We start from the raw sequence: 143494 nt of genomic DNA, 5'->3' as shown, positions 1-143494 counted from the left end.
TATATATTATAATATTATATAGAGCAGGGCTGCTGTGCTCTCAGGAGCACGGAGGCCTCCGTGCTCCTGAGCCGTTTTCGATGATGAAGTTTTCGAATCGACGATCGGCTCCGTTAAACTTGATCTAGCGTATTTAAAGTTTCTAGAAAATAATTTTTGCGATTTTTCGATATCATTTACCTAGTGATCGAAAGGATTCAAAATCTATAATTTTTAATGGTTGATATCTGCCGTTTTCAAGTTTAACGGTGTAGAAGTATTCAAATCAGATGAAATTTTGATAGAAAATTCTTTATACTATCTACAACAAGATCTATATTTCTGATCGAAAATTTTAGTGCTATATCACCACTTTTTATAGGATTTTTATTTTCAGCCGTTAAAAATTATTGATTTTGAATCCTTTCGATCACTAGGTAAATGATATCGAAAAATCGCAAAAATTATTTTCTAGAAACTTCAAATGCGCTAGATCAAGTCTAACGGAGCCGATCGTCGATTCGAAAACTTCATCATCGAAAACGGCTCAGGAGCACAGAGGCCTCCGTGCTCCTGAGAGCACAGCAGCCCTGCTCTATATATATATATATATAGTGTGGATTTCTCTTTATTTCTTCCTTTTATTTATATCTCATGCTATGTTAGTTAATTCACAAATTATTCGCGAATTTTTGAAAAAACGAATTAGACGGGCGAATTTGTTTTTTTTTGAAAAATTCAGAAAAAAATGCGTATTTTTGATAAAAAGTACTTGTTTGCATATTATACGCGCGCCCCGCATTATTTGGCCAAAAAAATGCGTCGCGCCTGCGCCCGCGCGTGCTCCCACACACTCTCGCTCGCTCCCGACTCGCGGGCTTCGCGGGCCAGCAGGCCCAAAACAGACAAATACAAAAAAACACCCTTTCCAAACAACTCGCCCAAAATAGGAAAAAAAAAAACTCTTTCCGAATTTTTTTACTTAATTAGCTTAATTTTATAGCTATTTATTCTTATATTTTTAAGAAATATGAATATTTATGCTAATAGTATAAATCTTGAGAGAAAAAAAACTTAATTTAATAGCTGAATTTTTTATCCCGAATTTTTAATTGATGAATGTATAATATCCGTATAAATCACGTATCTGAATAATTGATAAATCCGTTTTTTAGCCGTATTTTTTAATGAATTAAAAAATAGAAGACGAATTTTATCAAAATTATACCCGTACCGAATTTTTACCGAATCCGAATTAACTAACTATGATCTCATTTCTTTCATTTCATGCCTGATAAAATAAAAGCTTGGTGGCAGAATGCTTGGAGGGGTTTTTGGGCCACTAATCCTACAGAATTTTTTAATTATAAGACTATAATATTCAAAATTTTTATTTGTTAAAAGAGGCATGGGCCATGAATAAATTACCGTCTTAAAAAGCGGCGGATGATTCACCGCTTTTACCACACTTGTATAGTTTTTATATTTGAACTCTAAAGTATGTATAAACATTAAATGGTAAAAATAATTTTAATGTTTTGAGAAAGCAATAAAATAGTTTTAAAAAGCGGTGAATCATTTGCATGTTTTGTAAATAAATACTATTCTAATAATTATAATATGTTTTAAGCCTATTAACAAAAAAAAAAAAAAAAGCTTGGAGCCCTTGTGTTTTCCTCATGTTTTGCATGTGTTTAATGGTGGATGTGTTAACTGAGGTTTCTTGCACATGTAACTGTTCCAGTTTATTTGCAGAGGCAATTTCTTATATACTTCTGTGTACTATTCAGTTTTTCTTTTTTTTAACTCAAATTGACCCTAAATTTTTGAAATACCAACATTAAAAACCTAAGGTTATGTTTGGATGCATAAATTTCTTATTCGTTGTAGCTTTTTTTATTATTAGGTATATATATATATATTTTTATTTATTGAGTGAAACACTTCTTAAAGTTTGAAGTCTCAAATGTTGAATTTAGCAAGTTAAAAAGACAAATAAAACTTGAATAAAAGTTACAGTGTTTTTTGGAGTGCTAAGAAGTATACAACCTAAAAAGGGTTTAATATTACAGCTTAGTCCATCTAAGGGCCAAGTTGTAAGAACTAATCTCTTTTTTTTTTAATATAAAATAAAAACCTAAATCTTTTTGGGCTTGGATTGGGGACTAAGTAAAGATTATAAGCCCTGAAAACTCTAATGTTTATTTTTAACGACATACATTTCAGTTTCTATTTTTTTTTATTGAATATTTACATTCAAATAGATTAGAAGTTTTATTAAATTTAATGATTCATTTAGCTATTAGCATTCAATTAATCCACTTCTAGTCGCTACAAAGTAGTTTAAACTATTAAATTTGATAAAACAACCAATCAACTTGGTAAAATCCCCAATTGATTTGGCTAAAAATACTTATTCAAAAGATTAAAAGCCGAGGTCTCAATTTTAAAAAAAAATTAAAGTTGAGTGTATCTAAATACCAAAAAAAAGAAGAAGAAGAGTTCAGGGGTCTATTTCAGAATGGTTTCCATAATTATCTGGGTGGTTAATTTTCACACGTTTTATCTCACAAAAACTAACTTCGAATATTATGGCATAATAACTACAAACGGATCATCAGTTTATTACAAAAATCTCAAATAAGAATAAATGGTTATGATCAATTTATTAAAAAAAATCTCAAATAAGAACGAACGGTTATGATCAATCTGTTAAAAAATAGCAATTTTATCAATCTATAATCTATATCTATACTAAAAGTGTATAAGAATTCCGACAATGACAGACGAAATTCAAAGAGGAATAAAATGATATTTCCCATATTCCCTACAAACATATTCCCTACAAACAGATATGATCAGTTTATTAAAACAATCTCAAATAAGAATGAACGGTTACTGTTAAAAAATAGCAATTTTATCAATCTATAATCTATACTATATATATATAAAAGCGTATAAAAATTCCGACAATAACAGACGGAATTCAAAAAGGAATAAAATAATATTTCAAAATAGAAATTTTATCAATTCCGACAATGAAAGACGGAATTCAAAAAGGAATAAAATAATATTTCTCATATTCCCTACAAATATATTCCTATAAACAGATATGATCAGTTTATTAAAACAATTTCAAATAAGAACGAATAGTTATGATCAATCAGTTAAAAAATAGCATTCTTATCCATCTATAAATCAAATCCTACGAACGATTGTATCAATTAAAAATGAACAGTTATAATCAATCTGTTAAAAAATAGCATTCTAATCTATCTATAAATTCAATCCGAATAATTAAAAACGAACGGTTATGATCAATCTATTAAACTTTTAATCTAAATCGAAAATTAAATTTTTTATAAATTTTAATTAAAAAAGCTTAATCGTAAATTAAATTTAATTTGATATCAAATTTGAACTATTCATCAGTTGTGATCAATTAAAAACGAACGGTTATGATCAATCTGTTAAAATTTTAATTTATATCGAGCTTACAAACGATTGTGGTCAATTAAAAATGAACAGTTATGATCAATTAAAAATGAACGGTTATGATCAACTTATTAAAAAAATAGTATTCCTTTCTATATTTGTACTATATATAAAAACATATAAGATTAACAGAATGAAAAAATAAAAAGAATATTTACTACGAACGTGATCAATTTGTAAAAAAAATATCTCAAATAAGAACGAATGGTTATGATTGATCAATCTGTTAAAAAAAAACATTCAAATCTATCAATAAATTAAATTCTACAACAAACAATTTATTAAAAATATTTTAAATAAAAATAAACGATTATAATCAATATGATAAAAAATAGCACTTCGATCCATCTATTTTACATTAAAATTTAAATTTGAGTTTAAATCGTGATTTAGATTTAATTTTTAATTTTTGATATCAAATATAAATTAACAATTAAAAAATTTTATTATATAATGGATCAAAATTAAATTTTAAAATATAAATTTAATTCTAAATTTGTTGATAAATATAATTTATAAATTTTTATTGATTTGAAATAAATTAAAATAATTATTACGTGCATTTATAAATATCTCTCATAGTTTAAATTATTTAAATCTCTTTCACTGATCTAACATATAATTTTCGACTTATTCATATAAAGTATATTTGTTGTTAATGTTGTTGCTTATGAGAAATTGCATTATCTTTTACACAATAAAAACCTCTCAAGTAGATAACACCTGTTTATTATCTATATCTATATCTATACTATATATAAAAGTGTATAAGAATTCCTACAATGACAGACGGAATCAAAAAAAAATATTTTTCCTATATTTTGTACAAACGGATATGATCAATTTATTAAAAAAATCTCAAATAAGAACAAACAGTTATGATCAGTGTATTTATATGCATTCACACTTGTTCGTAAGACATTGATATGTAGTAATGTTTAATATAGACAAGAATTTTATATACTTCTTCTTGGTTGTGCTTCAAAATCAGTAAAAACGATAAATGATAAATATTCTTCGTAGGTCACAATTTATCTTTGGAATGGAAGCTTAAACGACGGTCAAGTTCTAGGTGTTGATTTGCACTATAACATTGCTGTCATAAAGATCAAATCAGACGCACCGCTGCCGATCACTGTTTTTAGAAATTTAGATGACTTTCTTTCTATTTATCCAAGTGATGAACTTGGCTTTTCTGCAAAAAGCAAAAAGTCAGACCATGGTCGGCACCCGGTTAAATTTAACCTGGTGCCAGGTAAGAAGGTAGTGGCCGTTGGCCGCTATTATTAAGGTCCGCATGAGTTTATGGTTGCTCCAGGAGAATTTAGGTAAGACAAAGCTTATATTTATTTACATACATTATTACTTATTTCAATAGCTGTAGAATCTAAATTTCTATTTTTTTTGCTTTGTTTTAGCATCGATTACTGTCATCTCGATTACAAGGAGCTCTTTAGGGCAAATTGCAAAATTACAAAGGCATTGACATCTCTCTCTCATATAATGTTATGTCGCTATTTAGTTTTAGATAAGCTTATAAAAGTGTTGACATCTTTCTCTTGTATATATTTTATGTGGCTATTTAGTGTTAGATAAGTGGTGATAGAATTGTGATATAATTTTCTTTGATCATCCAACTTTGTAAATATAGATTTTACCTGTCAACACACTGCTTGAACAAAAAGTTATGTGACATTATATAGATTATATATTATATAATGTTATTCGGTTGTATTGGTTGTTGAAAATGAGAAATATATGAACTTACTGTTTTCTTTTTAATTTATATTTTATACTCAATGCTCAAGGTTTTGTTCTATTAAATAGTTGCGTTTGTGGGGAATACTGCAAGAGTTGATGATTCTTTTTGTGCTAGTGCGGTATTGGGGGACCTCTTATCAACCTGGACGGTGAAGTCATTAGAATAAACTTTTATGACGATTTATATACCCCATTTTTGCCAATCAATGTAGCCTCAAGGTGGTGGAGGCACTTTAAGAAACATAGGTCTGTTCTAAGTTTTTTTAAGTTGTGGCACATCATGATTCAATTAACTTTTAATTTTTGAAATATCTTTTTACTTATTTATTACATTTGGCTTGATTGCTAATTTTGTTCTAGGAATTAGTTGCTTTATATATTGTTACCTATATATTGATAGTTTAGTCTATTCGTCTTCCTCACATGTGCGCACAATGGTGTGATGAACTAAATCTTCCTACCTTAGCGTATAAAATATAATTTTAGACTTATTTATATAAAGTATATTTATTGTTAATATTGTTGCTTATGAGAAACCGCCTTATCTTTTACATAGAAAAAATCTCTCGAGCAGAGATTATTGCAATCGAATGAGATAACACCTATTTATTATTTATATCTATACTATATATAAAAGCGTATAAGAATTTTGACAAAGACAGACGGAATCCAAAAAGAAATATTTTTCTTATATTTTGTACAAACGTATATAATCAGTTTATTAAAAAAATCTCAAATAAGAACGAGCGGTTATGATCAGTGTATTTGTATGCATTCACACTTGTTCGTAAGCCATTGATATGTAGTAGTGTTTAATATAGACAAGAATTTTATATATTTCTTTTTGGTTGTGCTTCATAATCAGTAAAATTATAAATAATAAATAATCTTCGCAATTCATTGTTTATCTTTGGAATGGAAGTTTAAACGACGGTCAAGTCCTGGGTATTGATTTGCACTATAACATTGCCATCATAAAGATCAAATCAGACGCTTCGCTGCCGATCGCTATTTTGAAAAATTTAGATGACCCTCTTTCTATTTATCCAAGTGATGAACTTGGCTTTTTTGCGAAAAGCAAAAAGCTAGACCTTGGTCGGCACCCGGTTAAATTTAACCTTATGCCAGGTCAGAAGGTAGTGGCCGTTGGCCGCTATTATGAAGGTCTGCATGAGCTTATGGTTGCTCCGGGCGAATTTAGGTAAGGCAAAGCTTATATTTATTTACATACATTATTACTTGTTTCAATAACTATGGAATCTAAATTGCTANCGGCACCCGGTTAAATTTAACCTTATGCCAGGTCAGAAGGTAGTGGCCGTTGGCCGCTATTATGAAGGTCTGCATGAGCTTATGGTTGCTCCGGGCAAATTTAGGTAAGGCAAAGCTTATATTTATTTACATACATTATTACTTGTTTCAATAACTATGGAATCTAAATTGCTATTTTCTTTACTTTGTTTTAGCATCGATTACTGTAAGCTCGACTACAAGGAGCTCTTTAGGGCAAATTGCAAAAATACAAAGGTATTGACATCTCTCTCTCATATACATGTTATGTGGCTATTTAGTTTTAAATAAGCTTATAAAGGTGTTGACATCTCTCTCTTATATACATTTTATGTGGCTATTTAGTTTTAAATAAGCTTATAAAGGTGTTGACATCTCTTTCTTATATACATTTTATGTGGCTATTTATTGTTGGATAAGTGGTGATAGAATTGTGATATGATTTTCTTTGATCATGCAACTTTGTAAATATAGATTTTACCTATCAAGACACTGCTTGAACAAAATGTTATGTGACATTATATAGATTATATATTATATAATGTTATTCGGTTGTAGTGGTTGTTGAAAATGAGAAATATATGAACTTACTGTTTTCTTTTTAATTTATATTTTATACTCAATGCTCAAGGTTTTGTTCTATTAAATAGTTGCGTTTGTGGGGAATACTGCAAGAGTTGATGATTCTTTTTGTGCTAGTGCGGTATTGGGGGACCTCTTATCAACCTGGACGGTGAAATCATTGGAATAAACTTTTATGGCGATTTATATACCCCATTTTTGCCAATCAATGTAGCCTCAAGGTGGTGGAGGCACTTTAAGAAACATAGGTCTGTTCTAAGTTTTTTCAAGTTGTGGCACATCACGATTCAATTAACTTTTAATTTTTGAAACATCTTTTTACTTATTTATTACATTTGGCTTGATTGCTAATTTTGTTCTAGGAATTAGTTGCTTTATATCTTGTTACCTATTTATTGATAGTTTAGTCTATTCACCTTCCTCACATGTGCGCACAATGATGTGATGAACTAACTCTTCCTACCTTAGCGTATAAAATATAATTTTAGACTTATTCATATAAAGCATATTTATTGTTAATGTTGTTGTTTTTGAGAAACTGCCTTATCTTTTACACAGAAAAAATCTCTCGAGTAGAGATTATTGCAATCGAATGAGATAACACCTATTTATTATTTATATCTATACTATATATAAAAGCGTATAAGATTTTCGACAATGACAGACGGAATATAAAAAGAAATATTTTTGCTATATTTTGTACAAACATATGATCAGTTTAAGAAAAAAATTTCAAATAAAACGAACGGTTATAATCAGTGTATTTGTATGCATTTACACTTGTTCGTAAGCCATTGATATGTAGTAGTGTTTAATATAGACAAGAATTTTATATATTTCTTCTTGGTTGTGCTTTATAATCAGTAAAACGATAAATTATAAATAATCTTCGCAGGTCACTGTTTATTTTTGGAATGGAAGCTTAAACGACGGTCAAGTCCTGAGTATTGATTTGCACTATAACATTACCATCATAAAGATCAAATCAGATGCTCCGCTGCCGATCGCTGTTTTGAGAAATTTAGATGACTCTCTTTCTATTTATCCAAGCGATGAACTTGGCTTTTTTGCAAAAAGCAAAAAGCCAGACCTTGGTCGCCACCCGATTAAATTTAACCTTGTGCCAGATTAGAAGGTAGTGGCCGTTGGCCGCTATTATGAAGGTCCGCATGAGCTTATGGTTGCTCCGGGCGAATTTAGGTAAGACAAAGCTTATATTTATGTACATACATTATTACTTGTTTCAATAACTATGGAATCTAAATTGTTATTTTCTTTACTTTGTTTTAGCATCGATTACTGTCATCTCGACTATAAGGAGCTCTTTAGGGCAAATTGCAAAAATACAAAGGTATTGACATCTCTCTCTCATATACATGTTATGTGGATATTTAGTTTTAAATAAGCTTATAAAGGTGTTGACATCTCTCTCTTATATATATTTTTTGTGGCTATTTATTGTTGGATAAGTGGTGATAGAATTGTGATATGATTTTTTTTGATCATGCAACTTTGTAAATATAGATTTTACCGGTCAATACACTGCTTGAACAAAAAGTTATGTGACATTATATAGATTATATATTATATAATGTTATTCGGTTGTAGTGGTTGTTGAAAATGAGAAATCTATGAACTTACTTTTTTCTTTTTAATTTATATTTTATACTCTATGCTCAAGGTTTTGTTCTATTAAATAGTAGTGTTTGTGGGCAACACTATTAAATAATTGCGTTTGTGGGCAATACTGTGAGGGTTGATGATTCTTTTTGTGCTAGTACGGTATTGGGGGGACCTCTTATCAACCTGGATGGTGAAGTCATCGGAATAAACTTTTGTGGCGATTTATACACCCCATTTTTGCCAATCAATCTAGCTTCAAGGTGGTGGAGGCACTTTAAGAAACATAGGTCTGTTCAAAATTTTTTAAGTTGTGGCACATCACGATTCAATTAACTTTTAATTTTTGAAACAACTTTTTACTTATTTATTACATTTGGCTTGATTGCTAATTTTGTTCTAGGAATTAGTTGCTTTATATCTTGTTACCTATTTATTGATAGTTTAGTCTATTCGCCTTCCTCACATGTGCACACAATGATGTGATGAACTAACTCTTCCTACCTTAGCGTATAAAATATAATTTTAGACTTATTCATATAAAGCATATTTATTGTTAATGTTGTTGTTTTTGAGAAACTGCCTTATCTTTTACACAGAAAAAATCTCTCGAGTAGAGATTATTGCAATCGAATGAGATAACACCTATTTATTATTTATATCTATACTATATATAAAAGCGTATAAGATTTTCGACAATGACAGACGGAATATAAAAAGAAATATTTTTGCTATATTTTGTACAAACATATGATCAGTTTAAGAAAAAAATTTCAAATAAAACGAACGGTTATAATCAGTGTATTTGTATGCATTTACACTTGTTCGTAAGCCATTGATATGTAGTAGTGTTTAATATAGACAAGAATTTTATATATTTCTTCTTGGTTGTGCTTTATAATCAGTAAAACGATAAATTATAAATAATCTTCGCAGGTCACTGTTTATTTTTGGAATGGAAGCTTAAACGACGGTCAAGTCCTGAGTATTGATTTGCACTATAACATTACCATCATAAAGATCAAATCAGATGCTCCGCTGCCGATCGCTGTTTTGAGAAATTTAGATGACTCTCTTTCTATTTATCCAAGCGATGAACTTGGCTTTTTTGCAAAAAGCAAAAAGCCAGACCTTGGTCGCCACCCGATTAAATTTAACCTTGTGCCAGATTAGAAGGTAGTGGCCGTTGGCCGCTATTATGAAGGTCCGCATGAGCTTATGGTTGCTCCGGGCGAATTTAGGTAAGACAAAGCTTATATTTATGTACATACATTATTACTTGTTTCAATAACTATGGAATCTAAATTGTTATTTTCTTTACTTTGTTTTAGCATCGATTACTGTCATCTCGACTATAAGGAGCTCTTTAGGGCAAATTGCAAAAATACAAAGGTATTGACATCTCTCTCTCATATACATGTTATGTGGATATTTAGTTTTAAATAAGCTTATAAAGGTGTTGACATCTCTCTCTTATATATATTTTTTGTGGCTATTTATTGTTGGATAAGTGGTGATAGAATTGTGATATGATTTTTTTTGATCATGCAACTTTGTAAATATAGATTTTACCGGTCAATACACTGTTTGAACAAAAAGTTATGTGACATTATATAGATTATATATTATATAATGTTATTCAGTTGTAGTGGTTGTTGAAAATGAGAAATCTATGAACTTGCTGTTTTTTTTTTAATTTATATTTTATACTCTATGCTCAAGGTTTTGTTCTATTAAATAGTTGCGTTTGTGGACAACGCTATTAAATAGTTGCGTTTGTGGGCAATACTGTGAGAGTTGATGATTCTTTTTGTGTTAGTTGCGGTATTGGGGGGACTTTTTATCAACCTGGACGGTGGAGTCATTGGAATAAACTTTTATGGCGATTTATATACCCTTTTTGCCAATCAATGTAGCCTCAAGGTGGTGGAGGCACTTTAAGAAACATAAGTCTGTTTAAAAATTTTTTAAGTTGTGGCACATCATAATTCAATTAACTTTTAATTTTTGAAACATCTTTTTACTTATTTATTACATTTGGCTTGATTGCTAATTTTGTTCTAGGAATTAGTTGCTTTATATCTTGTTACCTATTTATTGATAGTTTAGTCTATTCACCTTCCTCACATATGCGCATAATGATGTGATGAACTAACTCTTCCTACCTTAGCGTATAAAATATAATTTTAGACTTATTCATATAAAGTATATTTATTGTTAATGTTTTTGTTTATGAGAAACTGCCTTATCTTTTACACAAAAAATCTCTCGAGCAGAGATTATTGCAATCGAATGAGATAACACCTATTTATTATTTATATCTATACTATATATAAAAGCGTATAAGAATTCCGACAATGATAAACGGAATCCAAAAAAAAATATTTTTGCTATATTTTGTACAAACGTATATGATCAGTTTATTAAAAAAATCTCAAATAAAACGAACGGTTATAATCAGTGTATTTGTATGCATTCACACTTGTTCGTAAGGCATTGATATGTAGTAGTGTTTAATATAGACAAGAATTTTATATATTTCTTCTTGGTTGTGCTTCATAATCAGTAAAACGATAAATGATAAATAATCTTCGCATGTCGCTGTTTATCTTTGGAATGGAAGCTTAAACGACGGTCAAGTCCTGGGTATTGATTTGCACTATAACATTGCCATCATAAAGATCAAATCAGACGCTCCGCTGCCGATCGCTGTTTTGAGAAATTTAGACGACTCTCTTTCTATTTATCCAAGTGATGCACTTGGCTTTTCTGCAAAAAGCAAAAAGCCAGACCTTGGTCGCCACCCGATTAAATTTAACCTTGTGACAGGTAAGAAGATAGTGACCGTTGGCCGCTATTATGAAGGTCCGCATGGGCTTATGGTTGCTCCGGGCGAATTTAGGTAAGGCAAAGCTTATATTTATTTACATACATTATTACTTGTTTCAATAACTATGGAATCTAAATTGCTATTTTATTTACTTTGTTTTAGCATCGATTACTGTAAGCTCGACTACAAGGAGCTCTTTAGGGTAAATTGCAAAAAATACAAAGGTATTGACATCTCTCTCTCTCATATACATGTTATGTGGCTATTTAGTTTTAGATAAGGTTATAAAGGTGTTGACATCTCTCTCTTATATACATTTTTTGTGGCTATTTATTGTTGATAAGTGGTGATAGAATTGTGATATGATTTTCTTTGATCATGCAACTTTGTAAATATAGATTTTACCGGTCAAGACACTGCTTGAACAAAAAGTTATGTGACATCATATAGATTATATATTATATAACGTTATTCGTTTGTAGTGGTTGTTAAAAATGAGAAATCTATGAACTTGCTTTTTTCTTTTTAATTTATATTTTATACTCCATGCTCAAGGTTTTGTTCTATTAAATAGTTGCATTTGTGGCAACACTATTAAATAGTTGCGTTTGTGGGCAACACTGTGAGAGTTGATGATTCTTTTTGTGCTAGTGCGGTATTGGGGGACCTCTTATCAACCTAGACGGTGAAGTCATTGGAATAAACTTTTATGGTGATTTATATACCATATTTTTGCCAATCAATGTAGCCTCAAGATGGTGGAGGCACTTTAAGAAACATAGGTCTGTTCAAAATTTTTTTATGTTTTGGCACATCACGATTCAATTAACTTTCAATTTTTGAAACATCTTTTTACTTATTTATTACATTTGGCTTGATTGCTAATTTTGTTCTAGGAATTAGTTGCTTTATATCTTGTTACCTATTTATTGATAGTTTAGTCTATTCGCCTTCCTCACATGTGCGCACAATGGTGTGATGAACTAACTCTTCCTACCTTAGCGTATAAAATATAATTTTAGACTTATTCATATAAAGTATATTTATTATTAATATTGTTGCTTATAAGAAATTGCCTTATCTTTTACACAGAAAAAATCTCTCGAGCAGAGATTATTGCAATCGAATAAGATAACACCTATTTATTATTTATATTCATACTATATATAAAAGCGTATAAGAATTCCGACAATGACAGACGGAATCCAAAAATAAATTTTTTTCCTATATTTTGTACAAGCGTAAATAATCAGTTTATTAAAAAAATCTCAAATAAAACGAACAGTTATTATCAGTGTATTTGTATGCATTCACACTTGTTCGTAAGCCATTGATATGTAGTGGTGTTTAATATAGACAAGAATTTTATATATTTCTTCTTGGTTGTGCTTTATAATCAGTAAAACGATAAATGATAAATAATTTTTGCAAGTCACTGTTTATCTTTGGAATGGAAGCTTAAACGACGGTCAAGTCCTGGGTATTGATTTGCACTATATATTGCCATCATAAAGATCAAATCAGACGCTCCGCTGCCGATCGCTGTTTTGAGAAATTTAGATGACTCTCTTTCTATTTATCTAAGTGATGAACTTGGTTTTTTTGCAAAAAGCAAAAAGCCAGACCTTGGTCGGCACCCGGTTAAATTTAGCCTTGTGCCAGGTCAGAAGGTAGTGGTCGTTGGCCGCTATTATGAAGCTCCTCATGAGCTTATGGTTGCTCCGGGCGAATTAAGATAAGACAAAGCTTATATTTATTTACAGACATTGTTACTTGTTTCAATAACTATGGAATCTAAATTGCTATTTCTTTACTTTGTTTTAGCATCGATTACTGTCATCTCGACTACAAGGAGCTCTTCAGGGCAAATTGCAAAATTACAAAGGTATTGACATCTCTCTCTCATATACATGTTATGTGGCTATTTAGTTTTAGATAAGCTTATAAAGGTGTTGACATTTATCTCTTATATACATTTTATGTGGCTATTTATTGTTGGATAAGTGGTGATAGAATTGTGATATGATTTTCTTTGATCATGCAACTTTGTAAATATAGATTTTACAGGTCAAGACACTGTTTAAACAAAAGTTATTTCACATTATATAGATTATATATTATATAATGTTATTCGGTTGTAGTGGTTGTTGAAAATGAGAAATCTATGAACTTGCTGTTTTTTTTTTATTTATATTTTATACTCTTTGCTCAAGATTTTGTTCTATTAAATAGTTGTGTTTTTGGGCAACACCGTGAGGGTTGATGATTCTTTTTGTGCTTGTGCGGTATTAGGGGACCTCTTATCAACCTGGACGGTGAAGTCATTGGAATAAATTTTTATGACGATTTATATACCCCATTTTTGCTAATCAATTTAGCCTTAAGGTGGTGGAGGCACTTTAAGGAACACAGGTCTGTTCAAAATTTTTTTAAGTTGTGGCACATCACGATTCAATTAACTTTTAATTTTTGAAACATCTTTTTACTTATTTATTACATTTGGCTTGATTGCTAATTTTGTTCTAGGAATTAGTTGCTTTATATATTGTTACCTATTTATTGATAGTTTAGTCTATTCACCTTTCTCACATGTGCGCACAATGGTGTGATGAACTAACTCTTCCTACCTTAGCGTATAAAATATAATTTTAGACTTATTCATATAAAGTATATTTATTTTTAATATTGTTGCTTATGAGAAACCGCCTTATCTTTTACACACAAAAAATCTCTCGAGCAGAGATTATTGCAATAGAATGAGATAACACCTATTTATTTTTTATATCTATACTATATATAAAAGCGTATAAGAATTTCGACAATGATAGGCGGAATCCAAAAAGAAATATTTTTCTTATATTTTGTACAAACGTATATGATCAGTTTATTAAAAAAATCTCAAATAAGAACGAACGGTTATGATCAGTGTATTTGTATGTATGCACACTTGTTCGTAAGGTATTGATATGTAGTACTGTTTAATATAGACAAGAATTTTATATATTTCATCATGGTTGTGTTTCATAATCAGTAAAACGATAAATGATAAATAATCTTCGCAGGTCACTGTTTATCTTTAGAGTGAAAGTTTAAACGACGGTCAAGTCCTGGGTGTTGATTTGCACTATAACATTGCAGTCATAAAGATTAAATCAGACGCTCCGTTGTCGATCGATGTTTTGAGAAATTTAGATGACTCTCTTTCTATTTATCCAAGTGATGAACTTTGCTTTTCTGCAAAAAGCAAAAAGCCAGACCTTGGTCGGCACCCAGGACTTGAGAGATTAAACTTTTAAATTTGATCTTGTGATTTATGATGCCTTGTAGATGTAGTTGATGATATTACATTTAGGGCATGTTTGGTTTGAACATTTGAGACTTGGAATGAGAATCCAAATGATCTATTTTTGGCCTGAGGGATTAGCATTCCGAGAGGAACCAGATACTTTCAAAATAACTCTTATCTGGTAGTCAATTTTGATTCTGGGGAAGGGATTGAGAAAAGAACTCGTTTTTTTTCAATAACAATTATTTAAGTTCAAATATACTTATAAATTTAAATTTAATTAATTTTTAAATTTAAAATTAAATTTTAATATAAGTTTGATATTTGAATTTAGATATAGTTTTAAAATCTGACTTTGAACTTTAATTTCAATTGTAAATTTTAATTTAAATTCTAAGTTCAACTAATGGTCCAAATTTGTAAAGTTTGATTACAAATTTAGCTAGTAGATTAGATTTTTTCCAATTCAAATAATAATAATAGATTGATTTCTTCCGAGTCCTATTATGTACCAAACAATTAAGAGATTCACTATTCTATTTTCCATTCTGGTCAATTCCGATTCTTGTTCCTATTTCGATTCCAATTTTGAACTAAGCATACCGTTAATGAAGGTGCTAATAGTTTATGTTTAGATATTTAGTTTTATTATCTTCGTCGTTATTGTGGGATTTCCGCATATTTTGTAACATTTAGTGCTCTTTCTCTCTAAGACTTGTTATGTGTGCATGTCTCCATTATTTTGTTGTAGCAAGATTTGTGGTATAGGAAGGTGCCTTTCCAAGAGTCATTACTGATTATTAAAATATTGTTGTGAGTTCAAGGAAAAAAAGATTGCTGATAGTGGTAGAATTGGTGGATAGATGTTCCTACTAAGTATGTCATGTTAGAAATATATCATTTAAAAGTGTGAGGTTAAGTATGTCGTGTTAGAAATCTATCATTTAAAAGTGTGAGGTGCTTGAAGCTATATGACATGTGTGAGAATTTAAGATTGAAAACTTTTCTTTGTAGTGAGCTAGACAATTGGAAGCCCTTATCAAGTGTATGTTGCATTAAACAACTAGAGGGTTCTATGCATGATAGATCACACTTTCTTTGATTTTAACTAACCTTTTCTAAGGCTCTTGTATAAATTTGTATATCTGGTAATTATTATTTCCTATCTTTTGTCTGTGTGCGCGTGCGTCTTTGCTTTTGCATTCTCTATGTTCTAATGTTCTATGAATTAGTCACCTTACTTAATTTTAATCGGAGATTATTTTTTTTATTTGTAAAGTTTCTAATAATTGGTGTTTGGGCATAGGGAATCCCGCCGGCCATTGCTTGGAATGGAAGTGACAAATCTTTATGTTGCAAGGGTAGAAATATTGGAGCACATCGTCCAGAAGTTCCCGGATGTAAAAAAAAAGTGTTATTGTTGAGAAGGTATTTACTTATAAGTCCTGGCAGCTATTTTAATCTTTTTTGTTCTTAGTTCATTGTAATTGAGAGAAATCGAAATATTTGATTGCATAAAAAAGTGATGAAATCTGAGCCGCTGCAAAAATATAGTATTATAGTATGAGCTACAATCATAAAATATGGAACAGTAATAATTATGCTTGTCTATTTGGGGTTCGAAAAGCAATTTCAAATCCTTGAGGTCTCTTATGTGGTATAATAAAGTCAAAACTTCATCAATGTTAAGATGTAGTATTACCATAAGGAATTTCTCTAAGCACCTAATGGATAAGAGAATGACATTTCAGTGCCGACTTGTAGTGCTAAAAGAATGGTGGGTAAAATTGGAATACATATATGCATATATGCTTGCATGCCTATGCTTTATTTTTTGTCAATGTAATAGGCTAAAAATAGCTTGGTGGTTGTCTTCAAAATTGCTTCGTGGTTATCTTCCCTCCGTGTTAATTATATGCATCAACTTGTGATTGTTTTCAAATGAAATAATTTAGTACTTGCTCTACGCACTTAATCACATACTACCTATCAACCAGGTTTCACAAAATTCTCCTGCCTATTCTGTTGGGATACGTTCAAATGATGTAATAGTTCAATGTGGTGGGAGGAATGTTCGCAGTTTGTTGGAGGTAAGACCACCTTTATTATTATCATTATCAACAATATGTTATATTGATTTTACACTTTTGCTTTCAGTGTGCAAAAATTTTTATAGTAAAAAAATCGAACGTAGTTTCTTTTTTTTGATTTTTTTTTTTTTTTTGGTTTGGTATTCACTGTCTTCTTACACTTCAGCAAGCCTTAGATGACTAATGTTTCGATCTCTTTTTAATTTATGAGACTGTTTTTCATTTTTGGCATTTCGCTCTTATGATTTCTTTGGTCTACGGATTCCTTGTTTGTAGTTATATAAAATATCATTTCCAAATTTGGATTGAAAGAAAGTAGGATTCCCGGTCGTAAAATGGTTAAGGGGACGATACTTTCTGGAACAATTAAGTAATAATATATTTTCTATTTTTAGTTGCACTACTATGTCTTTCATTTGATTTGTAAAATTCTATTTCGTTATCATAGTGTTTCCTGTATTTTCGATTAATTTCTTTTTTGCTCGAATGAAACAATGAAACATTTGTAGCATGTTGCATATAATATTGATAATTACTCTTTGTTAGGAGAAGAATTGGTTCAACAATCAATATTTCACCGACCGTTCCTAGAGCAAGTAGCAAAGGGCTTGGTGGTTGGTACCCGAGACCCAAGTTCGAATCCTAGTTGATTCACATTTCTTGCTAAGTTTATTTCTAAATGAAATAAACGAAGCGAGTAGCATGCTATCTATCTCTCAAAAAAAAAAAAAAATCAATATTTCTCTTTTTCATTGATTCCATAAGATTTATACCCTCAAAAAAAAAAAAAGAAGAGACACTTGTCTAAAAGTCGTAGCGTTGGAAAAACCTAACATTTAGATATTAAATAGTTCCAATAATCAACAGTGTGGGGAAAGGAGTGTTGTTTGATCCTGAAATTACCAAAATACTCTTCTATATCCTAAATCCCACGAGTAACCCTAGGGGTTTAGGGATATTTGAAGGGATTTTTGGAGATCAACAAGGGCATTTTGGTCGATCAGGAATATATTATTAGATATTTTTGAAGTTTTGAAGAGTACATTAGATATTATCCCTTATTTGAAATATCTACAAGATTAGGAATATACGTACTTTATCCTTTTCCTTTTTTTTTTTTTTCCCCGCTTTTAGCTTAGGCAAGTAAGAAGATGAGGTCCTTGTTCCCCTTTCGAGTGAGGAGGCAATTGTTAAGAGGCTTTAATCTTAGTAATTTGATATCAGAACTACCGTTAGGAGCAGGAGATCTTAGCACCCTATGACCCTCAACATAATCCTCTTTCATTCCTTAATTTGCACTGAGATAGTTGTTACTGTAGCTTAGCATTTGTGACTTGCTCTGCTTAGAACTTGTTTTTAATTTCCTTTTTTCCGTCGGTGTCAATTATTTAAGATAATGTGGAACAAGTCTGGGCGGAGTGTCGAGGTGGTTGTGATAAGAGCGATGGACGGTGCTCCTTCTCGTTTGAGCCTAATGGTCACTATTTCTGAGGCTGAAAGGGTGAATAGGTATGTTTTTTATCCGTTTTTGTCAAGAATTAAAGTGCTCATCGGTACAGGCCGTATTCACCGTGTTGTATCGTGCCAATAAGATATCAGCACGATACAGCACTTGTGCCAATAAAATATCGGCACGATACAGCACTCGTGCCGATGGCACAACTCAAAACCTTATATTCTTGAAATGTGTAAGTAATTTTCTCAATAAAATTCAAAAGAATTGTAAATAAATACACAATAAATAATTGACATAATTTGTTGCTAAAAAAAATAAATATTTTATACCATTATATGTCGGCACACATATATTTTGTGACCGACACGCAACAACATGGCTCGACACGTACCGTGCTGTACCTAGCCAGCAAGTTTGCGGCACGATTCGATGCCATGACACTTAAATTCTTGGTTTTCGCATTAGCTCGTGTCCATTTTTGTAAGCTTGAGAATAAAGCGGCTTACAGTAGAAGGTTTTGGATATTTGGACATTGGTGATAATTCTAGCATGCATAATCTTTTCTCTTTTTCTAAATTACAGAAAATTTTTCTGTCAGTACCCGCTTTTTCACCTTTCCTTCATGTCATTCAAAACTTTACATTTTGCGAGTTCCGCTTATATCCTATTTTTTATACCCAAAATACTCCTGAAATTCTCTTCTTTCCTCATCCTTGGCCGCGCCGCCTCGCCCTAGCCTACCTCTCTTTTCATGCCTACACACACGCCCTCACATGCCTCCGCCGCCTCGCCCTCACCCTCACCCTCACCCACCTTTCCGTCCACACCTATCCCGAAGGAGATGAGGGCCAATTTGGTTATTTTATTACAGCATATTTCTCTGTGAATATTTTTTATTTTTTTAAAAAATAAAGTATAGATTTTTAAATGACAGGAAGGAAAATAAAAAAAAGGATATTGACAAAATTTTATGTAATTCGTTTATTACTAATATCCACTTTGATAGTCTATTCTTCATCTGTATTTCGTTTCATGCTTCTTGATTTTTGTCAGGTGGCCTCCTCCCGATCCGTACTTTTTTAGAAAGAGATTGTATTCACGGGTAGACATAACTTCTTCAATCTGTACAGCCTCTTCTTCTTTTTCTTTTTTTTTAATTACAAAAAATTTTCTTATAAATATTTATTTTTTTATCTTTTCTTCCGAACTTTTAAAAACTTATATTTTATCTCAACAATATTTCAAGTTGTTGTATCTAGTCTCCCTCTGCACTTTTCCATCTATTTCTTTTAATTTACACTGAAAACGTCCTTCAAAAGGACAAAAATATATTTAAAAATTATTTTACAGGAGATTTTTCTGTAATTTAGTCTTTATTTATCTTTTTAATTTAATTTGTATATTTTGAGTCGTAGTAATATAGCTAGCTGCATTGGATGTATATTTGTGTTTAAAGTGAGCTCTATACTTATACTTCTTGGTTGCATCGTTACCTTCTGCATTGAACCACCAAAGCAGATGTCGGCCAAGATGGGATGGATTGCAAACTTGATTTTTTTAGCGGTATCAAACATTTTAGTAATGATTAAACTGGTTACAGAATAGTTATGCGTCATAGACACTTACACGGGACACAAGACACGACACGATTCAGACTTAGCGATTCGGTAGCTTTCAAAAGAATTAAAACGCGGACACCGTATGGACGCTGTTAATAGTTTCAAGGGTGTTTGGGAGTTAATCGAATTTTTTCGGCTTGCAAATGGAGCGAAAACGAACTGCCGAAGTTCAAATCTGCAAAAAATACAAATTTTGTATTGATTATCGGTGCTAAATTGGAGTACCGAAATTTTGTTGCATGGAAAAAGAAACCACCGGTCAAATTTTGCGGAGCTCGCTCACCTTAAGTACATGTACTGATTTCAAGTATCAGTACTGATTCGAGTGAGCACCGGTATGCAATATGAAGTAGAGAAAATTAGCGTTTGGATTTTGCAGAGTTGGATGGAAAGTATCAGCATTACTATCCGTATACCGGTATTGGAATCGGAGTATCAATACTCAATGCTGCGAACAACAGTTTATGAGAATGCAAATACGATTGGGGGTTGATTGGGGGTTAGGTGTAATTGTTACATCTTTGTGAAACCTCCTCACTCTCTCACTTCATTCTGTCTCACTTCTCTTTCTCCCTCTAGAAAAATAAGAGGACCCTAGATCCTTTTGGAAAGGTTGGGGATTTTTTTTGGAGGCTAGGATTTGGTGCTCTCACCCACATTTAAGTGCTAGAAGAGGAGAGGGTTTGTTTGGTGTTTCAAAAGATCAAACCCATTTGTTGGAGGAACTAACAATATGATCTAAGAGGCCATTAATAACGACTATATATTTAATAATTTTAAAGGCGATAAATTTTTTTTTCTAAAATATATAATATAATTAAAAAAATTTAAAAATTAAGAGTTTTAAAATATAAATTTTTCGACATCATTTGGCTAGTAATCAAAAGGTCTCAAAATTGACAATTTTAATGGTAGATGTAATGCATTTGTAAATTTAACGGTATAAAACAATTCAAATCAGATAAAATTTTTATACAAAATTCTTTTTACTATTTAAAGTAAGATCAGTACCTCTGATCTTAAATTCAAGTCTTCTATCATCACTTTTTATGAGATTTTTATTTTCAACCGTTCATTTTTAGACTATTCGTTTAATAGGTAAATAATACCAAAAGTTATTAAATTTAGTTTCTAAATACTTTTAATAGTACAGATCAAGTCTAACGGAGCCGATCGTCGATTTGGAAGCGGCATCATTGAAAATAACTTGGTATAGTATACTAGACTAGCTCTATATATATATATATATATATATATATATATATATATATATTAAAGTATCATGTACAATCTTGTCAGATATTCAATTGCGTCTCTACCTTTCGAGGAATTCTACTATCACACTTACACCACGTCATCAATAACAAGTTAATCATATTCCTTCTTCTCAAACAAAAGTATAATAAAAATATTTGTTTACAATCATGATGAGACATATACCCTTAAAAGGAGACATTTGATTGGTTTGTTACGCCACGTTACAAATATACCCGTTGCATTCTAAAATTTTTCCTACCTTTCCTAGCTTTGGCATCTTATGATGGCAGCTAATAAGTATATTGGTGACGTGGAGAACAAATCAATCAAAAATCTCCTTTTAGAGATATGTCCCATCATGATCATAAAAAAGCATTTTCATTGTACTTTTATTTGAAAAGAAGAAATATAATTGACTTGTTATTGATGACGTGGTGCAAATGTGATAGTTTAGAATTCCTCTATTATCAGGGCTTTCACTATTTTTAGCTTTAGTAGGTAAGAATTAAGGATTTAAAAGTACATCGGTATGATCGTGTCATATCGTACCAATAAGATATCGGTATAATATAATCTCATACCGATAAAATTTCTCAAAATTTAAATTTTCTCAAAATTTAAATTTTTTATTTTAAAATTGTAATTTTTAGTTTTCAAATTTTAAATCTCAAATTTTAAATTATTCAATTTTCATTTCAAATTTTAAATTTTCAAATTTAATTTCAAGTTATAAATTTTAAATTTTAAATCTTCAAATTTTATAATTTTCAAATTTAAGTTAAATTTTAAAACTTATATTTTAAATTAAAATATCAAATTTTAGATTTTTATACAAATTCAAAATTAAAAATTTTAAATTTAAATTTATATTCAAATTCAAAATTTTAATTTTCATTTAAGTTTTAAATTATTTTTAAATAAAATTGAGTAAAAAAGTTATTATATGCAAACATACAAATTGTTTTGCAAAATAGTTTTACAAAATTTTAAAAAAAAATATTTTTCATCTAAACTCACCTAAACGCCCTACAAATTTTAACTAAAATTAATTTTCAAACCAAACTCAATTATGCAGAAATCACTTTTTCAAAATTTAGACCAAATGGGCCCTCACTTTGGTTCTTATTCTTTAAAAATAAATCTAATGGTCGATATAAACTTTTGGGATAATTTTATACATGTCTTTCTAGAGACTAAGACTATTAATTTCAATAATATCATTAATTTCAGTTATATCCTTCTAAAATTGATAATAGATGATGAATTATGATAAATTTGCATATTTATAAAAAAATTATGAGCTACTAAATTTATTTCTTTTTGGCTAATTTTGCATACTTATGAGAAATTTAGGAGCCATCAAATTTATTTTAAAAGAGTAGAAATAAAAAAAAAAAAATTTGAAAAAAATTCAAAGGCTGCTAGATTACTTAATCTTTTGAAAACGAGTATTGCTACCGATGCACTCTAAAATGAAATGTAAATCTTACATATATATCATCCAAGAACTTGGATTCTACAATGTTTTTTTTTTTTTTTACCAAAATTTATTTAAATTTTTATAAGCTATAGTATAGGGGGTGTACCGATAATTATAATTTACTTAATAAAAAACAAAAGCACTAAAATTATAACGTACGCTTACTACATTAAGTTATAATTTTAAAATTTCAAGAGTGGACTGCTATAACAGGTGCTATTTGTGGCGCCCATCTGTCCTGCACCTCTCCAACATCTCATATTTGTGGATTTTTTTTTTTTTTAAATTTAGCCCCTTCACATTTTTTTAATAAGTGCTAATAAATTTATATTTGTATATATGATAGGTTTTTTTACCACGAGAACGCCACTTGAAACACGATAATTCAATTACCGTGTTTCAACACGGTGATCGAATTAGTTTGCTTGTAATTTTGATCTTCCTTAAGTAAAAAAAAAGGAAGTATAATATCGATATGAACACAGTGATGATTCAATTGCCGTAAAATTTAAAAAACCCAACCATATATGCAAAGATAAATTTGCTAGGACTATTCGTAGAAAAAAAAAAAAAAACTTCTAAAGTTAAATACAAAAAAAATCACCACATTTGTCCTTGTTTTTACACCCACCTACTTGGCTCCCCACATTCCATTCTCTCTCTCAAACAAACCACTCATGTTCTCGTGCTTTCTGGGTTCTCCGATGAGCCGAGCCGAGCCTCCGGTCAAGTAGCTCTTTCAACATGATTGGATATTTTTCTTTTTCTGCTTTTATTCCATCATGTTCTAAGTCATAAAGTATGACAGACATTCTTGCAGATTTTGGCTTTTACTTATCCTTGATCCTTCATTTTTTTTTTCTACTCTAAAAAGTTTCATAATTTATTTATTTTACCTGATGTATCTATATCAGGTAGTTCAAACTTCTCCTAATTTTTCTACCTATTCTAGATTTCATTTTGTTCTTATGTCGATCGTTTTTTTTTTTCCTGTTGTTTTATTTTTTCCTGTTGTTTTATTTTAGACTCTCAGACTTTTTTATTATACTTTTAAAGTTGTAGATTTAGTAGTATCTGTTCCAAATGATTTTCTATTTTGATAACCTTTTTATTTTGCAAAATATTTTTTTAATAAAAAAATTATGAAACATAGCAATTCTATAGTTTGTTTTTTAATATATTTTTTAAATAAAATAATAATAATAATGAACACTTCATATTTTTATGTTTGTTTAAATTTATATATAACTAGAACATTTACAAAAGGAGACACGGAAAAAACTCTGGAGCCAAAGAAAAGAGAGATTTCTCATGAAATGAGAAGAGTTGTATGGCTTATCGATATTACTGTCCCCCGGATGATAATGGAAGTGAAGATTTTAGTTCACTGGAAATTAAATTTTGCGTCCATCCAAAAAATTATATTTTCACAGCCGCGCATCTCTTTCATGAAAACTTCACAGAAATAAAGATTCAAAAGTTTGATGATAAAAATTTTCGATCATCTAAGAACGGATATGTAAGGCTGGTTAAAAAAAATGATTCTCGTGATATCGCTTTACTGAAAGCTGAGATTGCTCGAGAGGAAGATGAAAATGCGTTAAGCTGTGACTCTTTTAGAGGTCTGAAACTGTATGTCGAGCAAGAAGTGCTCATCCTCAAACATGGATATATACGACGGTCCGCGGAAAGATAACATATTTTTATTTAAATAATGTATAAGAAGAAGAAAATCCTAAGGCGATTAAAAATATTAATTTAGATAAAAAAAAACTCTTAACATTGTTTGATTCGACACACCTGCCTACAAAAAGGCGCGAGATGTTCTTCATTAAAAAAGCAAAGTAAATTACTTCCGCGCGGATATGCGCTTAGTTCAGATAAATAACTTGGCATATTGTTGGAATATTAGTTTTCATTTGTCAATGTATGGATTTCACCGTCCACGTTAGTGTTTTAAAAAAAAATTATGATATTCATGAAGAAAAATACTAAAAAAATAAAAAGAAAAGATTTTAAAAAATTTTTATGATATTCATGAAGAAAAATACTAAAATAATAAAAGAAAAGAAGAGGAGAAGAGAGAAAGAAAAAAAGCTTTAGTACTGTGAACATATGATGTATTCTTTCTGTTTAGGGCATGTTTAAATGCACAGTAAAGAAATCTTCATGGAGGTTCTTGTCTAAATAAAATAGAAAATCTTATAACTCCAAAAAATCTCATAGCTTCTTTTTTTTTTACTGTTTGGACGCACATTATTCAATTCAACGAAATTTCTTTTAATTTTATAATTAAAAGTTAAAATTTACAATTTAAAATTTTCAAATTTGAAATTCAAAATTTAAAAATTGAAATTTTCAATTTGAAAATTGAAAATTTAAAATTTGAAATTTCAATTAAAATTTAAAATTTAAAATTTAAAATTTAAAATTAAAATTTGAAATTTAAAAGTTCGAAATAAAAAATCTAAATTTAAATTTCAAATTTCAAATTTCAAATTTTAAAATTTCAAACCTAAATTTAAAATCTAAATTAAAACTTGAAATTTAAAATATAAATTTTTAATTTTTAATTTTTTAATTTAAAATTTTATATTGAAATTTAAAATTTTAATATTTATATTTAAATTTGACACATCTTGAGAGTGAGTGAGCACAAAAATGGTGGATTTTTTTTTTCATCCAGTTGATTGTTATTTTACTTCATTTTCCAAAGTATAGTTTAACTATACTCTAAAAAATATGTGCTCTTTTGTGTCTGCCAAGATAATTTTTCTATCAATGTAACATAATTTAACTATTTATCCTAACGGAATCTAAACGAAAAAAATACATTATACTAAAAAAATATGTTCACCGGCGAGTACTTCTCGAGTCTCTTATTTACCTCTTTTCTCTTCCCCTCCCTTTTCTTTCCTCTTAATTTTTTCATGTCTTTCTCTCCACATAAAATTCTTTTAAAATACCAACGTAAATGACGAAATCTATAAACTTATAAATAAAAACTAACATTTCAACAATATGTCCGGTGGAATTGAAAATCGGATCGCTCGAGGAGTGCAACTTAGTTATCAATACTAGAAGTATATTTGCGCAAAAATAATTCACTTCACTTTTTGGACGAACAACATCCCGCGTCTTTCTGAAGGCAGCGTGTTGATCCAAACAGTATTAAAAAAATTTTCATAGAAATTAACATTCTTAATCGACTTAAAATTTTCTAGTTCTACATTATTTAAGTAGAAATGCACAATCTCCTTATGAACCGTCGTATATATCTATAATCGAGGTTGAGCGAAAGCTACAACCTCTTACCCGACAAATAATTTCATATCGCCGAAAGAGACATAACTTAACCCATTCTAATCTCTCTAGACTAATCTCAGCTTTCAATAAAACAATATCATAAGTATTATTTTTTTTAATCAGCCTCCGTTCTAAGATAATCAAAAATTTTAATCATTGTACTTTCAAATCTTTATTCCTATGAAGCTTTCACAAAAAAAATGCGCAACCGTAAAAATATAACCCTTTGAATAGACGCAAAATCCAATTTCCGCCGAACTAAAAGATCTACTTTCATTATTATCCGGAACAATAATGTCGACACTTCTCATTTCCTGAATAATCCCTCTTTTTCTCTTAGTATGAGAAATTTTCCCACGTCTCTCATTATAAACGTTCTAACTATATATATAAATTTAAGCAAACATGAAAATACAAAACCATCTATTTTTCTATTAAGTGTGTTCATTATTATTATTATTTTATTCAAAAATTATATTGAAAAACAAACCGTATAACTGTTATGTTTCAGAATTTTTTTAAAAAAGAACTTCCATAGAATAAAAAAGTTATCAAAATAGAAAATCATTTAAAACCGATACTACAAAATTTAAAACCTAAAAGGTTCAAAAAAAAATTTGAAAGTCTAAAATAAAACAACAATAAAAAAAACGATAGACATAGAAGCGAAATATAGAACAGGCCGAAAAAATAGAAATTAGAAAGGCCTAATATAAAAAAAATAAGTAAAATAAATAAACCGTGAAACTTTTTAGACTAGAAAGAGCGTTAAAGATCGAGAAAAAGCAGAAGACAAAGTTTGCGAGAATATCTCTTATACCTTGCAATTTGAAAGATGATGAAATAGAAACAGAAGAAGAGAAGGGTCCAGCCATGATGTCGAGCTACTCGACAGGAGAACACGCAAGCTCGATGGAAAACCAGATGGAGAACTCGGAGAACCAGATGGAGAACCCAGAAAGCACCTGGACATGAGTGATTTGTTTGAGAGGTAGAGAATGAAATGTGGGGAGCAAGTAACAAGACAAATGTGGACTCTTTTTTGCATATAGCTCTCTTAAAAAAGTTTTTTTTTTTTTTACAAATAGTACGAGCAAATTTATCTTTGCATATATGGCTGATTTTTAAACACGGCGATTGAATAGTTCTTGGATGATAAAAAAAAACATAATAGAATCATAATTCTTGGATGACACATATGCAAGATTTACACCCCACTTTAGGGTGCCACCATTAGCAATGCTCATTTTCGAAAGGTTGAATCGCCCTTTGAGTATTTTACTTTTTTTTATTTCTACTCTTAGGGATTGTTTGGTTCATCCATTTTGGGTATGAAATGAGAATCGGTTTGACCAAATCCGGTTAATTTTGTTTGGTTTGCATAAATCGGTTTGGAATTCCTATTCCAGACTGGAATGGGAATGACCCATTAGCATTCAACTTGATTCCGATCTTCTAGCCCGGATTGAGATTTCATTCCGGAAGCCCACTAAGTTTTCGAAGCCTATGTGACTATCTCACCCTCCTTCTCTTCACCCCTTTCTCATCAAAAAAAAAAAAAAACCTATCCTCTCGAAAACCCTATTCCTAACCCACATCAATAAAAGTTTTTAAAAATAAATTTGATATTTTTTTTGGAAAACTTATTAGAGAATAGTATTATACTTTTTATAAATTTTAAATAATATAAATTTATATTTAAGAGTAAAATTAATATTATAGTATCCTATAGTTTATACGAACTAAACAATAAAATATAAATAACTCATTCCAATTCCCAATCCACAAATAAACCAAACGTCTTGGGGGAGTGGGCTATTCCAATTACCATTCCAATTCATTCTCATTCCATTATCCATTCCAATTCCACCCTTGAACCAAACAAGCCCTTAAAATAAATTTGATGGCTCCTAAATTTTTCATAAATATGTAAAATTAGCTAACAAGAAATAAATTTAATAGCTCATAATTTTTTATAGATATGCAAAATTATCATAATTCATCATCTATTATTAAATTTACTTATGCAATATTATCCCAAATTTTGAAAAGTGATTTCTGCATAATTAAATTAGGCTTGTAAAATTGATTTTGGTTAAAAATTATAGAACTTTTAGCTGAGTTTTCGGTTAACAGAACTTGACAATAAACTGACGGAAAAAATAACATAAATAAAATATTAGAGTTTAGGATGTTAGATGTCTATTTTAGGAGTTTGGAGGTAAAATGAAACTTCGCTAAAGTTCAGAAGGTAACAGTCCAATTTACCCAGATATATAGACATTATAGCAAAAATGCCTAATAACACAGAGAGATGAACATTGATCTCGCAAAAATTAACATAGATATATGGACTGTAGGTGATTTAAAAATAAAAATAAAAACGGAAATCGCAAGCCTGAATCTCTTCTAAGGTTGTGTCTACTTCTCACCTGGCTCTTCAAGCTCCATCGACGCAAACAAGGTGCTAATAATAATAATGAAGGGGATGCGATACTTCCAGCATCGAACAATTCCTATTGAATGAGATCAAAATGATTAGACGAGCAAAGATTATAACCCTCGCTGCATACAAGTGCGAAAGAATCTATTTTATATAAAAAGTTTCAGAAGAAGTTTAGCAGAACAGGGAAATAATTTTCTTGTTTCTGCTCGTATTCAGCAGAAATCTTGCGATAATTTGATAAGAAAACAAGAAACTGATTGAGCCTAGAAAATCGACAAAAGAGATCGAGCAGCAAGCGCATGTGATTGTTTGAGAATTTTGAAACATTAACTCAAAATCACAATTCACAATTCGCAATTCACAACTCATTACTGATCTACAGTTCTCGGTTCACTTAATAAAAGCAAAGTAAACGTAACCATAGTCATACAGTTGGCTGCTTCCAAAGTCTAAATAATAAACGTAGTACGCTTAAATGAAACAAATCACAAGCTGGATGAGTATGCCGAGCAAAATAAGAAGTTCAAGGTCTTCTCTTCATATTTTTGTTGGAGCCTCGAAGTAGAAGACACCGTGTGACAAAACTATCTTTTATAACTCAACATGTAAACCATAATAACTTATTCGCAGGCTCACGGCTACATGATCAGTTGATCACTCAATTATGTCTCCATACATTTATCTAGAATTTGCTGCATAAGAATCTTGTCACATTAATTTTTTGTGTTATGGCTAACAACTTTTCTACTCCAAAACATAGTTAGTTAATTCGCGAATTATTCGCGAATTTTTGAAAACCCGAATTAAACGGCGATTTTCGAATTTTTCCCAAAAATTCGGAAAAAAAGGGGATTTTTTGAGTAAAAATACGTGTTCGCGTATTATTCGGCGAGCCGAATTATTCGGCGAAAAATACGGATCGCGCACGCGCCTGCCGGCGCCTGCCCGCGCTCCCGCACGCGCTCCCGCAGTCCCGCATGCGCTCTTGGGCCGGCTGGCCCAAAACAGTAAACTACAAAAAAAAAAAGGAAAAAAATCTTTCCAAACACCTCGCCTAAGACCCAAAAAAAAAAAAAAATTTCTTTTCAAATTTTTACTTAATTATCTTAATTTTGTAGCTATTTATTCCTATATTTGTAAAAGATATGAATATTTATGCTAATAGCATAAATCTTGAGAGAAAAAAATTTAATTTAATAGCCGAATTTTTAATTGGTAAACGTATAATATCCGAATAAATCACGTATCCGAATAATTGATGAATCCGTTTTTTAGCCGTATTTTTCAACGAATTTGAAAATTAGAAGACGAATTTTATCCGAATTATACCCATACCGAATTTTTGCCGAATCCGAATTAACTAACTATGCTCCAAAAAGCAGAAGCTTTTGCTGTGGTCAAAAGCTGACATGAGATTTTAGGCCCTAAAAGAATGAGTTCCAATTTGATGGTTCTAATTCCTCTGTAAGAGGGGAAGTGGTTCTTCAAACGGCTATAGTCAACATTTTGTTGTAATTTGAGAAGATAGAGGGATCATCATCAAGCAAGATAGATTAATATATATGTAATATGCAAAAACCCATATCATGGAAAACTAGGTGTTTGAATACAATACCTGAAACCCAAGATTGGAAATGCCAACAAATTATTCATGATAGATTAATATATATGTAATATGCAAGAACCCATATCATGGAAAACTAGGTGTTTGAATACAATACCTGAAACCCAAGATTGGAAATGCCAAACAAATTATTCATCGTCTTCATCTGAGATAATTCGCAGAGGGCCTTTCACACCAGTCTCCTTCGAGCTAAAAAGTTCCCGAGCTGCCTTTTCAAGAAACTCTTGCGCGGCCAGACGTACGTTCGGCCTGTCAGCTTCCTTCCTCTTCTTACGAGCCCTATCGTTAGAAGGTCTACTCCTCACTCCGCGTCCTCGACTGATGTCCCGCATACTTTTCCTCTGCTCTGAATTATATACGCATTATTCTCAGATTCGTGAAAAAGAAAAAACCAAAAAATTATTAAAGTTTTGTCCTTAAAGCTTAACATTGGTTTCAATTTCATCCTTAAAGTTTTACTCCTAAGAATTTAGTCCCTGAAGTTGGCCCTCAATTTCAATCTCATCCCCTTTCAATCTTATCCCAGAGGTTTTACCTTTGTCTCAATTTTATTACTTAGGTTTGAACTCAAAAGTCAAGTAAGTTTCAATTATAACAAGAATGTTGTACAGAAATAACTAACTTCAGAGACTAAATTATTAAAACTGAAACAATGAGAACTACTGAGATCAGATCAAACAAAAAATTATGCTAAAGATCGTAACTACTATCGAAACATAGAATTTGCATTCAATGCATACCAGATGTTAAGTGCGGCAGCGAATGCCCGATGAAACGGGTTGCCGCCTGGTAGTTTAAGGTCGTCGAAGGCCGTAGCGGAGCTGTAAATCAAACATCATTAGAAGTGCAATACAAAAGTAGGAATGAAGTGGAGAATAATATTAAAGCTAATAACAGAAAAAAGATAACTAGCCACCAAAAAATGCATCAAAAAGTGCCAAAAAGCACCAAACAAGGAGTTTAATCACCTTTGCTCCAGCTCTCGAACCGCTCCAATTTCTCTTCATGCAAACTTAACCTCTCCTGCAATCGAAACCCTAGTAGTTAAACCGTCGAAACAAAAGTACCCGCATGAAATTCCTATCAAATTAACCCCAAAAAACCCATTTTGTATAGATAAAAAAGCCCTAAACATGCATAAAATATAGCTCAATTTTGCGACAACACAAACTGCTAGAAAATTACGTTTCTGTTGCAAATAATCCACTCTAGAGATGGTGTTTTGTCGAGAAATCGAACCGTTCAGATAATTTAGGTCATTAATCAAGCTTAGGAGGGTCTAGGGTTTCTGTTCTTTTTTATTTTTTGAAAAAAAAAAAACCTAATAAAACTATTTAAACAAAAAACTTACAAGCTCTTTTGCCATGGGGTGATCATCCGGGTTGATCCCGCTACATCGCAATCGCACTGCTCAAATAAACAACATGTTACCAAACCCTAGAACGAGAGAGAGAGAGAGAGAGAGAGAGAAACCCTAACCTGAGAAGAGGGAGGAGGCGGCCCTAGCGAGCGCGAGGAACGCGCGGGCGCGGCGGAGTGGGGGGAGATCGGCGAGGGCGTCGGGGTCGGCCGCGGCGAGGAACTCGCTGAGTTGGGCACGGACCTCCTCGGCGTGCCCTAGGGTTTTGGCCAGCGCTTCCACGGCCGAGATCGGGACGATGCCGGAGGAGGAGACGGCGGCGCCACCATCTCCGGCGGCGGCGGCGGCGGCGGCGTCGGAGGCCATGGGTGCTCTACGAGGCATGAGGAGGAGGAGAAAAGGAGAAGGGTTAGGGTTTGTGATTTAGAGGGGTGTGTGAGAGAGAGAAAGGGGTTGAAAATGTATGTGTACTCCCTGTACTCTTCTGATATTACAACTCAGTACCTGACCTTTTGAAGTTTCATGAACTTTAAAATTTTTTAAAAGTTAGGAGTTCAAAAAAGTCTAAAATTTAGGAGAAACTTCAACTTTTTCTTCTGTGGTTTAGCGCATATTCACTTTGTCGTACTGTGATTTAAAAATTTTATTTTTTATATTGCTGAGCGATATTAACGTATTATAATTTACAGTCACAAAATATTAAAGGATGCCAAAATATAGCATTTTATTAGTTTGTTATTTGCACTTAGCTACTTATGATTTTTAAAATTATAATATTATTATTCTATTAAACGAATATGTGCTTTAGATAAAATAAAAAAATATTACAAGATAGTCCAGTAAAAATTTTCAGATTACAAAGTGGCAAATTAAAAATACACTTAATTATAAAACAGTTAATTGAATTATTCACTACATTTTAAGGACGATAAATTATTTACAGATTTTACCAAACTTATATATTTTTAATATCTGAATTTTGAATAATGTACAATAGTAGGTTACAAAAAATAGTTTCAATGCTTTGAAAAAAATGATAAATAATTTATTGTACTTAGAAAGCAGTGATTCATTCAGTGCATAAGTCTAAATTTATACATAAATTTTTTAAAATCCTATTTTATAATTATAGTATTTTTAAAAATCTATTAATAAAAAGCAAAATGTCTGTGCTTTTCGATTTTTGCAGCTTCTGCAGAAAAGTGCTTATCTAATAATTTTATTAATAAAATACTTCTAACTGCTTCTAATTATAGTTAAAATTAGAGTCTTCGAATTCGAGGGGGGCCCCTCTTTTTTTTTTTTTCCGAGAGGTAGGTAAAAAATGTAAAGAACTTAATAATTTATTTGATTTAACTCTTTAGTCTTAAATTTTAAATATATTATTCATTTTTACAGATTTAATTAGTATATTTTATATAATTTACGTAACTGTAAGTTAATTGAATTAAGCAAATTAACTTAAATTGTACACCAAAGAGTTATCAATTAACTCGAATCAAATAAATTGAAATATTAGGTATTAAAATTAAAATTTTAAAAGATTGAATAGTTAAATCAAAATAGTTTATAGTTTAAATAATTTTTATGCATTTTAAATTTTTTTAAAAATAAAATACTATTTTTAAATCATTTCTAAGGTTTTAAGAAACGGATTCCCCAACAAGTACATCTACTTTTTATTGTGCTAAAGGAACACATTTTTTTTAAGAGAGAAAAAGAATGTAAGAATATAAATAGCTTTTTGTATAGCGATGCAAAAGGAACGGATCCGGTGGCCGAAAGGGTCTCCCCCACCCCTTCTGCTCTATTTTTTATTAGATCGGGCCAAATTTAGAATAGATAATTTTAATTTTATTTTTGAATCTTATTTACCGCTCTATTCTTCCAGACAGATCGGATCGGAAGCAAATTTTTTACGAATCAAGACGGGTTACATTCTTTACATTTTTAGTTTTCACTTACAGTCTCATTCATTCAGAACAGATCACGACGAAAAGTCGACGATCCCGAATCCATTTGCATCCCTGTTTCTTCTGCTTCTGCATTTGAAGATGCGCAAGGTAGTCACAGGACTCACTGCTATATTAATAAATAGATTAATAAATTAAATAAATGAATTTTTCATACAATAATACCAACTCATCTCCATGCATATCATGAGCTCTATATTTCTCCTCCATATAGAGAAAAATCAAACTAAACCGAACAAATACGAACTACTATTCAAAAACAAAGTTCAAATAATCATTCCCGCCACCACCCCCAAAACAAGCACAGCAGTCACAGCAGCTCCCTTCAATCCCACCGCCGTCTCGCCGCCATCACCACCACTATCACCTTCTCGCCCTTCTCGCACGCCCCCTCGGCCCCGCTCACGAAGTAGTACGCGCCCGACCGCGCGAGCTTCACCGCCGTGGCCCCGTCCTTATGCTCCGCTATCGGGCTCGATGTGTTGCAGCTCAAGTAGTCCTCTCTCGTCACCTGAAGGACCGAGTCCTTCTCCTTTTCGTACTTCCACACTATAAAAAATTTTAGTCAGTCTTATATATATGGCAATTTTAAATTATTAAATAAAAAATACAAACTTATCTGAACTATGAATTTTTTTAATCGTTTGATCTTTGATCAGTGGTATCGCAATTTTGAAAGTTTCGATATATTTTATAAGTATAATACTGACTCATCAACTATATTTGTAGTAGTCGAGTGATTATTTACGTACCGAGAGAGTCGCCGACTTGGAAGCGGTTGGCCGCGGCCCACTGGTTGAGGGTGTCGGAGGCCGAGGTCGGAATCTTCCAAGCATTTGAGCTCCCCCCAACCAAGAAATCGGCGGCTTCGGAGATGGCGAGGACGGCGAAGAGGGCGACGATACAGAGGTAGGACAAGGACGTTGTTGTTGTTGTTGCCATGGAGAGAGTTTTAAAGAGAATGTGGGTTAGAGAGAGAGAGAGTGTGTGCGTTTTAGAGAGAGAAAGAGAGAGAGAGAGCTTAGCGGTGGTGGCGAGGTGAGGGGGAAACTGGGGAATATTTAAATGGGGAAAACTAGCCGTTGAAGGAGGCGTTTTTGGACCGTTGCCCGAGCAGTGACGAGATTATTGGCTTTTTATCAGCTGGGCTCCAACGGTCGGATTTCTTTCCTTTCGCTTTTTTCTATTTTTTAAAAAAATGTATAGTTTAGCTGAATTATAAACAATTTTAATTTGACTATTTAATTTTTAAAATTTTTAATTTTATTATTTAATATTTTAATTATTTGATTTTAATCCGTTCACAGTAGCTTGTCTTTAAAGTTTAAATACATCATTTATCTTCATAAACTTAGTTAATATTCTTTATACAATTTTTGTAACTGTAAATTTATAAAATTAAGTAATTAGCTTATATAGCTCAGATTAAATCAAATAGATTAAAAGATTAGACGTTATAAAATAAGTTTTATATATTTTTACCAAAAAAATAATACGAAATTTATTTTGGCTGCTTAATTTTTCAAAATTTTGATTTTACTATCTAACTTATCACTTTGTTTGATTTGAGTCAATAAATAATAATATTTTTTGCTACAAAATTTGAATGCATCATTTACTTTTATACAATTAGTTAATATATTTTATATAATTATTATAACTATAAGTTTATTTAAATAAGTAATTAACTTAAATTTTAAAGTTATAATATCGTTAATTGACTCAAATCAAATAAATTAAAAAATTGATAAAAAATTAAAATTTAGTTAAATCTAAATAAATTCATAATTCAGATAAGTTCTCTATATTTTTTACTTAAAAAAAAAACTTCATTCGGTTATTTTTGGGTCCGGTTCAATGAAGCCTAAACCGGCCCGAACCGGCCCTACCCGGTCCGACTCGGCCGGTTGCCACGTTCCTCTTTCTGTACACCGCCACGTGGCACAAGGACGAAGCCTTCGACCCCGCACGTGTCCCCTCCCCTCCCATGCACGTGCACATGGATACACACTCTACACCCACCGCTTAGTTACACATGCACACGTTACACAGACATACAAGAGAGATAAAAAACCCTTCTCCATATATGCACAGTAATAACTAAAAGAAACTCATCTGATTCTGCTACACCCTTAACTCATCCCCCTTTATATATAGAATATAGTCTTGTATATAAAATGGCGATGGACGGCCCGGCAACGCGGCGAGGCGGACTCACAACGGTGGCGGCGCAAGGCGGAGCATGCCGATGAGCACGACCGCCGTGGCGGTTGGGGGGTTTCTGCTCGTCGCAACGATCGGGTACTTTGCAATATATCGCGACAAGTCCAGGCTCCGACACTTTGTTCGAGACGCTGACATCAACGATAGAGCGCGCTGGGGGAAGTGAGTTAGGGTTTTTTTTTTTTTTTTTTGGGTGTAGGGGAGGTAGAAAATGAGAAAAACTTCAGTTGAGAGCTCCCCAATAAACTTGTTAAGAAGCCCTGACTCTTTTCCATGTGTTACTTTTATGTCTATCTAATAGTTATAACTCGTTTTGTAGGATTTATTTTTGAATTTTAGTATATCAAATAGATTATTGGATGAAAATAAAATTAACACATGATAACAAATTAGAGACTCTACAAGATGTCGTTGGGAAGCTTCCCACTACAGTTTTATTTGTAGAAAATGCTGCAGTGGATTTTCTTTTTTAATTTTTTGGTTTTTATTTTGAATATGTGTTTCCTATTTTGCTGGTGGTGTTTGCGAAAAACAAATGCTAGTGCAATGTCTATGTTTAAGGGTTTTCTGGTTCGGCGGAATTATAAATGTAATTATAAATACAGTACAGTCAGAAATATATGTAATTAGAAATACATCAATTATAATTATAATTATATGTATGTTATTTAATTATATGAATGTTATTTAGTTTGATGCAGTAGAAAATACTACAGTTATAAAAAAATTTTTGGCAGTTGTAATTACTCTCTCTCTCTCTCTCAGTGCTGCTGTTGAAACTGCAATTAATTTAGATGTAATTCCAACTAATGCAGCTGCAAGAAGTAATTAAATATAAATTTATCAGAAAAATGCCTGATTTGAAAGCAGTTGTAACTATTTACAACCAAACAATCCTATATTATTTTCATTTGATATTTGTTTTGGACTTGGATTCCATATTTTGTGGTGAATTGCTTCAATGGTCCACAAAATTGCATAATTGTACATTTTAATTATCAAATTTTAATTTACTAAAGTTTTGTTATTAAATTAGTACGTCCTACTCCTGGAGCTTGTCGAAATTTTGCCCTCTGTATTAATGCCGTAATCTTCTGAAAACACTTTTAGATTGCATTTGGTTCGGGGATAACACTTTTAGATTGTGTTTCGTTCAAGGATAATTAAGAGTGACTTATTTTAGAAATAAATACAAATTGAGGAATAAGTATGAATTAGATTAATTTTGATCAATTCTTAAAAATAAGGTAAATGGTATATTTAATAAGGTTATTAAATACACTAGTTAGATTACTACAAATTGAGTAATAAGTATGAAGTAGATCAATTTTGATCAATTCTTAAAAATAAGGTAGATGGTATATTTAATAAGGTTATTAAATACACTAGTTAGATTAATTAGTAATTTTATATTATAATTAAAATTAGTTCAGATTTTAATTAATCTTGTTCTTACGTAGAAATAAGTTTGTTTCAGGTGGAGGGTGGAACTATTGTTCCAAGGTTATACGGGATTTTATCAGTTTATTTCAGGGGTAAAAGTATTATTGTTTTCGAATTTTGGATTTGAAATAAAAGTATTATTGTTTTCGAATTTTGGATACCAAAAAAAATGTTTGAGAACAAAATGAGGAATACGGGCTTATTTTTTCCGTTTGTTTTCGAATCAAACACTATCTTAAAATTTTAAGGCACCGTTTGGTTCAGAGGATAAGCGGGGATAACGAAAGTTATCCCCACTATTCCGCCAAACGGGATCATTTTTACCGGGATATTTTATTCCGGTCAAAGCTTGCTATTCCCGGTTATCCCGGAATAGCAAGCTTTTTACTATTCCACCATTTTGGTGGAATAGTGCTATTCTCATACTTAATTTCAAACTTAATTAAAATTATAAAATAAATTAAAACTAAATTATATAAATATAATATATTATATATTATAATACATTATTTTTATTATAAAATTATTAATTGTGCTATATTAATACATATTATTTATATTTAAATATTATAATAAATTTTATAATAAATTATATTTAAATATTATAATAAATTATATTTAAAATTTAAAATTTGTAATCTCAAAATTAAAGTTTATAATTTTAAATTCCACATTTTAAATTTTAAATTTAAATTTTGAAATTTTAAATTTTTGAAATTTTAAATTTGAATTTTTTTTTTTTTCAAATTTAAATTTGATCTTAAATTTAAAGTTAGAAATTTAAAATTTAAATTTTGAATTTAAAATTTGAGATTTTAAATTTTAAATTTTAATTTCAAAATTTGAAATTTAAAAGTTAAAATTTTAAATTTTAAAATATAAATATAAAATATAAAAATTTAAATTCTAATATAAATAAAAAAGTGATAATATTATTAATTTTTATTTATAACTACCCACTTTAAATCTTATTCCATATTACCTAACCAAACGTTATTTTTCTTATTCACAGGAATAACCCAATTTTCATCCAAATGCAAAATTGATCTAATCCCCGCTTATACCTCAATTTATACCTATTCTTGGAATACCCACTTTTTGCTTATCCCCGAACCAAACGATACCTAAGAGAATAAAATATAGAATTTTAAAAATTGATAGAAAAAAAAGTTAAAATACGGATATTTAAGGTAGTTTTTTTTATTTCCTATTAATCCAATAAAAATGTGGGGACCAAATTGCTAATTAATTATTAGTATTTATTGGTCCAAGAAGAGACATCCACTTTGAGTCTAGCTGTGCTTCAATCAAAAGCACAACTCCCCCACCCCACAAATGAAAGCGCCACAACAATATTATACACCCATTTACATAATAAATAAAAATCAATAAATTTTGGCTAAATTATATAAAATTTTTCTGTCAAAATTCGATTTTTCATTTTCTCCCTGTCATTTAAAAACTTACACTTTGCCCCTTGTAAAATGTAAAATGAAAAATAAAAAATGTTCACAGGTGAGGTACGGTGTGTAAAATGACTATTTTATCTCTCGTCATTTTCGTCTCCTCCATCATCTTCCTCAACCGTCGCCTCGATCGACCGCGATCTCTCTATTTTCTTCTCCACCTGCTCCCCTTCTCCTCCTGCACCCTCGCCGTCTCTCGATTTCGGTGACAATAGGAAGGAAATCGAGGTGGGCGTTGATGGAGAGGTAGGTAAGGGCAACGAGGGCGAAGGCGATGTGGCGGAGGAGGGCGAAGGCGATGTGGGCTAGTGTGAGACAGTGGAGGAGGGCGAGGCGGCGAGCCGAAGAGAGGCGAAGCAACAACAAAGAGGGCAGAGGGCTATTTTTTGCATAAAAAATATTTTATAATGGAATCCTAACAGTAGGGGGTGAAGTGCACGTTTTTCATTTTATAAGGGGGTAAAGTGTAGGTTTTTAAATGACAAGGGGGGAAAGTGAAAAATCGAGTTTTGACAGGAAGGTTTTCTGTAATTTAGCCATAAATTTTTATGTATATTTTGGTTCGAAAATGAATTAGTAGTTTATTCTTAATATCGATATAACTTCTAAAATAAGTGGGAGCTAATATAATCTCATATTCAGAAATATTTTAAAGAATAAAAATATTTAATTCAGTAATTACAGCCGTAATTATAATAATGTAAAATTTTTAATAAAAATGCTAAATTACATAAAATTTTCTGTCAAAATTTAATTTTTTACTTTTCCCCCGTCATTTAAAAATTTATACTTTACCCACTTGTAAAATGAAAAATATTTACAGGGGTTACGGTGTCTACTGTGATGATATAATGACCATTTTGTCCCTCGTCATTTTCATCTTCTCCCTCATATTCCTCAACAGCAGCCTCGATCGGCCGCGGTTCATGCCTCATCTTCCTCCTGCACCCTCGCCGCCCCTCGATTTCGGCGATAGTAGGGTGGAAATCAAGGTGGGAGTGGATGGAAAAGTGGGTAACTAAAAAAATATGTTATAACGGAACCCTAACGGATCACTAACGGTAGAGGGCGAAGTGCACATATTTTATTTTATAAGGGGGCAAAGTGTAGGTTTTTAAATGACAAGGAAGAAAAGTAAAAAATCACGCTTTGACAGGAAAATTTTCTGTAATTTAGCCTAATAAAGATTGTTATAATTCAAATTCAAGGACTAAACATCTCTACCAAAAACAAAGATACAAGGCTCGGACACAAATCAACACAAAAGAAAAAAAAGTATAAACACTTTTAAACTTTAATTTGACCTTCTAAACTTTTTTATTTGATTTACATTTTCTATGTTTACTAATCGTTTAATTTATCTTCTTCTGTTAGCAATTTTAAAAATTTTGATAGAACCAAAATGAACACCTACGAAAGACGCATGCGATCTTGAGAATTATTTTAATTAAAAAGGAGGTAGCGTGCATCTTTCGTTAGCGTTTGATTCTAAATGATTCTGATGGAATTTTCAAAATTACTAAAGAAAGGAGCAAAATTAAATAAAATAAAATTAAGAGGGTCAATTTCAAAACGAGTTGAAATTTTGTGAGTGTTTGTATATTTTAACCAAAAATATGAAAATAGAATAAATCATATAAAAAAATTAAAAAGACAAAGTGGTAAACTTTAATTTGCCCTATTGAGGTTTAGTTTATTTTCACTTCAAAAATTACAATTAACTATTCTGTATTTATCAAAAAAGAGTGCTTTGTTGCCCTATTTGATAATAAATTTTTTAAAATAAAAATAGAGATAAAATCATAAGATAGTTACGTATAACATTTTGAATCACATAATAACAAAATAAAAAATGAGCCAAATCACATAATAGCAAATTAAAATTTTATCCAGAAAGATAAAAAACCACTATCGCCGCCGCTGCGGCGACCACTTCCCAAATCCTAACCCTAACCCCGTCCGCTGCCGAATTGTCTGCTGCTCCTACGCCATGGCGGGGGGCGGCGGAGGCGGAGGCGTTGGCGGCGAGTGGGCGGACGGTGACGGCAACGCGCATGCCGTTTAAGCAAAAGCCGTTGCCGCAGATGAAGTAGTAGGTTTTGGCAGCCCCCAGGGGGATGAAATCCTTCCCGGAGCTCCAATTCCCCGTCAACCCGTCCATTGTGCAGTTCTCGTACCCAGTCCTGTTCACCTCAAACACGTTGTACGTGTTCTTTTGGTACCTGAACGCTGCGGCGAGTAAAAATAATGATTGATTGATCTTACAAAGATAATGATTGATTGATCTGTTAAAAACTATTCAGAAATAATCACGACGATAAGATTGATTTGACAAGAGTAATTATACGCTATTATTCAAATTTATAATTTCAAATATTAATCATTAGATTCTTAATCACTTGTGCTGAGTGCCGATGGTTCAACGACATATTACTGAAAAAGAAAAAGATATTCGATAATGCCAAAACAAATTCATTATATTTTTTTTTTTTTTTTCAATTCACAGGCTCTAAAATTCGTGTGATTCACATGATGAATAATTAACGGGACTGTATCGTCGTACTAGAACCCAATCGACACTACCAAGCCTTGGTTCCTTAGTTCCACCGGCGTGCATAACGAAGATAAGATGAAATATAAGACCATCCCAAACATTTAAGTGAACGAAGCCTCCAAATTTGAAGCCTAATTGATCTACATTTCAAATTTAAGTTTCTTTTCACAAGTAATGAATGAAATCGCGATTTGAACTCGAGACTTTTTGAAACAGGAGTCTTGTCTTAGGACTGGATCTAGCTTTGGCTCTGGCTCTGATACTATGTTATCCAAAAGATGAATAAGCTTACAGATGAGGTCGCCGACGAAGAAGGTCTGGTTGTTGGACCAGAGGGAGTAGTTGATGTTGGGGTTCCACCCGCGATTGGCGCCGACGATATGGTCTGTGGCAGTGACAACGACGGCGACGGCGGAGAAGGCGAGCAGCAGGAGGACGAGATTGACATGGAGAGGACGGTTTTGGAGATGTAGAGGAGACGGCGCCGCCATTGTTGGAGTGTTTTTTTTTTTTTTTTTTTGCTATTTTAATCAATGTTGGTTTGGTTGGATTGATGATTTGTTTGTGGCATGTGGGGAGTGTGGAGGTGCTTGCAGTGATAATAATGGCACACACATGGCAGCAGCAGTGGACAAGATTGAAGGGGGGGGGGGTTGTGAAATTACTAAATTGCCCTTCATTTTGAATTTAGTTTGGTCCCACTATTTGAAGAAGGGATAGAGAAGAATCTGTTATTTCAAACAACCCCATCAACTTTTAGGGATGTCAATGGCTAAGGATATTTCAATTTTATTCTCAATTCAAAATAGAACAAATTTATTTGATACTAAACAGATATAATTTTGAATAAGAGTATAAAAAACAAAAAATTGACGGATTTGAATTCGGACATAAATTTTGTCTTTATCCAACCAGTATTGAGCCTGTATTAATTTTATATTATATAATATATATATAAATATTTAATGTTATATTTGGTGTTGTATTTTCAAATTTTAGATTTTTAATATAATATGTTTTGAAATATAGTAAAAAAAAATATTTTGGGTTCGGATTTTGAATTTTTGATCAGATTTTATTTTGAATATAAATTTTCAAAATTCATGGGATTGAGGTTCCGGTTTTAAAAAATGAGCCCACTTCACGCCAATTATTGATTGAGTAGGGTATATGAAATACGCCCTATTTGAGATGTACTAACATCTAACAACATTACTCACCGTCTCTAGAGCAAGTGGCAAAGGACTAGGTGGTTGATATTCGAGACCTAAGTTCGAATCCTAGTTGATTCATATTTCTAGCCAAGTTTATTTCTAAATGAAATAAACGAAACGGGTAGCATGTTATCTATTTCTCAAAAAAAAAAAAGAAGTTCTAACAACATTNTTTTTTTGGCTAAATTATAATTTTACAATATTGCTGAGCCTCGTGTATTTTAGGCTCTATATTATTTACTTTCTTGTGTTAAATATTGTGTAACTTATTTTTCTATGCTTCACAATTATTTCAATTAGCTCCAACAATTATATAATTCACATATAAAATTTGGTACAAATATTCACCAATTTTTCTTTTTTTAGATTAAGCGCCTGTTTCGCTGAGAAAGTTTTCAGAGGGGGAGCGCTTTCTTAAAAAAACGCCCATGTCCTGTTTACCTCTTTTATTAAATATTACGTCGATTAGTCTCTTAACTTAATCGTTATCTTAGATAGATCTAAAATTTGGAAAGAGCGTAGAATCAAATATAAAATTTTGTAAAAAAAAGCTTTGTGGAAGAAATTATTAATAAATAAATAATACAATATATTATATAAATAGAACATAATTGTTCAATCAGCTATTGATTTTGATAGCATTAATTGCATAAAGGTTTCCGTAAACATAGTGAATTGCAAATATATTCCTGTAAAGTTCAACTTTCATAAGTTCAACTTTTCTACAAAACTTCTAATATTTTCATATATGTTCCTCTGGTTTGTTACCGTTAGATTTAGAAAATTGTTTATATTTTCAATTTTGCTACCGCAAATATGTTCCTCTAAAAGTTATAACAGTATAATATAGGAGAAGTAAAAATGTCAAAAATTAACTAGGGTAAAGTATTTAACCTATGATTAACTAAGCTTTTCTAATGGATTCTAACGGCAGTGATATATTTGAAAAACATTAGGAGTTTTAAAAGAATAACTTATGAAAATTAAACTTTATAGGAATATATTTGTAATTTACTATGTTTGTGGGGACCTATATACAATTTACCCATTTTGATAGTATTAGTCATAATTAATGCACCCAAAAGAAAACTTTTTTAGCTAATTTTTTTATTCAATAGATATAGGGTGTAATTCAAACTTATTCTCAGAATAGAGTTGTAGGGGTTAAATTAATTCAAATTTAATAGTAAAAATTAATCTTTGAAAATTAATGAGGTCATGTATTATAATTTAAAATATAAACTAAAAATAAATTTTAAGTTTAGAATCTAAGCTTTATATAGAAACCTCCTCTAAGTCTAAATAGTATAACACAATTTAAACTTATGACTCAATAAATTTAGATTATACAATTTAAATTTTAAGCTTATAATAAATTTCACCATAGAGTTTCAATAGAACAAACAAAATTAGGACAATAGATAAATTAAATAAATCTATATAGAACAAATCTAGACTATTTGTATATTTTATTAATGTGATTAGTCTAATTGATTGATTTTTACCTTTAAAATTTTTCATTTTTTAGTCAATTTTGAAAATTTTAATTCCTTATCTTTTAGTTTGCAATTACCTTTCTAAGTGTTATTATTTATTTTAATTAAGTTAGCATCAATGATTTAAAAATCGGATTGAACCAACTTGTTCAACTAGTCGAATTGTAACCACGTCTATCAAGAGACTTAGTTCAACCCTTCGAACTGAATAAGATTAAGAATAATTTTGAATATTATTTTCTGATTCATTAGCCATCACAAATTTAAAAAATTATTAATTGTAAAATTTTAAAAAATAAATATCTACTATCTAATAAAATTTTAAAATTCTCAACCTTTGAATTAGAAGCAAAAATAACTAGCAAATTAAATCAAAAAAATAATCTAAATTTTTTCCTTGTTTTTTTAAGAAAAATTAGAAAATAGTAGGTATGGAGATAAATTTCAACCAGCATAGTCATTTGCAATATATAAATAATTTAATAAAGAGAAAAAAAAATTACCTTTGAAAGCCATAACTAAATTGGAATATTGGAAATTTGTAATCTATCCAAAAATAAAATCTCTTATATTTGGATGGAGAAAAAAACAAACAAACAAAAAGAGAGATGAGAGATGATAGATTAGATAATATAATGGGGGCAAAATTATTTAATTAACCTCAAATCAAAAGATCAAAATATTTTTTTTGGGTACCCAATTACCTATAACTTTCTAAATGTGACCTATTATTATAGATCATTATTAAATACAAATTAAATTTAAATCGTTAAATAGGAATAAATAAACGATATCCAAAAATAGAAAGTATAAAAGTATTACTCGTATGATATAGATCTGGTTAAGGATTTTTGTATGACTAGTCTTGTCCAAAAAATAGGGCTAAAATGCAACACGCCTTCATGTAAATATTCTTTTTTTATTTTTTTTTTCTGACTTTAAAAAATATATATTTTATTCTCTTAAAATTTTAAGATTATATATTCAGTCTATCTCCATCAAGTTTCATCATTATTTCGTCTATTTATTATAATTTATATCAAAAAAATATTTAAAAGTAAAAAAATATATATTTTTTTCTAATAAAATAAGTAAGGTAATTTGGTCATTTCGTCTTCTTCATTAACACCATAACTTTCTAAAAATATTTTTAATATTTTAAAAAAACAAAATATAAAATATAGGGTTGTGTGGCTATAGCTGAAAGGGTTTCTGCACTTTTTTCAACTAAAAAAATGTTCTCATACACATTGATGAGGGTGCACAAATTATGTTTTTATTTATTATTTATTATTTATTATTTATTCTCCCCTTTCCCTTGCTTCACATTCCTCCTCCTCAAGTGCCTCACACCACTTCAATGGATAATAAAGAAGAAGATGCACCACACAACCAAATCCAACCTCAAGGTTCCATAATCTCTCTCACTACATTCTCTCTCTCTCTCTCTCTCTCTCTCTCTCTCTCATGCTTTTAGATCTCTATTATGAGTAGTTTTGATGATTTGGGCTCATCTAATTGATGGGTTTTGGTAATGAATTGTTGGTATCACAGCACAAAACCTTGATTTATGTGCTAGTGAAATTAAGGATTTGTCCCCTCACAAATTTTCAAATTTTATGTATCAAATAATTTTTATTTAAATTTTAATAATCTGTCAGTTTACTGGTTTTTTTCTAAAAAAAAAATAAAATTGTCATTTTGCCATCATTTGTTATTTCTATTATCTCTGTTCTCTCACTCATGTCATATTACATGAACACTGCTTCTTAAACCTTTCCCAGAGGAGGGAAAACAAAAAACTTAAAAAAAAAATTAAGGGCCTAACAATCCAGACAGTAGGGATGTCAACGAGTCGGATTCGGTGCGGGTTGTCAAAAAAAAAAAAAAATAAAACAACAATTATTGCAACTTCTAGACACTATTCTCTTTTTCCTTGCTATATAATCCAACTATTTCTTTTGAGTTTTTGATATTTATTATGGATGTCCCAAATTATGGTACAATTATTGATTATTTATACGGAGCTAAACTACTATGCTTTTAAAAGAATAAAGGCGTTCGTACTTTCAAGTTGTTTTCGATGATAGAACATTCGATTCGGCGATCAGCTCTATTAGATATAATCTATAGTGTTGGAATTATCTAAAAATCAAATTTCATAATTTTTTTATCTTCGTTTGTCTAGTGAACAAGTAGCTTCAAAATGAATGATTAAAAATAAAAATATTATAAAAATTGTGATAAAAGATAATTTCAAATTGGAAGAATCAATCTTTCTCTTGATCGTAAGCAGAATTTTTTAAGTAAAATTTCACCTAATTTGTATTATTCTACACCGTTGTATCAGCCATTGAAATAGTCATTTTTTAGACTCTTTGATCACTCGATAAATGATGTTAAAAAATTATAAAATTTAATTTCAAAAGTAGTTCTAATAGTGTAGATTTAAAAAAGTCGAGCGTCAAATCAGATGTTCCGTCAATCGAAAACAACTTGAAATACAGAAGCCTCCGTACTTTTTAAAGCACAAATGACGTACTCATTTGTACCTTATATGCAATACCATGATCAAACTATGCCGCGCATTGTTCTAAATCAGGATCCACCGGCGTTGTCTCAGATTCTTCTGCTGCTTCTGCTGCTTCCTCGCTATGCGAAAAGATAACCGAACTCACTTCCTCGGTGTTGGAAACATTCCGGAGGAAACCAGTCTCCTACCGCATCCTCCTTGTTCTCAGCAGCGCGGCAATGCTGACAGCATTTCCCGCGTCGAGCCTCCTGTCTCGCCTCTACTACTCCGACGGCGGGCAGAGCAAATGGATCATTTCGTGGGCTGCGGTCGCAGGGTGGCCGCTGACTGCACTCTTCTTGATTCCCGCCTATTTCGCGAATCGAATTTCGCCGACTCCGCTTTCGCTTAAGCTGCTGGCTTGGTACATCCTCCTCGGCTTCCTCAGCGCCGCCGACAATCTCATGTTCGCGTGGGCTTACGCTTACCTCCCCGCGTCCACCGCTTCGCTCCTCGCGGCTTCGTCGCTAGTGTTCTCCTCCCTCTTCGGGTACTTCATTGTCAAGAACAGGATCAACCTCGCTTCCGTAAACGCGATCGTGATCATCACCGCCGGCGTGGTCGTCATAGCCCTCGATGCGAGATCGGACCGCTACGAGGGGATCACCGACAAGCAGTACACTCTCGGGTTCGTGTGGGACATCCTCGGCTCGGCCCTGCACGGCCTGATCTTCGCGCTATCGGAGCTAGTTTTTATAAAAGTGCTCGGGAGGAGGTCTTTTCATGTGGTATTGGAGCAGCAGGTCATGGTTTCGTTTGCGGCTTTCGCATTCACAACTTTGGGGCTTGTCGTGCAGAAGGGCTTCGCGGAGATGCGGTCGGAGGCGGAAAGGTTTGCGCGCGGGGGGAGTTCGTATGCGCAAGTGCTTTTCTGGGCAGCAGTTACATTTCAGCTGGGGGTGCTGGGGGGCACAGGGGTGCTGTTCTTGGCTTCTACAGTCTTTGCAGGTGTGCTGAATGCAGTCAGGGTGCCACTGACCAGCATTGCAGCAGTGGTGTTGTTTCAGGATCCCATGAGTGGGTTTAAGATCTTGTCTCTGGTCATCACAGTTTGGGGTTTTGGTTCATATATTGTTGGCCACTCATCTGCAAATAAACCCTCCTAATAATATGTAATTTGTAATTTGTTACGATCGACCGTCGGGCGGTGGATCGATTACAGGAAAAGTCAGATGACTCGAATACCCTCCGAAAAATTATCGGAATATTTTAGGTCATAGAAGAGAGGGGTGTTGAGTTATTTTCGCTTTTGTGCGAGTGAAGAGCTAGTTGATGAGCAATTGTACAACTGCGGAAATCAAATGAGAAAGAAAATAGAGAAAATATCAACTTATGCTCCAGCAATACATATTATTATATGCTTGTTATTGCAGTTGTGAGACATAATGTGTGTTGATATGGGTTGATGAAGATTGTTATGTATTTAATTTCATGAGTTCTTTTTTTTTTTTTTTTGAAAGAGAGAAAGACAGCATGTTATCCGTTTCATCATTTTTTCTAAAAATAAATTTAGCTGATAATGTGAAGATATTAGATTTCGAACTTGAAACCTCGAATATCAATCATTAAGTCATTTATCACTTGCGCTAGGAACATTGTAAGATAAATCTAAAATTTTGGGCGAGAGTAGGTTGAATTCTGTAATACTGAATGACACGTTTGGGTAATTGAGACGTTCTTTTCCTCCGCTCGTTTTCCTTTTCTTTTATTGTTCTTTTCTATTTTTTTATTTTTTTTGTCCTTTTCCCCTATGTCTTACACGACTCATTGCCTCAGTTTTTTATCATTTGCTGAATGAATGAAACACATAGTCTGTTTAATGGGCCGCATAAACAATCACTCCATCTTTTAAAATCAAAGAAAGAAAGAAAAAAAAAAAAAATCAATGCATCTCTTTAAGTGATGGGCCTTCGCAATGTTTTTTGTGTCTCCTTTTCTAATATTTTAACAGAAACTCAAGTTCTAAATATTTCAATATATAGTAGAAAAAACAAAGAAGGGCTTGGTAAACAAACACAAAACTTGGTTCTTTGAACTTGCTAAAACCATTGTACACTCTTCTTATAGGAATAATATTTAATATGTTCTTTAAAATTTGAAAAACATCTAATTTACTTCTGGTCTACCAAAATACCTTTTATATTTATAAAAAATTATTTCAAATATACCCTTATCCTCTAGGATTTACCAATGAAATTTGGAGTTTAGAAGGATATTTTGGGAAATAAAAGGTAAATTTAAACATTTTGAATAGTAATAAAGTGATAAGTTATAGTATGCATTATGATTTTGATTCTTTTTGAAATAAATTTAGTAATTTTATAATACCATGGAGCCAAAAAAATTAAAATACAAAATACTCCTGATTGTAATTTGATGTGAGTATCCAATTTTAAAATGCCAAAAAAGAAAAAGTAGTAAAAGATGTGAAAGAAGCCCAATTGATGAACATTATCTGAAAGCAAATTAAAGTAAAAAAAAAAGAAATTTTGGGGAAAAACCATTATTTCTATTTATATTATATTTAAATTATAAAAAATGCGGGACATTAAAATAGAAAACGTTGTTTAAATTATGAAAAGGTATGGAAATAAAATTAAGAAATTTTGGGGAAATCCCACTATGTCGATTTATAAAGTTATTTGAACTATGAAAGAAAAATGGAAATAAAATAAAAAGTTATAAAAATTGTGGAAAATATATTTAACTTATGAAAAATATGGAAATTGAGATTAAAAAAAGGAAATGTTGGTCAAAACCCGTTATTTAGATTTATACTGTTGGAAACGTGATTTTATCGTGTGAATTTTCACGTGCTTTCTGCTTTCGTAAGTTTAATTTGTGATTTGCATCTTCGATCACATCAAAATAATGATAAATTTCCTCCCTACTTTGCTGCATAATTTTTTCATCAATAAAAATCATATTATCATTGTGAACTTTCTCATCGATTTGAGTTGCACCGTTTTGATCATCAAGATACTCTTCACAAACTTGATATTCTTCATGATTTTGATTAGACTTTTCTTTCCAAATTTCTTTGCAAATTGGGGCTTCAGTATCTTCACTATTGGGTTGAATTTCTTCTTCTTCTTGAATTTCATTCTCTTCCTGCAAATCTTCTCCTCCAATTTTCAATAGCGTTCTCCACGCTTCTCGTGCCGTCTTTATTGTTGAAATTTTTCCAACCAACGATAGATCCACTGTTTGAAGAATATATGATAGAGCTTCTCTATCTCTTTTTCAAAATTCTTCTTTACCAAATTCTTTTTCATAATTTATATTCTCCACTACATCCCACAAATCTTGGGATTCTAAAAAATATCGAATAATGATTTTCCACCGTTTAAAGTTCGTTCCATCGAACTTTGGTAAATTAGGTTGAATAAACCAATCATCTAAATCCATAACGAAATTTGAAAATCCGAAAATTAGGTTTCGGGCTTGTACCTTTCTGTTTGGATGACATTCTTAATTCATCGAGATTTCGCCGAATTTTCTATACTTCGGCTTGCTTACCTAGCCCTTCTGGTTATCTGGTCAAGTCTGCTTGGATCTCTTCACGGGCTCTCCTTGCTCTTTTTTCGTCAAGCGTCACAATCACCTGCTGTCGTGTGTTGTTCGGAAGCCAATTTCTTCAAAGCAATTCCTTCGCTTTGGTTTCACTTGAACGTCACCTCGTTGATCAGCTACAAGTCGCTTGACTTTGACGTAGCTATCCGGTACATTAGATCTATATTCTTTTCAAATATGCTGTCAGCTGGTTTATAAGTCGGATTGTACTTTCCGGCTCTCTTTGGCTGTTTTGGCATTCGATAATCTCTCAAAAACAGCTTCATCCACTTATTAGAAAGCGCAATTTGCTCTGATACCAATTGTTAGAACTGGTATTTGTGTTAATACCGATTATATAACCCAAGATCTAAAATAAAACAAAATAATATGGAGAAGAGATATTGGAGGAGAGAGAAGATACCTAAACTAATACTTTATTAATAAAAAATAATTAATTACATTCTGAGCAACACCTATGCAGCCATGTCTATTGTGGCTTATTCATCTAATTAATCCATACCTAAATATATATAGCCATTAAATCATAACAGATGATAAATCTAATTTTATTTGGGATAATTACAAATCCTAACCATTATCAAATAAAAGATTTAAACTTATCTATAACTATATTTTAATTAAGTTTGGATTATTATTTCCAACATATACTATTATTTAAATTATGAATGAAAAATATAAAAAATATAAAATAAATACATTATTTAAATTATGAAAATATAAATAACATAAATAAAATTTATATTTTAAATTATAGAAAATTTCAAATTAAAAAATAATAAAAACGTGGTCGGCAGGATTCGAACCTGCGCGAGCAAAGCCCATATGATTTCTAGTCATACCCGATAACCACTCCGGCACGACCACAATTTAATAAACAAATGTCAAATAATATTTAATTATTTAATTAATTAAAATAAAATACTTAACGGGTTTGGATATTTAAGATATTGTTCAAATCCGAACCCGAACGGACTTGGATTAAACGAGTATGGTTTCAGTTATGGATAAACAAAATTATTTTATACCTGACCTAACCCCAATCTGCTTTCCATTTTATAATATATAAAAAATTTAAAATTATATTTTTAAATTTTAAATCTAAAAGTTGGAAAAGATTCAGATTTCTATCAAATCATAGCTACAAAATTTTTAAAATTATATTATACTTAACGGGTATAATAGCATATCAGTAAATTGCTAGTTAGAATAAAAATAATTAAAATTATACTTAACGGGTATTATATTAAAATTTTAAAATTATATTATACTTAACGGGTATAATATATAAAAATTTAAAATTATATTATACTTAACGGGTATAATATAAAAAAATTTTGAATCGTAAACACTTTGCTACAAAATGATTGTGAGTTGCTTCCATCCACTGGGCATGTTTGTTTCAACGTAAGTAGATTTGGGGTGGAAGTGGATTTTGAGTTGAAGTGGAGTTGGGGTGAAAATTAGTTCACTTCTGCTGTTTGTTTCTAACTGTGAAAGTGCAATTCTGCGAGTTATGTTGTTTGTTTGGTAGAAAGTAGATGATATAAAAAGTGTAGCTCTTCACCCCCGGTATACTTACTTCCAAAGCGATATTATTGTATTTTGTAACTTATAGTGAATAATAAATTATAATAAATAAAAAATTAATATAATTATATATGTATATAATTATATATATGTATAATTATAAAATAAATTTTAAAAAATTATATTATTTGTTTGCATATAAATTATAATAATGCAACAAATAAAATTCTAAAGTTAAAAAATTATTAACATTTAACAAATTTATTTTTCATCATTTTCTAAATATACAAATTAAACAAAAAATATATTAAAGCTTACCTAATCAAATTTGATCATATTTTAGAAGAGATAACCCTAACACATTAATCTATTCTTGCATTTTTTTCATTTCACCGGAATTAACTTCGCCCATGGAAGGACGAAGTCAAATTCATTATTTTAGATGAACTGGACTTTCGGGCGTAATAAAATTACGATGAATCAAACAGCAAAAATGATCAATTTTTACCGAAAATCACTTTTCCCGTCCCACTTCCACCCGCTTCCCTCGAAACAAACAGGCCCTAAATTCCTGAATGCAGGTCATCAACAGAAGAAGATCAGCAAAACAAGGCACACCTCAAAATACACAAACCATTTAAGTTCGCAATTATAAATTTCTATCAAATCATAGCTTCTTATCAGTAACTTGATGCGGTTTTATTAATTTCAGTAGTTTCAGGGACCCAGAAGTTGCTTCTCTACATTAAAGCACAAAATTCTAATTAGAGTAAAAAATAAAAATAAAAAACATCATAATTACAAAAGGTGCTTCTACCCCGGAAACATCATAATTTGCTCTTTGCCCTTGTAAAGTGCTATATATATAATATATAAATTTAGGGATTGTTTGTAAATTTTTTTTTATTATTATGAGGGGTCAAAGTGCGAATCATGATATATTCGAGGTTTATCCGCATTAGACGAGTTATAAACACTCTTTATCTAATCATTGGCGACCAAAGCCTCGGGAGCGCTTTCGATCTTCTTAATGACAAGCCTCTTGTGGGGTGGAAGGTCCTTCGCCGAAGGAGAGAGAGCATCCACAATAACCGTGTCGTCCTCCTTGAACTCTCCCTTGAGAACGTTGAGGGCCATCACATTTTCGACCATCTGTTGAATCACGCGCTTAACAGGTCGGGCCCCGAAGTTCGGGTCGAACCCAAGAAGCCCTAGAAGCTCGACTGCTTCTGGCGTGTACTGGAGGTTGATCTTCTTTTGCTTCATCCTCTCTTTCACACGAGCCAGCTGCAGAAATGGTGTTCATATTTTTCAGTATTAGTAACATGGAAAAAACAAAGGAAAAAAAAGATCACGAGGTGAAATTGATAGAAAGAAAAGCAAAGAAGAAACAGCAGATAAGTCGCCCAAAGCTCATTTTAGCTTCCTCCCAAAGCAAAAGCTCTGAACTAGTTTATTTAGCAATATGCACCAACTCGAAAAGAAAACACAATACAACGAGCAACAGCTGTTACAGCTGTTACGGTCAATGAAGTAGATTTCGAACAAAAGATCTTATGATCAAGGGTAAATTACACTTTCGGTCCTCAAACTAGAGGTTCGTTGCAATTTCTAGCTCGATGTATAAAAGATGCGACACTTTAATCCTCGAACTTTCTGAATTATTGCAATCTAGTGTGACAACTAAATTTTTCTTGAATACGCACTGATAAATTAATAATATCGAAGTGATATAGTATCTTAATTTTTGTAGCATCATTAACTAAGATATTAGTACAATTTAGAAAGTTTGAGGACTAAAATGCCACATGCCTCATATTTCGAGCTGAAATTGCGACTAATTAAGGTTTGAGGACTAAAGTGTCAAGCGTCTCATAATTCGAGCCAAAAGTTGCAACGAATTAAAGTTCGAGGACTAAAATATCACACACCTCATAGTTTGAGGACCAAAAAAGAAAGTGTAATTTACCCTGTGGTCAATAAAGAAGCTTTTTTTGAACAGAACAACGAATATAGCTTTCCAGTAAAAATATCACGGAATTTGAAACTTCGAGCAGACAGCTTACTCTATGTTCAGAAGAGCCAAAAAAATATATATCTATGAATATTAAACTATGTTAGGAAAAATAAGAAAGTGAAGAATATACCTGTATTTCCACAATACGGTTGATTTCTTTAGTGTCGAGCGGCTGGAAAACAATATATTCATCCACTCTGTTTAAGAACTCTGGTCGGAAAGTTTGCCTAGCGAGGTCGACAACCTGCTTCTTCATTATCTCATAGACAACTTCCTTGGTATCCACCGTATTCCGAAGAGTCTCCAAAATTAAGTGCGACCCAACATTCGACGTCATTATAATAACACAGTTAGTAAAACTAACTGTCCTTCCCTGAGAATCAGTTATTCTTCCATCATCCAACAGTTGCAAAAGAATATTGAACACATCAGGATGAGCCTTCTCGATTTCATCAAAGAGAACGACAGAGTAAGGCCTTCGTCGAACTGCTTCAGTTAATTGGCCCCCTTCCTCATAACCAACATAGCCGGGCGGCGCACCAACCAATCGGGAAACAGCATGCTTTTCCATGTATTCGCTCATATCAATCCTAACAAGTGCATTTTCGGTATTGAAAAGATATCCAGCTAGGGTTTTTGCGAGCTCGGTCTTCCCAACCCCCGTGGGGCCCATGAACATGAAGCTCGCGATCGGGCGGTTCGGGTCTGATAATCCGGCCCTAGATCGGCGGATGGCATCGGCCACAGACTTAACCGCGATGTCTTGACCTACTACCCTCTTATGAAGAACGTCTTCTAACATTACCAATTTGTCCCTTTCAGATTGTTGAAGGCTTGAGATGGGAATGCCCGTCCACTTGCTAACGATTTCTGCAATGTCGAGGTCGGTGACCTCTTCCCGGAGCATTGAACGGCCCGATTGCTGGAATTCTGCAAGTTTCTTCTCAGCCTCTTCGAGTTGCTTCCGCAACGACATTAGCGTTCCGTACTTGAGCTCAGCCGCCCGATCCAAATCATACGCTCGTTCAGCAGCCTCCATTTCCACGTTAACTCGATCGATCTAGAATATATATGTAGACTAAAAAGTGAGAATTTATAAAGGTTCAGAAAATATTAGTAAATGGATTACTTGTAAATTAAGTCCTCAAGTTCGATCAATGATTTGTTGCATTTAATCCCATAAAAAACACTTCTATCAAAGCTGGAAAAGTTTTTACCTCCTCTTTGATTGATTTAATTTTTGTCATCAGGGATTTTTCATACTCCCAGTGCTCAGAAAGCTCTCTCTGCTTTTGCTTGAGAGCTGTTAGATCGGCCTCTATCTTGCTTAGGCGTTCTTTGGCGGCCTTATCGGTGTCCTTTTTCAATGAGAGTTTCTCCATCTCCAACTTCAAGATTGCTCTGTCTACCTCATCCAACTCAATAGGCTTTGATGTTATCTCCATTTTAAGCTTTGCCGCAGCCTCATCAACAAGATCAATGGCTACAAGAACAAAAAGCTGTCAAAGCAATTCTTTTTATACATACAGGCAAGAATGCACAAATGCATGTACAAAAGAGTATAATTACATATTTTATCCTCTAAAGTAGTTTATAAGCGCATCTATCCTCATAAATTTTGAAAACAAATACATCAACACTCTATATCCTTATAAATTTACCATTATCCCTTACAGGAACGCACAACATACTCAAATGTATTCCTCCAACATATTTTGAGGGTCATTTTCCCTTCCCCTTTATGCTGCCAAATATGAATTATAGTCCCGTACACCATTCTTTCATCTCAATCACCGCTTAAAGATGTTGATGATTATATTTGAAAGTGCTCCAGTAATTCAGACAACAATGGCCCATTCTCAATGGCCAAGTGTCATATAATTTTAAGAGCAAACCATTACAATAATATAAGCTATAAAAATTCGATTACAAAAATTTTGATTCCAAAGGCATGCATATTAGCTGCCAGTTTTTAAAGAAGAAACATAGGCGTATGCATCTGTGCAAAGTCTATTTATACATGCCCTTAAGAAAAGTTATTTCGCACATTTACAGCCTTATACTTTTAACACAAGTGCCATCTTCAATTACCAACTTCGTAGGAATACTGAATACATGTAAAATGCCTATAAAACACGCCACACACGGTAAATTATCTATTTACCTTTAAATCATTGCAAATTCTGAAATTATCCATATGTTCTTAGGAAAACTCCTCCAACACATGCAGCTTATTCTCACAATATATATATATATATATATATATATATATATATATATATATATATATATATATATATATATATATATATATATATATATATATATATAATCCTAATACGACCGTTCCCAATTTAAAATAACAGTATTTTTGTTATAAATGGCACTTTTGAGGAGCATTTTTGGAAACTCCAGATTTCACAAGGGAATATATGTAAATGGACATTTTGCACAATCCATAAGTTAGGTTTTCATACCTTTGTCGGGCAAGAAGCGTTCAGTGATATACCGATCCGACAGAACTGCTGCGGCCACAAGAGCACTATCCGATATCTTAACACCATGGTGCAACTCATAACGCTCACGAAGGCCTCGCAGAATGGAGATGGTGTCTTCGACTGACGGCTGGCCACAATAAACCTGCTGAAACCTCCGCTCTAAAGCAGCGTCCTTTTCAATATATTTCCTGTACTCATTTAATGTGGTCGCCCCAATACAGCGGAGCTCTCCTCGACCTAACATTGGTTTTAGCAAGTTCCCCGCATCCAAAGCACCACCAGTAGCTCCTAAAGAGAGAAAAAGAGATAAAAGTTTTAGAGATAAATAGCTTCATCCAAAAACCAAATGATGTGCAAATTGGTTACATTCTTGACAGTAACCGCACATGGTAAGAAAGAACTTAGGAGTTGAAGGATCTCTAGTAAGGATTCCAAGGACTTTATGATGAGGTATCAAACTAGAACAACTCCAAAATGTAAACAGTATAAGTTATCTTCTCTAGGTTTGACCCCATGGCAGGTTTACGTTCCTCCTGTCTTTTGGGTGCCTATTTGGAGAAGGCGGGCAGGTGGGTCCGGGTTGAGTCACTCGTCTCCAAAATGATATTGATTTTAAGTAAGAACATAAGAAAAAATCAAATTACCAATGACCCATGGTATTTGACAAGGCAAATAATGGTAGGAAAGGAACAACACAATTTAACTTTAAAATTCTCTGTCCAATTTTGAGCTAGTGCAAACAGAGGAGTGACAGTAGCCCATTTCTGGATAAGCTCTTCATTACACAATAGGCAGTGAGGATTCAAGCAGTGAAAACGTCTCTCCGCATGAAGAGACGATGGTTGGTTTGGTTTTTAAAAGGAATGAGCAATAATTGCCAGAAAATAGCAATAATATGACAAATAATTGTGATTATAACATTATATTAGGAGAAAATTATTAATTTTGCCATCAACTCAAAAAGTCCACAAGAATAGCCACCAAAAAAATAACTCTACCGACTAGAGGAATAATATTAACCTTCAAAGGCTTGGACAATGTTGTGTGCTAAACATAAATTTTAAATGCTATCTATGTCAATGGTGTTCAAAAGATAGAAACGAGTAGTTACTCTTCTTAAAGAATCAAGCACAGTTTGAAAACGTCAAGTCTACAATGTTAAGTTGCATTTTCCTGATTATGGAAGTTTCTCTACTGGCTATTATCCGAAGTTTCAATTTTGTTATGTACCATGATAGAAGCATTTCTGTGACCAAAAAAAAAAAAAAGCACCCACTGCCACAAATAGAAAATCTCATATGTTCTAGAACAAAGATATTAGCACATTTAAAATCCTACTGTTACAGTTAATAATTATTTCCCTGAAAACAGAAACAGAAGCATGATAATAAATGTAAACAATATTCAAGTGCAACCTCAACAAAATACAAACCTGCACCAACCACAGTGTGGATCTCATCAATAAATAATATAATTTGTCCATTGGAGGCAGTTACTTCCTTCAGAACAGCCTTCAGTCTTTCCTCAAAATCACCGCGGAATTTAGCCCCGGCAAGAAGTGATCCCATATCCAATGAGATGAGCTGTGCAAAAAGAGTTCACGGAAGTATTAATTCCATGTAAAGATTACAAGTTATTCCTCTATCATGGTAAGAAAATGAAACCTTATTCCATTCCTTTGACTAGGTCAGAAATGCCAATTTAGTCTATACACTCAGAGGGGCAGATAGAGGTAAATTCTTATGAAATAGAAAGCAAAAGCTTCAAATTGGAGCTTCTGCCTTGGAAGTTACTAAAGATCATATCATCTACTGACCACATCAAAACCTCCAAAATTTCTTTGCCAATGTTTGGCTAATGCTTATGGAATAGAGAAGCTACTGTAGAAGGCATCCCAAAATCTCAAATAGGCATTTAATTCTTTGATCTCTTCTTCCAAATCCTAGCGACATGCACTTAGAACCAATTAGCTACACATCTATCCCATTATAAATAAAAGTCTCACTGTAATCTCAAAATTATGAATTAACCATAGAGGCCTTACATAAGCCAGTTTTAGCCAACCAAAGATTATAATGCAAAGTCCTAAATTAAAAAGAAGGAATCAAAAAGATAGGTAGTTGATCCCTCCTCATTAGATAGAAAGCCAGATCCATACTTCAAATAATCTGAAAAAGTATAATACAAACAACAAAGTAGCGTCTTATCACACGTGATCTAGCATGTAGGTGAAATTACAAGACCAAGAATTGACGATGCTGCTCATAGACCCCAATCATTAGGCAATCATGGAATGAATATGATAACTATTAACCAGACTACAAATCAGACAGAAAAAGCAAAAAAAAAATTAAAGATGTAAAAGAGAGAGAGAGAGAGAGAGAGAGAGAGAGACAGAGTACCTTCCTATTAAATAAAGGTTCAGGAACATCTCCTCGCACAATTCTTTGAGCTAATCTGCAAAATAATAACAACCAAGTTATTAGATGCCATGAGATGTGCAAGTGGACAAATAAACGCAAATTTCTCGACTTACTAATTTGGTCCAGTTCTTTTCACTCTTTTTTGCATCTTTGAGCCAAAATATCTTTTCATGGGTCGAAGTGTACAGAAGTACAAAACAATGTCGGCAAGTACAGACTTTTCAGACTATGAAAAAAGATTTTGATCCAAAATACAAGAATAAAAATTGTTGGACCCAAGTTGCAAAAACAATGAAAAGCTGAACTGTCTTTGCAAAATCCCCCACCGCCCCCAACCCCCAAAAAAATAAATAATATAGAGACATCAATAATACCCTTCAGCAATAGCAGTTTTCCCAACACCTGGTTCACCAATAATAACGGGATTGTTCTTCGTTCTCCTACACAGTATCTGAATGCAACGACGTATTTCATCATCACGTCCTATGACAGGGTCGAGTTTGCCACGCCTAGCTAATTCAGTCAAGTCATTTCCATACTTCTCTAGCGCCTGATATTTTCCCTCGGGATCTAATAGCAAGAAAAGGCAGAATGCAAATTCAGCCTCATAATTTCATAGCCCGCTAAAACAATGATAAAAAATAGCTCTGTCAATGTGGTGAAGACAAAGCAAACCACACCATCAAACGAGCAGTTAAGCAAATATGCATGGAATAGTGGAGTATTGAAATGTATATTATAGTGTCAGAAGATATGTGATCGTTAGCAGATAAGTTAAACTACATGTAGCATGTCAAATTTCCTTCAGGGCTGGATTACTTGTACTGAAAACCCTACAGAAGACCAACAACATTCACTGTGATATTAAATATTTATACTAGGAATAAGAAACTTCAATTTGGATAGTTTTGTTATTCCAGATATTAAGTAATGTAGGAGAAAACCGTTTTGAATAGTAAGCAAAAGATTTAACAACGACATAAATAGCTCCACCCATTATCGCCCACACTTCATATATGCATACATAAGTTATTTGCATGTGCACGTATGCATATATGCATAGATATATAATATGCACAAAAACTTAGTGGATACTTCTACTAGCTTTATATTTCTATAAGAGTGAGGTGCAAAAATTATAAATTCTGGTGCCATACTTTGATCAGTTACTCGTTGACTTCCCCGTACGGCTGAAACAGCTTCCTTAAGCTCCTTCTCACCAAGTTGGAGCTTCTTCAATAACTGCTGCCCAAATCTTTTATCTGAAGTAAAAGCAAGCAAGAGATGCTCCACTGACACAAAGTCGTCACCAAACTCTTTTCTGTACTTCTTCGCATTCTCCAAAATTGTAACGAGACTTGACCCAACTATAGGTCCACTTGTGTCGCCAACAATCTGCCAGAGTAACAAAAGATTACAAATCAGATATTTTACATGTAAATGCCCTAGCTTATACATCACTGCAAAATCTGAATTTCACGCCCCTTTAAAAATTGGTTTTTATGCATGTAATCTTGCAGTAATAAAGACCCCAATCTTTTGTAAACGTTTTTTAATACAGAACCAGCATCCTACGATGAATTGGATAACTCTCGAGCTTTACAAAAGGAGTATTTTGGTTAAGAAACTGTACTTTTAAGGGGTATACAAGAAACTTCAGTGTACACATTTGCATATGTAAAAGCCCAATTACAAATTTCTTACAGATTACTACTAGCTGCTAACCTGCTAACATTAAATTGAAAAATAAATATTACCTTAGGTTGCGATGAAATAAATTCGTCCGTAGTTTGCAAAATTGTTGTATTGTCAATTCCAGCCTTCGTAAATATTCTCCGAGCCAACCCGTCTTTTTGCTCTAGAAGGGCTTTCATCAAATGCTCAGATTCCACTACTTGCTGCTTACACATTCGTGCTGCATCTACGGCACCAATAATCCCCTCCCATGCCATCTCCGTGAATTCTCCTTGGTTGATCTAGCAGTGTAAAAACAAAAGACGCATCCAATTCTTATGTCTGATCTTAACAAGAAATAATAATAAAAAGGCAAAAGAAAAACATGTCATTCAATTAGCTATGAAATTGATATTCAAAATTTATGATTTTTGATATGTAGGCCTCCTGACTACAATTAAACACATCCAACAAATTAGATTTTGATTTTTGAAACCTTCATAATAAATTTTACGATTATGGCGTATGATGTGTATTTATACTCGAGGTGCAGAGAGTAATTTCTGAAATAACTTTTGTAAAATAGTAAATGGGACCACAAGAAAAGGCATTTTGTTCCCTGTTACAAAAAAATTACACAGAAAATAGAGCATCCCAACAAAATTAACAGTAGGATACACTACTAATCAACAAATAATGACCTATTACCATGAAAAAAGCCACACCTTTCGATCTAATCGCCATATATACATACAAAATTGGTACCTGCGAAGAGGTTCCGGTGCTATACTGAGAAGGGGTGGTGGAGTGGAATTGCCGAGCGAGGAGGGGTTCCTTACCCAATCGCCCCATATACGTAAGAGGCCAAACGCGATCTCCAACTCCGAACAGGAGACCAAGCGGAGCGGCGGCGCCGCCGCCGAAGAGCGGCTGCGAAAGCGCGAGGGGGGGAAGGGCACGGGCGGAGTAGGGGCGGCGCGCTACCGCCGCCGCCGCCGCCGACGACGACGACGCACCGGCGGAGGAGGCGCGCGCGGAGCGACCTTTAGCGAGCCGCGCCTCGGCCGTAGCCGCGACATTGTTCGGCAAAGAGCGTGGCTTGAGGGGGCAGAGAGAAATTTCCAGAGGTGAGGGTTTTATGATAAGGGTAGATTTTATAGAGGTAATTAAAAATATGAGAAATTTAAAAAAAAAATTAAAAAAGGAGAAGGTTGTCGAAGGTGAGAGAACGTTCGGAATTGCTTACACAGGAATCTGAAGGCCACGCTGGTATGCACCGTGACGGTGATGCGGTGATGTTCTCATGCTTAGGGCCTGTTGGTTCCCTGCATGAAAAAAATTTTCAATGCGATAAGTACAATTCCATTTATTTTATCCTTAAAAAAATTTCGGACTTGAACCTTCTATCATTGCTGAATGCCGAATCTGAATCCAACAAATTTTATAAATTTATATTCCAAACCTGAATCCCGACCAAAATTTTAAAATTTGAATCCGAAAAATTTGAATCCAAAATAACTAATTTCTCTCTTATAATATTGTCAAAATATATTAATATAAATCTAAAATTTTTAAAATATAAATATTAAATATATATCAAATATATATATATATATCATATATATAAAAGCGTTTATTAGGAAATTCCGACAATTAATGACAAACGGAACCAAAAAGCAATAAAATAATATTCTCTACGATAATTATTAATTAAATTTGTTAAAAATATCTTCAAAAAAAATTGACGTTATGATCATCTACTTAAAAAATAGTATTCATATCATTTATAAATTCAATCTTATGAATGATTTATAATCAATTTGTTTTAAAAATATCTCCATATCTATTTCATATATCCATAGATCTATACTATATATAAAAAACGTATAGAAATTCCGACAAGTAATGACAGACGGAATCCAAAAAGAAAATAAAATAATGATTCCCTACTGAATAGTTATAATTAAATTTGTTAAAAATATCTCATAATAAATATATAATAGTTATTGTAATTGGATATATATAATATACAGAATTTATATTGATTTTGAATAAATTATAATAATATTACGTGCATTCGCACGTAATAATTCAACTGTAATATATATATAGAATTAGGGTGGAATACTATAATAGTAAAACGCTTTTTTTGGCTTATCAAGTTTTTTAACCCATTGAATGAAAAATTATAGGGTCAGGATCGATAATCAGCTCGGTGAGTTGACGTGCTCCACCTAGGGTTGATGTCTCCACTGGGTTATAGTATTATCAATGCGCTTAGAAATAATGAAAAAGAGCTGCATCCACAAGGCTAAAAATTAGTAGCAACAAGTGGGTTTCTTTTATGAATTATTTATTCGAGCTTGTTGGTACTAATAGTAGCCCAATCCAACTCTCTCCTCTCCGCCAGTCCAACTCTCTCTCATCTCTCTCTATCTATAGAGAGAAGAGCAGAGTTGAGCTAGAATACTAATCGATAGCGAACAGCCTCCGTTGCCCACCCATTGTTTCTCGATGATGGAGCCCATCCAAAATCTTATAAATTTCCTGACGATCGGCCCGTCTGAACATGATCTATACCACTTGAAGTGTTTAGAAATCAAATTTCATATATTTTCGACATTGTTCTCTTATACATCGAGTGGACACAAAAATGAACGGCTGAAAATGAATATTCTTTAAAAAATGATTATAGGAGTCTTGTAATCAAGATCAAGAGTATAGATCTTATTTTAAATAGTTTAAAGAATTTTCTAACAAAAATTCAATTGATTTGGATATCTTTATGCCGTTAAACAAGAAAACGCCTCATATCGACTATTAAAATTACAAATTTTGAAACCCTTTGATCATTAGGCAAATGATGTTGAAAAGATTTAAAATTTGATTTCTAAACATTTCAAGTTGTATAGATCATGTTCAACGGTGCCGATTGTCGATTTGGATACTCCATCATCGAAAACAAATGGGTGGCAACGGAGCCCGTTTGCTATCGATAGTATTTTAGCTCAACTCTCTCTCTCTCTCTATATATATATATAGAACTAGGGTAATTCACTATTAATAGCACTAAGTTATTGGTGCTACCAAATTTTTGGCCATTGGATTAAGAGATGTGCGGTTAGGATGATGTGGGCCCCCTAGGGTTAAGTGGGTAGTTGGTTGAACAGTATGATCTAACAGGTGAAAATGATCAAAAAGGTAGATCTAATGGCGGAAAACTTGGTAGCACAAAGTGCTTCGTGCTATTAATAATATAGTAGCCGGACTCTCTCTCTCTCTCTCTATATATATATATATTCGAATCCGAAATAATTATTTCTCTTTACAATATTTCAAAATATATTATATAAAATTTAAATTTTTAAAATATAAATTCAAATATAACTTTAGAACTTCAAAGAGATATATAATATAAAATCAATTTAGACTCGGGTCGGGTTCGGGTTCAGGTTTGGGTTCGTGTCAGATATAGTTAAAATTCATATGCAAATCCAATATATATTGGATTTTCATTTTTAATATTTACTATATTCATTTAGTATTGTATAAATCCACTTTGTTGGGATTCAAATTCAAATAAAATTTTAGGTATTCGTGCCCATTGACATCCCTACTGATGCAAAGCTTTTCTTTCAAAAAGGCCCTTCAAGAACTTAAATTTCAAATATAGCCTTCTAAAAATTAAATTTAAAGATATAATTCTTTTCTCACCACACAACTTTAGTTTATAAACCTTTATCTTCATAGATTCGATGGTCGGATGAAGGTTCCTTTGATTTGTTTCGATATGTTAAAAGTCTGCGAATGCAGAGGTAAATAGGAGCCAAAAGTAAAATTAAAATTAATTCTCTGAATTCGCCTCTATTCGTAAAATAAATGGAGAGGGAGGCGAGAGATCACTTTCTTCTTTAGATTCGCTTTGATCTGCTAAAATTTTATTTTCGTTTCAATCTGTTTTGAATAAAATGATAAATGAGATCAAAACCAGAATTAAAATTAACTCGTTTCGAATTCATCCCATAGAGCAAAGGTGGCCTCTCATTCTCCCACATCCGCCTCATTTGCATATGAGAAAGTCTACTATGTAATATTTATATTATATCATTAATAAGTGTCTAATTATACATTTTTATATTTTTTTAATAACTATAACAGAATGGATGAATTTTAAAAAAATAATCCAATGGAGACACACATCAGTAATATAATTCATGCATTCTAGAAGTTCTCTTTGCATCTCCATGCAAATCAAACTCCTAAATATTTGTCTTTCCACTACTTTCGTAAAGGGCATGTTTGGTAACTCAAAAGTCGGCGAAGTGGAAAAAGTGACTTTTATAAAAGTGACTTTTCAGTTCGATTGTTTGGTTGCTATAAAGTAAAAAATTAAAACTATAATTTTATATTTTTTTATTATTAAATTATATATAAAAAGGTAAAAATGTAAACAAACGACTTATACTTGCAATTTAAATTAAAATTTAAATTTAAATTAATATTTAGAATTCAAAGTTATATTTTAAAATTTAAATTTAAACTTAAATCTGAGTTGAATTTATAATTAAAATTTAAGACATAAATTTAATTTACAATTTGAATTTAAAATTTAAGTTATAACTTATAATTGAAATTAAATTTTAAAATAAAAGTTCAACACAAAAATTAGAACATTTATTCAAATTTGAATTTATAATTTGAATCATATATTAATTTACTCTTTGATCTTAAATTCTGAATTCAAATATAAATTCACAATTTAAATTAATATTTAAATTTAAATTAAAATATGAGTTTAAATCACAATTCGAATCGAACATTTGAATTCATAATTTGAATCCAAATTCAGACTAAAACTTATTATTGAAGTTAAATGTAAATAACAAATTTAAATTTAAATTTGAATTTGAATTTTAATTTAAAATTTAAAATTTAAAATTTGAATTTCAGTCAATAATTTGAATTTATACTTGGAACAATTTGAGTTCAAATTTCAAATTGAAGTTCTTAACTAAAAATAATTTAATTAAAATTTAAAATTTAAAATTTAAATTTAAATTCTAGAATTCAAATTTAAATAAAAATAAAATTTAAAATTTAAATTTAAAAAGTCATAAATTTGAATTTAAAATTTTATGTTGAATTTTAATTAACAAATAAAATTCAAAATGTAATCATAATTTTAATTCAAATTTAAAGTAATATTAAACTTTAAAAATAAATTTAAGTATTAAAGTTAAGACCAAATATAACCTCTTAACTAAGCTCTCCATTTTCGGTGACTTTCGAATTTTTTGAGCCGAAGTCAAAAAAGTGAGATTTAGTTATAACTCACTTTATCAGCTCACTTTCGTAAAGTGACTTTTATATTCACTTTCGTAAACCAAACAACCGATAAGACGTCACTTTCTAAAAGTATTACTTTCAATAGTACACTTTGGCGAACCAAACATGCCCAAAAAAATCAAAGACTTCTTTTCAAAATGATCCTATAATTTTCTAATTGAGTAAATAATCCTATGAAATAAAATTTTGGCAAACTAGTTCTCCTTTTGCCACAGTGAAATTTACTCTTAAAGACGGTGAATTATTAACCATCTTTATAAAGATTGTTAACGATTCACTGCCTTCTTAATTTTCTACAAAAGTGGCGAATAATTTACTGTCTTCCTTAATATACATATATTTTTTTCTATTTTTTAAAATAATTATAACAACCATATAAAAATTTCAATAAATTGCATATAATCTTAGCAACTTAAAAAAATTCTAATAATCTATTCATACAATCCTAACAATCAAATAAAAGTTTTAATAATTCATCTATAATCCTAATATACTCACTTTTTTCTATTTTCTATATATAACCCTAATAACTATGTAAAAATTTTAACAAATCACATATAATCTCGACAATCTAAAAAAATAAATAATCTTCAAGAATGATTCATCGTTTTAGTAAAAAGTTATGAAGATAGTGAATCGATCACTATCTTTAAGCTTTAAAAATAAATAGAATTATTTCGTTAAATAGTTTTTTAATATAATTATTTAGTCAATAATAATATTTTTTGAGATTATATAGTAAAAAGGTCTGAAAAAGCGGAAACATTACCGATGCCTTATGTGTCACCTCCGCAGCTAGGAATGTCAACATGACGGATTCGGGATGAATTTTCAAAAATTTGAAACCCGAATTCGAATCCGAACCCGATAGATTTAAAATTTTATATTCAAATCTGAATCCGACCAAAAATCTAAAATCCGAACCAGAACCCGAACTTGAAAATCCGAACATGAAATAATTATTTCTTTTTTAATATTGCAAAATATATTGCATTAAATTAAATATAAATTTTGAAAATAAATATAATATTAAATTTTTATATACATATAAATTAAGTTCGGATTCGTATCGGTACCATCAAAATTCATACTCATATTTATATTCGTCGAATTTTTATTTTTTAATATTTATATTTAAAATTATTTTTTTTAATATTTATTTAGTATTATTAAATAAATTTGCTTCGTTCCAATTCGGATTCGGATTTGGAATAAAATTTCGATTATATGTATACGTTGACGTCCCTATCCGCAACTCAACTCAACCATTAGTGCGCGCTCCCCTCCCTCTCTCTCTCTACCATGCCTTCCTCGGAGTGAGCGAGGAAACGCTCTGTCTCTCTCTCTCTCTCTCTCTCTCTTTCTCTCTCTCCCTCTCCGAGTTCTTTCGAAACCCTAAATCCCACAATCCAAAGCATTCGCCTCGTCCCTTCTCTTACTCCTCGCCTCTCTCCTCTCTTTCCATGAGAAATCATCCATGGCGAGACCATTGCGAAGGCGATGATGCTACCGATCGAAGCATTTGGTGGGTTTCTTGGACATACGGGGTAAAATCGAGCCCTAACCCTAAATCTCTTATCCTGTTTCTGTCACTTCTTGCCTTTAGGAGGGATTGGATTGAGATAGAAGGTGAGGAGTGAGGGCGATCGCTTCGTTTGATCGATTACTATGCGATTTCGAGCCTCCTTTTCCCGATCTCATCTAATTTATTGTAATGTTTTTTTATTATTTTAAAAGGATCTCCTGGGATTTTGCCAATGTGCTTAGTGTTGGATTTTGCCAATGTGCTTAGTGTTTTTAGTGTTCTTCGGTGTTTGATCTTTTAAGCGTTAGGGTTTTGGTGCTAGAATATTAGGTTTGAGATCGCTTCTGATATTCTTGTCTAGTGTTAGGGTTTTGTTATTAGGATGTTAGGTTTGAGGTTGATTTCGTTATACTTTGTGGCTTCCGATTCTCTTGTCCTTTAATATGGTTTTTCTTTTGGCGTTTAGTGTTTTAATTGTCCTTTGGTTTTGATACTTTGGTGTCAGGGGTTTTGTTGCTAGGATGTTAGATTTGAGCTAGATTTTGTTATATGTCATTCCTTATCCTGTTCTTGTTCTTTATTATGGATTTCTTGTATATTAGTCTCTCAAATCATTGGATGTCTTGTAAATATATCAGTGAATGTATAGTAGAATGGGGGGATTCTGCATTTTGTCTAGGAAAAACTTTAGGAACTGTCCATGTGGTTTATGGTGATTCCGTGTCAACATTATTCGAGGAAGAATTAAAACAGCATAAACAAGGATTGGTTTCCTTTTGTGTTATTTATTCTCTTGATTTGTAGTGATTTAGTCATTAACATTTTCAAAATCCTTTTCCTTTGTTGCCATGGAGAAATTACTGCATGGACGAGTCCTATATGCAACACACCAATGATGTTTAATGAGACCATTGGCATGCATTTGCAGAGTTTTTTTTTAAAAAAATTAATTTTCGTAATAATGGCTATAAAAATAGTTTTATTATTTCTCACACAATTTATTAAAAAGATTGATAGACATCAGCTAGAACATACTATCGGTAGCAAACATGCTCCGTTGCTACCAATTTGTTTTCAATGATGGAGCTTCTGAATTGACGATCGGCACCGTTGAATATGACCTAGACCACTTTAAGTATTTAGAAATCAAATTTCATGTTTTTTAGATATTATTCTCTTGTGCATCAAATGGACACAAAAATGAACTGCTAAGAATAAATATCCTTCAAAAAGTGATGATAAAATTCTTGTAATCAAGATCAAGAGTATAGATCTTGTTTTAAATAGTTTAAAGAAATTTCTAACCAAAATTCAATTTGATTTCAATTTCTTTACACTGCTGAACGAGAAAACGCCTCATATCAACCATTAAAATTACAAATTTTGCAACCTTTTGATCATTAAGTCAATGATGTCGAAAATATATAAAATTTGGTTTCTAGATATTTCAAATGGTATAGATCATGTTCAATGGTGCCGATCGTCGATTTGGAGGCTTCATCATCGAAAACAAATCGGTAGCAAGAGAGCTTGTTTGTTGTCGATGGTATTTTAGCCCATCTCTCTCTCTCTCTATATATATATTAAATTTAAAATTGTTATTTTTAATTATTTTAATTTTAAATTTAATATTTTATATTTGAAATTTTAAAAATTTATAATTTGTAATCTTAAAATATAAATATATATATTTTTANTAATTTTAAATTTAATATTTTATATTTGAAATTTTAAAAATTTATAATTTGTAATCTTAAAATATAAATATATATATTTTTAAATTTTAAATTTTAAAATTTAAAATTTCAATGTTAAATTGTTTTTTTTAATTATTTAAAATTTATATTTGTTAGATTTGATTTAAATTTTATAACTTTAAATTTTTAAATTTGAGATTTAAAAATGAATTTTAGTTTTGAATTTTTTAATTTTAAAAGTTATCTATTTAAATTTGAAATTTTAAATATAAAATAAAAATTTTAAATTCAAATATAAAAATTAGAGCAAAATCATTATTTTCTATTTATAACAACCCACTATCCTTATTATTCCACCTACTCCAACCAAACACTATTTTACTTATACCTGGACTAAACCCAATTCTCAACCAAACACAAAATTACTCTAACCCCACCTTAACCCTAAACTTAACCCTATCCCTGGAATAACTAGTTCTTACTTAATCCCGAACCAAACGAAACCCTAGGGAACTACTATCATCCCAACTCTACAATTTTTCATCCAAGGGTTATAAACTTAGTAGTAAAAGGGCCCAAACACTATTAATAAGGGCCCGTTTGGTTCGAGTTATGTAATATTACAAAGTATCTTGACGTATCCAGGTATCTTGGATTTTGGCGTGAGATTACTACTGATGCTGCATTAGCGCGTTTGGTTTAATATAGTAATGTAATACTAGATTACAGTGTTTATAGCATTAATACGTTTGGTTCAGTTTATAAAATTTAGTAATCCTGACATAAAAGTATAGTTTTTTCCAAAATTGTCCTTGTTGTGGTCATTTGAATATTATTTTTTGCGGAAATGACTAATGGAGGGAAGGAGATCGTGATAATTACATGGGAGGACGACGCAATAGAAGATGATAGGTGTTCGTGAGAGAGAGAGAGAGAGAGAGAGAGAGAGCGAGAGAAAGCGGCGTGCGAGAGAGAGGGGGGAAGGCGAGAGAGAGAGATGAAAATAATGTTGTTAATTAGATTTGGGGTTGTTGGAGGGTAAAATTGTAATTTTACATAATATGTAGTATTAACGGGTTTCAGTAATGCAAGATACACGACCCCCCTCCCGTTAATATTTTCGATATAATGCTACATTAACGACTAGATTACATAGCGGATTAACCAAACACAGTTATCCTGGCAGGATTGCCTGTAATCCTGCCAGGATAACTTGAACCAAATGCACCCTAAAAGTAATCTAGTCCAATTCCTCTCTCTCTTTATATATATATATATATATATATATATATATATATATATATATATTAGGATAGTATGTGCGTGAAACCAAAACCAATTGGGTAAGTATTTATTGGAAAACACTACCATGGAAAAATTCACTAGATTTAGAAAGATAAAAGAGATTGGGGAAATCTTTTCATTTGTATCTTTTCACTAAAAGTTGGCCTTATTATGGACTGGAGGTCACTAATTGATCCAAGTATTGGTAGATTTACAAGGTCCAAATATCACTAGATCCATCCTAACTCAGTATGGAAAAACTTATGTGAAACTTCTTTTCCAGGGGAAAACAAAAGATTCCAAAAAATGCACAAAAAAGAAAAAAAAAAAATCTTGTGGACTTGGTATCGGCACGACTTGTTCCACGTGCTGGCACGGCTTTGGCGCAGTACAACATGGATGGCACGGCCAATCCTTAAATTGAGCTATCTAAGCCTTTGGTAGTAATTTCAGATTTATGGACAACTCGATTTTTAACCTCTCTTCCTCTTTTCTTTTGATTTCTGTAGTTATTCTAAATCTTACGAATGGTTTTTTTGCATTTTGCCTATGTCTTTATATTCCATCTTGCTTTTTTTTTTTGTTGTTGTTTTTTGCATATTGGTCCCTCAAATCTTTGGATAGTTATATATAGTGGCGAAATAGAGAGAAAAGAGTAGCCTATCTTGTTTTTCGTTTTAGGGGTCTTTTTAGTTTTGTGGATGATTAGGCTGATATAATGATAAAAAATGCAGATTACTCTCTCTTAAATTCTTTATATCTCTCTCGGCATAGGCACAGTGTTGTCTCAAGATATGGGTGGTGGGCTGGTGGGTCATGCAGATAGGCCTATCCTTTCTTCCTTTTCTCTTTCCCTCTCTTTTGCTCTCGCTTTGTTTTCTTACCTTCTCCTTTCTTTTTTTCCCCTTTATCTATCTATCTATTTATCTATGAAGAGGCAATGATGGTTTAGACCTCCCTCTGACTTCTGACTTTCAAGTTATTGAAGCAGGTGGTGAGGAATATTACTGATCATTGAGATAAACTATGATAAAAATGTATGGAGACCCCCTCAACTATAGGCTATTTTGAAATAGCCTCCTCAACTTTTATTTTATTTTGTTTTTTATCAACGGACATTTGAATCCATCACTATCTTCCTCTACAGTGAGGCATCTTGGATGGCCACAAGGCAACCGATGCAACCGTTCTAAATCTAATTCAGGTGTATCTCTTTTTCTGATCGATGAAATGTGAACCTGAGCCTCTCGTAGACAATTTCTTCCAATTTTCACTAATCGGACGTTTTAATTCCGAGGAAAAGTAGTTCCCTTGGAGATGTTTGCCATATTTTTATTTAATCCTAAAACGAAATCTATAGAAAAGGTGTTTTCCATGGAAAGGATTTTTCCCGGAAAACAGCTTTCCACAATTTTTCGAGGAACCAAACACCTCTTAAGCTGCTCTACTTTTCCAGAAGGTTACATGTTATTTTCTGGAATAAATTTTTCCTTGGAAAATAGATTTTCGATGATTTTTCAAGGAACCAAACAACCCCTAACATGTTCTACTTTTCAAGAGGGTTATGTTTTATTTTGCCAATGGCTTCTATGGTCCATTTATTTTTAAGGTATTTGGTTTTTTTTGCATTTAGGTTTTGCTACAATGATTTACCCTTAAAGATTGCTCTTTTTTGTACTTTATTTGCCTATGAATTTTTGTCATACAATTTTCTTTTGGTACATTAGTCCCTGAAATTTTTGGATGTTGCATATATATTGCATAAGAAAGAGAGAAAAGAAATTGTACCCTGATTGGAGATTCTTCTCTTTGCTGCTTGTACCGTAGTTAGTTAATTCGGATTCGGCAAAAATTCGGTACGGGTATAATTCGGATAAAATTTGTCTTCTAATTTTTAAATTCGTTGAAAAAAAGGGCTAAAAAACGGATTCGCCAATTATTCGGATACGTGATTTATACGGATATTATACGTTTACCAATTAAAAATTCGGGATAAAAAATTTGGCTATTAAATTAAGTTTTTTTTTTTCTCTCAAGATTTATGCTATTAGCATAAATATTCATATTTTTTAAGAATATAAGAATAAAGAGCTACAAAATTAAACTAAGTAAGTAAAAAAAAAAAAGTAAACTATATTATGCCTCAAAATAAATAAATAATTAAGCAAATAGAGATCAAGATAGTCCATATTTAAATTGCTGCATTTCTAATACTAAAAAGTTATGTTTCAAAAATTAAGTAGAAACCCCATTGAGTCAATGGTCCATGAAAGACCACAACAAAATTTTCCTTTTGCAAGTGTCGACAGTACAAGATCATGAAATTGATTAGGTATAATAGAAGAGTTCCTGGTCCCTAAGTTAATTAAGATTATTTAGCTCTATGTTTGGGTCTTCTTTGTGCATAATAGAGAATGGACACATTCAATTAAGCACTCGAGATTAAGTTATTGCCCAAAATAAAAATTTAAAATCAATATGCGAATCTGTACAAATAAACTAGAAAATGATGATTTAATCCTCGACTATATCAATATGCGAATCCGAATTAACTAACTATGGAATGGACACATTCAATTAAGCACTCGAGCCATTTGTGTATAAAAAAGTATCCATCAGGACTAAAAGCTTCCAACTTTTGCTTTGAAGAATGAAACTTCAAATCGTACCTGGTTTGTAAAGAACCACCCGATTACTGATCTATCGTTGGATAGCGGAAGCGGAAGAGGAATAGGCGACGAGGAGGGTTTCGATTTCTGAAGAGTGAAGAACCCGATCTTCGATCTTCGATTTCTGAAGAGGAGGGCTTCCGATGGGCGGCCGGAAGGGAAGAGGGGGAGGGGAAGGGACCGCGACTGCCGCAGGGTCGGTGGCAGGGCCGCGCGCTGCACCGCCGCAGCGGTGAGAAGTTAGGGCAAACCCTTTTTTTGGGAGGGGTGTGGGACTCGTGGTGGGAGGGGGGCGATCTTTTCACTTCAGATTTCAGAAAGTGTTTTGGCCTTTTGGGCGACAAGGTGAGGGCCGTGACTCGTGAGGCAAAGCGGGTTTTGGGCGAGGCAAAACAGGTTTTGGGCCGGTTTTTTGGGCCAAATTATTCGCGAATTCCGTTTAATTCGCGAATAATTCTTTTTACCCAAAAAAAGGCGAATTTTTCCAAATTTTTGGGAAAAATACGAAAACGGGAGTTTTATTCGGCATTTCAAAAATTCGCGAATAATTCGCGAATAATTCGCGAATTAACTAACTATGGCTTGTACCACCATGTGGATAGGGGTGAAAATGGATCAGATATGGATTATGGCTACACTATAGCCTTGTTAATTTATTGTTCAGGATATGAAGTTGAACACAGATATTAAATGGGTAGTAGCCTCTTTCTCTATTTCTCAAAGCTCTTCTGCTTCTCTCTTATGTTTCATCTCTTTCTTATTTTTATCTTTATTTATTAGTCTATCAAATTTACCTTTGTACGAAGAGGCAATGCTGGATAAGGCAGCCATCGACTTTCGATTGACCGAAGCGGATCAATGGCATATTATTTATTGTGAGGTAAACTGTGATGGAAAGTCTCTATTCTCTTTTTTTGCTGTTTCAATGGTGTTCCGGCAATGCAGCTTGGATGGCCTAAGGCAACCGCTGCAGCCATTTAACCTTAGCAGGAATATGATTTGGTCGAGAGGAGTGCCAAGAAGTTAATGGTAACTCTGCTTTATTCTTCGACTTTTATATTTAAGCATTTGGCAGCTTGGCTTTTGTAGCTTTTCGAGGTGTTTCATTGTATTCTATTTTGGCAAATAAAGTTGGTGGGACTAATGGATACACTAGCATTGCTTACGATGCATTATATAGTCGGTAGCTATGCCAATTATTAATCTCGTCTTCTTTGTTTCTTGGGTCTTTGGTGGTAGATTGTTGGCGCTAACCATTAATTCCAAAAGCTCGAGCTTAGTATAAATACACAACCAATTCTCTTAAAGCGTACAGACATAGTGCCCACGGGTCTCGATTGTGGCTCGGCCCAACTAGCCTCATGCCACTTTGAACATGATTCGGCCCAAGCTGGTCTCCCCCCATTTCGAATGTGACTCGATCTTTCTTACCTGGCCTCCTGCCACAGGCAGGATGTTGACTCCTTTAAGCCAGCATTTGGTAATTGAACCTGCTATAATTCGGGACTAGCTATGATTGTTAGATCTAAGGATTCTTCTTTAGTTCTTTATGCTTTGTTCCTTTTTTACCTTTTGTTTTTAAGATTAATTCCTAATTATTCTCGAACCAAATTCCCTAGTATGCGAGGCAATATGGGTGCCCAGACAGCAGCTGCTGCAGCCACCGGTCTTTGATTGTTGCTACATGTCCCACTTGTAGAAATTTCCATCACATGAGGTTGTAACGGAACTCACACACATGTGCGTTTGGAAATATTCTTAGTTGGTGAAAGGAAAATTTCTGTTTGACTGACGATCATTAAATTTGAGTTTCTTTGCCTCATTATCTCCTTATTGTTCTTGGAAAACTATATTTGTAGACATCCACTCTTTCTTGCTTGGTAGGTATTTTCTATCCTATTTCTGTAATTCATAATCCAACATTCCCTACTTAACAATTTCAATAGCTAGTGCATCTAGCGTTTTTTGTATTTCTAATTTAAGACCTTTTGTTGTAAGACCTTTCTTTTCTAGATTTAAGATTTTTTTTTTAGGGGTTTATTTCTTCAGTACCCTCCTGAAAGGTTGTAATTATATAAGAAGTTCCCTGCGAATATGATGGAGCTTTGGGTTTTCTTGGAAGGCTTTGATGGTGAGCCTTTTGCAATAATTGAATTCCTTTCCTTTATTTCCACTATCCTCTCTCCTATATTTGTCCTCTCTCTCTCACGTGCGTGCACGTTCTCTTTCTCTCTTTGCGTGCGCACGCGTGTGCACGTGTGCATGTTAACTCAAAATCAAAATTTAATTCATTGGATGTGTTCTATGACATTCAAAAAGCCTACATATGAAAAATCGTAGATTTTGAACATAGATGCCTGGGTAATAGGTTTTCGAAATTTATGATTTTTTAGTTATGGTTTCATTAAATTTGTATATCACATCCATTGATTTGATTTTGATTCTAAGACATTGGCGGTCAAGTATTGTGTGGTGCGTGAGATGTATGTATACACTGGGTGCAGGCAATAACTTCTCTTGTAGTTGTTTTAGAATTTGTGTACCTTAGGCTTGGAGAGGATTTTGATGTGGATGAAGGAGAGAGATTTTCTAGAATAGATCAACGGTGAATTTGAACTTTCAAATTTTTTCCGTATTACTCTTTAACGCCCTCTATCTCTAGAATATTTACCTCTATTTTTGTTTAGTACCTTCTTTTTGGTGTTTACTCTCTAGTTTGTCGAGGTTAGCCTTTCGTAATGAAGTGTTGGATCTAGTTGTTATTTTTATTTTAATTTTTTCCACACTTTATTTCTTCCTACTTTTCAATAGTTACCAGAGTTTTATTGTACAGGTTGTTTCTTTTATTTATTTTTGTATTTTTTTTTACCACAGTTTCTTTCTTTTATATTGTCATTTAAAATAAATCTTGTAAGAAAAATGTATAAAAAACCCCTAAACCTTAGCACTTTTGCAAACTGGTGCCTGAACTTCCAATTTTGGCTGTTAGACAAATAGGCTCCTCTTCTTAATCGAAGTTACTTATCACACAGCCGATTTGGTCGCTTTTATTGCATTATAATCTTCTAAAGCTTTTAAAAACATAAAGAAATCTTTTTTTTTTTATTGGAACATGAAAAAAGCATGTGATTACATGCTTCTCTGGCGGCGGTGCCACTGTAAATTGCATTGGAGGGGGGAAAATTATAAGCAGTTTCAGATTTTTTTTTTAGAAAATTGGATGCTTTTTGGAAACACAATCCCCAAGTAGGCCATAGTTGGATATCTTGACTGACTATTCCCTTCTTTGATTTCCTTCAGTTCCAAGAAAGGGTTTGATGGCTACAGGCAGGGGTGTGCATTGGTTGGTTTGGTTCAGATTTTGGAGTTCTTATACAAAACAATCTCAGCCAAATTGTGGACATGAAGTGAACCAAATGAAACCAAACCAAAATAATTTGGTTTGATTTAGTTGGTTTATTTAGCCTGGATACTGTTCTCCTCATTAGTTACATTTCGTACCTTAGCTACTAATCAGATCTGGTGTCTGTCATCTCCTTCGGAAAAAACTTCAGTGGGGAGCTCCCCAATGATGCCCTGTAGAGGAGTCCTAAGTTTTTTTTGGATTTTAATATTAGAAAACACCGAACGAATGATTGAATGGAGGCAAAACTAATGCATGGCAGTAGATCGATGTTCCCCACTGAAGTTTTATCCATCTCCTTCTCCCAGACCATGCTCATGACAGCAGATTCTCTACAATTCAGGCTGTAGGAAATTCCTTCCTATTATAGTTCTCTCTTTCAATTATTGCCTGGACCTGGTTTTTCTATGAGGAGGCGATAATATAATAGCACTTCACAAACAGGCATGGTATGACCAGGGTAAAATGACCTTTAACCCTTCCTCTTTTTCAATCTCTTTCACTTCTTGTGCTAAAGGATTCAAAAGTGTGGCATCAAGGATGGCTGTATGGCAATCTTTTTTTATGTTTTCTGTGATGAAAACTTTGATTGTCCTTCCAACTTTTTCTCCATTTCTCTGTAATTTGTCTTCTGATGTCTTGGTATTTTGTTTTGCTAAGTTGGGTATTGTTATGAAGATTTAAGAATTAAGAATCTGAGAATCTGTTTATTATACTTTGCTTTATATCTTTCTTGTGCTTTTCTTTTGGGTTTTTTGCATACTAGGCTCTTAAATCTTATCATGTTTTTATTTTTGAATGGTTTGGTTTATATGATGCTGAGAAATGCTGGGTACTTTTCAATAAAATTTATTCAAAATTTTCTTGTTGTACCTTTGCCTTTCAAGGCGAACTCTACAATGAAATGCTTTTATATTGCAGTTGTAGGCCTGCTTTCTTGATCCATTGTGTAGAAAGCGATTTTCTTATTCTTCCTTTTTACTCATTTTCTCGTGTTTTTCCTGTTATTATCTCATTTTCTTTCCATTTCCTATTCGTCTATCTATGAAGAGGCAATGATGGATGAGATCACCCTCGGCTTTTGACTGATGAAAGCTGGTTATGAGGATATTACAAATCTTTGAGATAAACTGGGTGAAAATGTACAAAGACCCCCTGAACTATAGCCCATTTTGCTATGGACCCCTGAGATTTTATTTATTTATTTATTTATTATTATTATTATTATTTTTATGGCGTATATTATTCAATGGAAATGCATCTCGGATGGCTGCAAGGCAACCGATGTAGACTGCGAGGATCTAATTTATGCTACAAATTGGGTGATGTTGTCATGTGAGGGTGAAATGTGAATCTGAGCCTCTGCTGGCCCATTTTCTCTGGATTTTGTGGGAGGCATTCTTTTTATTTTTTTTTCTTTTTTTTAATCTTCTATTTTTTTGCCGATGGCTTCTTTGTTTTGGTTTTCTTAAGTGCTTTCGCCATTTAATTCTGGATTTTGTTACTAAGGTATTCTTTTCGTACTTTATTTGCTTATGATTTGTTAATGAACATTTGTTTCTTTTGAACATTCTTCTATTTTCTTCCTCTATTTACCAATCTATTTATTATCTATGAAGAGGCAATGATGGCTATTTACCCTTGAGTGATCGAAGCCGGTGGTAACGGCATTACTTGTGAAGTATACTGTGACTAAAGGGTGCTGCTAATCCTGCCCTTCTTGGATTTTGATGTGTTGGCATCATGATGTGGAGGGCTTTTATTGGTTCATACACCCATTCCATGGCCCCACATTATGGGTTTGACCGCATCAACATCCCATTGGCCGTAGTGGACCCTTTTCTTTGGGGGAAAACATTTGTTGGGGATTGTCCTAAATGTGAGACCGCTCCATCTGCCGTTCACACGAATTTGAAATTCATTGAATATACGCGATGAATGGCGGATGGAACGGTCTCACTTTGGGGACTGTCCCCACCAACGATTGTCCCTGCCTAATTTGTGTACCATTTAGGTGGCGACGAAAGAAATACTCTTTTATTTTTTCTGTGTTTCAAACATGATGGAAATGCAGCTTGGATGGCCTGGTGGCAGCTGCTACAGCCATTCACTAACAGGAATTTTACTTCATCAAATCATTCATCTAGTCTTTAACTTTGTGGGGGATCGAAACCATCTGCTATGCTTAAAGCCTTCTTTTATATTTTTACCCGGTATTTCACAGGTATGATATGATGGAAATGTGCTTGGACGACCTTGTGACAACCGTTGCAGCCATTTACACTGAACAGAAATTGGATTTGGTCAAGAGATCTAAGTAAATTATCTCGATTAGGTACTTAACTTTGTGGGGGATCCAAGGCATTTCCCATGATTAAACTCTTCTATTTTTTTCTTCCTGTGTCAAATGTATGATGGATATGCAGCTTGCACGGCCTTATGGCAACTGTTGCACCCATTCACATTAATGGGAATTTGATTTGTTGAAGAGGAGAGCTGCTGAGTCAATTGTTTGAGTACCACTTATGGGTGTACAAGCAGCATTTCTCCAATTATTTTGATGCAGTCTCTAACTTTGTGGGCAACCCAAAGCATTTCTCGTGTTTAAACTCAAATCACATTAATAGGGATCGCTCTATGGTTAACCGGCCACCAATAAAAAGCCTCTTTTACTTTATTCCTGTTTCGAAGGTATGATGAAAATGTAAAATGTATGAGTAGTCCTTGTACTATCCCAATATTGGAACATAGTCCCTATACTTGCATACCGTTGTCTATTGCAATTCTAGAGTCTTCTCATGATAGGTTTTGCTCCTCTCTCTCTCTCTCTCTCTCTCTCTCTCTCTCTCTATATATATATATATATATATATATTGCTTGAACTGATCTGCATAATGATGCTGAACTAGTCCATCATGGTTCGTTACAGCAAGCAGGTGATAGATTGCCTCCTGACATTAGCTTTGAATATAAAAGCTAAGTTTTTCTTAATTACTTTTAGGCTAAATTGCACATTTGGTCCTCAAACTATAAGGCGTGTGACACTTTTGGTCCTCAAACTATAAGGCATGTGACACTTTGGTCCTCAAACTTTCAGATGTTGCAATCTCTGGATCGAACTCTCTAGATTGTTGCTCTCAAGTGTCATAGTCCAATTTAGTTGTCTGAATGCTGACGTTTTGTTGATGGCGCATTGTAATCATTGCCACATTATCAACCACAAGACTTCCAAATCACAACTATCTCGAAAGAACCATTGGCCTTTTGTACACCATTTTCTCCCAATTTTGTATACAGTTTTTCTTTTTCTTTTCTTCAGGAGGTTATGTTTTGTTTTTCCAATCGTTTTGGTTAACTTTGATGTGCTTGATCTTTTTTATGGTTAGGTTTTGTTAATATTTGTGCATTTCTTCTTATGTTCTCTTGTACAATTGCTTTCGCTTTGCACAATAGTAATAGAAAACCCGATATATTGTATATATATCGGGTACAACATGGAAGAAAGTATAATTGATTATTTTAGATTGTGTTTAAAATTTTTGTCCTGTGGATAACGTGGTTGATGGTCTGCTAAATAATGGAGGGTACTTGTCACAAATTTTTTTTCATATATATTTTTTTGTACAGCGTTGTTCTTAACGAGAATTCTTCACCGTATCACTTCATTTTGTGGAATTCTTCACCGTATCACTTCATTTTGTGGATGATTGTTGTGATAAAATTTTGAGTAAAAATGTATGGATTCCTCTGAAACTTCTTTTCTTTTGACCGTCTTCCCCAACGAAACCTCACACTGCATGAGAAATTATTACATGGACTGCATTGACCTTTGGAGAGGCAAAACAAAGTACCTCACTTTGTTAGTGTATAATCGAATCCTATTCCCTATCTTCTTATATTTATTTTACTTCTCATGTACTGAAGAGCCCGATGGCGAGGTTTGTTGGTTGTGGCTGCATGCGGATCAAGCATGCTTGATGGTAGTGCATGCAGTCAGTGCTATAATTGCACCGCTCTCTCTGTCTGTCTTCTTGTTTGAGGTCAATGCTCTCTCATTCCTTGTTTGGAAACTCCATATCCTAGACTGGTAATGCTCTACTTGTACCTAAGAAGATTCAAATGTTGCAAGAATTGAAAGGCCCTCATTCCCTCTCTCGAGGAATTATTGTTTGGACCTGGTTTGCATGCAAAGAGGCTTTGATTTCTTCATTTCCGTCATTAAGGCAGCCTTTGGTTCGGGAACAAGGGGGGAATAAGCCCTTGTTCCCCCTTTTGTTCCCAAACGTAAATTTTCCTACCCAAGAACAGTTATTCTCGTATTCCTGGAGTAAGTTGGTATAACTCGGTATAAGTCTGGAACTGCTGTTCCATCCTTTTCCCTGTAACAAGCTTGTTCCCAAGTGGGAACAAGGTTAAAAGTCTAAATTTAATTTTAATTATGGTATTAAATCATTAATTAATCTAATTAATATATTTAAATCATTATCCATTGCTTAAATAATTAAGTAATTAATTAATTTATTATTTATAATTAGTTAGCTAATTAATTATTAATAATTTAATGTGTTTATCCATAAACTAATCTTTATATTGATATATTGATCAACCATTAATATTTTTATTAATCTAATTAATTTTTTTACTACTAGTTATCTAACTAAAATAATTTACTAACTAATTAAAAAAGTTAAATTATTTTTTATATTTAATTAATTAATTAATATATTTTCATTATCTTATACAATATTCATAGCTAATAAATTTATTAATTTATTAAATTATTTTTAATTAATATTTTGATGTTAATTAATTAGATAAAATATTTTTGATTTAAAATTATAACTCTTATTCCTTCTGTTCCAATATAAACATTCAAACACTATTTACCTTATTCACATGAATAACCCAATTTTTTTTCCAAAATAAGCAGTTCTTACTTATACCGGAACCAAACGCAGCTAAAGGAATTGAACATGGGGCATGCCAAATGGCTGTGTTGGTAGCCGAAATCTACAATCCCTTGACCCGGTCAAAGATCTTCCTAGGGAAGCGCGTAGGGATGCGAAACGGCTGTGGATAGTGACCCTCGAAATTTGCGCCCTTCGATTGGTCAAGCGATTCGGTTGACGAGGGATCGGGTCAGCCGGGTTCGAAACTTCTACAGCAAATTAGGTTCGGCTGGATGAGCCGAATGAACAAGAGGAGTCAGAATTTCGGCCAAGGAATGAGCCGAATGGCTAATACAGCACAAGAGCTGGTCGGCCTGAAGAGTCGAACACTGTCTTCTATTGAAAGAGAACGGAGAAAGTACAGGAAAAAGGGTTTTAGTCTACAACGGAGTGATGCCCAAAGGGCAGACAGACTCCAGGATGCTAAGTTACAGGAACTACTCTTAGGAAAAAACAGTAAATGCGAGAAAGAAAGATGCAGGAGAATAAAGGTGGTCTTTTGTGCGCAGGGGCGAAGACCCCTTTTTAGGGTATTATTACCCTATTTATAGGTAGCCCCTTTGGTCAGTTATTGTTCTTATACGATCGGCCACTATCTCCTCATATTCCGGACCACTTCTAGCCGATCGGAACCGCATGTAACTGCTTGTGGTTACTGTAACTTCCTTCAATTGGCGCGATACATTTTTCCGGTGCTCCCGATGCACGACCGAATAGGTGCTTTTGAAGGGAATATTCGCACCGATCCTATCCGCGCCTAATTGGCTCAACAGGCTGTATGGCAACCGATGCAGCCCAGTTCCTTCTATAAGCTATCTGATTTAGACTAGAAGAGAGGAATAACTGATCTCATAATGCAATTGAAGAAATGTGAATCCCAACCTCTTTCTTTTTTCTTTTTCTTTTTTTTTTTTAATGTCTTTCGAATTTTCAGATGGTTATCTTTTATACTGCCAATATCTTTTAGATTTCAGTTATTACAAGGTATTTGGTTTTTTTTTTTTTTTTTTTTTACAGTTTTTTATTTTGTTATTAAGATTTTATGGCAAGGATTCCAATTTTGCCTCTTTTTTGTACTTTACTAGGCATATTTCACAGGCAACTATGTGCTGAATATGATTATAATTTTCGCACTGACAGAATGTGTCAAAGTTTGGCTCAAATTTTGGTTTGTTGATGAGGCATCTCGGATGGCTGTCAGGCAACCGATGCAGCCCTTCTGGATTTGATTTTAAATTAGAGATGGGAGAGCTGATAGATATGAAGGTGCACAGATGCACAGACATGATCAGTGCAGCCAATAATTTTACCAGGGGATCATTCGACCTATCAAAGCTTCTGATCGGGTATCTTAGATTTTTGGGGTAATGTTGAATTTGAACCCTTGTCTTCCTTTTCTTTGATTTTGACGGGTAATTAATTATATTGTGAGGAATCCTACCAGATCCTTCCAAATCAGTTGAAATCCTGTTAACTGTAATTTCAATTCTTGAGAGTTCTACAATTTAGACAGCCAAACAGGGTGTAAAAAATATGACGGTTAGGCAGCTTAAATGGCTGCATGGCAGCCAATGCAGATGTTTTCCTCCCTTAAGCATGGTCTGGTGCAGACAAGGAGAGGATTAAGACATCTCTTCATGTGCTCTATTTGATAAGAATTTTAGGCTCCCTTCCAGGTTGTATCTTTTCCCCATTTTTCTATAATTTGTTCTATTTTATGGATGGTCCTCTTTCATTTTGCCTATTTTTTGGTACTTCATCTTGCTGAAAAATAGGTTGTTGTTGTTAAGATGTAAGATTTTCGGATTTTTCATTTATAGTTTGTGGCTTATGTTGTTGTGCATTTTAGTAATTAAACTCTTGGATATTCTTATATATTGGCTTAACCAGAGATTTCTGCTTTTGACGTTTTGATGTTTTTGTTTTATAGATAATTTGGTCAGTGTGTTATGCTCAGAAAAACTTATGCCTTTTCACTGTGATGCTTATGCAAATTTTTGTGTTGCTTCTTTATTTTTTTTTTCATTTTTTTTTTTAACTGTTTTCTCATTTTCTTTCCTTTCTCTGTGAAGAGGCGATGATGGGTAAGACCTTCCTCGACTTTCAAGTCTGTAAAGATCTTAAGGATTGCTGATTGTTGTTGTAAACTGTGGGTAAAACTGAACTGCGACCCTCTCAACTGTATCATGATTTGAAGTAAAGCCCCCAAAATTTTGAATATTTTCATCAGCATTTTCTTAGTTGTTAACATTTTGCCCATCTAACAGTAGATAAATTATTGCCCAGACTTGGTGAGAAGAGGCAGTTATATTTGATGAGAACATCATTCTGCATTTGAGTGGTTGGAGCATACATATGGGTGAAAATGTATGGAGACTCCCTCAACTATAGGATATTTTACCGACCGTCTTTGGCACAAATGGCAGAGGGTTTGGTGGTTAGTATCTGAGGTCTCAAGTTCGAATCCTAGTTGATTCACTTTTCCAGCTAAGTTTATTTCTAAAAGAAATAAACGAAGCAGGTAGCATGCTACCTATCTCTCTCTCTCAAAAAAAAAACTATAGGATATTTTGAACTAGGTTCCTATATTTTATAAAGATTTTGATGGCAAGGCATTTGGATGGCCGCAAGGCAAACAGCTGCTTGCCATTAGGATTGATGTTCTGAAACAGAAGAGAGGAGCGGCAGTCTTTTTTATCTGATTGCTGAAATGCTAACCTGAGCCTCCCTTTCAACAGTTTCTCCTATTTTTGTGTGAAGTATTCTATTATTTTATTTTATTTTTTCAGAATGTGTTATGTTTTATTTTTGCCAATGGATTGTACGTTTGAGGTTTTTCAAAGGTATTTGGTTTTCCATAATCAAGTTATGTTACAAAGAGTTGGATTTATGTTTGTTCTTTTTGTACTTTATTTGCTTACAATTTCCTCATGTTCATTTCCTTTTTTTTTTTCTCATCCAAATTCTTTAAATCTTTTTAATATTGCATAAATATATGTTTCAATAAAATATACAGGAATAGGTAAATGATTCTTCTTTTGATTTTTTTTTTTTTTTAAGATTTTCATTTTGGGGTTGATCTAGTTGAAGTATTCCATAAAATTTTACATGCTTTTCATTTGCTTAGTGATGCTATTCAGCAAGCTAATGACTTGGGAGTCCACTGTAGAATCTTTTCTCGGACTTTTTTTTAAAATAAATCCTTAAAAAAATTATAATTTGCCCAATGTCCCTATCAAAATTTTATGTGACGAAATAATCTTCTTTTGTCCAACACAAAGCCAGGGTGGAAATAATCTTATTTTGTCCAACTCAAAGCCAAGATGGAAGAATAATTACGAAACAGTGTTTGTTTCTATTTCCTAAATTGAATCTTTACAAGCACATAAAATTTCTAACAAATCACAAACAATCTTAACAACAAAAAAGAAATCCTAACCTATCAATACAGTCCTAACGATCAAACAAAAATTTCAATAATCCATATACAATCCTAACAACCAATAAAAGCACTCAACATATGAAAAAAACGATAATAGTTTGAAAACAGAAAATGATTCACCGTTTTCTAAAAATGGTGATAATTTTTGTCCAACGAGGCAGTGAGTTGGCAAGAAGAGGGTTAGCTGGCCAAATAAAATTTTGGAATGATAATTTGGTCAATTAGAAATTTTTTAAGAATAAATTTTTTTTAAAAGGACTCTTTTCTTATATGCCACTTTCCTCTTATGCTTTTGCTTTTTCTCCTCCCCACCCCCCTCTCTCTCTCTCTCTCTCTCTCTCTCTCTCTCTCTATATATATATATATATATATATATATATAGACTAATATGCTTTTGAAAATACGGAGGCTTTTATGCTTGTAAGTTGTTTTCGATTTTCGATGATGGGACATCCGATTTAGCGATCGGTTTTCTGGGACATGATCTACAGTATTAGAACTATCTAAAATCAAATTTCATAATTTTTTGATTTTGTTTGCCTAGTGAATGAGTAGCCCAAAATACATTACTGAAAATAAAAATTACATAAAAAATAGTGACAAAAGGCTTAAATTTCAAATCAAAAATAGTGATTTTGCTCTTGATGTTTAGTAAAATTTTTTATTACATTTTGTCTAATTTGGATTGTTCTACGCCGTCGAACTTAAAAACATGCCACATCAGCCATTAAAATAGTCATTTTTTAGACCCTTTGATCACTTGGTAAATAATATTGAAATATTATACCATTTAGTTTATAAATAGTTTTAATAGCTCATATCTAATGGAGCGGATCGTCATATTGGATATCCTATCATCGAAAACAATTTACTGGCACGGGGGCCTCCGTACTTTCAAAAGTACACGAGATGTACTCTCTCTCTCTCTCTCTCTCTCTATATATATATATATATATGTAAATATCATATATATATATATATGTATATATATATATATATATGTATATATATATATATATATATATGTAGGGATAATTTCATGCAGCTCCCTGTAAACATATCGAAGAGCATATATATCCCTACGAAGTTTAAGTTTTCAAATTTATCCCTCACAAAGTCCTAACGGTTTCAAATATACCCCTATTGTTAGTGTCCGTTAGAAAAATGAAGTTAACCATAGGTAAAATACTCAAGTTTGGTTAGTGGCTGAGGTAAATTGATATTTTTACCCCTCTGATATTATGCCTTCTTCTCTCAATCAAAACCCTAGTTTGATCAAAACCTAGCAATGGGAACTCTTCTTCCTCTTCCTCTTCTTTCTTCATGCTAGTTTCTAATCCGTAACTAGAGTTTTTCCGTCCCCATTCATTCACGATGCATGTTGTTTCGCCCATGTCGAGCGCTGGGGAATCAGTATTAGATAGGTAAAGGAGAATGTAGATTTTGTTATGAAGTTTTAGATTCAAAGGTTTGTAATTAATATTCATTATCTTTTTTCTTTTGTTTGTTGTACTTTCTATAGTTGTCCCTTTATTGTTGTCTGACTAAACTTTCCCAAGGGTTTGATGGCAAGGCAGCTTGGTTGGCTCAGAGTGCAGCTGCTGCAGCCTTTCTCTCGGATCACGGGTGACACTTCCGATTCACTTCTTTTCGAATCTGCAAGGCATTCTGTTTTAAAGTTCATTCATATGCTTTATGGCATTATTTGACAAGCATTTTCTGTTATTTGCCTCTTCCTTCTCTCTTGTGATTTTGTGTAGTTCCTTTTTGTTATCTTTTTGGGATTGTTTCCAAACATTCTGCTTTTAAACTCCTTCCTGATATGACTTTGTGACTTGGCCGTGTGGCACCTGGATCCGACCCAATCTGATGGCATCTCTATCTGTGCATTACATAGGGAGTCCAAGCAGGTTTGTTATATTTAAGTTTTGGAAAGCTTTATACAATGCTACCATGCCATCTTGGTGAGATTGAGCCAACCCGGCCTATTGCCGCCGACCTATTGCTGCCCCTGCTTTTGACGGAAGCTGGTTTTCCCAGATTATCTTTCAGCCTTTATGACACAACCGATTAGAGGGGACATTTGGTTGGGATGTAATTGTGAATGTCGTATGCATGCTGCTGCAGATGCACCAGGTATACCAAACTCTGTTTGATCCTGTGCAAAGTGCTGCAGCTATATTTCTTCTGCCTGGTAGCTGAAGTATGTCCTTATTTTTTCCCTCTCGAATTGGGTAATTCAATTCTTTACCAACTGTTGTAATTGGAATTGCAATCATTGTCGGTGTAGTTCCAACTTCCGGAGTTGGACCTCGTACAGCTAAACACACTTGGACTCAAATGCGCCAATGCCTGCAGTGCAGTAGTAAATATGCGCAACCAAACAGCCCCTGAAAGCCTTAGCTAATGGAGAGTGGTGTTTTTCATATACTATATTCAACAGCCCTGTTTGCTGTACAAACTGGTGCCTGGCTTTTCCTTTTCTCCCAAACTATGCTCATCAAAGATCCTCTGTGATCTGAGGCACTTAGAAATTTCTTTAATGCTCTCTTTAGTTTGAGGCTTTTGGCAGAGAGTGAAAGCTCTCTCTCTCTCTCTCTCTCTCTCTCTCTCTCTCTCTCTCTCTCTCTCTCATACACCACATGCTATAATGTACGTAACACATGCACGTATGGATGGACAGTGGGATGGATTGCTAAATGAATGTGCATGCATGCATTCATATATGTATGTACCGAGAATTTATTGCGTGGATCAGGTCGGTTCCCAAGGAGGTGATGATGATTGAAGGAGGTGACGGCCGAATGCTATCCTCTCTCTCCTTCGAGTCTTGTTTCATTTCCCACATTAATGAGTTTGATGGCGAGGCATCTTGGATGGCCGCAAGGCTATGGATGCAGCCAGTTGCCTTTAGCAAGGGATTGATTTAGACTCGAGGGGAGGCGGTGGGGTGGCCTCTTCATCTGATTGATGAAACGCAAATCTGAGCCTCCTTTTCCCCTTTTTCTCCCAATTTTTCTGTTATATGTTCTATTTATAGGAGGAGGTTATCTCTATGTTGCCAATATGTTCTATTTTGCTATTATTTTTTTATGATTTGTTCTTTTTGCTTTTAGGGTTTTGTGACTAATATATTCGATCTAAAGTTGTTCTTTTTATGCTTTTCTTTTGATTTCCTGTTGCGTTATAATCATGGATCTATTTTGCATATTCGTCCTTCAGATCACAGCTTTTGTATATTGGTTATCATGGAGCATTCAGATCTTTTGATATAGCTTTTACATACTTGGTTACCATATTGTAACAACAAAGGTGATCAACGGTGGCTGTAGGAGGACAATGATGTTGTTTCTCTTTTTCCTCTCTTTCTCCAGTGATGAAGGAAATCATCGTCAATTTTAACCGATCGAAGCCTGTAACCACAGGCTTATCCGGTGTTAGTTTTCACTGCCTTTTGTAGCATTAGAAGAGAAGATTGGAAGCACGTTTGGATATTCTGAGCTTTCTAAAACATTGAAAACTCGTGCTTTTCAGTCACCGTAGGCGCAATACCAAACTCAGCCCGTGCCTCGGGATCCTTTTTGGCTTAACTACAGCTTTTTGTGAAAGTTCAGTTTGAAGCACCTATTATTATTTGGGGATTGCTTTTGCACTCATTGTTATGTATCCAGAGATCTTACTGTGATGGTACAGCTAAACTACACTTTTGGTTGGTCTTCAAATTTCAGTTTGTTGTAATTTATGGCTTTAACATTCTAGATTGTCGCAATCAAGTTTTGCGATCCAATTTCGTCGACTAAATGCTGATATGTCGGTAATATGGTAGTGATGTAGTAGTGTTGTGATTGATAGTGTGAAACGATTGAGATATTACATTATTATATTAGGTTGTGAGATTTGATTGTAACAATTTCGAAAGTTTTAAATCAGAAATTATAACAAATTAAAATTTGAGGACTAAACTATTACATCATGTATAGTTTTGAGGGCCGAAATGCAGTTTAGCTGGGAAGGTTCCTGTTTTCTTTCTCAGTATTGCTACTAAAATTTTTTTGTAATTTTCATGCACTCCCCTGTTGGATCAATTTGGTGAGAGTAACATCTGTCGGCAGTTCCTGTAATTTCCTGATATTGTGACCTAGTCCTTGTATTTTTCATTGACAAGGGAAAAAAAATCTGGTTTTTGAGGTTTTAGATAAGTTGTGCTTAAGTTTATCAATGTTTGGATAAAAAAAAGGGGTAATTGTATCAGTAGTATGTCACCCCTATTTGATTTTTTTTTAAAAAAAATTATTTTTAAATTTTTTAACATTTATCATCAAGTCCTTATTAAAGAAATTTTAATATTGAAAAAAAAAAAATGCTGCTGCTCTTAGTAGTGATGGTTAAACAGTAACTATTTGCACCAAAGAAGTGCCATTTTAGGTTTGAGTAGCTTTTTGTTGATGTTGATAAATTGAAGAGGAAAAAACATGTAATAATTAAATCAAGTCTAATTATGCTTGCACCCCAGCTCTTTTGTGATTCCTTGTAGACATTCAAGCTTGTATGTAATGTATGTGAGCTTAGAAGAGTGCTAGATTTGTAAGGAACAATTTCTTGGAATCAACTATAAATTAAGAAGAGTTAACTAATATAATATATTGCTTTGAGCCTATCATAGATATGCTCAAATAATCCTGACCAATAGAGAGAGTTAACATAGTTTCAAAACTAAATAAAAAATTAACATAGAAATAACATAGTTTCAAAACTAAATAAAAAATTAAAACAAAAAAAACAAACTCGACTTTTAATTTTTAAAATCAATATAAAAAAATAGGGTTTTATTTTTAAAATCGAAATACTGGCGGCATAGAGGGTGTCAACGGCAGAGAGGTGGAGAGGGTGGCGGCAGCGATGTTGGCAGCGATGTTGGCGATAGAGAGGGCGTTGGCCGCAACCTCGACGGCGATGTCGGTGGTGTAGAGGCGGCCGAGGTGGCAGTGGCTAGCACTTAGCTGAGATTGATAGTGGGGAAGGGTTCGTGCGAATGGGAATAGAGGGAGAGAGAAAAATGACGTATTGAAAGAGTTTGAAAAGAGGTTGGAGGAGTAAAATTATAATTTTATTATCAGTAATATGAGATACCCATTTTTCATTCAGTAATATTTTTAGAGTAACCTTGCACTATTATTAATACTATATTATCGACTAGATTACAAATGGAATGAATAATCATGACATAATTGTCTATAATTCTAGTAGGATAATCCAAACTAAATGCATCCGAATAACCTCAATTTGCTTTCCTATAGTTTAGCTCATTATTTTGTGATTCAATTTTTTTTAGAAAATGATAATATGCTATCTGTTGTGTTTATTTTTATTTTGTGGTTCAAAATATTGCACATAAATATTAGGCCAATTTGCATAAAAAATTCTTACAAAACTGGGCCACCTTTATCAATTTTGCAGATTCGGACCGAAGTTTTTACCATCGGACGAAAATACTCTTCTTCCTTTTCTTTCTCTCCCTTCTTTTTTCTCTCTTCTTTTTTTTTCTTTTACTATGTTTTCCTCCTTCTCCGCACCGCCCCCCTCCCCATCGCCGCCTCGCCTGCGCCCCGTGCCGCGCCGCCGACTCCGGCCGCCGCTTCTTAAGCCCCGGCGCCCCGCACTCCCCGCCGATCCTCTCTCTCTGCTCTTCCTGCCGCCCCGCCGACCCCCCTGCCCCTCCCTCTCTACTCCCGCCTCCGCCCCCTCCTTTGCCGCCGACGCCGACGACGATGTCCTCGGCGTCAGTGTCGTCGTCTTCGAGCTCCCGCGTCCCCGCCTCGGCGCTCTCGAGCCAGATAGGCATAGCCCTAGATGGGGCGGCGCTGTCGTGCGCCGCGAAGCTCCACGGCGACACGCGCGAGAAATTATCGTGCTCGAACGGGAGTGGCGAAGGTGGCGGAGGAGGGATGGGGCGAGTCGGCGACCTCCTTACTCAAAGGCATGCTCCACCGCGGCCTCCTCGCCAACCTGCCCTTCCCCCTCCGCCCCCCCCTCCGTCGTCGACGCCAACGACGACGTCCTCGGCGTCAGCGTCATTGTCGTCGAGCTCCCGCGTCCCCGCCACGGCGCTCTCGAGCCGGATAGGCATAGCCCTAGATAGGGCGGCGCTGCCGTGCGCCGCGAAGCTTCGCGGCGGCACGCGCGATACGGGGATCGCTTGCGCTCGCGCTCGCGCTCGTTCTTGTGCTTGAACGGGAGTGGCGAAGGCGGCAGAGGAGGGATGGGGCGAGTCGGCGGCGTAGGCGAATTCGGCTCGATTTTTAGAAGATTTTTGTTGTTATGATGTAATGGTGTAATGGTGTAAAAAATAAGAAGGAAGAGAAAGAGGAGGAGAAGAAGAAATGGTGCAATTTTGGGCGAAAATGGTGTAAAATTTGACGAAACGGTGCAAATTTGGGCGCAATGGTGTAATTTTTATTTCAAACAAGATAATTTTTATTTTAAAGAGTGTAACATTTATCTTAAACAGTACAATTTTTTTAGAAAATAGTACAATTTATTATTAACAGTGCAGTTTAATTTTAACGGCGCCAACTTCCTCGTCGCCCGCCACGTCCGCCGCCTCGCTTGCGCTAGTGCCGCGCCGCCGACTCCTGCCGCCGCTTCTCCGGTCCCGGCGCCCTGCACCCCCCGTCGATCCCCGCGCTCTGCCCCTTCCGCCGCCCTGCCGACCCCACTGCCTCTTTTAGGCGAACGTTGCACTATTTGGGTGAAATTTAGACCATTTTTTATTCTCTTCTTCTTCCTCCTCGTTCTCCTCGGTTTTTTTNTTTTTTTTTTTTCTTCCTCCTTCCACCTCGAGGAGCTCTGAAGCCGCCTCGCGTTGAGAACCGCGAGCTCGCCGCGCCGCTCGGCGGCGTTGCCCACCTCTCCGTGCTCCTCCCCTGCGACTCCGACTAGTTCCGAGCTGAGTCCGCATCCCTCCGTCATGGTCTCGCGTTGGCGCGCCGACGGAGAAGAAGGAAGAAGGAGGCCGTGGTGGAGTATGTCGTCAAGCAGGGAGGCGGCAAAGCGGGCTTGGCCGTGGCGGCAGAGGGCCTGAGCGAGGGTGCGGTAAGAGAAAAAAAAAAAGAACGAGAGAAAAAAAAATAAAGGAGAGAGAAAAAGGTATAAGGGTATTTTGGTCAGTTTGCTGAAAAATCGGACCAAATCTGCAAAAACGAAAAAGGTGGCCCAGTTTTGCAAAAGCCCAAAATTAGTGGATTTTTTATGCAAATTGGCCTAAATATTATGTGGTTTAACTTATTTTTATCACACAGGAAAAAAAAACCAAAAAAAGGAAAAACCATCGAATACGGTTTCGGATCCTAGACGGGTCGACAATTCACTCATCCGCCGGTTCCCTCACGTGCTCTACACGTGCCTGTGATAACCCTATAAATACCCGATCGCTCCTGTTTCCTCCCCTCTCTTATCGTGTTCTAGGGTTTTGTTGTTCTCCGCCGCCTCTCGTCGACCTCAGCGGAAGCAACAATGGTGCGTTCTCCCCTCTCTCTCTCTCTCTCTCTCTCTCTCTTTAGGGTTTCGTCTTCGTATTGTTCCTTCTCGCGCTAGGGTTTCTAATCCTTGATCCGAACCCTATTCTCTAACTCCGATCTCGTTCCACGCAGCCGTCCCACAAGACCTTCCGGATCAAGAAGAAGCTCGCGAAGAAGATGCGTCAGAATCGCCCCATCCCCCACTGGATCCGCATGCGCACCGATAACACCATCAGGTACCCCCTTCTCTCTCTCTCTCTCTCTCGATCGGATGTTCTCTGATGCATTGCTCTTTCCATCCCTGTTCTAGGTACAACGCTAAGCGTAGGCACTGGCGCCGCACGAAGCTAGGGTTTTGAGGATGCGGCGTTTACGAGGTTACTTGCTTTAGCCCTCTTGTAGGGATTATTTTGATGATTTATGTAATCGCGAATTTCTTAGTATTTTGATGCTCCTTTTATATGGACATTTGAAGAAAGGAGCAACTTTTCTCATGAATTAGGATTGGATTTTGCAGCTTTGAGATTGACCAGTACAATTGTTATTTAGTTCTAAATATCTTATTGAACTTTGATTTCGTGGATCATAATTTGTTGTTTTTACTTGTTTGTTGGTTTTAACTCCGTGCATTGTGTTTTGTGGTGATGCTTATTTATGGCCTAGTATTTGGAGAACTATCAGTATACGTTTTTTATGCTCCTTACGGAGACGTGAATGAGAAAACATTTTTGCATTGACGAGGATTGGATTGCGTATTTTTGAGTTATAACTAACATATTTTGATAGTTATTTTGCGCTAAATGTCTTAGTCAGACGGTAACACATGGACCAAATTTGCACTTGCTTGCTTATTTGGTTCAAATTTCATGTTTTACACTGATAGTAATGCTTAGTTATGACTCAGTATGTGGGGAAGAATCAAGATTTGTTTTTGTTCTATTTACAAAGATGTTAGAATGATGATGGAGCTATTTTTTCCATGGATTAAGGTTGGCTTTTGCAATTTTGAGCTTGACTAATACATTCAGATGGTGATTTAGTGCTATACTGCTATATGCCTTTTTTGAATGGATAGTGGTTGATCAAAATTTGCTTCTTTTTTGTTTATCGGTTTTAACCTTATGCAGTTTGCCGATACTAATGTTCAGTTATGGTCTACTATTTGGAGAATAGATAGTACCTGTTTTCTAGAAGGACATTTGAACGAGAACAGAGCTATTTTTTGCATGGATTAATGTTGGAGTTTTCATATTTGAGCCTTGCTAATATATTTAGTTGGTGATTTCGACCTAATTGTCATTTTTAAATGGGTCATGTGGTAACTTCTGGTATTGCCATCAGCGCTGGTAGCAGTGATTTAGTTATCGCGTATTACGAAGACATTAGAATGGGAAAGGTGCTATTTTTTGCATGAATTAAGATTGAAATTTGCATTTTTAGGCTTCCTAAATGTTTCTTTAAATTGGGATTATGTAGATCAAAATTTGCTCTTCTTCCTTGTCTATCTGTTTTAACTTAATGTGTTTATGCTGGCATCCAAAATATTGGAGCGGAATCACTATGTTACAGTTTGTGCTGTACAATTTATGTGGTTCCCATTATTGTTCTTATGGACACAGCATGTCATATTTAGGTCACGTTTGTAATGAGTAGTCACCTACTTGTTGGATCTTTCACAGCTAGACCTTAGAAACCCTCCTCTGCTTTATCGCCGTCTATGTGAAAGTGTAACATTTTGCCACCAATGTCGTTGCTGTTTCTTTTACTTTTAGTATCCGCTAATACACTTTTAATTAGAATCAATCCGTCATTAAGATTTAAGACAAAACAACCAACCCTCGTTGACAATTATTTTGAATGAGTTATGTGACAGTCACATGCTTTTTTTTTTTCATGTTTAATTAATGCATTCCTGAATGGGGAATTCTGGAAATAGAATCCAGAATACCACACTTGTTGTTAAGTGCATGTCTATCTGTTATCTTTCTATCAAGGATTTAAGTGCCCATCGGCACATGCCGTACCGTGCCAACAAATTATTGACACGATACAGTCCCGTGCTGATGACACAGCTCAAAACCTTATATTATTTAAATTAGTAAGTAATTTTCTCAATGAAGTTCAAAATATTTGATAAAAATCTATAATAAACAGTTAGAATATTTTATTGCTGAAGAAAATAAATATTTCATACTGTTATGTGTTGGCATACATGGATTTTTTGTGATCGGCAGACATCGGCACTACCCGGCACACATCGTGTTATACCGTGCCGGCAAGTTTCTGGCACGATCCCGTGCCACGGTACTTAAATCCTTGCTTTCTACTTTTGTTGGCGTGGAGATTTGAATTTGGTGTGTCATTTGGATACTTGCTATGTTCTCTCTTTTTTTGTCCTCATTAAAACACATTGCTATTGATGCTCTATTTTTCCAATTTTTTTTTTTCTTTTTCATATCCTCTGCCATTTAATCTCCTTGTCTTTATGCATGATTCTGTTTGCCACCAAAGTTCTCATAATATGAGTGAGTGGCGTGGGCTAAACATTTGGATCTTTGTGATTTCACATAAAGCAGATTGAAATGAATGAACATATCTCGCAATTGAAACCCTACCCCGTATTGTTAGTCGTTACAAGTAGATTGTCTGTGTTTCCCCTCTATCTAATCACCAAATTAGTGCCGGAAAATGTTTGCTAAATTTTAATGTTAATTACTCTGTTTTTTCAATGCCTTTTAACTGTTTGTGGTATGTTTATTTCACCGAAAATGGAGAGCCAAGTGATCTTTAGATGAAACTGCCCACTTTCATTGTTTCGTCCATTGAAATTTCGCCTTAGTGTAATTGACTTTGGGCAGGGGTTCAATTACAGTGAGAAAGAGTGAGGATTCAACGAATTATTGCTAGCGGATTAGGTTGTTATAATTAGTATCAGTTATGAAATTCACATAAAATGATTTTAAATTTTTGAATGGACCGATTCGAGAACAATTGGATGATGACATTATCTTTCTACAAATGCTTAGCTCCTATTCAAATGGTGGATTGCAGTGACATTTATGCCCAAAAAAAAAAAAACATGTTTACGAAAAAAAAAAATCTTCTTCGCGACAGTTACATCGTATGGGTTATATGGCAAACCAATTTCGTTATTGCGGTGCATGAAGTCTAATTAAGGACGATCTATTAATTTCATATTAAAATACTATTTTACAAAAAACTGGTTTTGTATTTTTTTTTTAAAAAAAACCATGGAGACTTAGGCCTTTTTGCAAAAAAAATCTACTTATTCTCGGCTTTTGCAAAATTGGGTTGCTATTTTCGATTTTGCAGATTCGATCCAAATTTTCAACAAACTGACCAAAATATCCTTATTACTTTTTCTCTTTCCTCTTTTTTTTTCTCGTTTTTTTTTTCTTTCTTCGCTTCTGTGCCGTCTCCCGCCTCGCCCTCCGTTGCGACCGCCGCTCCGACAGCATCGGTGACGCGGCGCTGGCGGCCGTGGCCCTCCGCTGCCCCGTCCTCCGCAAGCTCTCCGTCGCCTCCTGCTTCTTCGGCGGCCCGGACATCCTCGCCGTCGTCCGCAGATGCCCGCTCCTCGAGGAGCTCTCCCTCAAGCGCCTCCGAGGCCTTGACTCCCTGCTCATTGTCGACAGGGGTGGAAACGAGCCGAGCTCGAGCGAGCTTACCTCGGCTCAAATTCGGCTTGAAATTAATTTCGAGCCTAAATTTAAGCTCAAGCTTGGATTGAAATTAATTCGAGCTGAGCTCGAGTGAGCCTACTTTCAAGTCGAGCGAGCTCGAGCCCTAAACGAGCCGCTTGAAATTCTCAACATTATACGATCAATAGTTTAATTTGTATAGAACATTATCTATAATTTGATACAAAAATATGTCTAATAGTTCAAAGTACAAAATAATTATATGAAATATAGTATTATAATATGAAAAAAAATAATTTATGAGTTGAATATCTAATTTTTTCAGCCTCACATGTCTTTTCTTTCACCTTCAATCTCTATATTATTCAATTTTATTTTTGCAGTCAAAAATAAATAAATTATATAGATAAATATTGGATTAAATTATCCAATCATATATAACTAAAATTAAAATTTTATATGAATAATAATTTTTTACTTTAAAAATATTCTGTATATTTTCTCAAGCATACAATTAATAGCAAGCTAGGCAACGGCGGACATATGATGTTACTTGGTAACTTAGAGGGCTTCCAGCTTAGCCACTTAGGGTGAGAGACAGAAAAAGAGAAAGAGAGAAACATATTGAAAATTTAGTGCTCTGTGAAAGAAAGAAAGAAAGAAAGAAAGGAAACTATATAAATTTAGTAAAATTTTGCTCTTTTATTTGTCTATTGGATTTGTTTTTATGGGCTAACAACATTGGCCTAATTTTAACTAAACTCAGATTATTCACTCAGCCTATATATAATGAAAATATATTATATTTATATATTTTTTAATATATATATAGTGTAGAATTACTATGCTATCGAAAATATAGAGGATTTGATGTTTTTAAATTTTTGACCCTTTGATTAAAAATTGTATGGTTGGGATGATTACGGTCTCCCCTATGATTAAATAATACTCTTAGGATTGAGTGGTCCTACAAGATAATAATAATATTAATCCAAAGATAAGAAACAATTAAAGGGATTGATCTAAGAATTAAAAAATCGAAAGCACCATATCTCTATACTTTCGATAGCATAGTAGCTCTACTATATATATATATATATTCAAGCTTTTCGAGCCTAAATCGAACGAGCCGAGTAATACTCAAGCTCGGCTTGAAATGAATTTCGAGCGTTTCTTTTTGTTCAAGTTCGGCTCATTTAATTTCGAGTCGAGCTCGAGCGAGCCAAATATCGAGTTGAACGCGAGTCGAACGCGAGCCGGCTCGCTCATTTGCCAACCCTAGTTGTCGACGACAACGACGCTGGTGGCAACGCGGCCTCGTTCTCGCTCCGATTCATTTGGTGGTGAATAATGAAGAGCAAACAAAGGTACAGAAGATAGAAAAAAAATAAAAAATAAAAAATAATTAAAAAATTTGTCTCTTTGAAAACTATTATGTATCGTTACTATTATCGGACAAGGCAAAAAATCAGAGAAAAGAAAAGAAGAAGAGGCAAAAAATCAGAGAAAAAGAAAAAAGAAGATGAAAGTTGCACTGTTAAAATTAAATTGCACTATTTAAAAAAAAAATTACACTGTTTAAGGTGAATGTTATATTTTTTAAAATAAAAATTACACCATTTCGCCAAATTTTACACTATTTCACCTAAAATTGCATAATTTTTCTTTCTCCTCTTCCTCTTCCTTCTTCTTTTTTACACCATTATACCATTACACCGTAACAACAAAAATCTCCTAAAAATCAGGCCGGATTTACCTCCGCCGCCGACTCGCCCCATCCCTCCTCCGCCGCCTTCACCGCTCCCGTTTGAGCACGAGAACGAGCGCGAGCGCGAGCGCGAGCGATCCCCGTATCGCGAGTGCCGCCGCGGAGCTTCGCGACGCACGACAGCTCCGCCCCATCTAGGGCTATGCCTATCCGGCTAGAGAGCACCGCGGCGGGGACGCGGGAGCTCGACGACGACGACGACGCCGACGCCGACGCCGAGGACGTCGTTGTCGGCGTCGGCGGCGGAGGAGGGGGCGGATGAGGAAGGGCAGGGGGGTCGGCGGGGCGGCAGGAGGGGCAGAGCACGGGGATCGGCGGGGTGTGTAGGGCGCCGGGGCCGGAGAAGCGGTGGCCGAAGTCGGCGGCGTGGCACGAGGTGCAGGCGAGGCGGCGGACGTGGCGGGCGACGAGGAAGTTGGCGCCGTGCATGGCGGCGTCGCAGGACCAGCAGAGGGGGGTGTCGTCGTGGGAGGAGGAGAGGCTGCGGAAGGAGGAGGTGGTTCCTCGTTGTCGGAGAAGGTGATGGGGAACTCCTCGAGAAGAAAATTACGAAGGGAAAAAAGAGAGAGAGAGAGGGGAAAAGAATAGAGAGAAAGAAAAGGAATAAAGGTATTTTCGTCCGATGGTGAAGAATCTGGCCCGAATCTGCAAAATTGAAAAAGATGGCCCAATTTTACAAAAGCTCAAAATTTGTGAATTTTTTATGCAAATTGGCCGGAGACTTATGATTGGTCATTGTTATTTCTAGATAAAATAAATGTATTTTAAATAAAAAAATTTCTCCAGGAAAAAAAACTTCAATTCAACTATTTATATTAAGGGCAATTTCTTATATTCATCTGACTACAAGTCAAAATTTTTTAAAAAATTACCCTTCATTATTTTTCAAAAAAAAAAAAAGTCTTTAAAAATTCAAATCTCCCCAATAAACCCCTCAAGTGCAGGCGTATATTTGAAAGAAACTAACATTTTTTCCGGAGTAAATTTGGAAAAAAAAAAAAGAAGAAAAGGATAATTTTGAAAATGTAGAGTAAATTAAAATATTTTTACAAAGCGCAAGGGCTCTTCCCTCAAATTACAAAACGGCCAGGGGCTCCCCAATAACACGTGCCCTAACCCAACGGCTAGTTTTCCCGACCGTTGGGCGGAACCTTTTTTTAAAATCAAATAAATTCTCACTCCAACATAATATAATAATAATAATAATAACAAAAATCAAACCACAAAATACCTCCTCCCTCCAAACTCTCTCAAACTCTCAAACTCTCAAACTCTCCTCCTCATCCTCCTCCTCCTCCTCCTCCTCCTCATCATCACCATCATCATCATCTCTCTCAACATCTCTTTAATCCCCAAACAATCAATCCAGACCCATCTCCAAAAATCATTCCAAGAAAAAAAAGAAAAGAAAAAGAGAGGGAGAGAGAGAGAGAGAGAGAGAGAGAGAGAGAGAGAGAGAGAGAGAGAGAGAGAGATGTGAATTAATCAAAAATGGTGTACAGCAGCAGCAGCAGCAACTACAGTACAGCGACATACTACTACTACTCCTCGTTCCAGGACACCATCACCTCCCTGTGCAAGTCCATCCTGCCCTTCGGCTTCAAGAACCGCCGCCTGACTGCCGACCAGAGGCTGGCCAAGCGGCACTCGGACAGCCTCAAGTGGCAGCAGGAGTCCTTCCACAGGATCCTCAACCTGATCGGGCTGCAGAGGGAAGGGATCGCCGCCGAGGCCGAGGTCGCCGCCTTCCGTGCGCAGCTTCTCGAGACGCTGATCGTCGCGCCGCCCAAGGACCAGGAGCCGGAGCCGGAGCCGGCAGGCGTCATCAGAGATAAGCTCTTGTTCTTGCAGGTATACCCAATACTTACTACTAAATGAAAATTTAAGAAAAATGAAATGAAAATGTAGGTTCTCAATTTGGTTCTTGTTATTTTTCACAAAATTTTGCTGATTCTGTTGCGATAAGGTGTTTTATTATGTGAGTTTTTTGTTTTTAAGATTTTTTTTTTTTTTTTGTGTGGAAAATAGACAAGTTTTTATTTTATTTTATTTTTATTTTTGCTGTTTCCTTTTCGTTAAAAAAAATAAATAAAGCTAAATATATAGAAAAATCTCTTGTAAATATTTTCTTTAATATATATATATATATATATATATATATATATATATATATATATATATATACTTTTCTCCCAATTTTTAGAAACCCACATTTTATCTTTTTTTAACTTTTAGAAATATTTTCGAGAAGTTACGGTGTTAATGAAGAGCGTAAAATGATCAAAATGCTCTTACCTGTTTTATAAAGAAAAAATAATTTTTAAATATTTTTTTAAAAAAATTTAAGGATATTTTTAGTATAAATTATAAGAAATAAACGAACTAGTGACAGAAACCCGACAGAGGGATGGATATTTTTAGTATAAATTATAAGAAATAAACGAAGACAGAAACCTGACAGAGGGAGATTAAATGCATCAACTTAAAATTTTGAGAAGATAAAATATAGATTTTTGAAAGTCATAAGAAAGTAAAAAAACGAATATTTATAAGAGAATTTTCTGTATTTTAGCCAAATTTAAAAAATAACCATTCATTCCTCTTATGGTTCTTCTTGTTTTTCATGAAAAGTTCATGAATTATCTCCATTTTTTATGGTTCTTTTGAGCTTCTAAAAAAAAATATATGTGTTTTTTTTTTTTTTTTTTTTTTTTTTTTTTTTTATTTTTTTTTTTTTTTTTTTTTCTTTTTTTTTTTTTTTTTGAGCTGGAATCTTTTACGGCATTTGTCTTGAAAAGACTGGGTATTATTATGTAACTGTTTGAAGAAACGTAGTTGCTTANATATATATTTGATTATGGGGATTCTTCATTCATTTTCCACAAAAACAAAAAAAAGAAAAGTTAAAAAGAAAACTTTAAAAAAAATCCCTCCAAATTTTGTTAACTGATTGAAGTAAGAATGTTCCTTCTCATGATCATCTGCAGGAATTGCTCTATGCAAAATGCATCTCAGCTGAGGACTACCACTCCTCGAAAAGGCCTCTTCTTCAACGGCTCGCGGTGCAAGGGGTTGAGATCGACTGCAGAGACGTGATCGTCGGAGCCCCGACCGCAAACTCCGACGAGGAGTGGACAGACATAGACCTCAAAGACAAAGAAGAGCCATCCGTCGCGGCCAACAAGAGCAAGCATCGAACTCCGCCGATAAAAGCCTTTTTCACTAAGGTGAATGCAACAACAACAACAAAAGGCAAAGGAAACAAGGACACCGCGGATTCGACGAGAGGAGGAGATCACAATCTAATGCACAAGGGCACAATCTTGATGCCCGAGAGCTCACCTTTAGTGCCCGTCAAGCCCGAGAAGGGGAAAAGGAAGCCCTTTGGCACTCTATTTAGGAAGGAACAACAAGAAGATGGCAATGAAAACAAGAACCCGAATCTCGAACCCGAGGAGAAAGGGGGGACCGCAAAGTCGTCGAAGAAGCCGTGGGGATTGGAAGGGTTCAAGAAATGGAAGAAGAATAGCAATGTGGACGAGTCGACGGTTCCTTACTTGCCTTCCAGAGAGCGATCGGATGCGTTCACATGTGAGCTTGTCGCGAGCCCTCTCGGCGAAGGCCCCGACACGAAGAGGCTAAAGAAGAAGATACATTCGGATGGCTCGAATTCCGACTTTTTCATCGATAAGGTCTTTTATGAGAAGATAATATAATTTATCTTACATCTTCAATGCTTTTCGCGCCAAGAAAATTGAATCCTTACTTCGTTGTTCATTCTTGCGAAGGTTTTGGGGGATAACATCAAGAAAGAGCTCTCGCGGATCCAATCGGAGCTCTCGGCGACGAATCCGAACCTCAACTTCTCGTAGATATTCTCATTTCATTACCACCTCATGATCCTTCTCCTATTTCTTAAATTGTGGTCCATTAACTTACGTCGAGTGATCGCGTATTGATAGGGATGAGCAAATCGAGGCAATATCGACCAAACTTCCGACCGACAAATCCGACCTCGGCGGTTTCTTCCCGAAGTACCTAAAACTTCAAGCAAATTCTATATCAAATCACAATTTTAGCAAACAAGTTGATTCTTTTTCTTTGAACTTTGTTTTGGTTGCAGGGCATGGTGTGACAGGTATGGAGAGATAGTGCTCGATGTCGTGAAGAAGGAATTCAAAGAGCATGTAGGGGAGATGGAGAGCTTGAGAAACACCGCCGCGAAGGAGAAACGAAATGGCGTCGCGGAGAATTGGGTGGCTTTCGAAGACAATGAGGAGAATTTCCACCCAAATCTCTTCTCACAAAGCCAACCATTATTGAACAGGAGATTGGTAAATGATGATAATAATAATAATAATCCCTTTTATGATGGGTAGAATCCTCTTTTAAAACTCTATCTAAAGGGATTATTAACATGGTCAAATGATTGAGTATGATTTGGGTCCTCAATTTGGTGGATTTTGATTTGATATCTCTATAGGGAGATTCAGTACTAGCTTGTATGTGGGTGGTATATACATATATGTGTTTTGGTATGTTGGTTTTGTTCTTTCAGTGTCAGATGAGATTCAAGTGTTATTGGATCTGTTGGTGATTTTTCTTATATTAATGTAATAATATTAATAAATCTTTAGTGAAATTACAGTGAAGTTGCTTTTGTTTACACCACTTCTTATGGATGATTCATTCAAATTCAATTGTGAGAACATATTTTTCTTTTTTTTTCTGGGGCAGGTTTTTATATCCTTATTAGTGAAACTTCATGAAGCTTTTTTAACTAAAAAGAACAAAATTGATTTTGGACATAGAAAGATAATAAGCAGGAAATTTGCTAAATGAAGAGAATTTAAGTAGGCATATAAAACTTGTGTTTTTAAAAATATATATTTTTTTTCAGCATTTTGGTCTCCATTTGTTCGAGTGAATTTAAATAACTACAAAAATATCTACTTATTTAACATTGTCATCATAAAAAAGAATTGAGATCTTAATGATCGTACAAAGAAAATGTCAAGCATAAAATATAAAAATACTATTCCCTGATTTTTGGAGAATAATAATTATTTTATATTATTTTACAAAAATATTTTCCGTGTTGTATTACATTAAAATGCACCCAAATAGATGTCATGGAAACCCACAAAACATACATTACATTGAATTTAAACCAACAAAACAAAATATAAAAAAAAGGTAATTGTTTACGGAGATACACAAGAACTAAAAATACATGAATCATATACATGCCTACTAAAAAACCCATCTTTTGCGCATTACACCATCTCTTTCAATAATAAAAACAAACAAAGAAACCCCCGGAAAAATGAGATACTATACATGTCAAACCCTATTCCCTTTTACATTTTTCCCATTAGCGTAAATGTAGTCAGTTATTTTTCCGGTTCCTTGTGGTGGTGCGCTTACTACTTTTGCTGCTGGAGGACGATGAGGAAGATGATGATGATGATGAAGACGAGGGTAGAGGGAGAACCGTGCCGCCTTTTATCTCGCTCGAGACCGAGTCGGGAAGTTGATCCACCGCATTTTGTCCTTCAATGTGAGCTATTAGATCTCTCAGCTGTGGCATAAAAAAAAAATAACAATAAAAAAAATAAATGGATCAAACTAAGTAAGATTTTGTGTGAGCAAAATATACAAAGAAAATTTGAAAATAAACTTTCGTCTAAATTTTAGTAGAGTACAAAACATAATGATGTCTTAAATAGCGTAGATAGATTAGAACTTTCTCTACATTTCTAACACCATGAGATTAGGCAAGCGTACTTAAAAATGAATAAATAGATATGGCATGGGTCGTTTTTGAAGCTAACTACTGCAACCTTTTTCCTGCTCAGAGAGAGAGAGAGAGAGAGAGAGAGTTTTATGCAGAAATTTGTCTTTCATCACTAGGGCAGTAACCATAAGAGCCAAGTAGCGGCATGAGGCATAATGTAAGATGCTAAGTTGAACAAAGTCTACCACCCATACTCAATGTGCTAAATAGTCATGTTGCACTAACCTGTTCTTCCAGATTCCGTATTTTCTCATCTCTCAGTCTCACCGCAGATCGCTCCCTGAACGGGAAATTAGTCAAAATAAATAAGCATCCAACCCTAGGTTGTGGTCACAAAAGGAAAATGATAACTTGTTCCAACATCCAAACAGGCTCGTAAGCAGATATTAAACAAATCAAGACTGATGAGCATTTGAAGAAATTTCCATTAACTTATGGCGAATGAGACAGTCTCCCCAAGCCAATTTTCAACACCGAACTCTGCATGAAAAGTTTTTCAGGGCTCAAATTTATCCCCCGCACATACATTATCACTTTGCTTTTACCAAATATATGGCTTAACCATTATAAAAGTCAGAAAGACTTCACTTGTTTTGAGGTAATGACACTGTATAGAAACGAATCAGTCTCTCAGGCTAACCACAATTGTAGAAAAAGAAATGGATAAAGAGAATACCTTTCTTCTATTTGCAGAATCTTTGCTTTCCACATCTCTTGATTTTTCAAAAGATTCTCATTGATCTAGAACAACAATTGACAGCAGGTCATGATTTGTTAACAACAAATTGCAACATATGATATACCAACAGAAGCAGATATTAGTAGAAGTTTTCTAACAGCAACTCACATCATCAAGAAACTTCTTCTCTTCCACACACTTGGCGAGCTTCATTTGTAATTTCTGCAGTTTTATATTCACGGCCTTCTCAGCAGCCTCAGAAATTTCTTTCTCATTTTCTTCCTTGACCTCTAGAAGCAGCGATTCAAAATACTATGCCCCAGTGGAAGAAAACATTTAGCAAATTAATCATCACAATAGGCAGAGAAATAATTACAAGTACTTAAATGCAAAGCACTTGCATCAAAAGCAAGTAACAAGTCGCCGAAATTGTAATGAAGAAAGTTCAAAAAAAAATCTACTATCGGACAATAGTAGCAGTCAATGTGCATACTTTTCTTTGGTTCTCTAGTTGAGATGTGAGGAGGTCATTATACTCAGCAAGAATCTGAAAGGAAGAAAAAAAAAGAACAAAACGGTGCTGAAAGTAAGTTTTAGAGATCAACTGAGATGTATATGTAGAGAATCTTTGAAAACAATATCTTTTACTTATACATTACAGCTTCAACTTTACTGTTGAACAGAGCGTCGCTGATTCCAGAGTCTCCACTACATGTGCAAGTTCCAAAGACATCATCACATTGAACACAATGGGAATTTAACTCAACCAATTTCCCATCGGTTTTGGACTGAATTAGCCGGTGAACATAATTGTCACCTACATAGTCCCAAACTCTTTGTGTCTCCAGTTCAAGCGAGTAACAGTGTTGAGTCTCTCTCCAATGTGTGATAGCATGTCCTTCAATGTACCTGTCTCCGAAAGCATTCAAATAAGCCAATTATAATATTGATGTAGCGGCAATTCTATTAAAGAAGAAAATGACATAACATTATTTACCTTCCACAACCAACAAACCCACAAATAACACAAATCCATAGGTTCTCAGAGGTTCCACAAACAGAACATGTAGATTTTTCAGGTTGTTGCTGACAATATCTACAAACCTAGATCAGATACAGTATATTAGTTATGATATCAAGATATTCACAAAAAAAAGAAGAAAAAGAAATAGAAGATATTTGCATGGAACAGTTAAAAGATGCAATTCATTAAAACAGATTTAGAAACCTGGACGGGAAAAAAGGGGAAAAAAAGGGATATACATTTGTTAACAACATGTATAGGGTGAGTATCTAACACGGATTGAAGGCCTTGTGTATGAAAACTGAGGACAGTTACTTATGAAGAAGCCGCAGATTGACAGAAAGCCACAAGTTGCCAAAGAAAATTTTCAGCCTTAGAAATGATTATTCTAGCACCAAATAGCGATGCACAAGAGTTATGAGAAACTATATTGGCAATTATTATATTTTATTCCTAATTTTCCCTACTAAATAACTCAAAACTAATATATTGATGATTCTGATCAGTTCCAAAGGAAATGAACTATCTCAAAAAGGTAATTGGTTTAGTGCTTTCTCGTCTCTAAATTATCAAAGAAATCTTTTTCCACCTCTCACATGGTGCCTTACAAGCAACAAATCGGCACTCAATAATCAAGCAATGAAAATCATACACGTAAAAACTATATAAAGAGAAAACTTTTGCAATACTTGAAAGAAAAGAATTATTTTTTCTATCTTGAATTATAAACTACAATGTAATAATCATTTTAAATATCAAAATTTTCAATAAATGATAGCTATAGACAGCTAAATTGTCTGGATATTTGGTAAAACCTAAGCTGCATCTGAATAAAGGAATTAAAATTTCTTACTGGACACGAAGAATCTGTCCATTTCGATATGCATGAAGAGTGGAAGGAGTGATTGCAGATCGTTGTTAGAATGCCACCGTAATCTTGCTCAAGTCTCTCTACATCATAAAAGGAAGGAGATAAACAGCAAACTTATTATAATGTCTTCAATACGTACATAAGGCCAAGGTAGCTTAGAATTAGTGCATGCTACAAATTATAAAGAAATGAAATCGAAACACTGTGTTAAGGCATTGTTTGCTATTGTTGCCTTTTTTTCCGTTTTTATAAACAAGATTCTACATGGTTGGATATGTCAATCAATGGTGACTTCCCTAATGTTGTCCTCATTGGCTAGCTTGCAATGCAACCCGGCAGAATGCCAAAGGCATCTTCTTCAGATTTTTTTTAAAAAAAAACTAATTTTTTTTTCTGGCAACCAAACCCTCTAGATATAAGGCTGAAAACACTCCACCATCCGCTTCCAAAATGATCAAGAAGGTTTCAAAAGGAAATGTGTCATGTATAGATTTACATGCGTGTGCACATGCGCGTGCACAGCGCACACACACAGGGACTTGGATACTTTCAAGAGAATCTGGCTTCTCATATCTCCTCAAACTCAATGCTACAGCATCTAAATTGACAGCATCTAAATTGACAACTCTTGAATTGACTATAACCTACAATAATTGAAATTAGCGATTATTTATCAGGGCGTCGAGCATAAATTACACAAATCATGAAACTTTACAGGAATGTCTGTACAACAAACAATATAATTTTATTGTACAGAGTAGCATGACTTCAATAACTATAAAAAGGAAAAGAATTCATATTCCATCACCCATTAAGTAGACCAACTGCGGGAACTCAGCAGTAGAACTTACCAAGACATACCGGACAATTAGGCTGTTCAGCTGAGCTACTAATTGAGCACTGTGAATGTTCAATTGATCCAGTATACTGTACATCTACTACATAACAGACACCACAAATATCACCCTGTTACAAAGCACACCAAAGAAGTATCAATAAACTAGTATAATCCAAATATTGCTTCATTATGTCAAATATAATATTATGGAAGTATTGTAATAACAAACCTCTAATGATGAAAATCGCTTCCCATTGAAATGCTTGTAAAAGCTATCTGTTGAACTTTGATCATCGAACGTTATGAGAACGCTATAGTGATCTTCTGCTCCATCATTCCTAATTTGTCAAATAAAAGGAAATTTCACCATCAAACCAAGATTTATATCATTATTCCCCTAGATATTAGAAATGGTGTGAAAAAAGCTCTCATTCCACAAATGCATGCCCTTAAAACTAAGAAAAAAAAAAGGGTCGTAAGAATCGATTATTTAAAATTATAGATACACATAAAAAAGAAAAGGAAAAAAAAACTAATTGAGAAGCAATAAGATAAAAACATCATAAAATAACCATAAATTCACAAAATAAAGTAGGAATAACTAATACAATGTAGATAATACGCAAGGATTTCGTGAATAATATCAAATTCACACATCAAAGGAAAATTAAAAGTTAAAAATATATGGAGACCCCCTCAACTATAAGCCATTATAAAATTGACCCCTCCACAACACACACTTCAATTTTCCTTTTCCTTTTTCTACTTAAATTATTTCCATTAAGTAATTGAGGATTTTGTCAAATTTAAATGCACTGCTAGCTATGGGCAATAAATGGTTAGTAGAGCTCAAAGTTTCATTAGCTGAAAAGCAGGTAAAGCTGGAAAATTTAACAAAATAACCATTAAATTCCATGAAATCTTGATTTACATAACTGAAGTAACTTAGATCAAAACAATTAACAGTTGAGGGGCTTCGAAATTTTCAACAATAAATATAGTTAAGGGATCTTTTTCTACATGAAGTAGAGTTGGGGGGTGTCATGGGTCTCACAAAACTTTTACCAAAGTTAAAATACTTAATAAGCTACGAACATGTATCTATATCAGATGTGGAACAAGAAAAATTTACCTCACAATTCGCATCTCGAGCATGTGCTGCACGAAAGAACCGCAGAATCGGCAGAAATCGGCGTAGGTCATGTGGTTCGGCACCGCGAGGACGCACACGAGAGGCTTCCTCCCCACCTAAAACGACATTCCCCGAGGCATTAAAACCCTAGTTACCACCCAATTGCGCCAAATCGGAGAAACCCTAGAGCACAAAACAGATCGAGCAGGATCAGGGAGAAGGGCCTCGTTACCGGGAGGTGGGAGCGCGATGCGGCGTCCTCGGGGTAGAGGTGCATGATTCCATGGGTCTCCTCGATTCTAGGGTTTCCGGAGGAGAAGGGGACGGCGCGAGTAGTGCTCGAAGGAGATGGGTCCATGAGGTCGACGGGGCTTGCCAGAGGAGGAGGAGGAAGGAGGTGGTGGTGGGAGGCGACTTCGGCGGCGGAGGGAGCTGCGGCGTCGGCGTCGGCGTCGGCGGCGGCGTCGGTGATCGACATGGCGAAGTAGCGGTCGCGGCAAAGATGATCGGAGGGAATTTATATAGTTTTCCAAGTTCGACTTGGCACGTGACTCCCACGTGCTACCAATTGGATCGTTTTAGGCTTAAATGCCCACTTTTCACTTTATCTTTCATAATTTTTAAAAATTTATATTTCATCCTCTCAAAATTTTAAATTTATACATTTATTCCTCTCCGTCATAATTCCATTATTATTCTCTCTATTTTTCATAATTAATTTATAACAAAAATATTATTAAAAATAATATAAATATATTAAAAAATTATTTTTTAACCTAACATGTAAGAATAATTTGCTAATTTCGCCTTCGCCCTATGAACGCCGTAATTTCTGAAAATATTTCTAAAATTATAAGAGAGTAAAATATGATTTTTGAGAGTCAAAGAAAAAAATAAAAAGTTGATTATTACAGTAAATTTTTTATATTTTAGCCTTATATTTACGTAGGCTTAGTTTGGCATTCAGACATGTCTGCTGCTATTAGATAAAATAGAGTTAAGATAAAAATATATAGGAATATATACTTTCGCATTTTTCAGTAGGATCGTAAAAAATATATCGTAATAGACTCATCACGATATGCGGAATGCAATATTACATACGGAAACAAATATGGTATTTTTTTCATCATACTTTCTTACTGCACGTAACGTAATTTTTCTACAATCTCCCCGCAATAAAAATAAATTTTAACTATATTTTAATATAGATAATATAATTTGATAAAAAAAAATAGAGATGACGGATATGAGATGTAGAAAGTTTGGATGGTAAACTTACACTAATATATTAGCAACCTTTTTTTCACTCCTCAAAATGTTGGTCTCAAAATAGTTTTCGTTTTCTAAAAAAATTGAAAAATGTTCTGTAAAATATAAAAAATAATTTTGTAAGAGAAATATGGTAAATTATTTATCATCTTATAAAATTTACTGAAAATGATCATCATTTTTTAATTATTCTTTCATGTTAAGTAGGATAAAATAATATTATTTGACCAAATAAAATTTTTACGTAGATTATTTAATGAATTAAAATTTTTAAAAAAATTAAATTTTAAAAAAATCCCCTCACCCCTACCCAAGCCCCAAACCATTTACACCACCCACACTCTCTCTCTTCGTCTCTCTCTCTCTCTCTCTCTCTCTCCAGTTAAGTTTGGGCAAAAAAGTTTGGGAACCCCCTCAACTTCACAGGATTTTGAAAAAAGCCTCTCTCTCTCTCTCTCTCTCTCTCTTAATGGCGACCGCGTCTCTAACGCGCCGAAGCGTCGTCCTCCTCTCCTCCTACCCCTTCCCCGCACCCCCACGCTTCCCCCTCCAAACCCTAACCCTAACCCTAAACCCCTTCTTCTCCCATCTCAAATCACCGAGGAGCAAGAGGACCCCTATCCTTTCCCTCTCCATCTCCTCCTCTGCTTCCGTCTTTGCCGCCAACAATGGCGTCACCAATGGCGCCCCCACGGAGTCGAAGCCCTCGACGGAGCTCCACCTCTACAACACCATGACGAAGCAGAAGGAGCTCTTCCGTGCTAGGGTTCCTGGGAAAGTGGGCATGTACGTGTGCGGGGTTACGCCCTACGATCTCAGCCACATCGGCCATGCGAGGGTCTACGTTACCTTCGACGTCCTCTACAGGTTAGTTTTTCACCTTTATATCTCGGGTATTTCAGGGGTTAATTTTGTAGCTTAGTAGTTATTCTGATACTCTATTTTGTAATTGGTAGAGCACTGGAGCTACGAATTTGAATCTCTGTTTACCAACTCAGAACAAAAATTTACAGATCTTACCTGCACTGCATTTTCTAGATTTTTAACAGAATATTTTGGAAAAATAACACAAAATTCTGTTATTTAATGAAATATATTGTAATTTTACTGATGAAGTTATAATAGAATTTGACAGGAATTTTAGGAAATCAAAAGTAATGAAATTGAGATAGTAAAATTAAAATTTTTATAGTTTGGGGACTGCCCGGAATTTGCTACAGTTCGAAGAAGCTTTGTATTTTTTAACTTTTTATTTGCAATTACTTTACAAATTTCAATATTTCCAATAAAGCAATATTTTTTCCATGTACTTTTTAAATTGTGTTAAATTTGACAGATATTTGCAGTATTTGGGATATGACATTTGCTATGTTCGGAACTTCACTGACATCGACGATAAGGTGAGTCAACTTTTGGTCGATCGGCATTGTGAATATTTGATAAGATCTTGTATGTAATTTCTAGGCGATGTAGATATGGTCCACAGATTTCTTTTCAAATTCTTAATATGAATATAACAGTTCTCTGCAACTTGGGAAATCTAATGTCTTCTTCCATACAATAAAAGCTATTTTCACTTGGAATTGAGCAACTTGCTAACATGTGAAACTCTTATGCTTGGAATCTGATATGAGACTCTTGTGCATTATATTTTCTGGTAAAATAAGTCATTCGCCTTAACTTAGCAAATACGTATGTGTTGTTTGCTTGATCATCAATATTCAATTCAGAAAGCATGACTAATGTTATAGCCGCTCTATGAAATTTCTGTTAGAACATTTGCACCAATTTGTCTGTGAATAAGAATTAGATTCTAAGAATTTTGAGTTTTTCATAATAGTTTTTCTTCAACACTTTGCCATATAACTTCTGGGGTATATGATGATTGCACACGACAGTAGAGGCTCTTTTTTTTTTTTTTGGTTTCAGGGTTGCTCTAATTTTTTGTGCAATGTCCTCTCAATCACCCTTTGCTAATGATCAATAGCTTCCAGATAAGAAAGCTCTTCTAGGTATTTCGTATCTCTCAAGAATTTTTTTTATTCGCCATGGCGTCTCGGTTTCTTGATGACATGCACTCGGTCTTAGACTTATTTCTTTTGAGAAACCTTTGCATTTTGAATATCTCTCAGAGGCTATAATTTACTGCTCAACTATATTTACATATATAAATTAAGTCTTGTCTTGTACAACGTTGTATTTTTTTTTCTTATTTAAGGCAACTAGAGTGCTCTTTCGTCACTTAACTGTCATCTTATAGTTATTATTATTATAATTATGACTTTTTTCCGGTTAGCCAGTCAACCATTGCATACCTGCTAAGCACTTCTGTTTTTTTTTCTTTGAGAACAATACAATTAGACCTGGCTATTCTCTTAAATCTTCTTGAATATATTCTTATGTAAATATATAACATGTTCTTTGTTATTTTTGACATCTTTTTAATTTCTTCGAGACCTCTTGAAGTTACCTACATGATAATATGTATTCATAAATTTGAGGAACTCTTCCTCAGCACTCTTTTATCTCACTAGAATTTTGTTTGCTACTCATTTATTGTACTTTTTTGGGAATTAGTATGATTCTTGTCGGTCTTGATCTATTTATTACTTCTCTTCCTTTCTATTATTATATCAAAGTTACTGTATGCTATATCTATCTTATTGATTATTTTATTAAATCCAGGGCTTCTTGCTCAATTTAACCCAAAAAATTGTGTACCAACTGCTTTCTCACATATCTACGGCAGGAATCCTGAGTTCTGCACTTATGGAATTCTGTAGATAATTAAAAGAGCAAATGAACTGCGGGAGAATCCTTTAAGTTTAAGCAGCCGCTTTTGTGACGAGTTCCTTTCCGACATGGCTTATCTTCAGTGTTTGCCTCCATCATTTGAACCCCGCGTTACCGACCACATTAATCAGATTATAAATATGATTAAGCAGGTATTTTTTTATTGCTTTATTGTCTTGTATACTTCAACTTGTAGTTTTGCTAATAGCTTTTTCATTAAAATCTTGTCAGCAGCTTTCTGCTGTAGTAGAAGTAGAAGCTTCCAATTGAAGCTTTTCCTTTTGGTCCCGAACGCTCGTTTTGCTCCCCATCTCATCTAAAGCTCCATAATTTTGTTAGCCAAACTCTTTGTTTCTGGAAGTTTCTTTTTTCTGGATTAGAGTAGCTGATCCACTAGTTGGGCTAACATGCGCTAAAAGATAATCTAAATATAGAAATCTGAAGTATTATCATGTAACAACAAATTGTTATTTAGGATTATCATTCCTTCAATAGGGAAGATGATGCTGATGTCCACTACATGCTTACCCTGGGTTTCTTTAAATTGAACAGATTCTTCTTAATGGCTATGCATATGTTATAGAGGGGGATGTATACTTTCTTGTTGAAAAAATTTCTGCTTATGGTCGATTATCTGGTCGAAAACTAGAAGATAATGCACCTGGAGAAAGGGTTGAAGTGGATGAGAGGAAGAAAAATCCTGCTGATTTTGCTCTATGGAAAGTAAGGGAAAAAACCTCCTTGTCTTTGTTTTCATTAACATCTCTCTCTCTCTCTCTTAAATATCTTCCCCTGCACATTTATTGTTTCCCTTATATCTTTCCAAAATCATATGTTCTTCAAAAGCTCTCCAACTGAACTAAAGAATATTTTGTAAGAATCTTAACTTCCAACCTTAATATATGATGACCAAGATTTTACTGGGCTATGTATGTAATGATTTTGAGGTCTATATATGTAAAACTATAATTTATGATCTTGAGGGTATGTAAGTGAAGTCCTTTTAAGTTAAATGATTTGATTCTTCACTATTTGCAGTCTGCAAAGGAAGGAGAACCATCCTGGGACAGCCCATGGGGAAAAGGACGGCCAGGATGGCACATAGAATGCAGTGCCATGAGTGCGACATATCTCGGCCATTCATTTGACATACATGGTGGGGGCGATGACCTAAAATTTCCTCACCATGAGAATGAAATTGCTCAGAGCTGTGCAGCCTGTAGCAAAAGCAACATAAGCTATTGGATTCATAATGGTTTTGTTAAAGTGAAGGGTGATAAAATGTCCAAATCAAAAGGCAACTTCATCACTATCCGAGAGGTAGTTCAAAAACAATAATTTGTGGGTGAAATTTCGCTTGGATCACTGAACTTTGATTTGCATGTTTGGAACTTCGATTTCTTGCCTCAATCAGGCTCTGGCTCTCCAGCAAACTCCCTTGATTTTCCTATTGGTGGGATGGCATGGCAATGACATGGCAGTTGGTTGTTGTGCACCAAATGCCCGTGTTATCCATCCATAGAATAATATTGGAGTTCGATGGATGGCTTGCTTGAAATAAAAGATGAAGTTCACTGTTGCACCTATTGAAATTTCACTTAGCTCACTGAGCTTCGATTTGTTGCAATTTATGCAGTGAAGTTCAATTTCACGGGGTATGTGTCAAACTCCGTTTATTTTTCCTAACAGATGGATGATGTGGCAATTGATTCATCTGACATGTTGACTCTAGGAGATGATGTGGCTATGATATGACACCTAAATGTCGTCTCAAGGCTATTGTGATTCAAGTGCCACAGCATCCATCCCGTGGAATTTTATGAAGTTTGACAGTCGAGCCCAATCGAAACAATAATTGAGTTCAGTGCATCAATTGCGACAAATTTAAGTTTTCTCGCCAAAGTGAGGTTTCACTAAAAGTTTGGCAAAACATGGTGTAATTTACCCAGTAATTGGTTTTCTTTCATTGTTGTAACTATTCACTTGTTAATAGATTTCCAAATCATCTCAGGTCATAGAAGATCACCATCCTCTTGCTTTGAGGTTTTTCTTACTTGGCACACATTACAAGTCTCCGGTCACCTACGAAGATGCTCAGATTTACATTGCATCTGAGAGGTTATTCTACATTTATCAGGTATAGCAACCCTATATGTTCCTCCATTTGAAGAATTTATTGTCTGGACCTGGTCGACAATATCTGCACTTATTGGTCGGCAACTCCATCCTATCTCTATTGTCAATCCCTGCCTCATGGTTAGTTGCAGCTTTTTCCCGCTTTTAAATTATTTTTCTCCAAAAAGTGGTGGGGAACAGTAGTTAGAGATGAGATGAAGCGCAATGCACAGTGTGGTCCACGACTCCACGGCTTGTGTGGCGAACCTGGTCAATAAGCTGAACTTCTGGGGATTGTGTTTGACTATTGTCTCTTGATGGTTGTAGACTTTGCATGATTGCGAAGAGAACTTAGGACGGCAAGATAGAAGTATTCCTGAAGATTCTTTACCTGGCGATGTTTTAGATTGCATCCGAAACCTTCGTCGCGATTTTGAGAAATCAATGTCTGATGATCTGCATACTCCTGTGGTGTTAGCTGCCCTTTCGGAGCCTCTAAAAATTATCAACGATCTCCTGCATACTCGTAAGGTGAAGTTTTAATTCTTCACCTATTTCAACTAATGATTCTTAAAAGCAACGAGTGTTATGTCATTTTTTGTAAGAGTTCAATTTTAATTTATTTTTATTCATTTGCTTTGTTTTCCTAAGCAGGGGAAGAAGAGGGAACTAAGATTCGAGTCCCTCTATGCTCTAGAAAAGGAAGTAAGAAGTGTGCTGAGTGTTTTGGGATTGATGCCCCCGAGTTATCACGAGGTTGGTAATATTGCATTATATGAAAGTGTGCCTAATGCCCTATCAGGGCCAGCTGAGCTTGCACAAAAATGATGTTTGAGTACAACTGTACGAGAAGCGCTTTTAGTTTTTCCATTAAAATCTCCTTTAGAGCTTCTCGCTCTTGCAGAATTAAAGCAAAAGTTTCAAACTAGAGTTTTTCTTTTGGGGGAACCCAAAGGCCTATGTTAGCTACTGCTGCAAAAAAATTTCATACTATTTTTTAGGCATATTCGTCTGACTTTCGGAACTTCTGATTTCTTAAGTAGAGAAACTCCTGTTCTCAGGCTTTGCAGATATTGAGAGAAAAGGCGCTGAAAAGAGCTTCCTTAACCGAAGAGCAAGTTATACAGAAGATCGAAGAGCGGACTTCTGCGAGGGAAAACAAAGAGTACGAGAGATCGGATGAGATCAGGAAGGAGTTAGCTGATGCTGGGATCGCACTAATGGACGGGCCGGATGGAACAGCTTGGAGACCTGCCGTACCTCCCGGTGTCCTACAACAGGTAGCCTCGACTCGAATTGAAGTATGAAATAAACGAAAATTACAGTTGCGACGAGTATATAAGTTTGGAACATCAAAGTGGCGAAATGTTCTACATCTATTTCTTGTGATTGTTTCTACTGAAATGCTCCTGAAGTAGAGCTGTTCGAAGCGCTAACAGCTTTTGCATCTTGTTATTTTATTTTTGTGATGTTCCCAACAGCTTCAGGCTGCAGCAGAAACGTCCAACTGAAGTTCTTGCTTTTGTGGTTGCGAAGGTCGTTGAAGCTCGTTGCAGCTCTTTGGCACGGCCAATTTCTCCAACTATTTATTTGTCAGTTATTGCCACTTAAAGTAGAAAAGCTGTTCCAGAAGCTAGCTCCCACATGCTTCAATTTTGGTCCCCGCTGAAGGTCCAATAAGGTTACATCATTTCCTTTTGGAGTTGTATGTTGGGAAAGCTTAGAATTATAAAGCTTGGAAGTTGGAATAGAGATAAAAAAAAAAGAAAAAAAGAAAATCTTGCTCTTCTTGTGGTTTGTAGCTCAAATATTTATTGTCAGCAAAGAGTTATAGAGAATTTTTTTTAATTAGTGGTTTTAATCTGAAAAGTTAACGGAGAGGGCAGTGAAAGGAGCAAAACAAAACGACATAGTATTAAAATAATATACTTTAAATTATTGAATATTAAAATAAAAAATATTAAATTATGGGGATGATATGTGACGGTTTTTTTTTTTTTATTTTATATTTGAAATACAAATTTTCGAATCAAACACTGCGTCTTCTTTAACACGTCTGTGCCTCTTTCTTTCAGTGTAGGAGACATATCATGGGGCTGTTTGGAACTGAGAAGTTAAGAGAATGCATGTGAGTTTCATGAATTCGACTTCGTTCTCAGTCGAATCAAACTCGACCAAGGTCAAAGATTGATTTCCGTATAATTGTGAATGAGAGTTCGAATCATTACAAACGTCCACTATTTTTTTTAAAATTATGAGTTTAATATAGAGATGTCCCAGACCAGATCGGGTTTGGATAGTTAATATACTGTACTCAATACTTTAAAATAGGCTAAATTACAGAAAACCTCTTTGTAATAACTCGCTTTTTCACTTTCCCTTCCTGACATTTAAAAATCTATACTTTATCCCCTGTAAAATAAAAAATGTGCACTTCAGCTCTTACCGTTAGGGTTCCGTTAAAAAATATATTTTTATGCTGAAAATACCTCTCCGCCATCTCCCTATTGCTTCGCCTCCCTCCGGCATGCTGCCTCGCCGCCGCCTTGCCGTCTCGCTGCCGCCTCGCCGTCCTCCACTGCCTCGCTCTCACCCACATCCCCTTTGCCGTCCTCTGCCGCATCGCCTTCGCCTTCTTTGCCCTTTTCCTACTGTCGCCCATCTCGGTTTTCTCTTACTGTCGCCGAAATCGAGGGCGGCGAGGGTGCAGGAGGAGAAGGGGAGTAGGTGGAGAAGGAAATGGAGAGAAATCGCGGCCGATTGAGGTGAGAAACGCGGCCGAACGAGGGGGCAGCTGAGGAAGATAGGGAAGAAGACGACAATGGCGAGGAGCAAAATGGTCATTTTACACACCGTAATTCCCCTGTGAATATTTTTTATTTTACACGGGGGCAAAGTGTAGGTTTTTAAATGTCAGGGAGGAAAAGTGAAAAAATGGATTATTACAGGGGGGTTTTCTGTAATTTAGCCTTTAAAATAAAATGGGTAGGAAATAAAAGAAAATCCTACCCTGTTTAAGTTACTAATGCATTCATTGAAGCCATTTGAGCCGGTTTATATTATATACTGATCGGGTCTAGATCTGGCATGCATATCCGTATGTATATCTATGATATAAAATATAAATTTTTATCATATTATAAGTTTAAATAAAAATATAAAATTTGCAATAGTTATTTGTTTATTAATTATTCTAAAATACATACAACCACCATCCATCCACATAAAACAACATAATGATTAAAATTATATTGATAGTTCAAACGCATATAATATAATTGTATAAAACATATATAACTAATCGATAATAATATATATATTATAAGACAAAATATATGCACCAATTATAATACAGTTAAAACACATAAACAATAAGTCTAAAAAATTATAGTGGAGAAACAACTATCATTTTTTTTTTTCCTTTTTTGATGGTCGAATATTTTACCCGTCCATGTCCGGATTTGGATTCGAATATAAAACCTATTTCGATTCCTACCCACTAAAAGATCGGATCCGGATAATATTCGAGTCACGCATGAGTATTAAATATCCAGAAAAATGCCGAAGGAGATAACCTTTTTTTATTTATTCATATACTACTTATTTTTAATTGGGTCTAAAGTTAGAGGATATTAGATATTTTGGGCATCTCTATTCGATTTTTTTTTTTTTTTTGACAGATAGGTAGCACGTTACCCGCTTCATTTATTTCATTTAAAAATAAACTTAGCTAGAAATGTGAATCAACTAGGATTCGAACTTGGGTCTCGGGTACCAACCACTAAGCCCTTTGCCACTTGCTCTAGGGATGGTCGGTCTATTTGATTTTAGGCTAAATTACAGAAAACTTCCTTATAATAATCCACTTTTTCACTTTCCCTCCCTGACATTTAATAACCTACACTTTGCCCTCCTGTAAAATAAAAAATGTGTACTTCACTTCCTACCGTTAGGATTCCGTCAGAGTTACGTTAAAAAATATATTTTTATGCCGAAAATATCCCTTCGTCATCTCCCCGTTGTTTTGACTCCCGCCGGCTCGCCACCTCGCCGCCGCCTCGCCGACTCGCCGCCTAGCCGCCTCGCCGTCCTCCACTGCCTCGCCCTCACCCACATCCCCTTCGCCGTCCTCCGTCGCCTCGCCTTCGCCTTCTTTGCCCTTCTCCTACTGTCGCCCATCTCGGTTTTCTCCTACTGTCGCCGAAATCGAGGGCGGCGAGGGTGCAGGAGGAGAAGGGGAGCAGGTAGAGAAGGAAATGGAAAGAAATCGCGGCCGATTGAGGTGGGAATCACGGCCGAACGAAGGGGTGGCTGAGGAAGATGAGGAAGAAGACGACAATGGCGAGGGGCAAAATTGTCATTTTACACACCGTAACCCCCCCGTGAACATTTTTCATTTTACAGGGGGGCAAAGTGTAGGTTTTTAAATGTCAAGGGGGGAAAGTGAAAAAGCGGGTTATTATAGGGAGTTTTCTATAATTTAGCCTTGATTTTAATATAACAAAATTTTAAAAAGGATAAACTTCAAATATCATTCCTGTGGTTTCGCACTTTTTCACTTTAATATTTTATGGTTTAAAATATATAAATTTAGTATTCTGTAATTTTATTTTTCTCTTTTCGTCAGCTCTTCCGTTAATATTTTGTTAAATTATATACAAAAAACTTCATATACCTCACGTAGGTTTATCGAATATTCACTTTAATACCTTTTCGTTTTAACTTTATCACTGATTTAACAAAAAAAATTAATAAAAAAATAACAAAAAGAGAAAAATAAAATCGCGGGGTACTAAATCGACATACTTTAAATCACATAATACTAAAATAAAAAAATATAAAATCACAGGGTGGCATTTGAAAGTTTCCCTTCAAAAAAAGTCGTATATTTGCGTGGCGCGTGCCACTGCAACTCTGTGCAAGTCCCGTGTTCTCGCGGGCTCCTTTCCGACGAACCACACACGTACGTATTTATAAGGGTTAATCTCATATAGGTCCCTATAAACATAGTAAATTATAAAAATATTTTTATAAAATTTAATTTTTATATATTATTTCTATAGAAGTCTTAATATTTTTAAATATGTTTCTCTAGTTTGTTATCATTAAAACATTATTTATTTTATAAGTAAAATGAGCTTTTTACTATTATAAATGTGCCCTTTCAAAAATCTTAAATGTTAATTAAAGAGAGATAAAAAAGTTAATTTACCTTATTAACTAATCATGGTTAACTAATATTTTCTAACGGAAAATGTATTTGAAAATATCATAACTTTTGTAGGAACAACATATGATTATTGAAATTGGAATATATTTGTAATTCACTATATTTATAAAGATCGGTATGAAATTAACTCAATTTATAAATATATAAATATAAGGTACGCAAAAATGTATAGAAACACCCTTAGGTATGGAATATTTTGAAATGAGACTATCTTAATATAAGTTTACCTATGATAATAATTTTTTAAAAATATTATTAAGTTTAATAATTTTACTAGTAATTAGCCATTGATTACCCTTTTTTCATTTACTAAAAATAATTAAAATAACTAATTGCCTGAAAGTCGCTGAATTTTTTTAAAATTAAAAGTTAAAAAGTGTCGGAGAAACTACCTAAGGGGTCTGTTTTAAAATAGACTATAGTTGAGGGGGCACTATACAATTTTCATATGAAATGAACGCCACCCTTAAAGATTAAAAAATAAGAAAAAGAAAAAAAAAATAGACGCTGCTATGAGCTCAATGAGAATGGCGAGCTCCGTCCCCCACCTCCCCCTCTCCCCGTCCCCACCCCTCCCCTCCGCCACCAAAACCCTAACCCTAACCCTAACCTTAACCCCCTCCCCCCGCCTCCGCCTCCCCTCGTCGCGGCGGCGGAGGGGGGCGGCGATTAGGGTTTCGTCGAGGGGGGGAGCGGCGGAGGAGGCTGAGGAGGTGCGGGTCGAGAGGGGAGGCGGAGCTGTTGCTGGTGTCGAGAAGGGTTCGATTGTGGAGGGTGATGATGGTGTTAAAGATGAGGAGAACGAGGGGGAGGAGGAGGGGTGCGAGGGATTTGAGTACAAATATGAACTCAAATGGCCCCCGTGGGAGGGTTTACCGGAGAGGTATAAGCTCATCGGAACTACGTCGCTCGCATTTGTTATCTGCAATATGGACAAGGTACTGTTTCTTGGTTATGTACTCTGAAACTCTGTTTACGTGCATTTCTCTTTCACTCTCTCTCCGTTTTGTGTTTTTGGTTTATCTAAATATTGTGTGAAAACGCTCTGAGATTACATGTAAAGCCCTAAACTATGTTGCCATAGTACTTTTTGTATCAAAAATTTAAAGAAAAGTTTTGATTTTGCTGTGTCTAACAGTACAGGGAAATGCTTTGAGTGCCCCTGATGGGTACGCTCTAGTTCATATGTTTTCTGGTACTTTGTAAGTCAATTACTGCATGATACATCATCGTGTCGGCATGTCAGCACGTCAGATAAAGACAGTATTTTGGAGTGCCAGTGGAAGTACACTTTTGAAATAGATATCTGAACTTTAAAAATTTTGATTCTAGAACCAAATGTTATAGAATTAATAACCATTTTGACATAATGTTCTATCCAGTAACATAAGATTATATATGCTTTGTCAAAAATGTTAACTAATGTGAGATTAGGCAGATTAGGTGGCAGCATTAAGACTTTTGAAGTTCAGGTACCGATTTCAAAAATACCATGAGGTTAGGTAGTTAAACAGAAACTTTTGAAGTCTAGATAGCTATTTCAAAACACACTGTAGTAGAAGTTAACTTCTATGCTGTTAAATTTTATTTATTTGGAATCTGGGTTGGAAGTTTTCTTCTTTGAGGAATTCCCACAAATGCCTGTTAGGCAGGCCTCTTTAGTATTTAGAGCTTTCGTAGAACCACTGCTTGAATAGCGCTGTTTCAAGAAATTACTTACAGCTTAAAATCTGCCGAAAAACTTTTTGCTGCAGACAAAAGCAGAATATTCCAATATGAGCTTCTGGTTTTGGGGCCTGGAAGCTCATTTGGGCTTCTAGAGACAGCCAGAAGGTCCATATTTTCATTTGCGGAGAACTGGTCTTTTGCTAGAGAAGCTTTTTCAGTCTGGACGAAACAGGATCTTACAATGTTCATATCATGTATATGCGAGATCACTTTTATAGAAATGCTAAAAATGTTTCATGTTCCTTTTTCGATATTGGTAACTTATGATCAGTGTTTTAAATAGCGGCCGCTATGCCCGCCATAGCGGCCGCTATAGCAGTTTTTAGGTGTTATCGCTACGCTTTAATATAAAAAGCGGTATATAGCGGTTCGGGTTCATAGCGGCCGCTTTAGCGGCGTAGCGCCCGCTAAAGCGGCCGCTATAAAGCGGTAGAAAAGCTGGCGTTATGAGCCCAAACCTTTAAAAAATGCAAATGGGTTAAAATGGCTTATCGGGTCGGATCCTTAAATGAAATAAACCCTGTTTCTACTTTCTAAGGGTTTGGAAGATAAAAAGGTGATCCGTTTTTAAAAGAGAATCAGATATCGTCATCTTTTTGGTTTGCTAAATATGCTAAAGTTAATCTTAAATTCTTAATAGATAATGACATTAAATATATAGGCTTGCAATATTAAAAAAAAGAATGATTAGATGTCTTTTCTTCAAAATTATATGTGTTTTATAAGAAATATAAACATATTAAATTTGCTTTTATGAAACCCGCTATGGGTTCATAGCGCCCGCTATCTGCTTTCCGCTATGAGACTCTCCAAACGCTATGTACCCGCTATCCGCTATTTACAACTTTGCTTATTATTGAATTGTTCTCTTGTGTTATCTTTGTTGTTATCTTATATTTTTGAGCTAAATTAGTCAAATTTTGGGTGTTTAACAACTTTTGTGGTGCATCATCTCAAGAGAGAGAGAGTTTTGGAGAACATGGAAAGTAGTTTATGCTGTCAGTTATCTGTGGGCGGCTGCGCCATAGCAGTATTAGCAGTTGGTCATTAAAACTCCTGTGGAAACATATTTGGCGGATTTTTAAATTATTGGCACTCATGTGAAACCTTGTGATTTGTGAAAGAAGTAAAACTTGAAGCATTATTTTCAGTTTCTATTTTGGTTGGACTCCTCAATTTTCTATTTTATTGGTTTAGAATTTGGCAAGAGAAGTTTCGCTTTCAGTTCCTATTTCGGTGAAAAAGATTTTTTATTCTATTCTGAGATTTGAGATTGTTATCCTTCAAAGAAATACAAGATTAAATATGAAGTTCTAGTGTTCTACGCCTATTTGAGATGATATGGATCAAGCGATTTAAGTGCAGTGGCACCGGGTCGTGCCGGAAACTTGCTTGCATGGTACGGCACGGTGCATGCCGGACCGTGCCAATGCGTGTTGATAAAAAAAAATTCATGTATGCTGACACATAATAGTATGAAATATTTATTTTCTTTAGCCACAACATATTCTACCTGTTTATTATATATTTTTATCAAATCTTTTGAACTTTATTGAAAAAATTACTTACTAATTTAAAGAATAGTGGGTTTTGAACCGTGCCATCAGCGTCTGTATCGTGTCGATATCTTGTTGGCACGAAGCGGCATGTTAGATACGACATGTACCAATGGGCACTTAAATCCTTGATATGGATAAAGTTCTTTCCTCAGAAATAATAGAAGATGGAATTTACTTTACTTGTGAATATTCATTTCACGTAACAGACAGTTATCAATCAGTATTGTTGGATCTTAGATGATTATTACCTTGCCTCATTATGCATGTTATTATAGTTGCTTGCTTTGTGAAAAATATATATAATAACATATAATAGTTTATTTTCAGGTTAACTTGAGTGTTGCCGTCATTCCCATGTCCCATCAATTTGGGTGGAATTCATCAACCGCCGGCTTAGTTCAATCATCTTTCTTTTGGGGATATGCCTTGAGTCAACTACCTGGGGGATGGCTCTCTAAATTATTTGGAGGAAGGTTTGTTATGTGTAACAAAGATATTGTCTCACAGCTTCCTCTTTTACTTTTGGTGTTTTTTCCCCTCTCTATTCAAGTTTTACTAAGTGCATCTCTGTTTATTTATCCTGAATAATTTATCCAATTTACCAATTTGTTGTTTACTTTTCTAACATTACTCTGATTTGCCATCTCGTAAATATATAGGAAGGTGCTTGAAGTTGGTGTCCTAGCTTGGTCATTGGCCACGATACTTGTTCCCCTTGTAGCAGGATTTATGCCGGGGCTTATTTTGTCAAGGATTTTGGTATGTTAATACCTGTTCCAACTTATTGAACCTTCTGATTTTCTACTTCTGATTAAACTATAATTTATTTGTTTACTTGTTCAATTTATTTTTTAACTAGAGCAGATGGCGCATCATGATATAAATCTTCTCTTTCTGTCCTATCCTTTAGTTGTTTTCTTGTGCGCATTATTCTATTAGAAGCTGATGACACACTGTCCAAGTTCCAAGTCACAGTTTATTTTTTTCAAAAGTTGTAGACTTTATTTAACAAAAGGAATATGACTTACGAGTATTAAAAAATGCAGATAAAATAGCTTTCCTGCATGACGTTCGGTGGAAGATGAGTTCTTTTTATTGTTGTGTAAAATCGACTTTTAACCTTTCTTATTTCTTATATATTTTCTCGAGTGATTGAATAACAACATGAGGAAGCAATCCATGTAAGTGCTCATAATGCTGTAATCTATGTATATATTATGTTATATTTGCCTTTGTTTAGGAAAATGAGTCATAGTATCCTTCCTACCTTTTCAAACTTTTCTATATGCCATTTAAGTTATTTGGTGATTTCCCTAAGCTAGTTGATAGCCAACTTTGGTTTATCCAGTTATTACTTCATATTGGTGTTTGCTCTTTTTGATATCTTAGATTTACTTTTGGTTCCTTTGTAGATATTTTTTTTTCCTTGCAAATATTGCAAACACGCAAGGCTTTTTTTTCACTTTTTATAATGTGCAGATATTCTTTATCTGTAAGTAATATAAAGTGTCTACCCATATTATTTATTTTTCACCTTTTGGCCCTTTATCTGGCTGTAAGAAATTATTGTTGGACGCAGATGTCATGTTATTTGACTATTACTAAATTTTTCTTTATTTTTGTGTCATTTGTATGAATTAATATTCAGAGTGCAACTTCTAGTAGGTCTCTATTGCATCATGAAACTCTATTGGTTTCTTTTCAGGTGGGAATTGGAGAAGGTGTTTCACCATCAGCAGCAACTGACTTAGTTGCCAGGCAAGGTTTTGAGAAATAACTTCCTTCCAGGGAGATTAATTTTTTATGCATTATCAACAAGTTACATATCATGCATCTCTTCGATATTTGCTTCATAACTTCTGTATTAATTCTCCTTTTGTTTTCTAATGACATCCAATATTATCTGTATGTTTATTTCAAACAAGTAAAATAATTCATAGGATGTTCATTTCTAAAACTTTGTTGTAAAAGCTTAGCATCAGGTTTCAAATAGTAAATACCGATATCTATGAACAATGAAAGATCGACAAGCATTAAGTGTCCTCATTGGTTGGTATAAATGTTGTTACCATATGCCTTATCTATTATTGTAGGTTCATCTATTTAAAACTTTCCAATTATCTATTTCTTCCATTTCACCTCTCAGGCTCTCACCAAATCTTTGCATTGTCATGGGCATTGATACAGTTTTTTAGGAATAAGTTGTTGCGTGTTCTTTTGCATTTTCCGTACTGAGGATAAATTTTTATTTCTCACTCATGCCCTAATTAAGTATTTCACCCTCATAGTTAATCATTTTCGTATCACTTACACAACCCTTTTATTTTCCCCTTGTTTATCTGTATTAATCTATATACTTTGTGGTTCTCTATCCATTTGCAGATCCATACCATTACAAGAACGCTCTAGAGCAGTTGCAGTTGTCTTTGGAGGTTTAAGCATAGGAAGCGTTCTTGGGTATGTATCTTTAACTCTTATTATTTTACAGATTCTGTGGCTGGTATAATGCATTTTTGGTTTTCCAGACCATGACAAATAGCTCCTGTTATTTTACTTTCGAATTTCTATTATGTGAGAAAGTAGTAATAATTTAGAGCTGTGGAAAATATAATTTATGTAATTGCGTTGTAGAAATACTAAGTCCTATGCAAATATGTGGAATGTAGTAGAAGTCTCATGAAATCATTTGCATTCTATTTGTATAGGGACAATGAATTTTCATTTTATATACCAAGAGGTTGTTATAGACTTACTTTTCAAAACTTCCCTATTCAGAAGTTTATACTATTTCAAAATAAAATATGATAAAATCAGCTAAATAAAGTCTAATTTGAAAAGTTTCTACACTAAATTGAGCTGCAGAGACTGAAGGTGCTGTGATTCCCTCCTGTCATTGTATAAATTTCGATAACTACACATGAAAAAGAAAAGAGTTAAGGTGAGTCTACTGACATTGACAAAATCTCAATATTCAAGTGATAATTAACAAATCAGAAAGTAGAAATCTGAAGTTATAGCTTGTAGAGATAAATGTTTTCTACATATGCACTTTGAAACATTCGATTCTAATATCACTATGAATTTTTAGAACTTTTACTATTGAAAGCATCTTAATTACTGATTGTTGAAACACATATTTTAACACACAAATTCAATGATCATGGACAAAGGTTACTGTATACTTTGTATGACATTTGCCAAATAGAATTCAATAATATCAACCTAAGATCCCTACTTGAGATATGCCTTTAGTTTGGCTGTGAGACAGTGAGAGCACCTATCTTGAAAGTTTAGAGGCTAATGGATTTTTAGCTAAATGCTGTTTGTTTGTATGCGGACATCCATCGTAACTAAACTTCATCATTGTCTCATTGGAAGTCTTTGTGGATCGAAACCTTGTCTTGTCCATCTAAAGAAATGGACTGCTCATTATATTGATATTCTAGGCATATCTTTGAACAAAACTTCTTTCTGAGAAAGATTATACTTGCCTCTGTTTATGTACTGAGCTGGAACAAATCTATATGATTTGTCCATGAAGTTTGCAACAGCTCCTGAAAGTACATTTATCATCTACTTCATATTTTATTCCAGTGGATGTACCACATATACTTCAATTCATGGCTTCATGCTACTGATTTGTCCTGTTCTGTAGTCATCCTGTTTCTAATATACTTCCTTTCATGGTTTCATTATAAATACAGGCTTCTGTTTGCTCCTCCAATTATCCAGAATTTAGGTTGGGAATCGGTCTTCTACATATTTGGCTTGCTTGGAATAGGTTGGTAAGTTGATAGCCATTAGGGTGATGGTATATTAGTGTAACCTTATTATTATTTTGTCTAATTGCTTTTAATTTCTTTCATCTAGAAGTGAAATGTACTGGTTGTGGTGATTTGTTCATTGATTTTTATCTATTCAAGGTGTTTGGGATTTGAGTTGGTTAAAGAAGGGCAATCCTTGCTTGATGGCAATGGAATCTTGAGTAAGCACCCATCTACTGCTTTTCCTCTTTTTAAGTATAAATCCGGTATCTAGCTGGATCACCAGTTAGTCTTAGTGTTGAGTTTAAACAGATTTCTGAAAGCAGATGTTTCAATAAAATTTTAATTAAGAGTGCTGCTTGCTGGTTTCAAAATTATTCGGTATTACAACTTCCCCCCCTTCCTACTAGCACTGTTGGTTAGTTATTGATATTTTGTAGAAATTCTAACAGTGATGCTTTTTTAGGTTTGGGACAAAAGCCGCTAGGGACCAATGGCCATATCTTGTCAACTATATCTTCAAAGAAGTCATTGGATGCATCACTCAATGAATTGGTTGCTTCGCTTAAGGTACAATCCTACTTGGAGGGGAAAAAAATCTGTATAGTTGTTATTCAGCTGAATCTTTTTGATGACAAATCATTGCTCGCACCTGGTGCATCACAGCAGCGACATACTGCCTAGTGGTCTGCCTCCATTCTATCTCATACTTTTAATCCAACTATCTATGGATATGAGAAATGGCTATGCACAAGGTGAATATGACAAGATCCCAGCCCCAACCCAAAGGAGAGAAATAGTATGGGTTTGGTGGCTGCAAAATCTTTTGGGAATAAAACGTGGCCTCCAACTTCCATTATTCCTTGCGTTACATGTGTCCTAATACATTTATTTATATTCTCTTCAAACTCATCCATTCATTAAATGGTCACTAAATGGCATAGCCTACATAAATTTGATGCTAGTAACTCGTTTTGAACACAAGTTTTATTGTTCCAAACTGAGAATGTGTGCTCCATGCACATGACATATATTGATAAGCAAGGGTTGAAAATATTGTTGTTTTGCCAAAAAAAAAAAAAAAAGAAAGAAAAAAAGAAAAAAAAAGAANTTTTTTTTTTTTTTTTTTTTTGCTCAAATTGAGTCCTATATTTCAAAAACTCTTTTCTTTAAAGATGATTTAATTGTAGGGATGATCACTTTCCAAGATGGTTATGGTTTGTTTTGTTTACTAACAGGATGTGCCGTGGAAGGAATTCTTTAAAAGCCCAGCAGTGTGGGCGATGATATATGCTCACTTTTGTGGAAGTTGGGGGCATTACACTTGTTTGTCTTGGCTACCAACTTATTTTAGGTATTAAGTATGATCTTCACATGTTTAGATAGCTCTAAGCAGCCAATAGTTTTCGCATCATTAGCAAGTATAAATTGTCTACTATTGTTCACAAATTACTTGGGCATGATTATATTTTAATTATGGGTACTTTCCTTGAACTTGATCAACTGAAGGGATCATATTTTTGAATGTATTTTCTTTTCATTTGCAACAAAAAAGAAAAATCTATAGAGTTTTTAGAACACTTATTAACTTGTTTTGTGCATGTGTATTCAGAGTTTTTTTTCTTTTTCTATGTTCTTTACCAAATAATACTTCAAACTTTCACACAATAATTTTAATCAGTTGATATTTCGTCAAGTTCTTGTGCAGAAGATGTAAAACTTGCCAATAGCATAAGACTCTCATTAAATGTTTGTTTTTTTACCCTGTTTTATATTTCTTTAATATCTCCATAGTATCACATGGTTTAATTTATGGTCTCTCTTTTATGTTTTCTTATCTATATTAGTTATCTCGAGTTTGAACTACCTTATGCACCTTTGAGAGTATCTTAGTTCACTCACAAAAGCTGCATTTTCCTGCTCTACCTATAATTCTAAATCTGTATATCTATACGACCTTCATAGTAGGAAAAGGTAAATTTGATTGCAATGCAGATTGCAGAGGATCTTATTTGAATTATCCTGGTAATTCTTGTTGTAATTTTGTTGCAGTTCTTGGTAAATTTCCTCTTGGTCAATGGCTTTAGTGCTAAGTCTTTTTTAATTCATGCTTGATGCAGTGAGGAGTTGAACCTGAACTTGACAGAAGCAGCATGGGTAGGTACCTTATTGAATGACTATAACATTTTCATACCAACTTGAAGAGTGAAACTTTAGAAAATTGGAAATATACAGAAATATTTTGCTATGGAGGAGAAATTTAGTGTTATTATCTAAGCAGAAGATCATGATAGTTATACTGCACATTTGTAGTAAATTTGATAAACCGACACTAGCTAAATATAAATCAGGTGTAAAGCTCCATTTCTTCTTTTCTAAAATGTAAGCCACATTCAACTCTGTTGCAGGTGTCAATTCTCCCTTCCTTGGGTTCAATTCTTGTTACCTCTATTGCAGCACCTTTCGCGGACAACTTAATCTCAAGTGGAGTTAAGACCACAAAGGTAAAATGGAACTTGAAAGATCTGATTCATTTTGTTGTTATGAAATTCAGCACTTTATTACGTGATTTCTGAGCTGGTTTTTATTTGTTCTTTTGATTTTGTATTGCTCAGTTTATAAACTGAAAATGCACTTACATTCTACTCAAGGATTTAAGTGCCGTGGCACAGGGTCGTGCCGGAAACTTGCCGGCACGGTACGGCACGGTGCGTGCTGAGCCGTGCCGATACGTGCCGGTCAAAAAAATTCTTGTGTGCCGACACATAATAGCATGAAATATTTATTTTCTTTAGCAACAAAATATTCTAACTATTTATTATGTCTTTTTATCACATCTTTTAAACTTTATTGAGGAAATTACTTACTAATTTAAATAATAGAGGGTTTTGAGCTGTGCCATCGGCACGGGATCTGTATCGTGCCGGTATTTTGTTGGCACGGTACGGCACGGTGGATACGGCCCGTGCCGACGGGCACTTAAAACCTTGATTCTACTGCTTGGTAGACATGGTAGACATATCACTGCGGATACTTTTGTATCATACTTACAAACCAAGTGCTAATCAGTAAATCATATTATGCCATCGAGCCTAATTTATACCCGTTAATGTGGCAGAAATCTTGACATGATTTGAGAAAGAATATATATTGTGTAATAACTTTAATACTTGGAGGTATTTGTTTTATCAAAAATTTCTTCCCACATACTTGAACTTAACAACCTAACCTTGTGCTGGACTCAACTGTTTATTCTCTTTATTAGATAATTGAAGCTGAAGCCACACCTCTGTTAGGGTTTGTGAGTTGTAAAGGGTACTTGAATGAAGGCATAATTTCTGTAGCTAGAACTCCTATGTCCCTCACTGGATTCAATTCTACAAAACAGATTCTTGACTAAGGCTCTGAAGCCCTTAAACAAAAAACCCTCTCCCACATGTACCGTAGGACACACCAAGTTGGGCAACTTTTTGCCCAAGAGACCACTATCAGGGTTTTTAGTGCCTAAACTATCAGCATGGTATGGCACTTGTGCTGACATGCCGCATGCACCACCTTCTGGCTAGCATTGTACCTCAATACGCATCAGCCTTTTTTTTCTTTGGGTTTTTTTCAACAGCCTATCTAATTGTGTCTTAATGGTTTACTCTTTGATGGAATTAATTGTTAATTCAAAGAAATCTCTTAGAACCATCTGATATTTCATTACGATATGGATTATAATTTGGAAAATCAAATTAGCCTAAAATTGAGTTCCATTGAATCTTTACACAATATACATTACAATGGATAAACTAAAAGATCTATCTATTTGTTTCTCATTAATTTCAAGTTTTCATAAAATTATTTCTTGTAGAAAAGTAGCTTTACAAATTGGGGAACTAAAACTTTCTTTAGGCTAACACTCTTCTTCCTTAAATTTGGATCATCTTAAACATAAAATTAAGCAACTCTACGACTTTTTGGCCCAAAATTCAGGGGAAAAAAAAAGGTGAGGGTCCTCATTAAATTGCATCGCACCGGCACTTAAATCCTGGACATACTGCAACTGTTTTTAAAAGGCTTTTTTGTTTTTTAAACCAATTTTGTTGAAATAATGCTAGCTGTGTAAGCTAGTGAAAAAAAATAACGTAGATGACTGACCTCAATCATTCTACATAAGTGAGACTTTCTATTGTTAGTTGTAACCAAGTTTAAAATGGTGAGTATATCACCACATGCCCACTTCACCTCTTCCTCTTTCTCCCGGGATGATGTCAAAGGTTGAAGTACTAGTGTGTTAGCGATGAATGGTTTCCTGTCCTGAAAAGATAACAAACTATAGACTGTCTTCAAAAAACCACTGTTTCTCTAGACAGTGTTCTGTGGATGTGCACTGACTGGGCTGGTACGTGCCGCAAACATGTCGTCTGTAGAGTTGCTTCATTAAATAACATGTTGATGGATTTCAATTACCAAAAGGGATTTTGGATGAAGTTAAATAAGAAAAAATCCCCCTGTATGGTCTTATACTTTCTTATTTATTCATTTGTTTAAAATTAGAAACACTTAACTAGGAAGATGCCTAACTCAAATTACTCTCCTTTGTACATGTAGGTGCGGAAAATTTGCCAAACAATTGCATTTTTGTCCCCTGCAACTTTCATGATGCTGTCCTCTGTGGATCTAGGGTTGCCGCCCTGGGAAGTTGTAGCATTTCTTACTAGCGGTTTGGCTCTCTCCAGCTTTGCCTTGTCAGGTAGTACCCTAAACTTTTACGTTTATTTCTATGCTATATACATTCTTTTTTCCCTCCTAACTCCTCGCACATTTTAATCTGCAACTCCAGGGCTTTACTGCACTCATCAAGATATCTCGCGCGAATATGCAAGTATACTTTTGGTATGCCATTAAACCAATTGATTTTCTATACAAAACTATTATGGAAGATTCTTTACTATGTGATGATGTTTTGCAGTTTTTAACGAGCATTCACATAACATTAACCATATTGAGAAGAATAATCTGTAACAATCGAGCAACTTTTATAGGGATTTTCCTTCTATGCCCCAAACTTTTGTATTTTTGCGTCCTTGCTCCTGTGGAGTCGATAGTTGCAACTATTCCCCAGAATAAAAGTTCTTTCTCTTATGCATGCTATGCAGATCAAAGCCTAAGTTCATTCTAGGGAGTACTGCAAAATCATAACGAGAAAAGCATCTAATACATTTTTTAAAATTTTTTTTCTGTTTAATAACTTGTTCTACTTTAATTTTTGTTTTTGATAGTAAAAGTATATTGTTTTTGTGTTTACTATGTTATATGAACTTCAACAATATAGTTTTCTTTTAATCTCTATTGAGTCTGAGAGTTCTATTACATGCATGTTACAGGGTATTACAAACACAATAGGGGCGGTGCCTGGAATCATTGGCGTTGCCCTCACAGGCTATCTTCTCGATTCGACGCATTCATGGAGTGTATGTCGTCAATGCCTAAAAATCTAAGACTAGTGTCCAATTTTAAGCTCCTTGGCTGATTAGAGCTTTCGTGGTAGTTGCTTTTTGGCTGGAGTGTTTGGCTGATTAAGCTTTTACTAAAATCTCCTCAATAGTAAAGCAACCAAAGTCTTTCTCGTTTCCGCTTTCTATCACAGCAAAAGCTCTTGACTTATTTGCTAAATAGAGAAGCTGTTCTAGATAGATGCTAGGCCAAATAGGCGCTCTTTTTCGTCTGTGATGTTGGTTCCGATTAATGGTTTTCTTTCTATGCAGCTATCGCTCTTTGCTCCCTCAATCTTCTTTTATCTGACTGGTACGGTCGTATGGCTGCTATTCGCCAGTAGCGAACCTCAGGAATTTTCCAGGCGAGATTCGTAACCACATTCTACTCTTCTACTGCAATCTATATATAGCATTGCTTCGGGGCATCTCCATATAAAGAAAGCCGTAAATTATGGAATTCGAAAGGGATAAATTGACCGGATTGCTCCAGAAACTTATAGAAGGTTACAGAATTCTGTGGCACCCTCCAATTTTATACTTCAGAGGGGGTGTGAAGAAAATTTATGCGACAAAGTAAGTTTAGAGTGTAGTGTAGCATATGTGTATCTAAGTTCATGTATATGTTTAGGTGAATGAATGTTGTTTGGTGAAAATATAAATCTATTATAATGAGTTGGCTCCATCAACCCCTGATGTAGATTTTATATTCAATTCAATTAGTTCAAAGTGAAAGAGGTGATTCATGCAACGGAATTCAGTTAATTTAATTGAATGATTTTTTTTTTTTTTATTTTGATGCTTAATTGATGTCTATGTATATGGTTAAGACTAACCTATGTGCATGATTGAGAGAACAACGTTTGGATCTATGAATGAATTTAATCTATGCCTTTAGGAGCACAACAGTTCTTGTACTTATAAATTTTTCATCATCTATATCTAAGATGGATGGTTGGATGTGAGTTAATTTGTTGGGTGTAAAATTAGAGGGTTAATGGGTTCTCCCCTTCCTCTATCCCCTTCTCCTTCGCAACCTTCATGCTGCCGCCCTGCCCGGTAAGGGTGAAAACGGGTCGGATAATATCTAATCCAACTCTGAATTTGAAATTTTTTGGATATGATTCGGAATTTTACTATTCGACTCATATTTGGATCCGATTCTCGAACTGTGGATATTTTGCGGATTGGGACTTGGGTTCACTGTAGTTCTTTGGATCTGAATTCGGATTATTTGAATCTGAAATTGGTTTTGATATATTATTAATATATTACTTCTTTAAATTCATTTTTAATATTGTTTTTTATAATTTTCTTACTTTTTTGAAATTTAAGAAGCATATATATATATATATATATATATATATATATATATATATGCTCTTGATCTATACTCTTGATCTTGACTACAAGACTCTTATTATTATGTTTTAAAGAATATTCATTTTTAACCATTCATTTTTGTATCCACTCGATGGATAAGAAAACAATATCGAAAAAATATGAAATTTGATTTCTAGATACTTTAAGTGGTATAAATCATGTTCAACGGTGCCGATCGTTGATTTGGACGCTCCATCATGGAAAACAAATGGGTAGCAACAGAGCCCGTTTGCTACCAATAGTATTCCAGCTCAACTCTCTCTCTCTCTCTCTCTCTCTCTCTATATATATATATATATATAAGGCCAATTTGCATAAAAAATCCATTAGTTTTGCTCTTTTGCAAAAGTGGACCATTTTTTTTCGATTTTACAAATTCGGGCCGGATTTTTAGTAAATTGATCAAAATACCCTTATACCCTTTTCTCTCTCCTTTTTTTTTTTTCTCACGTTCTTTTTTTATTCTCGCCACCCCTCGCCCTACTTACCTCCGACCCTGCCGAGGCTGCGCTGCAACGCTCTTTTTTTTTTTTTTTTTTTTCTCTCTGACCCTCCTCCATCGCCTCCGTAGCCCTCCGCAACGATAACAAGGACGGTAACACGTCCTCTTCCTCCGCCTTCGCCCTCCGTCTCTACTATAGTAGATTTTGCACACATCAAACCCACCCACTTATGTGAACTCGCGTTCCCACCACCGCCGTCGACGATAAAGAGAAAGTACTTCTCAGCGTCGAAAAGCTCGCCGGCGAAGGAGAGGGCACGCGGCCCACCTGCCTACCCCAGAGGGAGGCAACGAGCGCGGCCTCGATAGTGTCAGAGGCAAGAAGGGCGAGGAATGCACAGAAGCATCTCTGGATTAGCACTTTTGTTTGTTTAAAGCAAAAAAAATAACTAAAAGGCCAAAAATTAGAGAATAATAAAGAAAACCAGAGAAGAAACAAAAAGAAGATGAATTTGCACTGTTTTAAAAGAACATTGCACTATTATGGACGTAAGTTGCACTTTTTAAAATGTAAACTGTCCTTTAAGATGAAAATTACACTCTTTAAACGAAAGTTGCATTCTTTGAGAGATATTTACACTGTTTCTCCTCTCGTTGTACTATTTAAGAGGAGATATTTATATTATTTCTTCTCTTGTTGCACTATTTCTCCTTTGATGTGTTAATGTGTAAACTGCACCCTTTAACAAGAGAAATAGTGCAACAAGAAGAGAAATAGTGCAACAAGAGAAGAAATAGTATAAATATTTTCTCTTAAAGAGTACAAGAAGAGGAGAAACAGTGTAAATATCTCTCAAAGAGTGCAATTTTTGTTTAAAAAGTGTAACTTTCATCTTAAATGGTGTAGTTTACATTTCAAAGAGTGCAACTTACGTCGATAATAACGAAATGTTCTTTTAAAACAGTACAATTTAATCTTAACAGTACAAATTCATCTTCTTCTTCATTTTTTTTTGGTTTTCTTTATTATTCTCTAGTTTTGGCCTTTTAATTTTTTTTTTTGTTTTAAACAAACAAAAGTGCTAATCCAGAGATTCTCCCGTGCATTTCTTGCCCTCCTCGCCTCCGACACCGTTGAGGCCGCGCTTGCCGCCGCCCTCTGGGGTAGGTGGGCCGCGTGCCCCTTCCCTCGCCGGCGAGCTTCTCGGCCCTAAGAAGCACATCTTTTTCTTCGTCGGCAGCGACAATGGGGACAGCAGGTTTGTTTAGCGGGTAGAAAATCCGCTGCAGTTGAGGTGGAGGGCGAAGGCGGAAGAAGAGAAGGCATTACCGTCCTTGTTATTGTCGCGGAGGGCCGCGGAGGCGCTGGATGAGGGTCGGAGAGAAAAAAAAAGAAGGTCACAGCCCGACTTCGGTAGGGTTGGAGGCGAGTAGGGCGAGGGGTGCGCTGGCGTGGGTGGGGGTGAGGGCGTGAGGTGCAGAGATGATGGGGGCCGTTTCCGCCTTCGCCTTCGTCATCTTTTTCGGTGAGGAAAAAAAAAATGCAAGAAAAAAAAAATGAGAGAGAAAAAGATATAAGGGTATTTTGGTCAATTTACTAAAAATCCGGCCCGAATCTACAAAATCGAAAAAGATGGCCCACTTTTGCAAAAAGTGCAAAAGGAGTGAATTTTTTATGCAAATTGGCCAATATAGAAACTAGTATAGTAATCCGCGCAATACGGTTGGTAGATATTATTGAAACAATTATCTTTTCTATCATCATTTCTATCATCATTGATCATCGATGATAGTCTGAAAAAATAAATTTGAAATATATAGTCACCAAATAAATAGAAAATAGTATTTTAAATATGAAATAAAAAATATTAATTTAAATAGTTCACAAGAAAGAAGATCAATGATCTTGTATAAATACTATAGAGAACAATCGATCGCTAGAAACAATCAAAAAAGGAACCAAATTCTAACAATCTGAGATGAAACACTGCAGAGATTAATAGCATCGAAGATTAGATCGATCAAACATAAAATTTATATAAAATGATGTGAAGCCCTACCAATTTGAGGTGACTTTGAACGGAGGGTGAGATCTAACAAAAATTCTCGAGCTATTCGTAGAGAGAGCGAAAGTAGTAGTGGATAAATGTTACTAACAATTTAGCAAAGATGAGAAAATTATATTAACAAAATCTTTAGAACAACTTTACAAATACTCGTGGCGGTTGTGGAGAAGAATGGAAAGTTACATAGAGAGGGGAAGATGGAGGGACGCGGGGAGGGAAAGGGAAAAGGGAGGGACACGGGAGTTATAAAGAGGGATGGTATCTAAATGAGAAAAAAAAATAAAGAAAAAGCTTTAAAAAAGTAAGGAAATCGTACCACGTCAGCAAAGTTATTGAAAAATAATATATATAGATAGATTAATTAATAGATTAATAGATAGATGAGTCTGGCTACAGTGCAATCGATAGCACTAAACTAAACACTTGGTGCTACTAAATTTTCTGTTATTAAATCTACCCTTTAGACCATTTTTATCTGATAAATTATATCCTATTCAATCAACCATTCACTAAATCCTAAAGGGATCACTATCTTCCTAATTAGAAACCACTATCCTCTTAACCACACATCCCTTCATCCCAAGGTCGAAAACCTAATGGCACAAGTGCTTGGTACTATTAATAGTATAATAACCTAATTTTATATATATATATATATTATAGATAATTATAATATATATATATATATAATATAATATAGATAGGGCACTATATCTTATGAGTAGTGGACCCTTACTACCTCATAAGTTGTTTTCGATGATGGACTTCCGATCGACGATCCACTCCGTTAAATATGATCTAGAGCATTTAAAATTCTAGAAATTAATTTCATAATTTTTCGACATCATTTATTTATGATCAAAAGCTTACAAAATTGACATTTTAACGGCGTATGGGATACTTGCTAGTTTAACGGTGGAAAAGAATCGGAATAGTGTTGAATTTATTGATGAAAATTCTATACACTACCTAGATAAAGATCAATAACTCGATCTTAAATTGAGATCCCGATCATCCATTTTAGGACGTCGTTCGATTTTGACCGTTCATTTATGCCCGCCTTGATGGACTTTATTATGATTTCGAAAAATTACGAAATTTTTTCTCTAGAAGTTTCAAATACTCTAGATCATATTTAATGGAGGATCGTCGATTCGGAAGCTCTATTCATCGAAAAAAAACAACTTATGAGTAGTAAGGTTCCACTACTCATAAGATATACTAGCCATACTCTATATATATATATAATATATATATATATATATAGTGAGGCTACTATGCTATCGGAGCACGGACCCTTCCGTGCTTCCAGCTCATTTTCGATGTTGTGACTTTCGAATCGTCGATCGGCTCGTTAAACTTGATCTAGAGTATTTTGGAAATACCTAGAACAATAAATATATATTTTTCGATATCTATTGTGCCTAGTGATCGAATGGGCTCAAAAATCAACAAAATTTCAAATCGGCCGTAGTAATCCGTTTGCAAATTTAACGGTGTAGAAATATTCAATCACGTGAAATTATTGATAGAAAATTCTTTATACTAATAAAACACAGATCAGAATATCTTTGATTTAAATTTAATGCCATATTATTATATTTTGTAAATTTTATTTTCAGCCGTTGATTTTTGAGCCCCCTCGTTCACCTAGGCAAATGATTATCGTAAAATCATAAAAATTGTACTTTCCTAGTACTTTAAATACTCTAGCATCAAATTTAACGGAGGCCGATCGGACGATTTCGAAAGGTCGCATACATCGAAAACGAGCTGAAAGCACGGAATGCTCCGCGCTCGAAAGCATATAGCTCATCTATAGTATATATATATATATATATATATATATATATATATATATATATATATATATATATATATTGTTTTTCGTTCTATATATTTCATATTTCCTTCGTATCCTTATCCATTTAATATCTGACCCGTACTCTATATAACATGTACTATATGCTATGTACTATATAGTATACAATCTGTACTACACACTTTATACTATACATTATGGATTATGTACTGTATATTCTATATAGTGTATACAAAATAATTTATACCATATTCTATATAATTAGACACATTTTACTATACACTTTGTAATAAACGGTATATTCTATAAAACTCAATACAATAAATTATATACCCCTATACAATATTCTTCATGCTACATATTTTAGGTTAATACTCTAGAATGCCTATATACTATATACAATATACAAATGTTGTAAAGTAGATAATATATTAAATATACCATCTCCTCTATAGTCTATATATTCTATAAATCAAAACACTTTAAACTTCATATTATATGTTATGTACTCCATATAGGGTTTTCTATATACATTATACACGTATATTTATGCTACATACGATAGCGATAGTTACAACAAAAGATGCGTCACACTTTCTCATTTCAATTTCTCAATTGAAATGAGTGTATGAGTAATTTAAGCACATCTAATTTTTATGTAGAAGTTGTTTTGATTTTTTTTTTTTTAAGTAACTAGACGTGATTATGTGGTTCTAATTATGAGTTTGACTGGAATACTATCGATAGCACCAAAGCGTTTGGTGCTATCAAATTTTTAATTCACTCAATTTTAGAGGGCTCACATCATCTTAACTGCGGTCGAAAACCTAATAGCACCAATAGCAAGGTACTATCGATATTATTCCAGCCTAGTTCTCTAATTATATTATTTTTTAAAGGAGAAAATTTATATGGTATGCACCTCAGTGGAAGGAGATCACCACTTAATGCCTACACCAATCTACTTATACGAATCTTAAAGTGAGAAAGACGGTGGTAATCGCATCTCGCTCCTAAGGTGCATTTCATATATCTTTTTTATCTCACCTAAACACCTTTCATTTTGGGGTATATTTTTGGATGGACCAAAAAGCTCTTATTGCTTTTCAAAAATATCTTAGGTATCGTTTGGTTCGAAAATAAGCAAAAAGTGAGTATTTCGGGGATAGGTATAAATTGAGGTATAAGCGGGGTTAGATCAATTTTACGTTTGGTTGGTTAGGTAAGATGGAAAGAATTAAAATAGGTAGTTACAAATAAAAAATAATATTATTATTATTTTCTTTATATTAGAATTAGAATTTTTATATTTTATATTTATATTTTAAAATTTAAAATATAAACTTTTAAATTTTCAAAATCAAAATTAAATTTTAAATTTTTAAAATCTCAAATTTATAATTTTAAAAAATTAATTTATCATGAATACTTTTAGATAATCATAAATGTTAATTAATACATTAATTACTAGATTAATTAATCATTAATCAATTAACCATGAGTACTGTTAATTAATAAATTATCTAACTATAAATAATTTAATAAGTTAACAAATTAGGCTAATAAATTAATATATTAGTAAATTAATTAATTAATTAATTATTTAATTAGTTATGTTGGTAAAAATATTAATTTATTAATCAATAAAGATATTAGTTATTGCATAAACACACTAATAAATAATTATTAATTTAGCTAATATTTTATTATTAAATTAGTTAATTTTTAATTTAGCTAATTAGTTAATAAAATAATATATATAATATATTAATTAATAATATTTTATTATTAAACTAGTAGAGGTATAAAGAGAAAAATTTGTTATTCCACCAAAAAGGTGGAACAACAAATCCTCCTCTTAACGGGTTATTCTAAAATAACCCATTAAGAGGAGGATTAAATAAACTCACTCCCTCTTATAATATTTGGATGAATTAGAGGGATAAAATGGTCTATTCCTACTTTATCCCTCAACCAAACAATGCCTTATATAGGGTCTACTAATGGGATTTGGAGTTTACAAAATTATTTTGCAAATGGAGGAATAAATTTAAAAATTTTGAATACTAGTGAGGGGTATATGAGCTTTTTAACTTTTTGTAAAGAACTATACTACAAAAAATAGGTCAAGGAAAATATATTGTTACAGAAGATGGGATTGGTAGCTTTTATTTTTTAATTTTTTTTTTTTATTATTTGAAGTTGTGAGAGATCTTTGTATTAGAAATTGCCCTTAAATTCGGCTGAGGTGAATTAGAATCTACAACCTACTACCTAATTTTTGAAAAATTTAGTTTTAATAACTAAACTTTTTAATTGTTAAATTCGAATCCAGAAAAGTTTTTACCTGCAGCAGGACCATGCACCACATCTTGATCTATCCTGGAGGCATCATCTTATGTTTGTAATCCAGGATTCCAATTCTAAAATGGGAAAAAAAAAACTGGCAACTTTTTGATGGTAGAGATTGAACGATCAAATAAAATGAACGGTACATGAAGACGCGGCATATGAATGCATACATGAATAGAGGGCACAAAAAACGGCACAATAAATAACTAAGCTTAAGCATTTTGAACCAGCAATTTGGATTCAACGAATTATTAGTGTCATTAGGATGAGTTACTATTACATTTAATAACTGCTTAAGTCATTAAAATAAGTTAAAAAGAAAAAAAAAGAAAAAAGAAGTTGAGGGTGTTGCTATTCAAAGAAGTAAAAGTTGAGGGACAAATACTTCAAAAGGTCCACACATTTTTACCTTTTAACACACACCCAGTTAGATAGATAAAAGGTAAAAATTTGCAAATGTATAAACTTCAAAATTCGAGCATCTACTAACAATATTCCGAATAGCTACAGAAACTACAGCCTAAACAGATGCAGTAATCTCACATTCATGCCATCACTTCCATCCCATCTCCATACCCCAGTACTAAATGATACAAAATTTCAGTAATGTTTGCAACAAGATGTGCAATGTCGAATAAGGCCTTGTTCCGACATCAGAATAAGTTATCTAAGTACAACTTTAATTTGGTACGAAAATTTGCTTCCTGAAAGGTCGTGATATTTATGCTTTGGCAGAAAAAGCATTTTTGACCGACGAGGTGAGTTATTTTATTCCTAAAAAAATGACTTGAAGGCCGAATATGGTATCCCCTTCTAGCCATTTAATTACACTCGTCTATCAAAATACTACAAATTTACTGGGTAAATCAAAGAGATATGCGAAATAAAATGTCTATACATCCAAACAGGGCATAGAGAGGTAAGACGAAGGATAGATGCAGAGCAACATATGGGCATGTGGATGCAGTGGGTGTAGGGCATAAGTTTTGAATTTATAAGTGGCAATTGGAGGAAATGAAATGATAACATCAGAATGATTATGGCCTTAAAATGCAAACTTTTATAGTGCGGGTAGCTATTTGCGAATGACCTACAGTTTGGATAATCTTTATAAGATGATGCTACAATAAGTACGAAGACTCTTCGTACTTATTAGTCGTTTTCAATAATAGTACTGCTAAATCAACGATCCATACCGTTAAACATTATTTAATACATTTGAAGTGGCTAGAAACTGAATTTCATGATTTTTTAAACTATTGTTAAGTATATCAAGCGGATATAAAATAAACGGTCAAAATCAAACGACATTCTAAAAATTGAGGATCAACTTTTTTTTAGTTCAAAATCGGAATTACTGAAATTTCAACCAATTCTGTAGTGAATAAAATTGATCTATAGTGAATAAAACTTACTACTAAAATTTCAACCTATTCTGATTGTTTCACACGGTTGAATGAGAAAACATCCTATACATGCCGAAAAAATTGTCAATTTCGAAGCCTCTTGATCGTAAGATAAATGATGTCAAAAAAAAATTCTAGAAATTTGATTTCTAAAAAATTTAAATATCTATACTCATGTTTAACGGTATGGATTGTCGATTTGGGACCTCTACCATTGAAAATAAATTATAAGTACGAAACGATCATACTCTTAAGAGTATTAGCAGGATTCTAGTTATACATCTTTACCTGAACAAAAAACATCAGAAGACAGGTAAAAAGCTGATGTATGTAACACACACATACAAAGAGAGAGAGAGAGAGAGAGATTGTAAAGAATAAGAATAATATGCATGGCCCTCGTGTGAGAATTTTGATAAGAAACATAGTAACCGTAAATTGTAAGTACAAATGGCCAGACAAAATGAAAGAACAGTTTTCACCCATTTACGAAAGACATCAGCACATGATAGTATTGAAATAATTTTTTTTTTTTCACCTTCACAACAACCTGCCTAATTTTTTTTCACTCTACCAGAACCTAATCTTTCATTCAAACAACACCTAGACAACGATTTTATGTTCCTACAACACTTTCAAGAGGGATCTCCCCTACCTTGACCTTCTACTGTTTTTCTCCTAACAGAAAAATTCTATCATCTGTTAGAACTAGGTAAAGAAAAAAGTCAATTATCAACTTGAATTAAACAGAATATCTCTAAAATGATTTGATTAAGAGACAGACTTACATGGCTTTAATCCAGCCCTCTCTTTTGTCTGTAGGTAGTTTTTGCATCCATTTTCTCGAATCAATGATCTTTCTCAAAGGCTTCAATTTGCGCCAACACCGGGCCAATAGATTTGTTTCAATAAAGCTTATTCCAAGACCCATTGTTTCTGTATGGTACACAAAAACCCTAGGATTTGGGGTTGAACTTGGATCAACCGCATTCCATCAATACGAATTCATTTCACCTGGCCACAACTTTAGCTGCTCACCGTTGAACTGCTTTGTCGGACAAACGTCACATGTCTCCACTGCCTCAACTTTGCAAGAGCCTCATGTGCTTTTCCCTGTAGAAGGTCCACGTAGATAGATGTGAGAAGCACTTTCGGATTATCAGACAAGGAGACAAGCCCCTGCTTTGCAAAAAAGCTAGCCCGCTCGAGATCTCCCTGCAATGCAAACATGGTGGCAAAATTCACATAGAGCACCCCACGAGCCTCCTCAGGCTTCAGAAACCCTAGATCTTGTAAGCCCTCTTGGCTTTTTCTGAAAACTTCTAGACCATTCGAATCCTCTCTTTCTCCGAGCTTCTCAAGGAAGCAGTTTTCTAGGTCTTCATCTTGATATGGTAATTTGACATCTTTCCCATCATCAATGATATAAGTTGAAAGTTGCTCTGCAGCTTCTTTCGGCCGGTTAAGCTGGCAAAGTGCTTCTGCTGCGTACACATGGGAGAGGAAAATATAGATTCTGGAGCAGTATGGAAGATCCTGAAGTGATTTTGCAGCAGAAAGTGCTTTTACGGGGTTCTCTAAGCACAACTCAATATATGCTAGGTCTCCTAGCACGGCCTGCTTTACATAGTAATTTTCTTTCTGACGAAACTCTTCATATAACGCAACAGAGCTCTGTAAAGCGGCATTTGAATTTAACAGACCTCCCTTAGGATCGCCATTTGAATTGGCTGTTGTGGGTGTTGATGTTGTGTTTGATGCTTTCGAATCTGTCTTAGCATTTGAATTAGCTTCTGATGTAGAATCTAAAGTACTGTCTTTTGCCGTTTCCTTTTCAAAACTATCAAGTAATAATAGAGCATTACACAGACACTGGCGAGCATATGGAAGTGAGATCCAGCCCCGGTTTTTCTCAGTAGAATCAGAACGGTTTTTTCTTGAGCTCAAAGGATTGATAACTACTTGCCGCCATTTACCTGAACCTACCACAAGAACTTTAACCTCTTCATCACCTGAAGAAGCCCCGGCTGAACTTAAAAGCCCCATCTTCAGTGCTAGTAGAGAGCATTCTGCAAATCGGAGCCAGAAAAGTGGCTGGTTGTAGAACAGCGGAAGCACTTCTCGAAAGCAAGAGGCTGCGAGAAGTGGCTTCCCACAAGCTAAATTCTCAAGACCGCAGTTATATGAAATGAGACGGGATTTATCCTTAGAAAAGGTAACAAGATTCATAGGCTTCTCTAAACGAAATGATAAGCAGTTCCTCAGTGCTTTGCTAAAGAACCAGCTCGATATATGGTGTGATCTTTGCTGGTGATAAATGCACCCTAAATTGTTATTGAAAA

At 34.1% G+C, this 143494-nt stretch overlaps 12 protein-coding genes, 1 long non-coding RNA gene and 1 other non-coding gene across 23 annotated transcripts in view; 7 read left to right on the top strand and 7 right to left on the bottom strand.

Moving 5' to 3' along the window:
• Window positions 26732–31915, bottom strand: LOC109718909 (nuclear nucleic acid-binding protein C1D). 2 transcript variants are annotated; one of them, XR_002218547.1, is made up of 7 exons: window positions 31601–31915; window positions 31473–31528; window positions 31090–31144; window positions 30862–30942; window positions 30219–30467; window positions 28484–28567; window positions 26732–27016 (listed from the first exon to the last, which is right to left on the bottom strand). XR_002218547.1 is itself a non-coding variant. In XM_020245388.1 (6 exons), exons 1-5 carry the CDS (start codon window positions 31863–31865, stop codon window positions 30250–30252), a joined length of 675 nt encoding a protein of 224 aa, XP_020100977.1. In that variant the 5' UTR covers window positions 31866–31915; the 3' UTR covers window positions 28266–28567; window positions 30219–30249. The 2 variants fall into 2 exon arrangements, 1 of the variants encoding a protein (XP_020100977.1); XM_020245388.1 differs by lacking the exon at window positions 26732–27016 and having other exon boundaries at window positions 28266–28567.
• LOC109718790 (early nodulin-like protein 3) lies at window positions 33707–34448 on the bottom strand. Its single transcript, XM_020245189.1, has 2 exons — window positions 34207–34448; window positions 33707–34003 (listed from the first exon to the last, which is right to left on the bottom strand). The coding sequence occupies exons 1-2, from the start codon at window positions 34394–34396 to the stop codon at window positions 33780–33782; spliced, it is 414 nt and encodes a 137-aa protein (XP_020100778.1). The 5' UTR covers window positions 34397–34448; the 3' UTR covers window positions 33707–33779.
• Window positions 40376–41735, bottom strand: LOC109718662 (lamin-like protein). Its single transcript, XM_020245003.1, has 2 exons — window positions 41433–41735; window positions 40376–40815 (listed from the first exon to the last, which is right to left on the bottom strand). The coding sequence occupies exons 1-2, from the start codon at window positions 41629–41631 to the stop codon at window positions 40472–40474; spliced, it is 543 nt and encodes a 180-aa protein (XP_020100592.1). The 5' UTR covers window positions 41632–41735; the 3' UTR covers window positions 40376–40471.
• On the top strand, window positions 45084–47762 carry LOC109718103 (probable purine permease 5). 2 transcript variants are annotated; one of them, XM_020244126.1, is made up of 2 exons: window positions 45084–45259; window positions 46474–47762. In XM_020244126.1, exons 1-2 carry the CDS (start codon window positions 45121–45123, stop codon window positions 47526–47528), a joined length of 1194 nt encoding a protein of 397 aa, XP_020099715.1. In that variant the 5' UTR covers window positions 45084–45120; the 3' UTR covers window positions 47529–47762. The 2 variants fall into 2 exon arrangements, with proteins under 2 accessions (XP_020099715.1, XP_020099714.1); XM_020244125.1 differs by having other exon boundaries at window positions 46453–47762.
• TRNAS-AGA lies at window positions 50781–50862 on the bottom strand. Its single transcript has one exon. It is a non-coding gene; the product is annotated as a tRNA-Ser (tRNA).
• On the bottom strand, window positions 52182–61174 carry LOC109718389 (chaperone protein ClpB3, mitochondrial). Of its 2 annotated transcripts, none has more exons than XM_020244609.1 (10): window positions 60903–61174; window positions 60221–60439; window positions 59621–59858; window positions 58838–59033; window positions 58443–58497; window positions 57473–57623; window positions 56020–56328; window positions 54760–55025; window positions 53673–54602; window positions 52182–52812 (listed from the first exon to the last, which is right to left on the bottom strand). In XM_020244609.1, the coding sequence occupies exons 1-10, from the start codon at window positions 60987–60989 to the stop codon at window positions 52510–52512; spliced, it is 2754 nt and encodes a 917-aa protein (XP_020100198.1). In that variant the 5' UTR covers window positions 60990–61174; the 3' UTR covers window positions 52182–52509. The 2 variants fall into 2 exon arrangements, with proteins under 2 accessions (XP_020100198.1, XP_020100199.1); XM_020244610.1 differs by having other exon boundaries at window positions 60977–61174.
• On the top strand, window positions 66760–85377 carry LOC109718604. 2 transcript variants are annotated; one of them, XR_002218484.1, is made up of 3 exons: window positions 69991–71193; window positions 73439–73687; window positions 83083–85377. It is a non-coding gene; the product is annotated as an uncharacterized LOC109718604 (long non-coding RNA). The 2 variants fall into 2 exon arrangements; XR_002218485.1 differs by lacking the exons at window positions 69991–71193; window positions 73439–73687; window positions 83083–85377 and adding exons at window positions 66760–67030; window positions 82151–82542.
• On the top strand, window positions 90221–90682 carry LOC109717983 (CASP-like protein 4A2). Its single transcript, XM_020243950.1, has one exon. The coding sequence runs from the start codon at window positions 90221–90223 to the stop codon at window positions 90680–90682; it is 462 nt and encodes a 153-aa protein (XP_020099539.1).
• Window positions 91858–92555, top strand: LOC109718098 (60S ribosomal protein L39). Its single transcript, XM_020244118.1, has 3 exons — window positions 91858–91967; window positions 92102–92205; window positions 92280–92555. Exons 1-3 carry the CDS (start codon window positions 91965–91967, stop codon window positions 92326–92328), a joined length of 156 nt encoding a protein of 51 aa, XP_020099707.1. The 5' UTR covers window positions 91858–91964; the 3' UTR covers window positions 92329–92555.
• Window positions 98671–101937, top strand: LOC109718668. The gene is made up of 5 exons (XM_020245009.1): window positions 98671–99250; window positions 100387–101091; window positions 101188–101267; window positions 101362–101433; window positions 101523–101937. The coding sequence occupies exons 1-5, from the start codon at window positions 98891–98893 to the stop codon at window positions 101776–101778; spliced, it is 1473 nt and encodes a 490-aa protein (XP_020100598.1). The 5' UTR covers window positions 98671–98890; the 3' UTR covers window positions 101779–101937.
• Window positions 102535–108233, bottom strand: LOC109718920 (BRCA1-associated protein). Of its 3 annotated transcripts, XM_020245402.1 has the most exons (12): window positions 107973–108233; window positions 107741–107856; window positions 106838–106946; window positions 106622–106736; window positions 105753–105850; window positions 104873–104979; window positions 104535–104784; window positions 104369–104422; window positions 104044–104187; window positions 103873–103937; window positions 103422–103476; window positions 102535–102980 (listed from the first exon to the last, which is right to left on the bottom strand). In XM_020245402.1, the coding sequence occupies exons 1-12, from the start codon at window positions 108216–108218 to the stop codon at window positions 102789–102791; spliced, it is 1551 nt and encodes a 516-aa protein (XP_020100991.1). In that variant the 5' UTR covers window positions 108219–108233; the 3' UTR covers window positions 102535–102788. The 3 variants fall into 3 exon arrangements, with proteins under 3 accessions (XP_020100991.1, XP_020100993.1, XP_020100992.1); XM_020245404.1 differs by lacking the exon at window positions 103422–103476 and having other exon boundaries at window positions 102857–102980; XM_020245403.1 differs by lacking the exons at window positions 102535–102980; window positions 103422–103476 and adding an exon at window positions 103489–103676.
• On the top strand, window positions 109340–115768 carry LOC109718703 (cysteine--tRNA ligase, chloroplastic/mitochondrial). Of its 4 annotated transcripts, XM_020245074.1 has the most exons (11): window positions 109340–109365; window positions 109465–109879; window positions 110349–110412; window positions 111796–111957; window positions 112358–112528; window positions 112844–113125; window positions 113817–113942; window positions 114248–114451; window positions 114575–114676; window positions 114982–115200; window positions 115402–115768. In XM_020245074.1, exons 2-11 carry the CDS (start codon window positions 109482–109484, stop codon window positions 115429–115431), a joined length of 1758 nt encoding a protein of 585 aa, XP_020100663.1. In that variant the 5' UTR covers window positions 109340–109365; window positions 109465–109481; the 3' UTR covers window positions 115432–115768. The 4 variants fall into 4 exon arrangements, with proteins under 4 accessions (XP_020100663.1, XP_020100664.1, XP_020100665.1 ...); XM_020245075.1 differs by lacking the exon at window positions 112358–112528 and having other exon boundaries at window positions 109351–109365; XM_020245076.1 differs by lacking the exon at window positions 109340–109365 and having other exon boundaries at window positions 109817–109879; window positions 111762–111957.
• On the top strand, window positions 119648–132471 carry LOC109718824 (probable anion transporter 6, chloroplastic). The gene is made up of 15 exons (XM_020245244.1): window positions 119648–120088; window positions 122765–122910; window positions 123097–123196; window positions 124143–124195; window positions 124820–124894; window positions 126142–126222; window positions 126361–126422; window positions 126668–126771; window positions 127440–127555; window positions 128322–128358; window positions 128610–128705; window positions 130798–130939; window positions 131030–131082; window positions 131574–131660; window positions 131955–132471. Exons 1-15 carry the CDS (start codon window positions 119663–119665, stop codon window positions 132057–132059), a joined length of 1683 nt encoding a protein of 560 aa, XP_020100833.1. The 5' UTR covers window positions 119648–119662; the 3' UTR covers window positions 132060–132471.
• Window positions 141537–143494, bottom strand: part of LOC109718350 (CCR4-NOT transcription complex subunit 10-like) — an 8108-nt gene continuing 6150 nt past the window's right edge. The window contains exon 6 of the mRNA XM_020244541.1: window positions 141537–143494. This exon is cut by the window's right edge and continues 544 nt beyond it. Coding sequence (XP_020100130.1) covers window positions 142179–143494 — 1316 coding nt within the window. The 3' untranslated portion in view covers window positions 141537–142178.

Source organism: Ananas comosus, linkage group 12 (assembly GCF_001540865.1).
Source record: "Ananas comosus cultivar F153 linkage group 12, ASM154086v1, whole genome shotgun sequence".
NCBI lineage: Eukaryota > Viridiplantae > Streptophyta > Magnoliopsida > Poales > Bromeliaceae > Ananas > Ananas comosus.
The sequence above is the reverse complement of the archived record's forward strand: the minus strand, read 5'-3'. Positions and strand labels throughout refer to the sequence as shown.

Bases quoted from the DNA above. Each gene is read 5' to 3' on its own strand.
- LOC109718909 (XM_020245388.1), bottom strand. From the start codon at position 31,865: ATGCCTCGTAGAGCACCCATGGCCTCCGACGCCGCCGCCGCCGCCGCC. The intron at 31,529-31,600 runs GTTAGGGTTTCT...TTATTTGAGCAG, and splicing joins CGCCTCCTCCCTCTTCTCAG to TGCGATTGCGATGTAGCGGG. The intron at 31,145-31,472 runs GTAAGTTTTTTG...TTTCGATTGCAG, and splicing joins ACCCCATGGCAAAAGAGCTT to GAGAGGTTAAGTTTGCATGA.
- LOC109718790 (XM_020245189.1), bottom strand. From the start codon at position 34,396: ATGGCAACAACAACAACAACGTCCTTGTCCTACCTCTGTATCGTCGCC. The intron at 34,004-34,206 runs GTACGTAAATAA...AATTTTTTATAG, and splicing joins CCAAGTCGGCGACTCTCTCG to TGTGGAAGTACGAAAAGGAG.
- LOC109718662 (XM_020245003.1), bottom strand. From the start codon at position 41,631: ATGGCGGCGCCGTCTCCTCTACATCTCCAAAACCGTCCTCTCCATGTC. The intron at 40,816-41,432 runs GTAAGCTTATTC...TACTCGCCGCAG, and splicing joins CTTCGTCGGCGACCTCATCT to CGTTCAGGTACCAAAAGAAC.
- LOC109718103 (XM_020244125.1), top strand. From the start codon at position 45,121: ATGTTTTTATTTATTATTTATTATTTATTATTTATTCTCCCCTTTCCC. The intron at 45,260-46,452 runs GTTCCATAATCT...GTTCTAAATCAG, and splicing joins CAACCAAATCCAACCTCAAG to GATCCACCGGCGTTGTCTCA.
- LOC109718389 (XM_020244609.1), bottom strand. From the start codon at position 60,989: ATGGGGCGATTGGGTAAGGAACCCCTCCTCGCTCGGCAATTCCACTCC. The intron at 56,329-57,472 runs GTTTGTATTTTG...TTCTCTCTTTAG, and splicing joins CCACACTGTGGTTGGTGCAG to GAGCTACTGGTGGTGCTTTG. The intron at 55,026-56,019 runs GTATGAAAACCT...TTGTTCTTGTAG, and splicing joins ACGCTTCTTGCCCGACAAAG to CCATTGATCTTGTTGATGAG.
- LOC109717983 (XM_020243950.1), top strand. From the start codon at position 90,221: ATGTCCTCGGCGTCAGTGTCGTCGTCTTCGAGCTCCCGCGTCCCCGCC.
- LOC109718098 (XM_020244118.1), top strand. The intron at 92,206-92,279 runs GTACCCCCTTCT...TCCCTGTTCTAG, and splicing joins CGCACCGATAACACCATCAG to GTACAACGCTAAGCGTAGGC.
- LOC109718668 (XM_020245009.1), top strand. From the start codon at position 98,891: ATGGTGTACAGCAGCAGCAGCAGCAACTACAGTACAGCGACATACTAC. The intron at 101,092-101,187 runs GTCTTTTATGAG...ATTCTTGCGAAG, and splicing joins CCGACTTTTTCATCGATAAG to GTTTTGGGGGATAACATCAA. The intron at 101,268-101,361 runs GTAGATATTCTC...GCGTATTGATAG, and splicing joins AATCCGAACCTCAACTTCTC to GGATGAGCAAATCGAGGCAA.
- LOC109718920 (XM_020245402.1), bottom strand. From the start codon at position 108,218: ATGTCGATCACCGACGCCGCCGCCGACGCCGACGCCGACGCCGCAGCT. The intron at 105,851-106,621 runs GTAAGTTCTACT...TTTATGATGTAG, and splicing joins TAATTGTCCGGTATGTCTTG to AGAGACTTGAGCAAGATTAC. The intron at 104,785-104,872 runs GTAAATAATGTT...TTTCGGAGACAG, and splicing joins GGGTTTGTTGGTTGTGGAAG to GTACATTGAAGGACATGCTA.
- LOC109718703 (XM_020245074.1), top strand. From the start codon at position 109,482: ATGGCGACCGCGTCTCTAACGCGCCGAAGCGTCGTCCTCCTCTCCTCC. The intron at 109,880-110,348 runs GTTAGTTTTTCA...TAAATTTGACAG, and splicing joins ACCTTCGACGTCCTCTACAG to ATATTTGCAGTATTTGGGAT. The intron at 111,958-112,357 runs GTATTTTTTTAT...TAAATTGAACAG, and splicing joins TTATAAATATGATTAAGCAG to ATTCTTCTTAATGGCTATGC.
- LOC109718824 (XM_020245244.1), top strand. From the start codon at position 119,663: ATGAGCTCAATGAGAATGGCGAGCTCCGTCCCCCACCTCCCCCTCTCC. The intron at 124,196-124,819 runs GCAAGGTTTTGA...ATCCATTTGCAG, and splicing joins GCAACTGACTTAGTTGCCAG to ATCCATACCATTACAAGAAC. The intron at 130,940-131,029 runs GTAGTACCCTAA...CTGCAACTCCAG, and splicing joins CTCCAGCTTTGCCTTGTCAG to GGCTTTACTGCACTCATCAA.